General features: G+C 41.3%; 2 protein-coding genes across 2 annotated transcripts; one reads left to right on the top strand and one right to left on the bottom strand.

The window, feature by feature from the left end:
- Positions 1-47,010: 47,010 nt before the first annotated feature.
- RASSF3 (Ras association domain family member 3) lies at positions 47,011-100,421 on the top strand. The gene is made up of 5 exons (XM_058805144.1): positions 47,011-47,273; positions 94,166-94,273; positions 95,786-96,053; positions 97,082-97,197; positions 97,566-100,421. Exons 1-5 carry the CDS (start codon positions 47,145-47,147, stop codon positions 97,713-97,715), a joined length of 771 nt encoding a protein of 256 aa, XP_058661127.1. The 5' UTR covers positions 47,011-47,144; the 3' UTR covers positions 97,716-100,421.
- A 5,202-nt stretch (positions 100,422-105,623) lies between these two features.
- Positions 105,624-125,954, bottom strand: GNS (glucosamine (N-acetyl)-6-sulfatase). The gene is made up of 14 exons (XM_058804647.1): positions 125,740-125,954; positions 125,152-125,211; positions 124,294-124,500; positions 123,211-123,276; positions 122,700-122,798; positions 120,241-120,408; positions 116,705-116,787; positions 115,243-115,361; positions 114,524-114,627; positions 114,080-114,181; positions 112,770-112,877; positions 111,992-112,102; positions 110,004-110,164; positions 105,624-109,190 (listed from the first exon to the last, which is right to left on the bottom strand). The coding sequence occupies exons 1-14, from the start codon at positions 125,878-125,880 to the stop codon at positions 109,115-109,117; spliced, it is 1,605 nt and encodes a 534-aa protein (XP_058660630.1). The 5' UTR covers positions 125,881-125,954; the 3' UTR covers positions 105,624-109,114.
- Positions 125,955-126,210: the final 256 nt, after the last annotated feature.

The following is a 126,210-nucleotide window of genomic DNA, read 5'->3' as shown; positions in this document are numbered from 1 at the left end:
ATAATGAGGGGATTAAGTTGCTGAAACTACAAGACTTACTACTGGAATTACCAAAGCTGTTCAGAATTGAAGGGGCCTCTGAAAGCTTTATCTGTAGAGGGAGCACTGGGCATCAGATTGGAAATAACAGTGGTGGGAGTCTGCTTCCCTTTCCCATTCTTTCTGCAGAGAGTTTTTTAATGATGCACAGTTTTGCCAATGCTTTACATTTTCTTTTAAATCCAAAATGATCACATTTTCTGGGAATCCTAGAGGCTGGAGCAGCAGGAGGGGGCAGGGTTTGGGTTTGCTGGTGGAGCTGGGCTCAGAGAGAGCTCTTTTTTCCTCCCTGTTGGATTTAAGGAGTGTGGGTGGTCTGCTGCCCCCAGTGGGGTGTTTGCTGGAGTTTGCAGGGCTGGTAGAGCTGGGGAAAAAATGAGTCCCTGTGCAGTGCAGTGGTCAGCGTGTCCTGCACTGGCAGTGGGCTGTGCCTGGCACAGCGTGAGAGGCAGAGCTGTGGAGATGGAAAGAGGAAGCAGCTTTGGTGGAGCTTGCTCCTCAAGAGTCATGCTTGCTGCCTTCCCCAGTGCCTCTCTGCCCCCTGGAGCATTTCTGTGTCTCTGTAGTCACAGCAAGGTTCTCACTGCTCAAAGCTGAGTTCTTTCCCCTGCTGTTTGCAGGGAGTGGTCACTCCTCACTGAGCTTATGGTGGATCCTGTTTTCTTAGGCTCTGACATTTGTATTCCTGTGTGAGTCCTATCTTCCACTCCTAAGCCATACACTGTCCCACGTAGAAACTCTCACCTGTTTCTGAGCATTTTCTTTGTTCTTGTTTTCACCATCTCAGTAATGAATGGTCAGTTATTAGTTATGGCGTTCTTCAGAGTCTGAGTGTCTCAGATGCAGACTTAAAAGACTCCAGAGAATACAAGCAGTTGTTTTGAGGCTGCATAGCAGTGTAGAGAAAAATTTTCTAAATCACCCTGTTACATTTATGTGCCATCACTGAAAAGAAAGGCTCTGAAAATGCTCTGTGGTTTTCCCACTTGTCTCCCTCACACGCTTTGGAGCTGCTCTTGGAGCTCCTGCAGAGGATTTTTCAGTGGTCAGGAACCTCCTCTGCCCAGGGCATCTTGATGTGAGACACCCTGTGCTTTGTTTCACACACAGGGGGAAGGACCACAGATGCCACAGGGCTTGGTTTCAAACACACCAGTATTTGAGAGATGACACAGGAGCAGAAAGGGGTCTGCTGGTAGAGACATGATAAAACAGGTGTTTCTGTAGGCAGTGCTCCTAACCTTGAGTGTATTCAAGATGTGTAATAAAACAACAAAGCAATGATGTGCTTACAAAAGCAAAGATCTTAATAATAAAATTAGTGGCATTTCTTGCCAGTGTGATAACTCCTGATTGTCTGCTTGGAGAAAGTCTTGGGGAACCAAGGAGGAACTTGATGTTGTCATGGGAAAGCTTGGAAGAGCTTCCTGTGACTTGATGCTGGTTTTATACAGTTATACCATGCTCAAAGTTCAGCAGATTAGCACTGCTTGGGCAGGAATTTGGGTCATTGTGGGGTGTAATGATCCAGGTGCCTTTTAAATTATGTTGTGCCTGCATGCTATATACATATTGCTAGTTATCTGTGATTTTAACACACTGGAGACAAAGATAGAACTGAAGGTTTTACTGGATAATATGTACTTTTGTTAAATGACTAACATAGTTTGGGGTTTTTTGCATTTAGGGCTAGCAGTAGGAGGCCAGTGAACATCCCTACTAGAGAGTATGCTTGGACAGGAAGAAGCAGTGCCCACTTTGAATTGCTGTGAGCCAAGCAGGCAGCACCAATATATTAAGTAACATTTTACCCATGAGGTCACTGCTCAAGCCAACATTAGAGATCAGCTCGTGTCCAGGGACTGTGGTCATCTCCTCCTTCTGCTGTCAAGTGGGGTTGGCCAGAAATCTCCAGCCTTCTTGGAAGGATCTCTTTATCCAGCCAGTGAAATGCAGGCCAGCAGTGTGCTGCCGGGGTGGCTTTAGGAGCTGCTAGACATGCCATTTTTCTCCACACTGTACTGAGCAGTGAGCAATGCCTTTTTTATTTTACTCAGCAAAGGAAGAGTGCATTGTGTCAGAAGCTGGGGTGCCATAACCTGACAGTGAGTGTAGGAGCTTGGAGGAAGGGGTGAAGAGCTACAGTGAAAGTCCTCTTGTATTGTATTTTTCTCTTATACTCCTGTTCTAAACATTCACTTATTATCTAGTAGCTGCCATGGCTAAAGGAAGAAACATTCTACTCTTCTAAGAGAGAAGAAATGTACAAGGTACACCCTTGTTGATCTCAAGTGCAAAAAGCAAGTAATCACTCCTACTGCAATGAGATATCTAAAGAAGGAGGGTCACAGCTTGCTTGAACCCTAAAAATGATCAGGTTTTAAGCAGATCAGATTAGGATTGAACAAATTTACTGTTTTAGCAAAGTTTAAGATGTTTTTGCTTTTCTGCCTCAGTCAGTTTTCTCTCAATGATAGTTCCCTGTGAGCTCTCACTGGGAAGTCTGCTAATTTTGGCACAAAGTCACCAAAGCCCACAGGCAAGTTGGTCTGTGTCACGCTGAGTCAAATCGTGTGTCAAACTGTGTCACAAGGCAACTCAGTGTCTTCTCTCCAGTTTTAGCCTTGAGTTTTATTTTTCCTCTGCTCTACAGTGTGGCTGTTTACATACAAAAGTGGTTTTCCTAAACACTGTTCAATAATTTCCCTGAATTTGCTGCTACTAATATAATGTCTACTGCAAAGCTAAGATTAGCACAAATCTGTTCTTTTCACACTACACTATTGTTCTCTTCATCTGGCTTTATAATCTTTCATTCAGCCTTAGTTTTGAAGCACAAACCTGCAGAGATGCAGTAAAGCTGTAACCAGAGCACATTAAGAAGGAGCAAGTGCAGCACCAGGAAATGGTGCAATACCTTCCTGATGCTCAGCTGCAGCAGCACAGCAATCCCTCCCTCACACACTTCATCACAGTACTCTGCTGCTCCTGCCTGCCTCTGCACATCCCCAGCATCTGGGAAACAACATAAAGCAAATTACAAATCACAAATTACAAATTTTACAAAAAGCAAATTTTACTGATTGAAGTATTTGAAATAAAACAGGGAATGACTGTACAGTACAATGGACGATAGAGAAAAGAATCAAGAAGAAATATTGCTGAAATAAACAAAGAAACATTATTTTCCATGTAACAATGCAGGAAGGTATTTATTTACAGTGTAATATATTGTAGAGTTAAACAAGAACTAATCAGATATGAACTAACATGCTTTGAACAGTGATTTTCCTCCTCAAAATCCAGGATATGTTTCATTGGAGCTATTGCTAAGGAGAAACTCATTACATTTTAAGGGGAGAAATCAAATTATTCTCCAAAAAGAGTCATTAATAGATCATTAAATCTGATAACGATGTATTTCACATCAGTTTGAATACTACAGTTCTTCAATTACTACCTTTCAAAAGGAGGCAAGGTTTTGGAAATTGCAGATTGCCAATCACTGTTTAATTTTTAGTCCTTTCTTTTTGTGTACATGCAGCTGCTGAGAATCAAAAGTTTTTTTAGAAAGCTCACAAATATAGCTGCTTATTTGGATTACGGAGGGATGAGCAGCTGAGCTGGAAATTGGAAGCATTGTGCTAGTTTCACTGATTCAAAGTCAAATACAGCAGTTTTTAGTTTCTTTTCTTTCATTAATTGTGTTCTTTATTAACTTCCTAGCAACTGCATTGCCTTGCCACACATCATGATGTTATAAATTATGTTTTGATATTAAATCAGTGATGCTGTGTCTTGACAGTGTCATGGTAATGCAGTGGTGCTGAATCCTAGGAACTATTTAGGCAGGTCCCTTTTTGTGATAGCTGGAGAAAATTTACTCTGGCATACAGCTGAACAGAGTTTGAGGAAGGTTGCAACTTTTGTTTATAATTTCTAGGTAAATATGTTTCACACATTCCATTGTTTCAGTTTCCATGGGTACAGTGTTTCTCTGCATAACCCAGTTCAGGATTGCAAAAATCTTGCAGTCTGTTTCAGATCTCTGTCAAGAAAAAAACAAAACAAAAAAACCCCCAAGCAAACAAACAAACAAACAAACAAACAAACAAACAAAAACAAACCGTGAAGGGAAACAGTTTATGGAGTTCTGGAAGTCTCTTCTTTCTTCTCTGGAAATTCAAGGTCCATCAATATGGAAAATACCCTTGTGAATACTTCTCCATTCTGAACTGTGCCTGTGTGTGTGGCATATAGCATAGTGACACTCCTCCACATTGGGACAGGTTGGAAAGACACCACCTTATTTTCCAAATATATTATTGCCTGCAAAGAAAGCAAAACCTCATTTTGAGCCTAATTAATAGGGACATTTGCCAACGTAGACAAGCAGATACTACTTAACACACTCAGCTTCTCCTACACACATTTCTTACTGTGAGCAGGTGTGTGGGGATCTTTGTTCCTGAAACCAGACTAAATGGAGAAGTTGCAGTTGAAGTCAAAGCAAATGAAATCCTTTACTCATCCCAGCCATTTGCTGCCTAAGAGCTGGGGGAGTGGAAATGGCAGTGAGTCCTCACTGAGGAGAAATGCAATTCTGCTCCAGAGCAGAGAGTTCTGCATCTGCCCCACATCTGGCACCACTGTGTGTGCTCCTCCTGATTATCAGACTTCATTTTTATGGTATCTCAGCACTGCTGTGTTGCTCTAAAAAATGTATGTTGGCAAAGAATTTACTTTTAAAATATATAAACTCAGCACACCCCAAGAGAATGTTTCCAGTCAAGCATGGCTGGTTGTTTACAGTTCATTTAGGAGTATTTTATTGTAGCAATGAAGGTTAGTTTGGGGTATTTTTGTTCTTTCAGCTCTGTCAGTGGGCGTGTCACTGCAGTAAGGCAGTGGGGTCACTGTGTATCCCCCTCTGCTCAGAGCTGGTCAGGGTAGACAGGGACATGTCCAAACTGCTGGGTATTTCATCAGCACCCTTTTGCTTCCCAGCTGTTTCTGCCATGCAGAAAGTGGGTTGGGGGGCAGATGTAGAGAGCTGTGTGGTGGAGCCAGCTCTGCTGACCAGGTGGTGACACCCTGGGCACCACACATGGAGGCTCTGTGGGCATTCCTGCCTGCACAGGGGCCCTCTGAGCTCTGACCCCTGCACTCTGGTGGGGAGGTGGGAGGTCAGAGGCTGCCTGCACAGCAGAGGGGACAGCTGCTCACCTCCCTTCCCAGGCAGGTGGGGCAGCAATGAAGGCAGCAGTCATTCCCTGCCCTCCTCCAGACGCTGCTCAGATGAGCAGAGTATGACCTGGGGGTTGAAGCCTCTTGCAGGGAAAAGCCTTACATGGCTTTTTTTCTCTAAAGGGAGGCAGGGATCAAGAGTCTGAGTCTGCTCACATTTCAGGTCCCTTTGTCCTCCTTGCAAAGTATCTCTGTGCTGTCTCTCTGTCAGAGTAGATTGAAAGGTACATATGCAGCCCTGTGTGGTACCTTTCTAATACAGTGAATTCTTAACTTTAATAATACATCAGTGTAATGTGAGGAATCAGAGCTGTCTTAGGAGGAGCTCTGTGGACTTTCCTGAGTCCAGCTGAGAGCAGTGCATTCCTGTGCAGAGCACAGTGGCTCATATTCTAAAGCTAGCAGTTCAGGTTGAGGGGAACCCCTGTCATCATCACACACCCCTGATCCCTGAGCTGTGGGAGGCAGGCTGTTGTTCATTAGCTTTACATTTTGGCCTAACCATGGCCTAAAAATGTAAAGTGATGGAGAAGTTGTGAAAATATTATATTCTAACCATTGCTGTTCAGTTTAGCTTGAATTCAGGTCCATATTCTCAGCTGTATTACCTGGTTTGTTGCATAGTATAATTGTCAGATTCGTCCCAGTGATGTTTTTTGTATGGAGTAAGTTCTGTTTGTTTAAAGTAGTACACAGTGTTTTATGCTCTTGCCTATTTTTGTTTCACTAAACATTGTAAGGGATAAACATCCACAGGTTTGTTACTGTCATCAACAAAGTCAGTTTATCCCCTTATGTTGTTCCAACTGGATATGTTTTACTGAGTATTTTTAAGCCTCATAAAATACCAGTACAAAGATACTGTATCAGCATTGTTTCTGTGCCCTTCATATCCTGCTGAAGGACATATATATATATATATATATATATAATATATATATCTGGATTCTATGGATTCTTTGACAAATTGCAAAACTAGTCAATTTATTACATATTTACTTAGGGTTTGAAATCGTTCAGGTTTTTTTTAATGCTACTTTGATTTTCATTTAATTTTATGTGTATAAATTTCAGAAAAAAACAAGTAATTGTTTGATCTTGTATTTGGCAGATGCCTATACACACTCAGACCCCTGCTATTTCCTGAGAGAAGCAAGTTGTCTGTTGGGCCTTTAACTCTGCTCCTTGCCTGTTCTGAATTGGGTGACAGACCTCCTACTTGTGCTAAAACCGTCACTTTGCTACTAAATTCCTTCTGGTATGACAGGGTGGAGCTCAAACAAGACAAAATCCAGTGGTCTGTGTCCTGCCTTCTGCTCTTTTCATTGGCACTGGCTAAGGAATTGTGACAGATACAGTATAAATGGAAATGTTTATTTATGTTTTTAGAGACACACTGACAACAGGAAATGCAATCAGACACCAGTAGCTCAGTCCTGACAGGCAGCAGTATGTTTAAAAAGTCAGATGCATAAAATGGGGTTAAATACTTGACATATTTTAGTGTAGAAAAATACATTGTGAATTCTGGAAGATTTATTAACTGTGTGCTGTGAACATAGCTGGCGTAACAAAGCTGTTACTTTCTGTCGTTTAAAGGTTGATACAAAAGGACCTTTGTTTTGTAATGACATCAGTCTTCATTTTCCAGGGATTTCTGGCATTCAGGTCTAGCAGAAGCAAAAAAATCAAATCAAATGTGAGAAGCTGGACACGTAGTTGGGAAATGGTTACATACTTTTGCTGTTTAAGAGTGTATACTAGAAGTTTTGATAAATGTTGCAGGGGACATGGCAGTAAATAGCATCCCTGGATTAACAATTTAATAAGCACCGTTATTGAAGCAGATGTAGGCTATGTACTGAGATGCTGTTAATTTTTTTGTATAGACATATCTTGATAGATGCTCAATTCTTAAGTAAATTGTGGCAGTGAAAGATTTGACTCTTGCATTTGCCTTAAAATCCATTAAGAGGAAAGTTGCATTTTGAACCACGTGTGTATCCATAGAAATCTGTTAAATTTGCTGCTCAGAACCTTCAGAAAAAAGTCTTTGAGAGACACTGTCTCCAGAGAAAATTCTGTTGGTTTACATTGGGGGATTTTGAAAGAGGACTTGCCACTATCAGCTTTGTTGTTTATTTGTTTTCAGCGTGGAGAAGGTAGCTAGAGATGAACAAAGGAGCCCTTCAAAGCCTTTCCTGCAGAAAACATGCCTTAACATCATTGGAAACACAGTAACAGGTTAAGACTCCAGAGCATTGGTCTTTCTTTAGCTGAGCATCTATTAAAATAGCTGCTTCTTGTAATGCAGAGGGAGGTCTGGAGGGCTGAGAGCGCGGTGACGGGGAGGGAGGGGATTTAGGGCTGACAGGTGGTCCTGAGCCGCTGAGCTCAGAGCAGCGCGCTCGCTGCGGGTGTCCATGGGCTCTGCTCTCTCCTCTGCACACATGTGCCTCTGGTTCCTGGGGTAGTGTGGAGCCCCTTCTGCCATGGCAGTGAGAAATGATCTGAACAAAACCATCAGGAGGATAGCACGGTTTTTTTACAGGTTTCCTAAATCATTGAGCAGTTCGAGGAGGAGGACGGTAAAACTTCTCTGGAAATCTCCTGGTAAGTCTGCTGCTATTTTTCCCCAGAGTTTTTTTCCTGCTAAACAAAACAAAACAAAACAAAACAAAAAAAAAAAAAAGGGAAAAAAGGGAAAAAATCTGTTTTCATTGAACTGGTTAACTTTTCCAGTCCGGAATTGTTTGCATTTTTTTATTCTTGGAGGCTCATTAGGAAAAACAGTCAAAATATCCTGGAAATGCAATAGGAGGTTCATCAGGCATGTTCTGACAAAGAGTTCCCTTACAGCTGCATAATTTATTCACATCACTGATATTTGGTATCTTGTTTTTGCTGTGTTTCTCCCTTAGGTATGTATATAGGAGCTCTAATATGACTCAAATAATTGCCTGAAAATTATTTGGAATTGCCTTGAGCTGGTAATTGATCTAGAAGGCCGTGCAAAGACTGAACTGACTAAAGTCTTTAACTCATTGTATCAGTGTTCACACGAAGTGATGGGCAGCTTAGAGGGGCTTGTGTTCAGCAGTGATGCCCTTCCCTTCTCTTCCCTTTTATCAGCTGAAATGAAATGCAGCACAGCTCACCACTTAGTAAAAGGCAGTGTTCCTCACAGCAACTCAGTGCTCTGATCCTTGTCCAGGCCTGGCAGAAAACTGTTTGCATCTCTCAGATTAACATTCTCATAGACACCCTTAAGGCCCAAACATGATTTTGTCCCTTTAGCACGTCTGTGAAGGCTGAGGTGTGCTCTCGGGGGTTGGAAGAATGTGCGGTGTCATAGCGGAGGAAGCTGAGTTCCTGCTGTTCTTCTTAAGGGAGACTAGTGGTACAAGGTCAGTTTTCTTTTGGTTGGGACTCTTTGGAACAAGATGGTGAACTTTTCAACTCTGCAACATTAATAGCAAGTTTGTATTTGCATGAGGTAGAATTTGAGTCAGTTCCACAGCTTAGTGTTGTACTTCAGACGAGAGATCTGTGACTCTTGAAAGGGGATGTGCCATCTGAAATCTGTCACAGAAAGGTTGTTAGGCCCCCTGTCTAAATGACACACGACTTCTTCCCAAAGGAGTCCACAGATTTCAAATATTCAGAAGGAAATGCCAGGACATTGAAGTCTGCATTAAACTTTCCTTGATGAATCTAGAGTTTTGAACCTTTCTTGGAATACTGGTAATCTCAGGTCCTCCTAATACATGAAATCATCCTGAGTCCTCATAACACATCAGATCATTCCTGCATCTCTTTTATTACTGTAAAACCTATCAATAAGTGTTATTGAGAGCTTTAATTGCTAGCTGGGTTACACACATGTGAAAATGTTTGCATGCATGAGTTATCTCTTCCTCCAGTATTGCAAAAAAATTATTGCATCCATGACTTGTAACAAGAAATGAGGTGAACTCTGAGTACTTTAAAAAGAATGCTTTTTGTGGGTTGCCTTCCTTCTCCCTCTACATCTAGTGGTTTGAATAAGATGTACCTTTTTACTATTATTTTAGTGTATGTTTTAGCATCTCTTTTGAACTGAATTTGTAAATAGGGTCTGAAGTGCCCTAAAAGTCTTTTGCAATGAGATATTTGTCACAGACCTGTGGGTTTGATGGAAATATGTCATTTCAGCAGAAGGTTAAGTCCAAGCAGAAAAAAAATCGCAGTGTGAAAATTCAACTCAAATTTCTTGTAAGTTTAGAGAAGGCAGTCTCATAAGCTGGAAGCTGAAGTCCTGATGCTCCTCTCACAGGGGAGGAGGCACAGCTCCTGAATGCTCTTTAGTCTGTACAAAGACAGCAAGTTACACCTGTGAGTTAAACCTTAGCTGCCCTGAAGTCCATGGACATTTCTGCCTCCTTCTTCAGTGTCCAGAATTTTCCTTTTGTTTTTTGGTGAATTACAAAATTACCCACTTCCTCAACTTCCTCGACTCTGAAACACCACGTTTTGGTAATTCTTTACCAAGGTGCCCTTCTGTCCTTCTGGGAGAGTTGTTCAACACAAAAGCCTACCCTGAGCAGTACTGACCATCTACCCTGACAGAACTGGCTACCATGCCTTGGTACACAGAGATTTTGCCTTTGCTTCCAGCATACTAGAATCCAACTTTTTGCTGTCCTTCTGGTGGGTTTTACTCCAGGACTGGCACTAACAGAATTTTTGATTCAGGATGACCCAGCAGAACAATTCTGTGTTGCTAGGCTTGCCCCACAGATGAATAACCCAGCTGAAAATTAAAGCTTTCAGTAATACTTACTGATAATTTTTGACCACTTGTGCTTTAATAGATAAATTAACATCTTAACAACAACAAAAGAGAAAAATTCATTATTTGGACATGTTAGGAAGATCGTAGATTTTGGGTGATCTCATTCATCATGTGAACCAAGAGATTGGCACTGTGCCTCTGCCTAGTACCCTCAGACTTGTTGCTCTTGTTCTGCTTCTGTCACTCCGTGTCTCAGGATGCCTTATTCTCTCTGCTTGACCCAGAAACAAGATCTGCCAAAGCACAAAATTAGTTTTTTAAGTATAACAACAAATTTAGTACTGTTGTAGGTCACTGTGTTCAGAAAGGTGCATTTGACACAATTTAAGAAAGAGCTGTCAAAGCATAATTAGGTTGCTGTCCTTAAAAATTCTTAGCTTTTCAGCCTGTCCTTGGATGGGTACTTTGGGATTGTTGACCACAGACTTTGGCCTACATCTAATGTGCTCCTTGCAAAGCTCTAAAAGAAGGAAGGAAATTTGTGGGTGCTCTTCGGCAGCTGATTTTTATTAAGTTACTTACTGAGGTATTAAAAAAAATGTCTTAGACATGGTTTAGAATATACTAAATATAGCTGATAATCTTCTAACAGCATTTAGTTTGATCAAGCATACATAACATTTTATAAGAGGCTTAAACTGAAGGATGTAGATTTTAGGGTTCTGTAGCCTTCATTTCTTTGAAATATATTTGAATTTTTCCTACAGCTTCTTAGGAGAATTTATGCTGACACATCATGTGACTAGAAATTTTATCATGATGAAGTATGTATGTACAGGGAGAGATATTGGAAGACAAAGGAATTAGCAAAACTATCATGAAGGGCCATGATAAGACTATAGAATGATGCAAAAATTCAAAATAGACAAGTAACTCCTGTTTTCTCTGTCTCATAGCAGAGGAATAAGGTGAGGGGTGACAAATATAAAGCAGATAAAAGGATTTTTCAAAATTATTTTTAATTCAGCATGTAATTAAATTGTAGAACTCATTACCAGAGGATGCTGCTGAGGTCAGGAATGTAACAAGATTTAAAGAGGGTCTGGAAAAATAAGAATATTCCATATTATGATAATTGAACTACAATAAAAGCTTTGAAAGACACATAAATCTTCTTGCTTAAGGGTTTAAGATAATTTTTAACAATTAAGGATTAGTCTGAGATAATTTTGTGGCTCAGATCTCACAACTGTTACTGTTTCATGCAGTTTCTCCTTAAGCAACTAATGCGCCCCCCTGGAAGAGATAATTTTATGATCTGCATTGATTTAAACCTTTATGATATCTTTTAGGCTTATATAGAAAAAACCCCAGATTTTAAACATGCTCAGAGGAGAATCCCATATTATCCTGTGGAAAACATAAAAAGCACAATGCTTGCTGACTTTTAATTTTTTTTTAACTTTGCAAAACTGCCCCAGGGGCAAACCCTGCTTGTTCTGCAGCCATTACAATAAATAAATAGCTACAGAAATGAAGTCTGTCTGAGGTGGGTCATTTTGTGTCCTGTTTCTTGCCAAATTCTGCTAGGTCATGAAGACCTTTATTCTCAGCTCTCATCTGGTGAGAGTTCTCATAATTTTGAGCTACTGTTTCTACTAAGTACTTTGGAATGTTCTTTCAGAGGGTAGAAAGTGAGAATTTATTGACAGAATTTTAAACTGACTGTATTTCAGGCAGCTGGAAATTGATTTTTACCATTTGCTGTTGGTTAACATTTTTTGCAACTTTTCTGCTCTATTGAGTTACACCTTTAGTCCTTCTCTAGTGTTTAAGTTAGAATATTTTTATTGGTTTCAAAGGACTTTTGGTCAGAATGACCAAGCAGGATGACCAAGCATCCAGTATAAAATTACATTTATGTAAGAATAGATGTTATGGAAAATAAGTGGAAATCTTTACATGGGTATGTTGATATGCTTTAAACTTGCTACCTCCTCAAAGAAATAAAATATAGAGTTTTAATTGATCATGCAGTACAAAAACTCAAACTTTCAGCTCTCTCTTCAAAATATATCCAGCTGACAAAATAGATCGATAACACATCTGGGATGGGAGGACAATGTTAGCTCATATGTCAACTTAGATTGTCTTAGGTTTAAACATTTGTAAATTAATTTGTTTGTTTTCATTTTTGGCCAACTAACATATTAGTTTTGGGCTTATGCTGTGAGTGCCCATGTCCTTCTGTGACACCTTTAATTGGATTATTCTGGCAATAGCTTGGGTATGTAGAGGCAGCATACCTTCATTTGGGAGACTATTTGGCTATCTGGGAAATTAATGAACAGACAATGTCACTGTACTTCAGTGTTCCTGTCAAAAGCCAGCTGGTGAAAGCCATTGCCTCCCTGTGTCCCTGAGGCCAGGGGTGGGTGACACCTGTGCAGCCCCTGTGGTCAGGCCTGTGTCTCCTGCATGGACTCTCCTGGTCACCCCCACAGTTCTCTGGAGTCCTTGCAGTCTCTGGGCCAGTGAGGCCCTTGCAGGCCCAGCATGCAGAGCTTGCAGAGGGGAACTGAGAAGGAGAGTGGCCACCCGTGGGAATGATGGAGAGAGCTTTGTCCTAACAGAGATGATAGATAGAGCATAGAGGCATTTGGGAACTGTAGCTCTGAAGCTCTACATCTCTTGTTGATGCTACATCTCTTGTCTCTTTTGCCAATGTCAAGCAAAGGCAGTTGGAAGATGCTGTTCCTTTCTCTCCATGCACCTCTTTGCTGCCCTCAGCACTAGCAGGAGGATGAGCAGATGATGATGACCAACTGTTGTGCGTTTAACTAAGCACCTCTCCAGCACAGGTGCTTCAAGATTCACTACCAGGGCTGGCATGATGACTCATAACACCTGAAATAAAAGCTGGGAATTGGTCATTTATGAAGAGTAACATTAATGAACTAGTAGTTTGGAATTACCTGTTTTAAAGAGATAATGTAACATTAGAGCTTGAGATGTAAACATAGACCAAGCTTGGATGCAGCATGCAAAAGCAGGTTTAGAATTGAGCTGTACCCAGCACGAGGGGTGATCTGCACAAATGCAACTATTTTTGTATTAAACTCCATTTAATTTGATGGGTTTGAGTCAACTGTGTTCTGATCTCACGTTTAAACAGAAGAGACTGCAGGTTTTGTTTGGCAGAAAGTTCAAGCTTTAAAATTTCATGTGATCTGTCAGTTAAAGGTCTGGCTTCTGTCCTGGTAGACATAAACTGCTGTTTCACTCCTCTAATGGAGTGATCATTGATGCTGCAGCAGCTATTCAGAATTGACTCCCAGTCCCAGTGTTGTGGCCAGGTAAAGCAGGGAGCCCTTCTGAGCTCTCGGGACTGTTTTTCTATGATCCATCTCCACTGTGAACTTGTAACTCTTGTTTGTTACCAATTGCAGCAAGAAGAGGGAGTTTTTAACTCAAGTCTGGTCAAGAACTCACGGTTCTGGGAGTGTACAGATGGAGAGACCTAAACTATACTTTTCTTTCCTGTTGTGTTTTCGTTGTGTTTCTCCTAAAAGGAAAACAAATGGAAGTGCTGCTTTGCGAGTATCCATAACGCTGGCTATTTCAGGGATTCAGCAATAGAGGGCACTAGAGTAAATGCCTTATAAAACCAGTATTTTTATTGGATTTGCATTAAAAAGTGAAAGCTCACTTCTGTTTTTTATGTGGAAGGGGTATTGTACCAGTTTGTTTGGGTTTTTAATGTTAGAAAGAGGATAACAGTCAAAGCAAGTGGAAGTCCCAAGATACCAGCATGACACATAGTGGAACCACATAAATACTTTGGACAGATTTTTGACTTTTTAGACAGAAATTCTGCTATTTCTTTCCATTGCATTTGCAGTGCAGAAGTGTATGCAGCAACGTTTTCCTGAGCCAGGTGTTTCTTGAATGTAATATCTGATGCCTTTGGTTCTGTTAAAGGTGGATTTCAAATGCATTTTACGAAGCCACCACAAAAGGAAAACCAGGTGTGAGAATGTGTGTAGACCCACACCCCCATTCTTGTTCAGGCTCTGTTCCCTCAGAAGTCGGGAATTCAGCATGTGCTCTGGGCTGCTGCATTTTGTGGTCTCCATATGAAAACCTAATTTAATTTAAAGACAACCTAGAATTTACTGGGTCTGGTGGATTAGGTTGGTAGCTGGTATTCAAATGCCTGTGGACAGGTTTGTCAGAGGAAAAGGGCCATTTTACCTGCTAGGATTACCCACTCTGCTGCCACATTGCAGGTGTAGCTCAGTGCAATGCCGAGACACCCCTCTGGCTGCTTGGCCTTTTGGAGCAGGTGGTAAAAGGTGGAGCAGCCAGAACTCCTTAGGGAGCTGCTGGTATCTGTCCCTCCAGCCTGACTCTGGGGCCTGTGTGTGGCACAGCACAGGGCTGGATGCTGGCCAGGGGCTCAGTCCTCTGCTTTTCCCCTGTGCTGCTTCATGATGGGTAGAGACACCTAAAAGCTACTGCAGGCTTGCGCAAGTAAGCTTAAAATCAATAGTTCTGTAGGAAATCAAATGTAAATGAATTATTGTAAGCTGGATTAGTAAGGATTTTACTTGCGGGGCACTTCTGTGTGTGTCTGTGTGTCATAACTTCACTGCAGTTCAGAAATGAAGAATAAGATTTGTTTTCTGTTCCAGAAATGCTATCTCTTTGCTCTTGAGCTGAAGAAGAAATCCTATGTGGTACCCTAGTTTTGCCACTGGTACCTGCAGGGGGGGGGGGGACCTTACATGAAGGAAGCATTTCAGGTTTCCTGGGGAGGGAGAGCTCAGCTATGTACCTCTCAGTCTGCCTCCCAGAAACTGGCATACTAAGAGCTCCCAAAATCGTGATAGCTATGGTATAGCCTTAGGAGGGGATGTAGTCCAGCTCTCCAGCTAGCTATGATGCTTAAAGAGGTAGAGGAGATTGTGAGAAGTAAACATGACCTAAAGTTGATTTTTCTTGTCTTGGGCTTTAATTTTTAAAGTATTTCCACTATTGCAACTTTACGTTTTAACCCATACCTTTATTGAATGAAGTGAATATTCTCAGCCTTGTTTACAAACAGATTTTGTGATTATTTCAAGGTGGTCTGGCAATCACTGAGTGTTCTGTTTCTGTGGGTGTGGTGACTGTAAGCAGGACTGTAGGCAGAGCAGTATCTGGTCAAAAGAAGTGTAATAGATTTCAGGAGCAGAAGCCTGTTTATAGGCTAGTTATGTAGGATCCCACATTTGTGCAAGAGTCTCCTGTGACAAGTCTTCACTGGATAATGCTGGCAAGTGCTGGAAGGAGGGAGAAGACTTGAGTGCTGTCACATTGATAAAAATACAAACAAGCTTTATCAACCAATTAGACTGATTTTAATTCTTTAATACTCCAGAGTAAATCAATGGGATTTACACTCCTATGTCACTTAGGGCCAGGTCACTCAGGGCTCAGAAACATTTAAGCATCTGAGAACCAGTGCAGATTTCAGCAGCTGAATCCTTGACCCTTCTCGTGGCACTGGTGCCAAGAGTGGGGAATCCTCCCTCAGTCAGGGACCTTCTTTGGCAGCTGACAGCAACCTTTCCTGGCTAACAGAGGTGTCTAAGAGATGCTTTATCCATGCTAACACCTACATCCCAGTTTTTCTACGTGCAGCTAGATGGCAATGTCACCCAACACTTCCCGGAGAGGCTGCTCAGCTGCCCTGAGATGCCATTCCTGGCCAGCCTGCCTCATCTCCTCCCCCTGGCCAAGGATGGCCATGACACAGAACATGTGTGTCCTGGTGTTTACCAGTTATCTAGCAAACCATCTGGCACAAACCATGTTAACATTAGCTCATACAAAAAAAAAAGTATTTAAAGGCTGTAAGATAGATGACAGAATTTTGGAGGTTTATAGAGGTACCGGTAGCAGAAACTGAAAAAAAACATCCAGTTCAGGCTGTTTACTCTAAAATACCTGTTCTTCTTTCCTGTTTTGCAGATGGGAAGCTGAGTTTAGGTATTAACCAATTATTTGCTATCTGGTGCATGAAATCAGAAATATGGTCATTGGGTTCCCAGGCAGCAGGGACATCAAACAGTCCCAGGTTCATGCAGGCTGCTGATTTTTATACCTCCTTTTCTGCTTTGGGCCTCCCTTGGAGTTCTCAGTGATTCACTCAGGGAAGTGTTTTCTTCCTACCAAAAGGCTGATCACTCCCTGCTGCTTTGCAAATGTGATGTCCTTTGCATGTGGCAGAGTTGGGTTGTTGCCTGCCTAGATAATAGATAAACTGTTATCTAAAAACTCTGGATCTGAAACTGGTGAGTAATATGGAAAATTTTTTGTGCAGTACCCAAACTCTATCTCAGTAAGACACTTGGCAAACAAAAACAGCCCAAGCATTTGTGTTGGAACCTGGACAGTTTGATTAAAGCACTTGTCTTCTGCTGAGGTCCAAATATATGCTCTTAATAGAGCATTAACAGTCTCTTAATAGAGACTGCTACAGGAGCTTATCCTGTTTCCAGGGCAGGCTTCCTGACCCTGAATTGGGCTGTGGCACTTACAGATAGGCTGCAGTTCAAGTGCTTCTTGGAGAATTTCCCTAGACAGCAAGTTAAGCCAGTTCCATGGTCTTTCTGTTCTTGGGAGGATGACAGAGGATCCTCTCTGTGGGAAGTGTGCATCCCAAAAAGGGCCTCGGCTCCTGTGAATGGCCATTGTCCCTACTGAGAGCAGAGTCTCCAGAGACACAGCAGAAGAACTTAAGGGGTACTTTTAGGTATTCACAGCCTTACAGGAGTTTGGAAGGTGTGGGCTGTGCTGGACTCCAGTCTGATATAAGCCTTGTGTGGCTTCTCAGTGGGGAAGGGGCACAAAATACACACAAAAATCCCTCAGGGGAAAGGATGGCCATAAGGACCTCAGAAATCCTATCTTACTTGTAATAAAAGTGATCCCTTAAAAATCACTAATCGGGTTAGAACTTCATTTTAATCTCAGACTGATGTTAAGTGTGACTAACAGATAAACAATCAAGCAGAAATAAAGAATATTTCATAGAGATAAAACAGATGTTACAGCAGATCTCCACTTCCTAGTAGCTGTGCTTAGAGCTTTCTGGAGGCTGTTTATTTCAAATAGGTTTCTCTATTACAGAACTAAGTGGAACAGTTAAAAAAGACCTTTGTGGCAACTTTGGCATCAAACTAGAATGTAGACATTTGGGCTTCAGCAAAAAAAAGACCAACACAACATATATTAAGCATTCACTGAAACGTGACATGCTGATACCAATGTATTGTAGAAATAACACAGTTCATTCTGTCTTGGAGGAGAAATATAGCTGAACTTCATTCTCCTTCCTTTTGGAACCTGCTGGCTGAAAATGGATTAAAACTTAAAGCACTAAACACCTTACATACTTTGAATAATTTTTCCAAGATGCTTTACAGGCATACTTTCCATAGAGCAAGCAAAACTCTCTTCTGATTTCTGGGAACCAAGCCACAGGTTCTCATGTAGAGATGATTTTACTTGCTAACTTCCCAACACAGTAGCAAGACCAAGTAGGGTGTCCTCCTCACGCTTTCTAGTGAAGACTTTTTGCTGTGGTTGATAAGTAATGCAAAGGCAATACAACTTTGACTTTGAATTTTCCATGTGCTTCAGTTGTTTAGGCACAACATACGTTTTGCATATCCATTGGGAAGTTAAATTTGTCTGGGCCATCACAGAAATGAAATCACACATTTCCTAGGAAGGGGAGACCACAAGAGAGACTTTGCTATTGAGCCTCTCCCTGCCTCTGCCTGATTTAGTAATACTTGGTTACTAGGGTCTGATGTTGGAGCATCTGTGGGGTTCCTGCCTGTTCCTTTGCTTGCTTTCTGCTGCACTGCCCTGGAGCAAATTGGTTGTGGGAACAGCTATTTAGAAGCTATCAGGCAAAGTCAGTTTTGGGTGAAGAAAACCCAAACATCACGTAGGGTCCATCCATGTGAAATGAGCCTGCTGAAGCCTTACAGTTCACCCCTACTAGGGCAGGATAGGAGTGGTGTTGATTTCTAGCAATAATATAAGTTATTTTTTTCTATAACTCTAGTAAAGCCATTGTTGCAATAGAATAATAAATCATAAGGTGCTTCATTATGTCTCAGTAGTTGACAATGAAACTTACAAAGCATAATATTTATATGCTTAATAAATAGATACTTTGCATTTCTTAATAATGCAGGACAATTTTCATAATTAGTATGTATTGATGCATCGTTTTCATACATAAATTCAGTGTACGTGACAGCCTGAGTGTCAGTAAAGTAAAACTATTAACTTTCCTAGTTGTCAGTGAATGCTTTTATCAAATGTGCTAAGTCCCCAGCGCTCAGATTTCAAAGAACAGGATTCATTTCAGATCACATCAGGAAAGAGCACCTGATTCTAATTGCTTTCCAAGCAGAAATGAAATGGTAATCCATGATCTGATCACCATAGCAGTCTTTGCAGAATTTTAGCTACTTTCTGAACTCATGGAAATTTTGGGAGTGCTCCAGTAAAAATTTACCAGAAGAAGGCATTTTTCAAATTTGATGATGTCTAAACCTTTGTGGAACATTGTATGCCACAATTGAAATGAAATAATGTATTTAAAGCTAAAACAGGTATGAAGAAAAGATCATACATAGATCCACTGTTTTAGGGAAAAAACATCCTTTTTCTAATCTTGCTTATTAAACTTATAAACAGTATGTTAAAATCTAGCTTAAGATTGAAACAATTTTAGAGATTAAGCTTATTTAAAGATGAAGCTTTCACATTTTTTGTAATTATGCCTATAATAGCCAGGTGGAATTTATGGGCTTGTCTTGCAAATGACATTATGGACTCACAAATTAAAATGAATATAAATGGCAAACAAAATAGCATTGAGAGTTAATGTTTCCTAACTGAATAAGTAATCCCGTTTCAGAACTCTGTTTAGCTAACAGATTTTCTCCTAATATTATTTGTGAATTGGTGCATGCTCAGTACATACAGTTGTGCAGTCACAGGGAGTTGGGGAATTAGTGAACTCTGGTGTCCTACAGATTTTAGGACATTGCCCATAACCTCCTCACCACACAGTAGCTGCTTGTCCAGACGTGGTCAGACAATGGCATAATGGCTGAATTTTGCCAGCTTTGCCCTGAGTGTGGGTGTTAGTTTGGGTCTTCCTCCTTTAGCCTAGAGAATTTTCATAAAACTTAACTAGCTTTTAGACCATTTGTAGTTGAAATGATCAGCTCTGTCAGAACTACAGGGGGAGAATTGAAAGGTGGGCATACAGTGCAATCTTATAACCATTTTTTCTAAAGAAGGTAACTGAACTTGCAAAGTAAAAAACACAGAAATTAAGGAAAAAAGAAGAAATTAAAACACTACTTTCATTTGGCCTTCTTTTGCTTATGCAGTGTAATGTAATTTTTATTTAAATGCTCCCATCCCGGTTTTCTTGTGGAGATGCCCTGTTCCTTTTCCTGATAAACAATGGCTCTGAATTTTATTTATTCCTCTTGGCTTTTCCACTGTGTCTTATGGGGTCCCTTCCCAAAAACAAAATCCTTCTCTTCTCAAGGCATCCATGAAAATGAGTGTTCTCTCTCCTTCAGAATTTCATTAGGTACATGAATCATCTGAAAAATAATCCCAGCTGCATAAGCATAAAGCATAGCCCTGGGAAAACCTCATTTGGGTCAAAAGCACAGTTCTCCCTGACTTCAGCTGCAGTTGGGAATACTCCATGTTTACTAAAAGTTGGATAAAGGAACTCAAATGCATAACCCAGGAGAAATTAGGCAGCAACTGAAGCAAGCCTCATGTGGCTTGCCAGCAGCACACAAGGATGTAGGGACAGCTATCATTTCTCCTGGGCACCATACAGCTGCCTAACCATTCTTTTTATTTGTCTCTGTAGTCTTCTGTATTGCTTCACCTTTATGAAATTCTGTGGTAAATACAGTGACTGTTTTAGAGAGTTTGAGTCTTTTTCAGATTTATACTGCAACAGGGTCCTTTGTAACCCATAATTAGCTGGAAGCTATTTGCTGACGTGTCAAGAGGAGTTAGCTTAGTTAGAGAAAATTAAAGCATTTCCTCCAAAAGTCGTTCTTGGAAATGGCTGAATTGTTTTAGCCAAAATGTTCTAAAACAAACAGCATGATGTTCCCCAGCATGGAAACTTGAAGTACAAGTGGTTGCTGTTTGGCAAAATTATAAGCAATTTAAAACCTAAAAATAGAAAGTGACATTCAGTCCTAGACAAAGATGGCATGGTGAACTCTGCCCAGCTTACACAGAAAATCAGCAAACACAACAGGGCTTCAAAGCAAATACAGGCTGGTTCTGCAAATACTCCTAAAGTGATTCTTTCTTTGAGATTAGAGGGAGTATGAATCATCTATTTCTTACTAGAGATAGAGCCATCTGCCTGTTATAATGAATTTACATTTCTAATAGCCATCTTAGTTGACTTTAATCACCAGCAAGTGAAATTTCTGAATTGTTACTGAAGGCAACTATTTGATTTATCAGCATAATTAAGCTTCAGATACGCCCCTTACTCTGCTTTCAATATTCATGCACATATTCTTATAAGTACCTAGAGCTTAAAACATGAAAAGCCATGTAGCAGTAATTCTCTATTCTGAGAACTGCTCCTTTCATGCTTACATTGCAACAGCTAATACCCAGTTTGTGGCATGGACCTTTTGCAAGACCATCTCAGAGAGGCAGCCCTGGTCTCACTGGAGACCTGCTTGACTGCAGGCCTGTCAGTGTGACACTGGGAGGGAGGTGTGCGGCACTGTCACCTTCGCTCCGGTGAATTTACATCTCCAGCACTGAGTAGCTATTATTATCTTTGATACGGGCGGGGAGGTTCACTTGAGAGCTGGTTATTTCTTGAGGTCACGTAGCAAATGAGGATGTGTCTCACTCCTATGTTCTGCCTGCAAAAACCTAATTTCTAAATACCATTTAAATTTCTTTCTTTTCTTTTTTTTCTTTTTTCTTTTTTTTTTTTTTCTTTTTTTTATTCCCTGGTGTCTGTGTGTGGGTGTTGAAGATTGCAGGTACACCTGCCACGCTCACTGCCAAGACCTGGTGCACCTGGGCTGCCGGCGGAATGGAAAATTAATGGACTGCCTTGCCCCACATGACACCTTGGATTCATCCTACAGCAGCAGTCAGGTAAGAGATGTCCTGCTCGTGTAATTACTGCTTTCTCTTGTCAGCTCTGTCCCGAAGTGTGGTCTGCCTGCCTCATCTGCCTGCTCGGGAAGAATGTCTCATTTAGGCATGGATTTCCCACCCAGTGCTGTGATTTTGCAGCACAGCTGGGTCGAGGTGCAAGTGGCTGCTGCCAGCTGGGTCACTCCTGCCCCAGTTAGCTTTCAACTAAAAGACTAAAAAGTAATCCCACAAAACAGTGGTTTTCCTGTTGGTTCTGGCCACTGTGGGGCCATTTACACCTAATCAGTAGAAACCTCTGAGATGTCACCTGTGATAACAACAGACACTCTCCTGTTTTTATTTTTAGGGGAGAAGGAGGATGAAGAATTGTGGCAAGTTTTTGTGTAGAAGTTCCTTTTTTCAAGCCTTTTGAGCACCAAAAAAACCCTTCATTAACACAGGGTCTAAACTTAGAGTGTTACTGTTTTGACTGAAAACCATTATTCAAAACATAATTAGTGAAAACAAACTGGTATATGCACATCCACAATGGCCAATTTAACCCTTTTACTATCTTTAGAACTCATATTGAAGAAATGTCCTTACTGGGGGAGAGGGTTAAAACCCAAACAATCCCAGACCCAACAGTCATTGGTAATGCTCATTTTATTCACTGTAAGAATTTATGTTGTTCACTGTAAGAATCAAGAGAGATTGATAGAACAGCCTACCCTGACTTTCATTATCCACAGAACAGCCAAGCACAGATGCACCATGCTAAAAGCGACCAGCTGTAAAATTTGTGCCCACCCAAAACACTTCTGTCTCCAAGAAGTCTCCTCTTCCCATCCTTCTGCCCCACCATAAGATGCATAAATTCATAAAACTGTTCTGACACACACCAGTTGTACACCCTGTGTCACTTTTCCTACTCAAGGGATATTATTTTAGCAGATTTGTGGGATGGGTTGTTTTGGTCTGTGTTGGGGTTTTTTTCCCAATAATGTGGTACAGAATAAACATTTTTAATTTAAGTTAAGCATATTTTGGTATCTTACTAAGGTCTTAAAAGACAATTTTGTATGGCAAGAAACTATAATTCTTGTGTATTTTTTTCTTGTGGCGTTGTCCATAATATATAGCGGAGGCAGTATAACTGCCCTCCCAAGCTGCCCAATTATGTACATGAGAGATTGCTCCATAAATATATTAACACACTACAGCAGATATCCCTTGTAGACAGCAACTTGTGCTTTAATTTTTTCTTTTCTGAAATCAGTCTGGTCTGAAGAATCAAACAGATGCCACTTGTCTTCGAAATCAAGACTATCTTCCTACTTTAATTTACCAATTGTGGGATATGCAGTCACAGGCGATTGTAGCCATAGCCCTATTTAAAGGCAGATACTAAATAACACTAAGGAGGGCAAGGGAATCCTCCTTGAGGATTGCAAAAATTTATCCTGAGTCAGCTCTGAAGCCCAGCAACCCAATCACTAACTAAAGATGATGCACTGCCATTTCAGTGAAATAGTCTGAAGACACAGAAAGAAAAGCAAGCTTAACTTGGTGGGAAAAGCAGCAAGAAATATTAATGCACAGTTGAGATACAACCCAGTGCTTATATTCCTCTGTGATGATCACTTACTCACTGGTGAATCAACCAAAGAAGTATTTTTTCAGAGGATTCCAAATTAAAAAATAGTGCAATGCTTTTCCTTTCCAGCTTCCTGTTAAGCAAAATTCTTATAGCATATACAGAAGACCTAAAATCCAGCTGGGAAACATTTGTGATGGGCAAAGTTAGACTTTATCCTCAGCCCTTGCCATAGACATGTCAGACAGATTCCAGGAAGCATTTTTATAATTTTATTTTTTTAGCAGGAGAAAAAGTGGAACTTGCTACAGACTTATGTCAAAACCAATTTTTATTAAATGATAATTCTACCAAAAAAGTAAGAAAATCCAGCTAAGTAAAAACAATATTTGGTAACACAAAGATGTGTAAAGGCTTCTAGTGACTGGAGTGATTGTTCAGGATAGTCCTGGAACAGGCTGCCCAGGAAAGTGGTGAAGTCACCATCTGTGGAAATGTTCAAAAAATGAGAAGACGTGGCACTTCACAATATGGTTTAGTGGCTTTAGTAGTATTTGGTTGAAGGTTGGACTTGATAATCTTGGAGGACTTTTTCAACCTTAATGATTCTATGATTCTAAAACTTTTGAACACCCTTGTTGAGCTTGGTGTGTGCCCTCCAGGTCATCACTGAATTTTCCCTGCAAGTGCAGCATTTTATTTTGTAGAAGCTCCACCCAACTGTCCAGCCCCCCAGACTGTGACTGAGGACATGGTGTCTCTCTGTGAGCTCCATGTGTCTTGCTGTTGGGAAGACTGAATGGGAATAACTCAGATGCTGAAAGGCAGAGCAGCAGTGATGGAGAGGAGGAAGCACAGGGCAGCACAGGATTTGGAAGTGTGGGTGACTGTCAGCAAGAAAATACGACAGAAGCAGAGAGAGAAGGGCATTAAAAATAATTATTACTCAAAAAAACGCATACAGCTTGCCTGTGAGAGATCCTAAAAAGAGCAAGTGCTGTCCTGGGTATGAATACTGAGCAAGGAAACTGTTTCTTGCTCTTTGAGCCTTACAGGACTTAGGGGAGCCAAATTTCATGTGCATTTGTTTGTGTGCAACAAGACTGCATCAAAGAAGTACTGTTTTTTCCTACTGACTTCCTTCCTCTTGGAAGAAGCCACACTTTGGCTGCTTGCAGTGGGTGACAGTTGTTGCAAATCTCTTTCCTCACTAGCTGTTTGGGTCAGTGTATGCCTGACAAGTGATACACAAAAGATGAGGATTCAAATGCTATTTTCAGCATCCATCATCCACTGGTTTTGAGGCAGCAACCATTTACATGCAGAAAACCTGGAATGTTTCCTGTTGGGTCGTTTTCTTTATGCACGGCTGTCCCACATGCACAGAGCAGACGGAGCTACCACAGGAATCTGCAAGGTTTGAATTTGCTCCTTCCTCTGCTACTGACCTGCTCAGACCACTTTGTCTTTCTAGGACTTGTCTGCTTCTCTTGTAGGTAAAAAAGGAATTAGAATTTTAAAAAATAATTTTAATATCTCTGCATGGGAACATTGTTGCAAAAGCTGGCATTAGGCATTAGGTTACTATTTAATTAAACACAACTCTCAGCTCAACTGCCTTCTCAAAATTACTATTTTCTTCCATGCTAAAATTTCCTGGACTTTATCAGACTTAAAGGTGATTTTTAACTTTCTGTTTAATGTTTGAACCCGCATCTCATGTATAAAACTGGACAGGTTTTTAGTATAGGGTCATGAAGGGGTCAGGGGATGGGAAAAAGATGATGGTAAAAAGACTGAACCTATCTTCTTTACAAAATTATTCTTGCATTCTTATTCTGTGGATGGTATCTAGTCTGAAGGTTTTATTTACATGCAGGACTGTGCTTTTGAATCTTATCTTTCAATTGTCTTTACTTTCCTTGTTTTGCTTGATATCAGGGAGTAGTCATAAGACAAGAATCAATTCCTCTTCAGGTGAAAGCTGAGCTGCTTCCTGAAGCCTGTGAGGAGAGGCACTTCAGGAACCAGCCCAACACACAGTCCACCAGATCAAAGCAGAGATTTTCTTAAGTAAACATTATGAAGGGTTTATATTGAGGACTTTGGATTCTCAGCGCCACTTGCTGTCTTTTACAGAGCTGTGTGTTGCACTACGTTATTTGCTAAAATAGGCATTAGATTCTTGGCACATAACTTTTCCCAGTGATGCCTGCTTTTGCTTTATCTATATCATGACGTTGAAAATCACATGACATGCAAAACCAGTTAATTTTGCATGAGCTATGCTAGTCAAATGCAGAGTTGCAAAGATCACACATGTATTTGGGAATGCGTCACCCATACAGTGAACATCAATTTAAATTGTGAAGGGATTTTGCAGGAACATTCAAATTTTTTAGTTGCTAATAGACTATATATAGTCCTGGGATTCATGCATTTTCTTCCTGGGACAACTGCTTTGTTTTGAAGTGCATTCTTTTAAAACACTAAAGCACTAGTTTGAAGTCTTGGCACTCTTGTGCTGGTACAGGTTAAAGAATCATGGCACCTCTGTATTTGCATATGCTCCTTCAAACACGGAGAATATTACTTTGTGATTATAGTAAGCAATGCTTTGAACTCTAACTCTCTAACACCATTTCAGATTGGGCAGGCAGTGGGAATTTATCTTCTGCTTGACACAGGTGATACAAACTGCCCTTCACTCTGCTGCAGCTTGGTGCCCAGCTGTAGCTCCTGGTCCTGAATGCTTGTTCATGCCTTTATACTCTTCTGTGTTCCCCTTGCTCTTCCACTCCCAGTGGCACCAGGACTGCTGGTTTTGGACAATGCTCTTTCAAAATGGGTCAGGAAAACGTTGTAGCTTCTAACCTTTGTCCTTGAAAAGCCCAGTCAGCTCTTTAGTTCTCAACACAGCCTGTGAACAGTGCTGTCAGCACACCAGGGGCTGGGTGTTATGATGTGGCTGGAACACCTTAAACTCCAAATAACCTTGAACAAATGTCATGTTGAGACACAGTTTGAGAATCTAGACTTAAGATTTCCCTTATGGGAAAGAGGAATTTCTTACAGGCTTATAACTGCTGATTTTGCAAAGAGAGTCTACAGATTTCTAGTGGATTTCCCTCCTGTGCAATTCTGCCAGCAACTGGAGCACTTAGGTGCACACATGAGTGGTCAAACAGTCTCAGAATCTGGAATGTGGTCACACAGCTTGACTTTGTTAGCAAGTTGTTGGAGCTCAAAAGACCTAATTTTTGAGCTTCTTTTTCTCAGTGTGTATATATACACACATAAATATTTCATTATAAAAAGGTCAAGGAAATTCCATGATGAAGCTGTTCTTACACATCGATAAGGTAGCGGGGTTAAATACTTGAAAACGAAACTCACAAAGTCAAACATACTGCAAGTACCCAATGGCAGAAATAGATGACTCAGGTGAAAATTGTGTTTCCCTCCTGAACAGACTTGCTATAGAGATTAAAGAGGAAACAATGTATATAGGTTCTCTGTGGTCTTGTACAGAGCACTCAGAAAAAGCTGGGGAAAGAGTTGCCAATTTCTTCCACAAACAAGCAGACTGGGATGAATAAAGCTCCTTTCCAGCAATCCTCCTTGTGCTATCACATTGCCAGTTACAGGCACCCCAGCTCTGACTGACATGCCAAGGCCTTCTCAAAAGTCTAAGAAGTATCAAAGCCATTATGTGGATTTTCATTTTTTCCTGTTTTTCTGTCATCCTAGATGAATCAAAAAGTGACAATTTTTTATGCATAATCACAGATAGAATTTCTTTTCTTCAAGCTGACAAGCCTTCCCAAAGAGGTCTCACTACACTCAAATTTTCTCAAAGACAGAGGGCATTCAGAATTGAAGTTTGCACAAGACCTGAGGCACTTGATAAGTATAGAAAGAGATACAGGGTGTTGCAAATGACTTGGATAACGATACCCCCAGATTGCTTCAAATTGCATGAATGCCACAGAGAAGAATGAGAGGATCTCACAGTGCTAATACAGAAACTTCTGGACATGGAAGGGCGCTGAGGTTGTCACCTAAATGTACCTGAAACTGAAAGTGGTTTCAGTTCCTTCCCTTAAAAAATATGGTAGTTGCACATTTCTTCAAAAATAACCCATGGAGAAAAAAACTGACAAGACAGAGCAGATATAGGTGTGTGCAGTTCTTGATTAATAATAAAAGCTACCTTTGAGCTATTGATTGCTTTCCTCTACTAACTCTTGGTAATGGTGTGTACTCTGTACAACGGGCATGGGGCTTATGGCTCACATATTTCAAATCTATGTTAAACCTGGTTATGCTTGGTAGTAGTTGAAAGGACAAGAAGAAAAGTGAATTATGTTTGTTTTGGCAGGAAAAACGAGGCAAATTTTAAATTTTGACAGTAACTGTGAAAGCTTTGAAACCAAAACTGAAGCTGATTTCAGTTCTAATTGTGTATATTGTTCAGGTTACTATTAGGGAAATATATTTGGCAAGAATAAAAGGCTTGATCAATTATATAAACTAGAAATTAGTTCCAAGCTTTCAAAAAATAATTTGAGAGTTTCCACAACAGTTCCTGGGACACTACCCTTTGCAACCCTCCCTCAAAGGAATATTATTAAAACGAGCTTTGCACAATGCTGACTTAAGGCCTTTAAACCATAAATTAATTGTAACATTTTATAGAGTTGAATTTACTCTATCAGATATTTGGGCTTCTTCAGTATTCTCTGGTACAAGCATCATGGAATAGTCTGTTGGGTTTTCTTGAGCACACTGAACAAACACTTGGGTCGATAGGGACTGAGGTAGTAGTTGAATATTGCAAGCAGGATAAATAAAAAGACACATTGAAACAAGGAGAGGATTTTAGAACTCTGAGTAGACCTCAAAGCCCAGTAAGCACAGACTGGATGTGGAATGTGGTGAGAGGACTTTAATCATACCACCAAACAGAGTTAATACTAGAATTGATATTTTTAACAGAATAAATTTCAGCTTTCTGGTGGAAATTTTCAGCCCAAAGAAGCAATCCGAATTGTGTTTGTACATCTTCATGCTTTTTAACCTTTTTTTTTAAAACACACATTTTTATCAGTAAATCTGTCTTTAACCTTTTTTATCTTAAGTTGGGCTTGTTGGGGGTTTCTTTCCAACTTAAGTACTTGCTTCATATTCAGGCCCAACCTTTGAAACAGAAAGGTAACAAGCTCACTGCTTTAAGCACACATTACTGAAACCTAGAGAAGGTCAATTATCAGTTGTTTAGCAACCAGATCAATTGCAGTCAAACAGCTCTGATTTTCTAGTTCCATTGAAGAAGCAGACAAGGCTTCAAATTAGAGGAAAATGCTCCTATTTGACAAGGGGAACATTTAAAATGTGCATTTGATCTTTTGTACAATTAGGTATTTTCATATTCAAGAGGTTTGTATTGTCTTCCTAGAAAATACATTTCCCTAGAATGTAGCCAGCCTCAACCTGCCATTTTGTCAGCTGTCATTGTAAGATCAGTGTTCTTTTTCCACTATTTATTTCTAATATACATATTTTTTAACAATCCTTTCCACTGCTGTCAGAGTTGTGCCAGGTGTAGGATGTAAAATATGTAATGTATTTTTTATTGTGCCAGTTTTCTTCCTAATTTAGTTATTAATATCTTCCCAGTATCTCAGCAGGCTCACCAGAGCAGAGATGATAACATTGCTAATTTAATACAGGTAATGCAGTCTTGCAGGTCCTGTATGTTCCGGGTGGTTCTCCAGTACTCAAATAGCACTGCTTAATCATATTGCAGAAGAAGTTCAAAGAGAACTGATCCTCTAAAATGTTAAGTTCTGTGTGGAGCCTGATGGCTGGGCTTGTGACTGTTTGCAGCAGAGGGATCAGAGATCATTTCTGTCTTACCTTCAAGGTAGATTTTTCAACATGCAGAGCAGGACAGCAGCCACGAGGACAGTTGGTTTTGATGTGGCATGTGAAGGCAAATGGATGTGGCATCTAAACTTGTGTACTTGAAGATGTGTCTTTTGCTGGTTTATGTTGTAGGTTAGATGGTATGTGGAAGCTGCACAGTTGCTGGGTGATAGGTCACTGACCATGATGATAGTGTCCTGAGTGCCTTACTGAACTCTCAACACATGCAAAGAAAATGAGCACTGGTGGGGAAATTGTTAAATGGGGTGTAAATGCTGGGCCCTGCAAATCTGTGTCTCAGTCAAGTCCTAACACTGATTTTTCTCAGAAGTCCATATGCTGTAGATGACAGATGGAGTACTGAACTTTGCCTTTCAGTTAGAGACAGGCTGGCAAACAGAGTGACAGTGGCTTTCATTCCACCCTTCATGGCCTGATTATGTTTTTCATATCCATTAAACACCTCACTCTAAATAGAATTACCAGCAGCCATGTCAGGTTTGTCCTAACCTATTAATCCACAGGGGTAAAGGGGTGACTGCTTGTCAAGTATAACAAGGGGCTGAAGAGATATTTAATATCAGACACTTTCTAGTGCACTTACTCAAGAGGCTGATTTTATTTTGCATTTGAATATTCAGGAAGGTAGCTGGGCTTGTGATATGATGCAGACTGCTTAATTCATCCCACATAGACCTGCCCTGAGCAAATAATGAGATGGCAGTGAGAACTGATTAGAAAAGAAAGTCAGAACTGTTGGGAAACTCATATTCCATGCTCTCAAATACTCTTCCAGCTTCACATTATCTGCTTTTTTTTTTTTTTTTTTTTTTTTTTTTTTTAATAGAGTTTCAGCCTTTTTGTTTGACATATGGCATTAGCAGCTGTTGGAAATATACACAGAAGAGATTGCTGCTGCCTTCTGACTCAGTGCAGGAAGGGCATGATGCAAAACCTTCCCTGGTGGGGAAGGAAGGTGGGGAGTGGTTTTTGATTATTTTTAATGATAACATTGCCGGGTGAAGATAGGAAAATATTTGTTCCCAGTCTTTGATCTAAGTAGCATGCCAACCAACAGTAACAACGACAGCTGTTAGGAAATCAGGTAGACAACACAGCCCTATGTTGTTCTGTTTGTTTTTCTTACAGAAATGAAAAGTCTTGTTTCACAGAGTGCAGGAATCAAATGACAGCAGGTAGCATTTTTTCATACTGAGTCATGGCTTCCTCTAACTAGTGGCACTGCCTAAATGCTGCCCTCCAGACCCTTCCTCAGTGCAGAAGAGCCCACTTGTTCTCAGGAGCTCAGTTTCTCCCCAGCTATGTGCATGTGCTGCACTCTGTGTTCCCCTGCTCCAAGGGATCTCATTCTACAGTGAAACTCCATTCTTGTATATGTTGCCTTATATCAGTGTGCTCCACAGGAATTGGGGATAGGAGCTTAAGCCTTTCTCATTTACTCTGCAAATAGTGTGCCTAGGTGTGTAAAAATTCAGTGCTGTAGTGCTAAAGCTTCAGTATCCTTACTGGGAAAGGGGAAGCTGTCACCAGTTGCATGCCATTTAAATGCATGACAATGAAGTCCTGCTAGTTAAACTTCTGGGGAGTTCCTGCCCAAAGCATGAAGTAGCTGGTTGCCTCTGATCAAAACAGGCTGGGTTCTCTTAGCACTTGCAGGAGATCTCAAGCAATAGCTAGTTTGTCATGTTCCCTCCCTTTTAATTTCAGCTATGGTAAGCCTGCATTCCTGCAGCATAGGTCCACTGGGGATTCAGCACCCCTGCTCCTAAGACCTTATCATACTTTACTGCCAAGTGGAAAAAGCTGCCTGGATAGAAAAGGCTGTTGTACAGTTTCTTGGGAATACAGAGGCACAGATACAAAATGTATACTCCTACAAGCTTTTCAGATCTGGTTTCTTCTACAAATAATACGCTGATAATCAGTTGTCATTGGTTTTTTGTTGGGTTGCTTTGTTGGTTTGTTTTTTGTTTGTTTGGTTGGTTTTTTTCTGAATGTTTATTTCACAAATGATGTAACTGATGCAGAAAGAAAGACTCCAGTCTTCAGGTAGATCAAAAGGCTAACTTTAATGAAAGTAGTCAGTCTTTTATAATGTGACTTGCTAAGGTGATACTTGATTGGTCTCAAAGTAGAAACATCTCACACTATTGGTGACTATGAATAGCACACTGTGAAGAACCATAACTATAAACAATGGTTACAGAAAGAGAGATAATGATTGTTTTAATTCTTTCCTCTAAGATTCCCAGGCTCAGCCTGGGAGAAATTATCTCTGTTCTTTCTTCGACTGAACTAAGAATCTCCGCATGTAACAAACCTTTCAAAAAATTAGATAAAGTCCCTTTACCACTTCTTTCAAGATACACACCTTACATTATGGTTTTGATGTCCCAAATGGGATTTTTGATCCAACAGTAGTTTTGCATCCTGATCACCTTTCATCTGTGACCTTCATGTTACTTATGACTTATGCCTTGATTCCTAATTAAGAGGCCCCTCCTATGGATGAATTTTGGATCACTCCTGGCTCAGATGATGCTGGAGCCTTGATGCTTGGACACTGGACAGTTCCTGAGAAAATAAACCTGGCTGGTCTCTGCATGCCTGCCCTATTTGGATAACCCCTAGAGAAAAATGGAAAAATTACCTCCCCTTTGCATTTGAGAAGAAAACTTTCATCATGGGATCCCAAGAGATCTTCAGACACATGTATTTCAGTTAGACTTGTGAACCCATGGAAAGCTGCACATGCCTGTTTCAGATATTTTGCCTGCTGATATGTTGCAGTAAGATGGATAACTGGATATGATTACTTGATTTGCCTAAATCATACCTTATACTTCTCCATCTTTTTCTCTGCTGATGGTTGCAAGTGTGTACTGTAGCCATGGTAAATCCCTTTTAAGGCTTTGTCTTTTCTGACAGACAGGAAGATACATACTATCATTGATTATTTTGCTCTACAATCCTAGGTGAGAACAAAGCAGTGGTGATGGTTTCCATAGGGCAGCAGGATGAAGTCAATACCATGCATCCTGCCTGGGGCTGACCTCACTTGGTTGACTCAGGATAAAAATTACTTTGTCTTAATTTCACTAGGCTTTTCTACCACAATTTCTTATCAGAAAATTCTGCAGCATTATTCCCTGGGGAAGGAAGACCAGTGTATCACAAGGCTGAACATTACTTTTATATTTCCCAGTGCTCCTGAACTTTGGTTTAAAGGAACATTGCTTTCCAGTATTTTTCTGTTTTCCATTTGCATTGTTCTCTTCCTTTGACCTTCCTTTTGCCATCCTGAGTAACATTTCCCTTTACAGTAACCTTGAAGAGAGATTTCCTTATCTGCATATATGACTAATCAGTAAGGTCTTATGATTATTATAAAGCAGTTTGTTGGAGTCGGGAATTAGAGAATGAAACAAGGACTGAGGAAGTCAGATTTGCAGTCCTTGCTCTACTAGTGACTGATTAGTTATGGCCTTCAGCAAGAAAGTTTGGACTTAGTTTTCAGATGTGCTGATTTAATTTTTAGTCTTTTGCCTCTGCTTTTCTTTTTTTCATTGCTTTGGGAGGAGGGAGTTGCCCATGTCATGCAAACCTGCTATTTTTTTTTTACCTCAAAATATGTCTCAGTCTGGGCAGTCAGAAGTAGAAGCTGATTTTAGAAATGGTTGTGAGTAGTGTTCCTTACCTATTACTACAATGAGGATGAACTCTTTCTTGTAAAATGTTATGGGTGAATGAATGCACTAGGTGGCACAGAGTTATGAGTTCTGAGAACTTGATTGTTTCTTTTTTACGCTTTACCTGTAACTTCTGTGAATATCCCTGAATTTGTTAAAGAATCCATCATTTGGGGAAAGAAAGCAAAGTTGATTTCTTAAAGCTGAGGATTACAGATGAAGGTAAATTTAGAGTTAACTCAGTATGAGGGAGTGGAAGGAATAAAATCTCTGGCACTTGCATTTATGAACTATGATTTTGATGAGTTCTTCATATTATTTTCCCCACAATCAGCAGATATAAATAAAGACAGGAACAATATATTGGAGTGAATGAAGAAGAAAAAAGTGTTTTGAAAATACCTAGGATCCACAGTTTCAGTTGTCATTTGGTGGCTGCTGTCTGTCTGAGAAGTATCCTTAGCATGACCCTTTGTGGGTAGGTCAGGAGCCCTCTCCTTTGGCTGAACCATCTTTCTGAGATCCCATGCTCCATCTCCCAGCAGGAACTTGCCAGGCTGTGCTGGGCTGCACAGCTCCCACAGCTTGCCCTGCCTCAACCATATCCCAGGCTGCTGCCAGGTCCTTCCACCCAGGCAGGAGCAGCCTGTCAGATGTTTACATGCCCCATGTGGGGCCAGAGAGAGGACTCCTGCCAGGGAAAGAGAGACAGAAAAGGGACAAGAGGGGCTGACATGAGCCATCTGGATTTTTTATTCTTGTATCCTTCTGGATCCCATCAAGCTGTCTAGGCCTCCTGGAGCAGCCTCACTCTTGGGGATTCTTGAGAATCATGGGATTAGGTTAGACAGTGTAAAAGGAGATGTAGCATCTAGCAGAGTCAGTAGGAGTAAAGTAGAAGTCAGTAAAAGCAGAATTTTGCTGCAACAGATCCAGTTTCACTAACATTTTGTAAATATCCATTTTCTTTTTTTCTTTAAAGTATCCTCAACTTGCAGTTTTGAGCCTTCTTTGGACTGAGATTGCCTGATGGGGAGTCAGTACATGTCCCTGAGCCATGGGGCTTCTGATTTGAGGGAAGTATGTGTGCCTCCATCCCACCCACCCTCAGGCTATCTGAATTATAAGATGAGTTGGCCACAGTCCAACGGTGGCAGCATTTCATAGACAAGTCCTCTAGACTGTGCTAAAGCGCTGTGTGTAAGAGTAGTCTTATTTTACACTCTTCTCCACAGTTTTGTTTCTTATAAGTCACCTGTGTGTTTTGGCATCAGTTAAGAAGGAAAAAATCTGGCAGTTCTGCTGTAGTCAGATTTGGCAGTCTCACTGGTTACTTCCAGTAATTATCTCCATGTCACAGATATGCTCTTGGTGCCAGTTTTAGGAAAACCTTCCACCTTTTTCATGTTAAGGAAATGGGTTCTTTAGGAAATTGTTTTTGTCCGAGAACAACCCCTTCTTTACAAATGCTCTCACTGTGATCTTTCACAAAAGGCTGCATTCAAAATTTGAAATATGCTGATGTGCAAATAATTTCAATAGCTGACCTGCAGAATCTGTTGGCAGGGCTGCTAGAGGCAGTTTGCTCTGATTCCAGCTGTCTGCTTAATTTTGGCAGCTGCACACTTTCTGGCCCAGACGCCTGCAGTCTCTTGTCCAAGTTAGGAGCTAGACAAACTCTATTCACTGTCCTGTAAGTGCACCTCAGCTTATCATCTACATGAAGAATTAGACCTAAAGCTTGGGCTGCCTTTTGCCTCCCAAAGTTATTTTAAATGGCCCCAGGAAAGCTGGATCAGGGATGTGCAGTGGCGGCTGTGGCTGCCGGAGCCCCACCTTGGAGGGGGCGATTGCAGCCTTGCCTTGTAAGGGTATCTGCGGCTGCAGAGCGCTGCCAGCCCCCCTGAGCAACAGCAGGAGCCTGTGAAAGCAGCCAAGCACACAGGGGCAGCTCCTCTGACAGATGTTAAGGCCACACCGAGGACCACTGTGCAGCGTGGTGGGGTTCTGGCAGGAGATTGCTTCCAGGAGACAGATGTGAAATTCTTAGGTATGGCTTGCAGTGTTGGTGTGCCTCTGTGTTTCAAATCCTCACACCTCTGCCACAAAAATATTTTTAAAGGTTTTGCAGAATTTTTGTAAGTTAATTTAAAAACAGGTCTTTGAAACAAAGGGTTTCTATAAAGACTTTCAGACCCAAAGAAAATGAAGGTAGATACCCTAATGCATACAGCACAGAGCATGAGCTCTTTTACATTGTTCTGCTGCTATCATAAGCGATCTTTCTGACATGTTTTGAGGTCTGCATGTAAGACTGTAGGTTCACTTAGCACTGACTGTCTTTGAGGTCCAACCCATCTTTCCATTATCCTGTGACTCTGCTAATGTGGTCACATGTCAGAGAAGGGGAGGACACCCACAGTGTTAAGTTACCTGCACATATGGACATAGATCTGTACATCTGTTGAGCCACAGGAACATAACCTCTCTTTGGCCATGTGTTGCTGCAGTTTGCTCTCCAGGTCTGGCACTCCCAACACTGAGTGCATGTGTGGAGATGTGGTGCTGCCCATGATTAAGGGGGGTCTGGCACTGCTCCTGTGGGACAAGAGGTAGAGCCTGAATGATGGAGACAGTGTATGGCTGATGAGAATAAGCAGTGACCAGCAGAATTCAAGGACAAGGTGTGAGGAACAAAGAAAGTCCTTTTTAAAACAAAAGCCATGCACTGTTCATGCCAGATGCAGTTTTTTCACAGTTGGCATTGGTGGCAATGCCTTTGTAATGGCAGCTAGCCAGACAGATCTGGGATCTAGTTGGTAAATAGCATCAAAGGAAGTGCTTGTGGCTTATGCAGTCTGGTGCTTTGTCCCCAGTGTGCTCCTCTCCTACATGGAGCTTTCTGAGCTCTGACCAGTGACATCTTACCTCAGTATTGCTGTGGTAGTCCCCTGCTGCCCCAGTACCCAGCTTGTTTTCCTCTTGGAAAGCTCAGTTTTGCCTGGAGGGGTGGCTCAGCTGATGAGGCAGCTGTTCTATTGTGGGAGATTTCAGCCTGGTGCTATTAAGGAAAAAAAAAAAAAAAAGGAAAAAAAATTGGTTCCAGTTTATCCTAACCATCTAAGCCCTAAACTGAGGTGGTTCAGCAGCTGCCTCAGGAACAGCTGAGCTGCCTGTGCAGAAGGAGCATAAACTTCCCTGAGAGGGGCAGCTCAGACTGGTAGTTAAGGGTAGGAGTAACTACTCGTGTCAATCTCTAGGTGCACAGGTTGTGTGGCGCATCTCAATACAGCGAAGGAAATTGGAGTTGTGGGAGATGTCTTTGTGAGCCTGGAACAGAGTATTTCTATGTCAGTGACAGAAAAGAGAACGTGATGAAACATGTTGTTCAAATGTTGTAGGAAAAAAGCTATATTTAGCTGCTCTAAAAATTGCTGAGCATCAGACATGAGGGAGATGGCTGTGGCAACCTACACTCTTCCAGTTTCACCTGTTGCAGTGTTTCTAAAGTCTAGAAATATCTATAAAATAAGTTACATAGCAGTTAAAACTTTCCCAGAAGAGGTGTAAACAAACTAAATTCACTTGCTGAAACAGTATTACTGAACTATGAAGTGACCTTGTGCTGTGTGGATTCGCTGTAATGCAAACCATCTGCACGCTGGAACAATTAAAGCCTTCACATCTCCTAGGAGTTTCCTTCCTCCGATTATAACTTATGTGCTGTGGTAGAAGCACAAAGGTAAACAGCTAGTTAGAGTGGCCCTCTGTGTCTGTGTGTCTGTGTAATTTTATGGTGCAGCACATACAAAACCATTTTCATTTGAAGTGGCAGCCAGCTTTCAAGTAGAAAATATAGCATATGCTTGGTACCAAATGCTGGAGCCATAGCTTGCAAAACAGCCTGAGTTAGACACATCTGCTCTGCTCCTCTGCTTCCCTTCCCCCAGCCTCCTCTTTGGATGTACCAAGTTTTCATGAAGCACAGGTCATGCTGGAGAGGCAGCACTTGAATACAGCCTGCTCCTGTGTAAGAACCCTCTGCATGTGCTAAACTGAAACCCCTGCCTTCTGTAAGAGCAGCACCTGAGTGCACTGAGCCTGGGCTGTGTCTGAACTGAAAGCCTTGGATAGCAATTACACGTGACTTCATAAAAATTGTATTTAATTTACAACTACTTTAGTTTCCAGAAGTTCAGAGTTTACACTCTTTAAAGCCATAAAAAATCAATCTACAGCCATGGCATTAGAATTTGGATGTTGCTGTGGTGGGAAAATACCAGAGATGGTACTTCTGTAGGATTGCTGTACAATTTGCTGTGTCCCACAACTGGCAAAGTTTCATATTCAAATCTCTGCACTATAAAACCTCTTTTTAACACATTCCTCCACCATTTATGTCCATACAGATGACAACAGCACTAAAACCTCAGATCCTCTCTCTTCAGATCACAGGAAAGAGTAACCATGCAAACTCAGTAAAATAAGAAAATTAATTTATTTTGTAGGAGTAGGGTTTTTTCCCTGGAAAAAAGTTGTAGACACTCATTTTTAGAAAACATTCATTTAGATTAACATTCTAGACAATGTAAACATAAACCATGTAAACATAAGACTGTAAAATTAAAATAATTAAATATTTTTCTTTTAAAGTTAAGTCTGAAAAGTAATGAGTAGTTGCAGCATGGCTCCTGAGCCAGCCATGGTTATTTGTCTCAGTGGGCAAAGGCTTCCATCCTAGGGAGTGACCTCTGGCATCTGGCCAGGTCCCATGAAGCACCTCACGCCCACATTTCTCAGAGCAGGCTGCATCCTACATGCCTGTATGTGTGGATTCCAGGTATGGCATGCATGTTTTATCTGTTCAAAGTGCCTGGAAAATATGGGGGAGGGGGGTGCTGAGTGAGTGACACTGGTTGGGATAGTGTAAGAGAATGGTGAAATGCAGAAAAAGACTGGGGGGCTCCACACTGCCATGATGATGTGATTTCTGGTGCTGACTACCCTTGGAAGAACCTCTGGGGTTTGTTTTGAAGGAAATGTATTGATTTGCTGTAAAGAGGGCTCACAAATGAACTAACATGTGAAATAAGATTTTCAGAACACCAGACCCTGGGGCTGAGCTGGGAAAGGGAATAATTTGGGAGTGTTCGTTCAAGTCCTCTAAATTGTAGGTCATGTACATGTTATGTATAAAATACTACCTATAGCAAATAGACAAAAGATATAAATTGCTAGATTTATAGTTTCCTCTGTGACCTGAGTACTGACCCATGTATGACCTCTGCTGCAGGCTAGAGAAGTAATGAGGGTCTTGGTCATGCCCTGCATGAAGGGTTTGCAGGAATATGTTAAGCTTGAGGCAGTCAGTCATGAAAGAGGCATTTCCCACCTTACAAGTACATGCCTTTGAGACACAAATACATCCCCTTTGTGTTTATTTTTTATAACATCACGGGGATTTTGTTAATGAAACAGATGAAAAAAGTAATGTCAGCTTCCCTGCATCAGCCCGGGGCTCAGGCTCTGACCTCCTCACCCACTGCAGGGCGAGATGTGGCACTCTGTGGGGGCATAAATGGCTTCTTTCCCTCGGGGTGGGAATGGTTCTCCTACTGCATTTAAGTGCATATATTGTTTTTTTCCCCTCTGGTCACCTCTTTTTCCCCCAAAGTGCTGTCTGATTGATAAAATGTAGGCAGAGGAGAGCAAAAGCCATACTGAGCTAGGATGCCTCTGGCAAGGCTACAGTCCCGTGTGATCTGCAGCTCTGCTGGACTTCTCGTTGATGTAGAGCATCCACTTCCTGCCTTTCTCTTCCCTCCATATGTTAAATCTCCTAAACTGAGGATTTGTGATGCTGTGTGCACATCATTCCATAATTTTGAAAGAAAATTCGAAGCATCATATTTTCCTTTTGTTTTCTCTTTCCTAGTTCTCCAGTATCTTCTCAGCCCTGATACGCATGCTTTCCTTAGCTGCCTTTTCACATATATTACTTTTTAAATTATGTGGAAACCCAGAGCACCGGGAATATTTCTCTGTCTGCCCCCCAGGGGAGCACTGACTTTGACCCTCATTCATGGAGAAAGTTTCCTAGACTTCAAGACAGACTGGAATCCACAAAAGTTTGAAATGGATTACAGAGAGCAGTGTAGGTGTATCACTTGGTGAGAAATTTAGGGTTTGGGATTTTTAGTATGTTGTGGATAGAAGCAGCATGGAGGGCAGAGGGTGTCATCCTGGGTTTCTTCTTCATGCTTCTTCTTCCTTCTTCTTCATGGGTTTGGGTGGCATTTTGTATTTGGGCAGAAAAGTCTGCATTGTGGGCTCTTAACCAGTTATTGGGTTAAAAGGGAAAATAATCTAGGTTTCAGTTCTTAATTGGATGGTTTAGTCTTAAAAGACCTTGTAACAAGAGATTGTTAGCCATTTTGTGCCTTGCTAATGAAAAGCTGCCAAACTCACAATAGTGAGACTGTTTTACTGATAAGAAACAATAAACACCTGAGTCTGAACTTGAACTACTGTCTCAAGTGCCTTCAATGCAGACCCAGAGAAACCAATAACATTATTTTAATTTCTAATTTTTCAGTATGTTTTTTCTCTAAATCTTCCTTCAAAATTAGAAATGTACATCTCAGCTTTCCTAAACATGTGCTCTTTTTTTCACACAGAAATCTCCATAGACATTTGTTTTGGAATTTTATGGAATTCTGGTGAGGAAATCTTAATTCTATTCCAAAATATTGCCTTTTAATTTGGGTTTTACTTTGCTGACTTGCCTATTTCTCACTTCAAACTTTTTCCTCTTCCTGCTCTCCTGTCTCTTCTTCAGACTGTCTTACTTTTTTCTCCCCTTGCAGCAGTGCTTTCTCAGTGAGGGAGGAAGAGCGTGATAGCAAAGACGGCAATCAGAGAGGTCTTGGGTCAGTGAATGGGACACAGACCAAATATCAAAGGAGTTAGTGAGATTAAGCTAAGAAAAAGCTTGATTCAGGTCAGAACTTTCAAAGGTGGTCACACCCTGCTGAAAATGTGCAAAATGTTGATCTTGGGCAGCACTGCAGAAGTACAGAGGCCAAAGCCCAATCGCCCTGCATTGGCAGCTGGCAGCTCCTCCATGGCCCGCCGGGCTGCCGAGCTGGGGAGGGAGCGGGCAGGCAGGGCATCTGCCCTGCTGCAGCCCCCAGCACTTCAGCAGGCTGGGCTGGCTCCACAGACACAGGGCACTGCACTTCAGGGAGACTTTTTCCAGATTGTTCCAGCTAAGGGGGGACTGGATGGATTAGACAGCCATTTCAGCAAACAAGTTGTCAGATCTGTTGTCCTGTCGAGCAGCACTGTTTTTCTGGGACAGTTGTCTTCACGGTCTGCTGTTGAGATTATTTACTAGGAAGTCCTAAACTTGTGCAGGCAGCTTCTAGGGAATTTCCATGATTTACTGCAGTCAGACTTATTAAGCAGAGCAAAATGTCATCTCATGCACAGTATGACAAGACAATTTCTAGTTCTTTGTCTAGGAAATGACAATTGGGATGTGATTCCCAGACCAGAAGGCCCCTTCCCCCACCAATTCACCAGTTTGAGGACAGATGCTGGGAATCAGATTGCAGCTACAGCACATTAGGGCTCACATTTTCCTGGTATCCACAAAGCATGCTGAGCTTCCACAGTTGTGGTTTCCATACTTAAAACAGAAGGTCCTAGTTAATTTTACTGCCCTGAGTATTTTTATACACTGTTAGCAATTAGGAACTGAATTAAAGTAGGAGAATGTCTGTTTTCTGTACTTTGTTATAGAATATTTCCTTGAGATTATATTTGCTTGTGTAGTAGCTCTACTGGTTACCCTGGCAAGGAATGGATGCTTGCAGAGAGTTGGATGACAGCACTCCCAAGCCTCTGAGCTTCCTTTATGCCAACGTTTGCTTATACTCATGTCTGACTATTCACATCAATGGGACTGTGTGAGTTGGGATGTTTATTTACCTGGTTCTTGAGCTGGAGCTTCTGAGCTACATCTGGGTCCTGACAGACTTTGTCTGACATTGTTGGGGCTGGCTACAGCATAAGCTAAAAAGGCTATTGCTGCAGGGAATGGATTGCCAGATGGAACATGGCTCTCACCTTTGAATTCCTACTAGTACTGACATATCCCTGATCCAGCCTTGGAAATGAGAGTGAAGGGCAGGGCAATTCTCACTTCAGTACATGTGCACAGCTCTCTCGAGACCCCTGATTAAACATATTTCAGACATATGAAGTATTTTTTCATAATTTGTATTATAAAATCTACTTTTTTGGATCTTTGACAAGAAAGTACCTGTTTAATAATGCAGTCTATAAGCAAAAGGAGAGGAAGAAAGGAAAATTACTAACATGCCTATCTGTTTTGGAGCGCACTTCTGCCTAACTGGGATGCAAAAATACTGATAGGAAAATGCACACCAGTACAGCAAAGGACTGCTTTATCAGCCTTATCAAGGCTGATAAGGCAATGGGAGTCTTTCAGTTGGTCCCAGTGGGTTTTGGGGCAGGGCAGGATGTGGGAAGGTGAGTGCTGATACCACATGATGAGGCCGGACTCCATGTCAGTGTCTTCAAACTGCAGAAATAGTCCCTTGGGGAAGGGTGTACTTTTAGCCTTGTCCTGGCCAACACTGAGTCATCTTGCTAAGCAGAATTGATGACATATCTGTTTGAGATAAAAAGGTGTAGAATATTCTGGAAAGCTGTCAGACTCTTAACACAAGGATGTTGGTAATTCCAAATCTGTTAGAAAGGTACAATTTTATCTTTATAGTTTTAGGTAGCAACAAGATAAAGAATCCTCCAAACTATGTGCATGTTTGAAATTATGAATAGCTGTATTGATTTCAGTCAAACTGTGGATTTAGGTAGGTGGCCATATATTTGTAGCATCACAAGAAAGGAGACAAGCACAAATCTTCTTGTTCCATTCACTTTCTCTCCCCCTTCAAACTAATGTAGGTCTGACTGGTCTGAGCACAAAGCTTGGGATGGGAAAGGTGAACTGACTCTGATTTCTGTTATCATCTGACCAGTCCAAGTATGGTAGATGAAAAACAGAGATCTGGTGAGGGACAATGTGCACACATATAAGAAAGGGATTACACAGGTTATTTTTCATTTCCAGCTATATCCCATTCTTTCTGAGGATTTTGGATGAAAAGTTGCACCAAAGGAGCTTCAGGTTTGGGCAGAATCAAGAATTTGAAGAGCCAGAAAAGGATTGCTGACAATGCTGTCTAAGGTTGGGACTGCCATAACAAGTACCTGTCCCCAAGGCATTTCTTCACCACAGGATGGGGAGAGGCTGTTTACCTGGCTTCGTTTTCAGTCTGCACTCATGTGCCTGTGTGGCTGGAATGACCTTGTTTGAATTAAAAGTTGCTGGGGTATGAATCAAAGGATAATTGTCACTACTGCCAGTGGTACTAAACAGACCTGAGCCATTAATTCAAGACAAATGGAAGAAATTAGTAAATAGAAAGTTTACTGGTGTAAGGAAACTGCAGGCCTCAGTAGATGTTCAGTTTTGGTTGTATTTCAAATTTATTGCTTTCCTTTGATCATTTGAAATTACTACTGTTTTCAGCTGGAATGTAGAAAAAACTAAGCCCACACGATTAATTATTTATTCCAATTTTAAAGGGACAGTCTGTTACAAGCTGTCTTTCTTCCTCTGCAACTTGTTTTTAGGACATGTTTTTTGTTATATGGGCATAATTTAAATAATTAACATAATGGAATAATTATATTTCCCAGTTAAATGTGTTACACAGAAGCCAAATCCAATGTGGTCTTTAGTGGGAACCTCTTTGGATTTCACTCCTAAGCATATCCTAAGATTTAGTCTGTCGCATAGGGACTAATCATCAATAAGACTACTGGGGTCAGGAACAGGGTTTGCAAAGACATATGAAGACAGAAAATGAGAGGGGAGAGAGACTCACAGCACCCCAGAAATGACCAAAAGAGTTCCTGAAACAGCCAGGGGCTAGAGGCATCTGGCAAATTCATAGCAGCTAGAATAAAATACTGCAAGGGTTGTTAATGAGAGTCTTCCTGAAAAGCGCTGGTGAAACTGGAGGGATACTAAAGCATACTTAGAGGGTGTAAGAAGTTTAGTCCTTGTGATGACCTTTCCTTCCCTCAGCCCATGTCCTGCTTCCCTTCACTGCTCCCACCCCACAGGTGCTACCCACAGCTGTGGGGCCACCACAGGTCCTGCTTGCCAGAGTGTCCAAGCACCCTTGCACAATTTCAGCCAGGGGAGACTGAAAAGGCAAGATAGAAAAGGAGGAATTCTAGTCTTGAGATCTCCACATTACTTTTAAAATTATAATAGAAATGTAGTCTTAAATGCCACAGGACCCTCCGACCCAGGCCATACCTTGCTTTTTCCTTTCCTGCTCCTTTGACCCAATGCCTTTTGATGTGGTCTGGCACAAGCCTGGAGAGAAGACCAAGGCTTGTGTGCAGCAGTGACCAGCTTGGTCCCAAGCCTTAAAGCAGAATTACTGGCCAAGCCAATGTTTTGCAGCTTTCCCATTTCAATGAGTCCTCCCAGCTTCTCTGTCAGAGGGCTGAGGGGATGTTTTAGAAACATGTAAACATCATGCAGTTGGTAATGGAGTTAATGTAAACTCCATAGGATGTTTTATCAGTTGTCCCTTTGTTTAGTCTGGGAAGCAAAGAATGGGAGGAACAAAAAGAGTCCTCACTTACCAAAAGTTTTCTCTAAAAAGAATGAACTGTTCTACCTCTGTTTCTTTTGTTAAGAAATAAATGGGCAGGGTTAAGGATGCAAAATGAGATGTTACTAAAAGCTTTCTAACTCAATAAATAACTTAAACAGTGGAAAGGATGGCCTATAGTGGAGGTGGTACAGCACCATACTGTGTTTTAAGATTGATTTAGCTAAAGGACTGTTAGGGATGGTGTAAAGTACTTGGTTATTCTTCAGAGCAGGAGATGAATTGACTGAACTAATAACGTGTAATCCTGTTCAACCATACTTTCCTGAGGTGTTCTGATTACTTCAATGGAGTGATATTTTAATACAAATAAAGCAATAAAGCTGCAGGATTGTGAAGCAATCCACCTCTATGCAAACTGATGTCTGGTTCTAAGGGTTATTTCAGTTAGGGTAGTTCAAAGTCCTAATTCTTGCCCGATTCATAAAGCTATTCACAGCTGTTTTGCCATTTAGGAAGTCAGCTTTCACTTCTCTGGAAGCTATGCTTGATATTTCATTTCTCTCAGCTGACTCTCCAAAACCACAAAGTGCTTTAAAACTGAATTTTATCCTAGAAAGGAACAGTCATTTGAATTATTGTTTTTCCTCCTATAAAACAAATCAGTGTATGTCACGCAGGTTATCTTTGTCTGTGATTGCTTTTTATTCATATTTTATTGATGAGATTCTTGCTTTGAAATAGAGTGCCCATTACTATTTTAGGTTGTGTTACTTGAGCCACCACTTTTAACCGGCTACAGTCTAAAAATACTATGAAATTCTATCTAAGTCATCAAGCTTTAATTAAAAAAAATTCATTCTCTTTTTCTTCATGGGAGCCTTTGTAGCACTACTTGCTACTTGAACATAATGATTCATCTCAAAAAAGCATCTCCCTCTTCTCTTCTTGCAACTGCCTGTATGATCCTATGATAACTGATTGACAGCTTAATTTCTTGTGGGATGGGATTATTTCTCAGAAGGACTGATGGAGAGCCTCATAATGTTCTGTGTTTCAGATCCCATTCCTATGCCATATTCCTTGGCCTTTAAGTTAATTTTTTTACTAAATCATTAATCCATAATTCTCCCTAAGAACAAGTATGCTTTCAGAAAGCTTATTACTATCCTGACACGTGGCTATTTTAATTTTCATTATGAAGTGCTGTTTGCATTTTCTTTGTTGACTGTTTGAGAGCCTTGTCAGAATAAACCAAAAGTAGTGCAAGTGTTGTAGTGTAGATGTTTCAGTGCAGCACCTAACAAAGAGCCTTGAATCAATTTTAGGTAAGATTAAAATCCTAGGTAAGATTAAAAAGTCAATTTGAGAATGTGGAAGAGTACTCATCAGGGGAAAGAAACCTTAAAAATATGGGCAGAGAGTAGTCAGGGGACAGTGAAATCCACAAGGGTACCAATTGATCTGTAATATCACCCTTGAAAAATACTTCTTTTTGGGTATGTTACTTTAAAGCACTGAACAAATCAACACTGAAAGGCATCACATCTGTTGGTACCTTGATGTGAATGTTTGGGTCAGTGCCACGTTTGAAAAAAAATTAAAATCTCTTGTCAAAATTAGTAGTCTTAAAAACTGAGCTACAGTGGAGGATTGAACTCATACTGGAAGATATATCACAGAAAACTTAGACATGTTTTCTTCAGTGTTTTTTGTTGCAGCTAGAGAAAATGATAATGTGAATTTGGTGCTACCAGTATAAACGATGCTTTACAGATGAGGTGAATGCCATGCCTTGCTGCTAGGAATATATAAACTTGAGCCCAGGACTTGCAACTGATCTTGCACAGATGAACTTGAGCTCTGTTGCAGCAGCTTGTCTCAATGATCCTCTTTGCCAGCCTCAAGTTCCACCCACACACTATCAAGTTTGAGACTGCAGCCAAGCAAACAAGCTATACACACAGTGCCCCTTGTTCCTGGTGAGTCCATCAAGTATGCCAGCAGATAATACATAAAAATACCTTTAAAAATACCATAAAAATGCCATTTTTAATCACACCTAAGCCACTTATAATCCTTCACCTTAACTGTGATCATAGACATGGGTGTTTTCCCCAAAAGTTTTGTAAACTGGAGTTGCTGGGTCTTGGACAGGTTCAGAGGCATACCCAGCAGATCTCTGGTGTGACTTCCTCTTGGCATGGGGCTGGGCTCAGCAAGCCAGGTAACACAAACATTGTTTGTCTACAGTGAGAATTTTAATACATTTTAGTCGCATTCAAGTAACTTGGCATTCAACTTAAAGCTATCTTGCAGCTATCTTGCATACTACAGGGCTTTTACAGTGCCAACAAGTAGGCTCAAGAGCTGACACATCTGCATCTATGCTGTTAGACTCAATTATTTGTTTTTAAAAGCTATGATACCTTCTTATCTGCCAGATGCCAAACTCCATATGAAAATCTGGAAGAATCAGAGTTTACGGAAAAGTAAGGATTTAACACCTCCCAACTGACTGACCAGTTTTGGCTCTCAGTGTGAATGGTTTTGCCAGTTTGGAGGTGACTTTATCAATATATAAGGCATACCCGGTCCAGGAGGAGCACTTACTGGCAGAAACAGACCCATTTTCCTTGGGATAGGAGCAGCCACACACAGCAAATGAGGAGTGTGTGAGGGATCAACGAAATGGGGAGCAGGAAGAGGGAAAGGAGATGTTAGCTAATGGTGTCCCAGATTACATCTGTATCTGAGTACTGAGACCACGGGAACTGATGTGTCAACGTGCAACATCAAATACGTTTAATCTGAGGCTGTGCTGTTGCAGAAAGGTATCGCCTTGCTGATCCCCATGTCTCAGGGTTTGCTCCGGCAGCAAGTGGCTGAAGTGACTCACTTCCCCCCATGGGACCAGCGTTGTGGCACAGGGCACAGCAGGAACACCGGGCTAAGGGCGTGCAGGAAAGGCAAATCTGCTCTTACGGGCAGCTGCACAGCTTTAGGAAGCCGTACCTTAAACCCGGTATCCTGTCGGTGACAGTGACCAGCCCTAGATAAATTAAGGGCAGACATGAGACTCTCCGGCAGGTAATTATGGAGTGATCTGGCCTTCAGGCATTGTCTGTCATTTCCCCCAGTAGTGATGAGTCTGATGTTTCCCCTGTGTCTTATTAGGACTTTCGTGCTTTAAATATGTTTTTCAGTTGTAGATCTGGATATTCTTGCTATCTACACACATATCTAATCCCTGGTGAGTCTTCACAAGCCTCCCTCCTCGTTACATCCTGGGGCGATGAATTCCATTGACTTAATAGTCCGTGTGCTGCTGATGGTGCGCGGGGCGGCCCCGGCCGGGGACGGCGGCGGCTGCGGAGCTGGAGGCTGTGACTGCTCAGCCGGAATTCATGGATCGCTGGAAGAACTGTAGGGAAAAAGCTCTCCCCAGTACTTTGCCGTCAGTAGTTTTTTACATGACTACGCTTACGGTGCATAGAAGAGTGAAACTGAGTAATTATTAGGGAAAGATTTGGGAACTTCTCACTTCAGCAAGGCCCCTCTCAGCTGCCTCGCTGATGTAATGAGCATGGAGGTGCGGAGGCGCCGGCCCAAGCCGGGGAGAGGGTCAGGACTCGGCCGGGCGTGGGGCCAGGAAGGAGCCGCCCGCAGCCCTCACCTGCTGCCCGGGCGGGCGGGGGCGGCGCTGCCCGGGAACTCGCGCGGCAGGAAGGGAGCGGAGCGAGGGCGGGAGCGGGGCCGCCGGAGCCGCGGCTCCTCCTCCTCCTCCCCGGACCCCGCGGGCTGGGCGAGGAGCGGCAGCGGCGGGGCCCCATGCGGCGGCCGGGACGGCGCTCTCCGCCGCCCGGCCCCAGCAGCGCCAGCAGCCCCCGCCGCCGCCGATGACCTGGACCAGCAGCATGAGCAGCGGGTACAGCAGCCTGGAGGAGGAAGAGTCGGAGGAGTTCTTCTTCACCGCGCGCACCTCCTTCTTCAGGAGGCCGCCGGGCAAGAGCCGCGCCGCCCCACAAGTGAGTGCCGTGCGCCGGGCAGGAGGGGCGGCTGCGCCGCGCGGGGCAGCTGCTGCCGGCCGGGCCGGGCCGGGCCGGCTCCCGCCGGCCGGGCTGCCTCGGGCTGGGCTCCCGCCGGCCGGGCTGCCTCGGGCTGGGCTCCCGCCGGCTCGGCCTCCACGTGTCCGCCGCCCCCTCCCCCATGGGGAAGGACCCGCGGAGCCGCTCGGGCGGCGGGACGGAGCGGGGAGGAGGCGGCCGGGAAGGGCTTCCCTCGGCGGGCTTCCAGCGGGGCTCCCGTGCCACCGGGGGTCGCTGGAGGGGCCTGCTGGCGTGCCCCTCTCGGCAGCCGGGCTGAGGGACCCCCACTGCCTGCGGGCAGGGATGTGAGCAGAAATCCCCGTCTGTGCGGTGAGTGACCGCGCTGTTGGCCCCGCTGCCGCCTCTGCCTCCTCGCTCTTTCGGAGCTCGTTCCGATGTGAATGACAGCCTCTTCAGCTGGTTTGTTGGCAGCGAAAGGCCCTCTGAAGTGTTTAAGTGGCTTGGTTTAAGCATTCAGGCTCAGGCAAGTGGGGCTTTGAGGTGAAGAGCTAATTAAATACAAAGCAAAACTCCGAACCAACCCCTTGTGTGGGCAGCGTTGAAATTCAGTGGAGGACCTGTCCGACCCAGAGCAGTCATTAAACCTTACAGGGTACGCGTCACACTTTTTTAGCTAAGCAGGCTATCCCCCCTCATTTCTCTCTTTCTGAAGCGCAGGATCTCATTGTAGAGATGGCTGGTGTCTTTGGAAACTGTAGGCTAGCGAGCCTGTTTTGTTTATGCTACTTCTTCATCTGCTCCCACCAGCATCAGTGCCTTCTTTCTGTTCAGCGTCTGTTTCTTTCTACAAACTCTTAGTAGTTTTCCTCACTGCATTTCAGTGTTGGTATTACTGGTGCTGTAGGAACCTGGTTATAAACTTGCTTTTGAAAGCCTGGACACGTCAGCTGCCCTCTGGTCCACCTGTGGCAGTTGTCAAAAAACATAATTTGTTGCCCACAGCCATTCCTGTAGGCTGCATTCTGCTGCCGAAAGCCAATCTTGGTTTCTGTTTCTTTGAGGTTATTTGTGATTTGCTTAAACTGAAACCCTCTAGCTGCCCCTTAGGAAACTCCTGCTCCTGTTTGAGGAAGTGCAAGAGCTCTCTTGAACTTCAATTTCCTTTGCAAAGTCTGGCAGGGAGCCTGGGCACACCCTCTTCCTACACCTGAGCTTGGGCACTTGGAGAAAATAGGTTGGGACCAGCTATGTACCAGGTCATGGCTGCTTCTCCAGGGTACTTCTTGACACTCTCCTCAGTGTTTGTTTTTGTCTCATGCATTTTGAGTTTCAGCCTCCCACTAACCTCAGGTGTTCTCTGGAAGCTGCTGAGTACTGTGGAGTGTCCCTGAACTTCATCTGGTAACCTATTTGGCCAGCACTGGCTGCCACCTGGCCCTTAGAGGGTTAGAGGGGAGGATCCTGGTGTGACAGTACTGTGGGAATAAATACCTATCTGCTGTCTGCCTCAGTGTAGTTACTGTATCATGACATGGGAGAGGGTCCATGTCTTAATTCAGATCCTAAAAATATGCACATCATTCTAATGCTATTGTATGAGTTGTGTTTCTAAATATTAGCTGTATAAGTAGTAAGTTGTGCAAATGCATAATTCCTAGCAAGAGGGACTGGAAAAAAAACCCAAAAAACCCCCTCCCCATAACTAAAATTTTTTATTCTGCTCTAGTATTGCTTTCCAAAAGAATACTGCAGTGGGTGTTGCAGGGTACATATTTAACTATGTATTTACTAGGCTGGAACAAATTCATTTGTATTGCTGACTCTGCAGCATCAGAAATACTCAGCTAGTATTTCTAGTCATAAAGTTACTACCAGTTGCTCTCAGCTGATGATTTATGGAGAGAAGAAAGAAACCCCCTCCAAACAATGCTGAATGCAGATTTCAACAGTCATGTGGCCAGTAAGAGTTTCCCCTTCCAGCAATAACAGTCATAATAAGCCTCTTTGTAGGGATGAGGATGTTACTTTTGGTTTGTATTTGAGGTTTAGTTAAAAAATGCATAATATGTCCCCTTGAGCAAAGAGAAAAGAGTGGAGCTGATAGTTATTGTTTCTGTGTCTTTCCCAACTACACAGATATTAAGTTCTCCAGTGTGTTTCTCTTCTTGCAGAAGACCTTTAAGTGCTGGCAGTTACATTTATCCTTCTGTCTTAGCTCCCTCTGCCCCCTTTCTTGCAGGGAAAAAATGGTTTAGAGCATTTGGTTTGCAGCTGTGCCTGCAGAAAAACTGAGAAAAACTCAGTACTAGTGTTTAGCCTTGTTATGTATGGATTTCCAAAGAGAAGAAAGAGAAAACAAAATTCACTTGCATAAGTAGTGAGTTTTTGTCTTCATGTAATTGGGCAAGGATGGGCTTAAATACATGAAATTCTGCTAATGAGACAGGATTAATGAACTGACTGCAGTTCTGGTGTAAAAACTCTGTGATAGTACCTTTGGTCTTTGCTTAGGATCTGTAGAGTGATTAAAGATTTAGGCAACTCTTCCCATTTCTATACCACTTCTAAAAAAAAATTTCAGCATAAAACCTTTGCAGTAGATAATAGGCAGTACGGTGTTCTAGGGTTCAGTCTGAGGGCAGTGGAAATAAAAATGCAGGTTGCCTTTTGCTGTCTTATTGCTCCTGAAAGTTTAGCTTTATTTAAGGTTTCTTATCAGCTGTGTCTCTTGTAAAATTTGAGTGTCAGAGACTAGATTAAACTCAGTGTGGTCCTGTTTCATGTTTGCAATGAGTCATCATTTAATAAATGAAAAAGGCAGAACTGTAAATATTTTTGTCCTGCCAGTCTGACTACTCAGGTGAGGTAAAGTTATCCATGTATGTAGGCTTTTGCAAGATCAGACCAGTGCTTCTGTATGATCAAGCCTTTGGAAATGGTCCATTCCCTGTAGAGAAAATACCAAAATAAGATGTTTGGCAAACTTTTGAAAACTGACCCCTTTCTCTCCCTGTTTCCTCCCACCCACCCCCATCCTTCAGGAAAATTGAAACCAGTCATGCCTGCTGCTGCAAGCCCCACCATATGCTGGAGGGATGTGCATCTTCCTGTGTATGTTTTCTGCACTTTCCTTCCACATGCCAGTTCCCTGAATTATCCCACTTTGAGCAGGGTTGATGTAAATCCTTGCAATTGTTTCCTTTCCCAGGGGTCTCAGTGGATCAATGCCTTTCAAGCACTGGAGGTGGCTAGTTCCAAGCCATGCTGAGCTCACGTTTTCTGTCTGGATGACTGCAAAAACCTGAGGACATCCCTGTACTTGGTTCTGCCTGCTCTATGTTTGAGGGCCCCTTCCACTGTAACTGTAAGGGTTTGAAACATGATAAGAGGCTGTAGTCAAGCTCTCTCTCTGCCCTTCTGTGTGAGGAATCTGTGAGACAGGACATCACTGTACTTTGGGAAACCTTGCTTTGGGAAGCTGGCAGTGCTATGAAGGTCATGGATCCCAGCTAAAAGAGGGCCATTCCTGCAGGTCCTGTTCAGCATCTGAGTTGTGAATACTCTGCACACAAAATGTGAGAGACTTCTGGTTGATGTCTCATGCAAAATGGCTTGGATATAGGAAGTTTGACACTTGGATGCTGCTTTGTTCTTTGGAGTAAAAACCCAAAATGCTCCTGTGTGCTCTGTTTTTCTACCATTTCATACAGGGCTCTGTAAAAGTTTTTGCAAGAAAAATGCAATCTCTTCTGTTGGCAGCTTCCAAAAATGCATGTGTTCCTTCTGCACCCAAGAATGTCCCCGTTGCCTCCCTGTCAACACTGGTCCTTCCCTCTCTGGGGTCTGATTTCTCCCTCTCTCTTCCCCTTACTGGTCTTGGTCTTCACAGCTTCCAGACCCGCTAAGTTCCTTCCCCTGCACCCTCACCCAGTGCACTCTGCCATGACATTGGCTTTGTGGCTGTCTGTTCTGCATGTCAGTGGGATTTGCAGCTGTGGTAATGGTGGTGGGAAAGGAAAATAATAGAAAAGCTGGAAATGGAAAGCAGATAGGTAAGAGCAGAGGAGGTGTAAAGGGCAAGAGCAAAAGGCAGAGGGTGACAGTCTCATCCCTAGCTAGTCCTGACAAGGTAATCAGCTAGCTCTCATTTCACTGTTGGAGAAGAAGGTTTGAAGGGAAAGATGTAGCAATTTTTTTTTTTTTTTAGTGGGTGAGCTGGTGAAAATGGGAGGAAGTAGGACAAACTTCTGGGCACAGATACCTTTTTTTAGGTTTCTTCCACGTGAATTTGCTGGGTAAGTTGAGGCATGCAATTGAGAGGAAGAGAGATCATTAAAAAAACCCATTTGAGTTGGGAACAAAAGTTTCTAGTAGTAAAATGCAATTTGTGGCTGCTCTAGCCTGGTTAGGACATCTCTGTGTTACCAGTGTCCATTATTAATGTTTTACATTGTTTGGCCATTGCGACTCTTCCTGGGTTTCCTTTTAGTAACGTTCCCTAGGGAAAATGGCTCTCCTGACTACCAGAAAAAATGAGGTTTCTAATTATAGGCTTGCTTTGGAGCCAAAAAGTTTAAGTTTGTTTTTGACATGTAGTCGTGAAACTTGTTTTAAAAAAGGCAACTAAAAATATCCAGTAATATTTTGTTCTTTTTTTTTTTTAATTCATTTGGCAGTCAGCGAATATTATGGGATAAACATTGTCGCAACAGAAATACTTGAAAGTTAAGGGCTGAAGGAATGAGTAGGGTAGGGATTGTGTCTATTTTAAGCCCACATCACTGTGATGATAAACTAGCAGTCGTTATTGTGTGTTTTTGCCTCACTCTTCTCTCAGAGGATTTGATGTGGTGTGTCAGTAACTTGGAGGGGCTTGATGGCCATTTTGTGGTGAACTCTGAGTCCCCTGCTGGTGTCTGACAGCCTCTGGAAGTGAGATGAGGTTTATGCTCTGTGCAGAGGATGCTGATTGCCATACGCTGGTTTATCACCACAGTTGGTTCTTGAAATCATCGGTTTAAATTTTGAGGACTAAACTATATGAAATAGTAACTTCTAGCACATACAAAAATTTTAGAAACAGATTTAGGAGAGGTGGATTAACATACTGTCCTAGTCAGAGTTCAGGTCACTAAAACATGATGGGTGCTGTTAGATTCAGCAATTTAAGGGTCACGAGTGCAGCACCAGCAGCAGGTAGTATTCAGACTAGATAAGTAACTCTTAACCTTTCCACTGTTTTCTTAAGTCTATTGTATTAATTCTATATTAAGTGCCTCTCAGGCAGTTACTTATGTATTAACTTTGGGAGCACAAACATTGTTAACTTTTTTATTGACATTTATTTAAATACCACCGGAGAAACACTGATTATTTATTTTTCCTTTTGTTGGAGAAAAAAAGGCTTTGATTCCCTTATCAGAGTCTTGGGGTATAGTAGCTAGGCTTTACATTAGTTAGATGAAGAGCATTTAGTTAGTGTGGATATTTTGTGAACTCAGTGATGTAATTGAGTTGGGATAATTGTGAAGGTTTAGGTGCAAAGCAGAAGGGCAGAGTTGTGGAGTTTAGCTGAAGTCAGAAAGTATTGGGCACCTATAACTTTATGGTCCAAAATGTTTAGACTTAGGCTTCTTCAGACACATGTGAACAGGCATGCAGGCACAAGGAGTTTTCTTTTAACTGAAGAGTCTGGTGAATCCAGGAAAGTGCTCTGCAGAGCAGCAGAGCTCAAGGTCATTTTAATACATTGAAGAGATGGAAAAAACCCCAATAAAAAGTTACTTAATGAGAAAATTTGATACCTCCTTTTCATTATCTGTTATTTCAGCTGCAGATCAGTGTGTAAGAATAATATCAGAATGACCATTTTGGAAGAGGATCCTGCTGTTTTACATCTAGCTACAGCAATAGCAAAATTATGAAGAAAAACTGAAGTAGAAACTGATGATACAGAAGTTTGATTCTTCTGTAGTCTCTTCAGAAGTTTGTCTCTTCAGTCAGTGGCACCAGTGCTGAATTAACAGTTGCAAACACTGCTGGCTCATGGGTTGGGCACAAAGGGTCAAAGTGAATCATCACAGACTGTCAGCTGGCCTCTCATGGAGTTCTGCAGGGCTCCATCTCAGCCCAGAGCTTGTCCACGTCTTCATTAATGACTTGGATGCAGGACTAGAAGGAATATGAAATAAATTTGCTAATGACACTAAATTGAGAGGGGCTGTTGAGTCCCTCAAAGGCAGAGAGACATTGATAAATTAGAGAGATGGGCAATCACCTACTGGATGAAGTTTAACAAGGGCAAGTGACATATTCTGCCCCTGGGATGGGGCAATCCTGGATGTATGGACAGACTGGGGAATGAGAGGCTGGAGGGCAGCACTGCAGAAAGGGACCTGGGGGTCCTGGTTGATGGCAAGTTGAATCTGGGTCAGCAGTGCCCTGGCAGCCAGGAGGGCCAAGAGTGTCCTGGGATGCATCAGGCACAGCATCACCAATTGGGCAAGGGAGGGGATTGCCCTGCTCTGCTCTGCACTGGGGCAGCCTCACCTTGAGTGCCATGTGTGGTCTTGGGCAATGTAAGGAAGATATTGCCCAAAACTGTGAGGAATGGGCACAGTGTAAGGAAGATGTTAAGCTATTGGGGAGTGTCCAAAGGGGGGCAATGAAGGTGTTGAAGGGTCTTGAGGGGAAGCTGTATGAGGAGTGCCTGAGGTCATTTGGCCTGTTCAGCCTGGAGAACAGGAGACTAAGGGGAGAGCTTTTATTGCCTTCTGCAACTTCCTTGTGAGGTGAAATGGAGGGGCAGGTACTGATCTCTCTCCACTCTTGTAACCAGTGACAGAACTCGAGGGTATGGCCTGAAAGTGTGTCAGGGGGAGGCTCAGGCTATGTATCAGTAAAAGGTTCTTCACCCAGAGGGTGATCAGGCCCAGGAACAGGCTCCCCAGGGAACTGGTCACAGCACCAGCCTGACAGAGAAACATTTGGACAATGCTCTCAGGCACATGGTGTGATTCTTGGGGTGTCCTATGTAGGGTCAAGAATTGGACTTTGGTGATCCTTGTGGGTCCCTTTCAATTGAGGATATTCTGTGATTCTAAATAAACTGATTAACAGAGAGTTTTGGATTAAGTGCTCGGTATGTAATGCAGCATTTTGCCTGTGACACTATACTAGTGAGTCCAGACAAGCAATGTGAGTTTCATGAAGAGAGACATGGGAGTGACAGGTCTCTTGTTCAGCTCTCCTCATGGATAGGCAGATAAGGCCAATGTGCAGGCAACACATTGGGCCAGGCTATTCAGTATATCCTGCACTTCATTCTTAGGTAGAAGTAGTAGAGAAGTAGTAGGGCTCTTACAGATGCATGCTCACATTAAAAAAAAAAAAAAATTAGATGTTAGCTATATATATATATATATATATATATATATATATGTATGCACACACAAAATATTTAGATTTATGTATATAAATCTGCCACACACACATATGGATTTGTGCCTTTTGAGACCAACATTCAGGAAAGGTCTTAAAACCAGCAGTCCCACAGATGGTAGAGGTGTGCCCTGATGGGACTGAAGGTAGCCCAGCATGCTGTGATGCCCCTAGTTTCAGTGCAGCACCTACCTGACTGCTGCATTGTCAGGCTTTTGTGTGGGTTCAGGTGCCTGTGTCCAAGCCTGCACGTTTCTGTAGACAGGTATGAATTGACTTGGGGTGAGTAATTACCGCTTTCCTGTTGGGTGCTTGCTGCTCTCTGAGGTTGGTGAAGTACTGCAGACAGTTTTGAGGAGAGTGCTTCCTATGCAGATGTGTATTTGGCTATGCTAAGTAGCCACATGTGATTTATGTAGCAATTAAGAATGCTTTCTAGTTACTCATCTATGTGTGTGCTGGAGAGGAATTTGTGTTCCTGTATGCAGAGGAGTCTCTGCTGTGCTGAAAATAATAGTAAAGGCAGCAGTGGTTCATTGCCTCTGAGGATGTATCAAGCCTTGACCTTGGGTATGTAGGAGTAGTTGGTGTGCGGGCTGCCAGCTTCTCTGTCTCACTCTTTACCCACTCAGTAATTGTGGAAAATGCTGTTTGCAAGTGTGTTTCTTTTATAAATTACATAAAATAATATACTAGGGGCAAATTACAAAGGCAGTTGTCTCTAATCTGTTATAAATATTCCTGTTGTCCATAATTAGAACTGCTTGTATTGTGATCTGTCTCCTCTCTGATCCAAGGTGTGGTCAAGTGCATGGATGCACAGTCCAACCATGCTATAGTTTTCCTCATAGTGCACAGTCCTTGTGTTTGCAATACACAATCAATACAGTCTCTCTAAAGCCTGATTTGTAATAATAAAAACTGAATATCAAGTTCTCCTCTGACTGAACATGATAGCTTGCCAAATATTTAATTTTATTTCTGCTGAAGCAGGAATCCCACGTTTTGACTTGTCCCCCTTGAAGTAAAATTTGTAATAGAACAAATTTGTTAATGCTTTGCAAGTAGTTTAGCACCTTTATTGATGGCTAATAACCTCTGTTGTAGAGGACTTCCTCTCAGTGACTTCTTATGTATGGGTGTGCCTAGGACATCCTAGCCTGTAAACTGGAAAGAGTTTAGTTCAGATGTTTCATGTAGAGCATTATTTTTCTCTTAGAGGGTTCTTCTCTTCTGAAGAATTTGATGCCTCAAGATCAAAGCCTGCTTGTCTTGCTGTTCAGTCCAAAGGGAACTTGATTTGGTGTGTTCACTTAGATACATAAGCTGAGATTGTGGAAGTCTTTTTGTTCAGATTTGCTCATCTAATTGTAAAATATTCTCATAGTTCATATGAGAAGCACCTGGTAAAGCCATATAAACTCCAGCAACTGCATGAGGGATTTCAGCACGACCCTTTGTGATTGTGTGCATATTCTTTGGCATTGCCTGAAAGATTAAGAATTTGGTGGTTATGTATTGCATAATGGGAGAATTGGTCTGCATTGTTTCTCCTCATATTTTAAATGAGTAAGTTCAAGAGTCAGTATTATTGAGATTAGCATAAGAGTCAGTGCAAATTTTTAAAACAGATGCAATCTGAACTACTGTATTACAATTTTTTATTACATTATTGATGTGTGGAAAGGTTATGTAATGTAGGCATAGACAGGTATCTTATATTACCATTTATGATAAAATGTGTAAAAAAACCCCAACCCCGTTTTTTTGTGTCTCTGATTAGCTTGCAAGTAGTAGAAAAGTTGATGTGTGGCAAGTGACCCAGGCTGTGCCTAAAATGCACAGCAGGTACACGCTGCAGCCAGCTGCAGGAACTGATCCCCCAGCCTTCCAGACTGGTGACTTAAAGAATGCTCAGCCCCATTTTTGTTACCATGCATATGTGTTTAACTTTGAAAAGCAGTGGACAGCAAGGGTTTCTGCAGAAGTGCTTCTGGGTCTGTCAGGCTAGATAGTTGAGCCTAAGTGTTGAAAACCAAGGAACAGAAATATGAGCAGGAGGAAAGTTCATTTTAATCCTGTCATACATACAGGCTCCCCATTTCCATCACCAGGAGTACTTTGATGCATTTGATTAGACCCATGTGATGGCTGTGATATAGCCAGGGGTAAATGCTGCCTAAGGGGATGCTCCTGAAAACTGCTAAAATAAATCCTTAACTCTCCATGTGGCATGGACTTGGCAGCTGAAAGCTAGAAATAGGTGTAACTTTTATATCTGACAGTAAAGGACGAGGAGAAGGAAGGAATCTTTGTGTACAAGACTTGCTCCATCTCTTGAAGGATAGTATGAACACTTATCAACTGCTGAGAGCAAACTGGAGTAAATTATCCTGCATACATGTGAGGCATGGTAAAAGAGAGGGGATGTTGTTTGAGATGGGGAGTTGATTTGTTACTGTTGTCTTTTAGGAGCTCTGTTGCAAAGAAGGAAGAGAAAGTACTCTATCTACCCTGCTGTAAGTGCAGGCTGAAAAATTACCTGTTAATATTTCTGCATGTAGGATCAATGTCTTATGTCCTGGGGAAAAATACACAGCTAAAGGAAAAATTCATGCTTGAGGCAGTTGCTCTATTAGGTACCCACATACAAGTGCTGGCAGGGTAAGAACAGAAGAGTCAGGGGAACATTAGTGGTGCAGGCAATCTGATGCAAGCAGTAACCAGACTCCCATGTAATCTGTGCAAGAGAAATCTGCTTTATTAAGGGGAACTTGATCTTTCATTAAAGAAATATTCTGGTCATCATAGTCACAGCTTTCATGGAGCTTAATTTAGCACAGTGTTACTTTTCTACTGCACCGTCTACATAAATTTGTAATTCTAAAGTGTGATTTTCTGTATTTAGAAATTTATCCAAATCTTTGGGTTAATTTTGATGTAAAATCTATTATTAGGGAGAGTTTGCAGTTTTTGCATAAGTTAGCAGGTCAGCTTAAGATGAATTGGGAATGTTTAATTGGACATTAAGGGGCGCTTTACTTGTTGAATTTATGAAATGCCCTTTTCACCTTCCAAGAATATAGGATACAGGTTGTTAACTAATGCCAGGAGCCTTAATCAATTCTTTCTATAATGAAAATAATTTAGCTGCTTTTAGGGAGCTAAATTATTTAGAGTAAGGGGATCTCAGGATCTAAGTAAATGTTTTCACAGTAGCAGGTTAAGATAGTCTTATGGAGTGGGGCTATTGTAGAGTTCAAAGACTGAAATCTCTTTTGTTGTATTTGATAATATAATTTAGTTTATTAGTTAGGTAATATATATTAGTTATTTTAGAAGTGACTCTTAAAATACTGAATTACTTTTAATTACCTTTTGGTCACTTTAGTGGTAAGAGACTACTGCACATGCATACGAATGTCAGAGAAGACAGCAAAGCTTCTGGACATCAGTCAGATAAACCTCTGAATCAGATAATCACATTATTCTAAATTTCATTTTCTGTTCTCATTGAATATAAAGTTGAATTAATTTATATGACTAGTTCCCTTTCTTTGAGCTCTATGACTGTGTCAAAAATTGCTCCTGAACAATTTCCTACACTCCCCCTGCTCCCCCTTATTTTTTCTTCAAGGTCTTAGCCAAGCAAGAGCTTGTTTTATTCTTTGGGTGCTAATTACTTTCCCTTCACCTTTTAAGCCTGAGACTGACTCACACTGCTGTTGCTTATAACAATTATAACAAGAATTGCTGATAAATCTAAATACTTTCTCTAAACAGTCTCTATATTAACTGCATAGTATTGCTTTGGGGTCTGATTTGGGCTTCATGGGAGCAAGTTTGTTTTCACAGAAATTGAAAAATGGTATTAGTGTTCAGCTGACCATATGATGTATTACTCTGAACTTTTGTTGATCCCTTGCTTGCCTAGGAGGTATATTTACTGCTTTAAAAATGTTATAAAAATAAAATTCAGCTTAACTAAAACCACCATGTTTTAATTAAAGTATGTTAAAGAAAATGTCTTCTATAAAACTTTTAATTCTGTGCTGTAAATTACCATTTTTTCTTAAGTGTATATTCAGTAGGACTGTATTGTCAAAGAGTATAATAATTGGGAGAATGTTCTTACTGCTAACTCAGACCTGTGAGCAACAGGACTTCATTAAGTAGATTGTGGGTTTCTGGCTTTTTGTTGCTCTGGTCAGAATTGTTGTTCTGTAAAATGAAGCAGACAGTTCCTGTGCTTAGTGTGGTGAGGTTTTTATATTCTGGATTAGGCTGGGTGCCAATTAGCCAGCCACTGTCTGCCCTTCACAGTGTAGACAGTTCTTGTACCTTAGACCTGATCACAGCCTGTGCAACATTGTCCCAAATAAATGCCAAGTATTTAGGCAAGGTGGAGAAGCAGTGATGGTTTATAAATCAGAGTGGCTCTGATTTACAAAGCATCACTGATGCTAGCAGGGCATGTTTTACCAGGGTTTCTCTTTTGGTTTGCTGAACCACAGGGCATTTGTGATTGCCTTAATACAATGATAGGAGGTTTGTTGTAAAATACAGAGGTAATTCCTGATATATACCTTTCTCAAATTCTGAATAAGAATGGAACTGTCTCTAAAACTCTAAAGAAATGTTCAGCTATCAGAAGATCAAATAAGTTGGTTTGAAACATGGCAGGCTGTGTAATGCAAATTTGTTTGACTTCTTAATGATCACCAAGTCATAGTGAGGTTCCTGGGAGTTTAATTCTGTGTTCTGTCACCAGAAAGCTGCTTTGTGTGCACCTGTGCCCGAGATGAACTTGTGAAGGGTGTTTTCAGTTGGCAAAGTTATTGGCAGCACCCCCTTGGTTTGGCTCACTCCCGTTGGGTGTCCTTGGTTTTCCAGTTGCTGTTTTGCTGTCCCCCACTGGCAGCAGTGGGCATGGGAGCTTTTGGGAGGAGTCTTACACCTGCTGAGCTAAATCCTATGGAAGAATGAATTTTTTTCTCTTACTATGCTTCCCTGGAAGGGGTTATCCCACTTGCAAGGAGAGTTTTAGGTGCTCTTAGAATGGACATCTCTGCTTTGATGGTCATAGCAGTTGGGGATTCCAATATCCAAACTGTTGTTCTGTTGTTCCACATGTTCCTGTGACTGAGGGGTGATAAGATGTGCCTCAATACAGATCTTGGAGGATTTAAATAACTTACAGGTTATTCCAGTAGAACAGAAGTTAGATATTTAGAAATATCTTTCTAAAGATCTTCTGTGTTTGTCCAGTCATAGGCAAGAGTGATTAATAGAGTTATATCACAGGCTTTATTTTATGGCTAGAGTTTGTGGGTTTGTCTACACTGACAGCTGCTTTTGAATTCATGTGAATGTGTTCACATGGTGGGAAGCTTATCTCAGGATGGGGGAACATGACTGTTTATATTGTGCTAAAAGGTTAATATGTGAAGTGAAACATCAAAGCAGTTTCTAATGCTCTGAAGTTTAAAACTCACAGTTAATTTAATTACAAAATAATTAAAGGCACATCTTTTCCCACCCCTGAATGCAGACCCCAAATATTCTTCAAAGCATATTTGATTTTAATGATTTGGTGATTTCCTCCCTGAGGCTTTTTTTTAACTTGCCACTGGCATATAAAGATGTAGCTTTGAGTTGCAATGATAATAGACTATTAGTGCAGTAGGTGTTTGCCTCCTAAGACGGTAAAATGACATGTTCTGTGGAAATAGCCTCATATTAAAAAAAAAAAAAATCCTAAACATAGTGATTTTTCCTCTAGCAGTCTAAGTTCATAATACACTTATTTTTAGTGATTCATGGCTTAAACTGTCTCCTGAAGCAGCTTGGTTAAGTGCATGGTATATAATGCTAGCATGCCACCCTTGTTTCTTCACTTTTTTCTTCTTTTGTCTCCTCCCCTTTGAATTCTAATGAAGGGTCCTGTTTTAAAATGAGTTTGATTTTAAATCCGCCTTTATGGCCAATGCTGGAAAAAATAATCTATTATGTAATACAGATACACTGCACTAAGTAGTTGTAAAGGTGTTTTGTGGAGGATATAGGATTGGAGCTCCATGCTACCTATCTAGATTTAACAAGTAGCAACCTGTATGTTTTCATCTTTAGAGATCTATCTGGAAGATAGAGTGGAAAGAAACACCTTTCAGAAGGCATTTAACATTTGGTAGTAATTGTGTCAGAAACAAGAGGCCGCAGAGAGGAGTATTTTTACTATAAGTTTTACTTAGTAAAACTAGCATTGGTATTTCTTTATGTTGTAGGTATGAGCATTACAGTGCACTAAGGGCAGTGTCTTGGTCTTGTCACCCCAAGACAGGCAGTCATTAGAAGTGTGGTGCCATTCCCAGGATATGGGAAGAAGCCATGTTTTTTAGGCACTTGCAGAGAACCTTTCTCATCCTGCACACACTCCTGAGTAATGTGCTTGGGGAGACCCTGCTTGAATGGGCAGGTTGGGCTGGTTAATCTCCAGTAGTCCCTTCCAACGTTACCCATTCTGTGATTCTTCCCTGTCTCCCTGCTCTGTGTTTCCAAAGGAACCTCAATTCTGCCCTTCCAGAGAAATCCAAACTTTGTTCTGACTATTCTGAACAGACAAGTGAAAAAGTCTGAAATATGGTGGGGATGCCATGCTGAAACTGAGCTGGAATTGGATCCCATTCTCTTTCAGATGTGTAACACAGAACATAACTTTGTTGGTCAGTGCTTGCTCTGTCCCCTCTTTGTTGTTCTCGTGCTTCTTGTGCATTTCTATGGCTGCAGGCTCACAAAGGAGGTCTAACCTGCAGTAGTAATTGGATTGCTAATCTGCACAGGTTGTCTGTAAACAGGTGGTGAGGTTTTCTTGGACTCATGACTTCATCATACTTCACTTTTGGTGAAGCAAAGCATTGTGGTGAAAATACAATAAACTAAATGCTAAATGTAAGTTGTTTTAGAATGTAAAAGGTCAAACCACAGGCCTGGTGGAACTCACAGCACTCTTTTTTTTGGGTGTTTTGTAGAAGAGGGGTGCCAAGTACTGCCAGGTTTCCAGTCTCCTATCCTATGAAGCACAGGGAACAAGTGATATCTCACAAGGTAGAACACAAATGGATCATCTAAGAGCAGTTACTCCTACCTGTTTTTCATGCCCTGTCATATCAGCCACATGCCTGCAAGGTGGATGCTGCAGGTTGAGGGCTGTTTCAGTGTGGCTGCCATTGCTTGAGCAGAGGGTGTGGTTCCACTGAAGCTGCAGTTTAATTAAGGTAGGTTTTTGTTCACATGTCTTCCTTCAATCAGATCTCTCTGTGGTTGCAAGAGGAGCAGCTCTGGTGCTAGAGCGGATGAAGGAATGTGCAGATGAGGAAACTGGCTGAGAGGGTGGGACCACAAGAGGCTGGGCTTAGCTGGTGGAGCTCAACTTGGGGAGAGAAAGCCCCAGCTGATGGTAGAGTTAAGATGTGCTTTAGAGTGTCTGGACAAATTTCTTAACTGGATAGACATGATACAGGTAGGCAGAAGGTGGAGAAGTTTGGGCATTTTGGTTTTGTGTGGTTTTGGTTTGGCTTTTATTTTTGTGTGTGTTTGTTTTTATTCTTTTAATGAATAATGGTTCTGAAAGGAAGAAAGCAGTAGAACTTCTTGAATGGGAAATGAATGGGAAATATGGTTTATGCTTTGGTATCTGACAGAAAGTAGTGCAGCAAATGGGATTGCAGTGTAAACCTTGGATTTACTTGCAGGTTCGTGATTTTCAAAATACATGCATTTGTGTATTTCTAGCTCTTTGTATTTTCTATGGCTTTAGAATTCTCCCTTAATTGTTCCCTGTAACAGGTTTAACAGGCCAGCTCATCCATTTGGAGAATAAAGTTAAGGGCAGTGTTTTAAACATGCTGAAATGTATTTTGAATATTATGCCATACCAAAAGGTAGCTGCACTCTTTCCTATGCCTTGACCAACTTCAGTCTCCAGCTGTTATAAGATTTTTCCACTGTAAGTGTGAGCCTGTTGATGGAAATTGGGTGTGAGTCTTTTGCTTGCTGCCTTGCTTGCCAGTTTTGAGGGAAGGTTGGAAGGGATTTATTAATGTTTGACAAATGTATCATCAGTCTCTATTTTCATGCCACTTCATAGAAAGTTTCACTGCTGAAACTGTCTGCCTGTGGTAATGATTGCTGTAATCAACCTTTTGCCATGATTTTGTTTTGTTATTTTGGGCTTTACTGGTTATGGAACTCCACTTACTGCTGTTTTCACAAGTGTAAATATGGGCAGCTGTTTATATGTAACTGCTGGAGAGGAAGAAAGTTCCTTTTGCTGAATGGAAGACAGAAGAATGTAGGTGAAGAACCTGCAGCAAGGGAGGAGCAGCTGCTCTCAGCAGGAGAGCTTGCTCTGCTGGTGGATCACTGGAAGGGGAGAAGCCTGTGTGCTCCTTCTGCCCGTCTTTAGTCACAGAATGGGGACATTTGAGCATCTTGACTTCTGACTGTTTAATAATCTTGTTTGCTAGTTTTAAAGAGGGAGAACATTACCTGATTAGCATCTGGACAAACTGGAAGGCCATGTCATGATTCTTTTTTTCTCTTTTTCTTTCCCTTTTTTTTTCCCTCGGCCCCACAAGACTGAAAATAACAAGTAGGACAGAGCTCAGATGAGTAAGGCAGTAGTGTTTGTCAGGAACGTGGCAAATATCAGAGCTGTGTATGCTATTAATGTAAGGAAAGTATGAAGTTAAAAAAGTGCATAAAATCATACCTCATTACTTGGCAGATTAGATCTATTTTTTTACCTTGGTTGTTTTTATTGTACGAGATACCAAGATGTTCCCTCCCTTCCTTGTTCTCTTAGATCTTTTACGGATGCATGAATCTGCTTCAGGTACTTGGTCAAAACAAGGAACAAGTATGGAAGGCTTCCAGGAGACTGGGGAGCACCAGCAGGAGCAGAGGGACCAAAACCTGACTGATGTTGTCAAGACCTGAAAGCATTTGATGCTTTTTTGAAGGCAATCTCATTATGTAGTAGTCTCTGAACTCAGCACTTAAATGAATACAGTGCACTGCGGCACTGAGAAATCTGTCTAAATACTTAGATTTGTGCATAATCAGTTTTGGTTCTGCCAGTTAATAGTATTTCTTAGGAAGCAATTGCGAAGTCTGTTTTATTTTATTGAGAGCTGAAGAAGGGAGCCATTGGACTCAAAGAGCGTGTGTGTGTTCAGCCCTCAGGAGAAATGGAATGTCCTAGTCAGGGTGAGGAGACCAGGTGACAGTGCATGGCCTCTGTCTCTTGCTTCTTCCCTGGCTCAAAGGTTCCCTGTGTGTAGCATCTGTGTGAAGAATTAGATCTCCTCTGGGCAAAGGGCTGATGTGAGCAGATGTAGGAACCCCTGTGAGTGCTCCAGCTCACCGGTGTGGCTGTGGCTGAGTCTCCACTGCCAGCAGGCATTTCACTCCTGTCAGCACAGTGTGCTGGCTTTGACAGGGGGTCCCTGCCATGGCCTTGGAGAATAGGCCCTTCTGCTCTCCAGAGAGCTCTGCCATGATCTGGGTACAGGATAAGGCATCTGGGTGGCCAAGCTGCCTGGAAGGAAAGGGAGAGCTCTGGGTCAGCTTCTGTGCAGGTGAGGGATGCTGGAGTTGGGAGGAGGCTGTGAGCACTGTAGTTTGAGTGCTAGGTTCATTCCAGTTAGCAGTGCAGGAAGGTGGAGAGCCAGCATGTTGGGGCCTTATCCCAAGAGAGAGGAGTCCAGAGAGCTGAACAGCAAGGAGGATGTCTCAGGGAGCACCTGCTAGCAACTGGAGCAGAGGTTTGCACACATGCTGGGTGCTGTGGGTGACCTCAGCCCCACCTGGGGCTGGTGGCCATGTGGAAGTGGTGGTCTGTGTTGCAGCAGTGCAGCTGCATTGGTTGGTGGAAGCTCTGAAGATGGTGACCTGATCTGAAAGGAGTGATGAGTCTGGTCTGTGCTTTACAAACAGTGGTGTTTGTGAAAGCAGCTTATGTGTGAGGAAAGGTGTGCAGGGTGTTTTTGTCATCTTTTCTTCCAGTGTCTGTTTTGTTGTGTGTCAGAACTGGCTGGACTAGCTTTATGCTGATACCATCAACTTTACTTTTGTATGTTCTTTTAAACCTCTTCCTTGGTGGCTGTGATGCCTGAAGAGGTTGTAAAACAATACCTGGCTGGATGCAAATGCTTTTCAGATGATTTTTATCACTACCACTTACCAGACATCTCTTAAGCAAGTCTATTTATAAGCATTGGTATGTTGGGTGATTATTAACTGTAAATCCCTCCTGTTTGCTGCTTGGAGGCTTGAGGATGGTTGCTGATGGTAGACAGGTTATTAAATGTCCATGCAGAAGTCCAGAAACCACAGCCTAATACTAGTCCATTGACTTCTTTTGCAGTATTAGGTGGATATCCTTAAGAGTTTAGATGTTGTTCAAAAGTGAAAGTCCTTTTTGTCAGTGTGACTGTGCTAAAATTGAAAGGACTTTCTCCAACAGCCTTCAGGATGCTTTGGCTGTGCTTCAGAGAATGTGTTTGGAAGTAAATGTAGAAAGGACAGTTTTTTTCTCATGAGTTAACACAACAGATAAATGAAATATGTAGTAAATATAACAGTATTTAAGATTTGAATGTTGACAGACAATGATGGTGGATTAAAGACTGAAATTTGTTAAGCTGCTGTCCACTAATTGCACTTTTGTATGGCATATTTGCCAGTAAAAAGAAAAAACTGGATCATTTAATTTTGGGCTAGACAGGCAAATGCCGACCAGTTGCATGGAAGTGTTTGCTCTGGCACCCTTCATTGCTTATGAGAGTCTTTGCTTATGACCTGAATTCTGGGAAGGTATCCAAGGCCTATGCAGGCTGAAGTGCTTATCTCTTGAGTGTTTTCTTTCCCTTTGCACAACAGAATACTCAGACCTGTTTAGCAAATGCAGACCTACTTAGCAAATGCCCATGCAATTATAGCTCTGTGTCACATTTTAAATTCTCCTCCCACCCCGCCAAGGCTATGCATTTAAAGATCTTGTTCTTCAGTTGCACTTTGTTCTTTTCCCTTGAACCTTGATGGTGTCTCTTTTATTCTTTTAGTTTGTAAATATTCTTAGTTAATCTTATGGCTTATTTTCAAGGTGACCTGTCATCTTGTATTCATCTCTGGAGGAAAAATTCATTTTGTGAGCAAAACAAGTTGTATTCTGTTTTTATTTGAACATTTGCTCAATTAACATAAGTGCATGAAAAGTTTTTGCTTTTGCATGCATTTTACTGATGTAACAGTAGCCTCTTGCAAGAAACTGCTATGAGAATGGTGTTTCTGTAACTCTTGAACTCCCTTTTCATTGCTGCTGGAGTTGTGCTGGCATGAAAGATCTGTAGTGTTCCTGGAGAGTCCCTGTCTGGTGCCTGGGAAGGCTGGAAGTTGTTTGTGCATGGCACAAGTAGAAACACGAGTGGCAGAAGTATGAGTGGATTTGTTGTCTCAATGTCGTATGCAGCTGTTTCAAAATCAGTTGTTGCTGTGGAGGAGGTACAGCTTAACACAAAACCATTCCTGACTGGCTGCTTGTGGTAGGATCTCAAAACTGTCCTGGCTATCTATTTTTAGCTGTTTCCTGCAGGAGTGACACTTCCATTCCCTCTTCTAAGCTTAGCTAATGTGTTGACTAGAACTCACAAAGGTCTGGAAACACACAGATATTGATGGTTCTAGAGATCTTTAGCAAACCTGTAAGAAGGATTTGCAGGGGAGCAAACCCCACTGGTGCTTCAGCCAGAAGGTTGCCAAATGCCATTTGAGACATCAGGGCAACAGCTCAGAAGACAAGCTGTACAATTCATACAAGGGAGAACAGCTTGAATCACAACTTGCCTCTTTGGAGGCATCCATGTGGAAGTGTCATGTAATTCAGTTCACAAGTAAATTGTATGCAAGGTCAAGGCAAATGGGGCTTTATTAGTTCCTTTACATTCAAACCACTTAGGGGTTTCTTGTTGCCTTTTCAGAGGCTACTGGAAGAATTTTCAGTATCGAGTGGAGCTGATGCTGTCCCTTGGGTCATTTGAATCAGAAAATGTTTTTACAACAGCCTTGCTTTTTAAGAACAAAGGAGGACTGGGAAATATTGAAAAGTTGGATAAATAACAATGTATTTGTATGGCCTGTAGCAGCCTGGACTCTTTATGGCAGGGAGTGTAGCAGGAGCTTTGTTCCACATTGCTGTCCTGGCTCTCCCTCTGGCATTGGTGGCACTCTGTGAGTGCTCAGTGTAGGGAAGGGAAATGGCTTGTGTCCACTGCTGCTGACTGTGGCTGTGTTGTCAATTCTATGTGTTTATCTAGAGAAGAGTCAGCATCTTAAGTGTGTTTACTCCCTTACACGGTGTTTGGCATAGTTCAGTTTGTGCCCAGACAGCCCAGGAGCTGCTTAGTTAGAGAAGGCAATCTGCTTTTGTCTCAAAGCAGTGGAGAGCTGGGAATGTTCCCAGTAAAGGAGGCTTGGTATTACCTTTTCCCTGCACTTTTGTGTATTTGTTGCACTACAGAGGTTATCCCGTTATCCCCTTGCCCATTGGAGTTGTGGATACTCTAGCATCCTTCCCATGCCCCAGTTGTGCCTCTCAGTGCTTCCTCTTCTGGAATGAAGTGCTGCAGGACTTCTTCAAAGGGCTTTTTCAGCTGGGAAGCTCCTGAGGTAGCTGTGCTCAGCAGCAGGCCTGTTCTGGATTCTGGAAGGATTCTGGCGTGCTTTCCCCTAACCATTCTTATCATGAGACACAGATGAAAATGGGCAGATGCATCTTTAATGCATTTATAAACCTCAAAGGATTTGGCTTTCTTTTAAAGCAGGCATCTGGCTTTGCATTTCATACTTTGTTTTTCCTTGATTACTTGAAAATCCCCATGTGGTCCATCCCGACTCTCACCTTTTGAAGATGTTTATTGGAGATGATTTCCAATGATGAGTGGGATTTAGGAATGATTTTTAGAAGTGATATGTTTTATTTCTACATAACTAGTTTTCTGGAATAGCTTAAATCTGTCATTGGTACTGCAAACAACTCGACGCCTTGTGTGAAACATCTGCTTCTAGATTCGTTCTGTGCTGTATGGCAGAGACTGGAAGGCTCCTCAGTGGTCTCGTTCCCTCCAGATGAGGCAAACACTGGAAAATCTTTTATTAGGAAAACCAGATCAAATATGACTTCATACTAATAATATCTGTGTTTTCTAGAATTAAGCAAAGGGAATGGTGTGTTTTGGTCTTTGTGGTTCTCTGACCTGAATAAGTTTGTTTGTGGTGTTTTGGGTTTGTTTTTTTTCCTTAACCAACAGTTGATATAAGAGGGACAGGGTTGAGAACTTCCTGGTCTCCAAATAAAATACCCTTCCATTTGTATCTATATCCAGGATACAATCTTTTGTATTTTGGCAGGGAAAAAAATGTTTTCATTTTGCAGTCCATGTAGGACATAGGATTTAGTCATATATGGTAGGTGCTATATGTCAGAACAGAGGATGCTGTTTCCTTCATCTCTTTGCTGTTTTTACCACTCCAGTCTTTGGAAAATGGGATTCCTTTGGAGTTCTTCATCATTGTAAGCAGCTAAGTACATGTTTTAGCTGGAACATTCAAATGACTCTTTCCCTAGAAGGAAGGTAAATTGATTGGAAGCATGTTAAATTCTTACCTTACTCTTAATTGTACTCTGGGATGTCACGAAACTGATAGGCTGTTGAGGAAAGCTGGAGTATTTGTAGTGTCAGTAAAAACACCTTAAAGCAGGAAAACAGTATTGAATAAAATAACAGAATATTCAAGTTTGTAATCTGGCTAAATCTCAGTATTTTTTGCGTGTCTGCCTTTTATAGAGATGCTTCCTTTCCTACTGAGGATGCCTTGCTTCCTTGCCCCATCTCAGTAACTGCATGACGTGACTTTGATGCTTTGAAGAAAGATGGTTCGTTCTGCAGGGTGGATTATAAGCAAATTATTTATGAGGAAATCTTGAAGCACAGTAGGAAATGCTTTAAACATTAAGACTGATTAGAAACATTAATAAAGGAAACACTTCTTCTGAATGCAGAAGTGATACTTATAGAAGGGCAGTATGACATTTGCAGTTCTGTAATTTAAAATAGTTTCTGGATAAACGTTGCCCATTATTTGTTTCCAGTAGCCATTGTTTCTATTGTTAATAGTCAACTACTGGACATAAGAGATTCACATTTAAGTTAATTAAATGTATGTTTTTCTAAGTGAGTGTGTGAAAATTCTGGCATGCACCAAACTTATTTCAGTGACCCTGTAATATCATAAAGGGCATATGGTGATTTGCTTAATTTCAAGTAGCATTTTCCCATACGGAGTCTCTTCACTACAGGCCCGAAGTCAGAATTTGAATGGTGCTTTATGTACTAAACCTCGCAGCTGTCCCTTGCTTTAGAGCTGACAGTTCATTCAGGGTGCAGAGGAAATGCATCATCTGACTGAAGAAGTATTGCATACAATATTACAGTCTAGTGTGGGCAAACCCACACAGGCTTGACTCTGCTCTGGCACAGAGGTAGCTTCTGAGGTTGTCCATTAGCTCCCAGTGAAAAAACTCAACTGGGAATGGGGGGCTTGCCAAATTTAAAGGCACATGATGAATTTCTAAGGCTGGTTGTCAGTTGTCTGCTTAGGTGTGCCTGATGGCTCTGGCATCAATATTACGAGTTCATCTACGGTTCTATACTTATAATTCTTGACAAGGACTGTCCATGCACAGCGACTGTTCCGGCTGATGTACTCTTACATTATTATTGGGACTCTTGGGCTGTTTCCTGAGGCAAGCATCTGCAGTCTTGGTGTCATACTTTCATGCTAGATCTGCTCTTTTAAGGCCTTCAGTCCTCCCAGAATGAAGAATACCATTAGAATAGGAAGGAAAAAAATTTGCATGTGTAGTTAATTTGATGCACCTTTTCAAATAGCTTCACTGGTGGTGGAAAGATCTTATTTCAAAACCCATGTTAGTATTCCTGAATTCTGGATTTTTTCTAGATCTGATGGGTCGAGAGCCTTCGATTTGAGCTTGTACATGTTGAGTTTTTGCCAGTACTGTTTACTCAGGGAGCATTTTGAACACTTCACCAGTGGGGGAGGGAAGAGTCTTTTAAGGATAAAGCAATGTAAAGGAATTCAGCAAGGACTAGGACGTGTCATCTGCAGGTTTGCATAGAAATGCTTTAATTTCTTGCATTTAAGAAGGAACCAACCCAAACCCTAGAATACTTGTTAATAGAGCATTTGGCACACATGCTGTGAGTGGGTCAGGAAGTTGTTGACTGAGTGGAGCTGGTTGAAGCTGCTGGAGAAAAGTCTTAAAAGTACTCTGTGTATTGCCTCCTGTACTGCATGCACCTTGTTTTGCTAGCTTAGTTTTTCTTCTAGGATTAGTTTTCTAACACATTATTGAGCTGACTTTCATTCACCAAGGGTTTGATGAAATGCTGTGAGCCAGGGAAGGAGGTCAGACCCCACAGATGTAGGGAAGTGAAATATTCCTTATGTCCTTGGGAGCAACAAGTTGCTGGGTTGTGTCACACCTAGGAAAACCTAACACTTATGTTTGACCAGGTCTGGGTGATAACTCTGTGGTATTTGCTCCCTAGAGCAAACGAAAGCTATTAGGACTCTTGTGTGACACGAATTGATGGCTGTGTTGCCCAGTGTAACATTGGTTCCATCTATCCCTTCCTTAAGCTGACACAGCCTTTGGTGGGGCTGTAGTGTGTGAGATCAGGGAACTCCAGTACCATGACTCATCTAGGAAAAAAGGGAGTGGGGCTGTTTGAATTTGTGTGCCAGCAAAAACAAATCTATCTCTGTTTGGAGCTTTAAGCTTGCCAGTCAAGATGCCTAGGAGGTGAGAAGGCTGATTGGGGTGTGGAGAGTTTTGCAATGCAAGGACTGGGTCCTGTGCTGTAGCCCTTGGCAGTGACATGTGCTGCAGGGGTGCCATGGTGTTTCAGAGGAGCAGCTTGAGGTTGAGCAGCGTTTGTAGGCAGTAGCTTGGTACCAGCCATGTCAGAACACAGAGAACTTGCACAGGGGTTTTCTGCATCATACCGTTCACTGCTTGTGCTTGCCTCTCTTCTCGTTATTTTCCCAGCTCCCCACAGCAGATGATTGACTAGACAATGTTGGGTGTTTTAAGATGATGCCTTTCTTTAATGGTGATTTAAAGTGATGCACAACACCATGCAGTGCCATCTACTTATAAGTCTTGAGCATTAAGAAAATACGTGGTAGCTACAATTCTAAATTACTTGCTATTGAGAAATCTAAAGTTGGACGCACTGGCTTCAAGTCTGAAGATGTTACCTGTCTTTCAGAGAGATCTAATGAAGAGTATCTTTTTTCCAGCAGTACCTTTTGTTGTTAATCTGAATTGATATTATAGTGCATAATAGGTTCTTTGAAGCATTTTGTCATCTCATAAACAACTCTTGTAAGTGCTGTCTGCCTTTTATCTTGGTTAGAGGACTCTTCCTTCAGCTTTGTTAAAATGGCAATAGATGACATGTCAAAAAATGGCAGAAATATTTATCTTATTTTAAACCAAAAACATCTGAGGTGAAACTGCCATGTAATCTTTTTTCCATATATTCATATTTCACTTTTGCTGCTGCTGATGGAAGCTAGTTTTTATTGAAGTCTAACCATTTATTGCTTAGTACTTAGAAAATACTTAGGCAGGTCATCTGCTCTATTCAGAAGTAATTAGTAAATATACTGAATCTGTCTGCCAAAGTTAGCTTAAATGCCATTTGAGAAAGACCAAATATGCAGTGATACCAAGCTTGCAGAGAGTGATTAGGGATGTTTTCTTTTCTGTGTTATTGCAGGCATACCATGGTATTAAATGTAAAGACAAGGTTAAGCATTAAGTTTTAAATTCACAGTTCTTTTGAACTTTACTGTGCAAATAAGTTTTGTTGTTACAGGTTTGATATGGAAAGAATGAAAGGATTTTTTTCTTCAATGCAACTGACAGCTCTTTTTCCTACACCTTCAAAATAGTTGATGACAACTTCAAGCACTTAGCACCTGTGAAAATCAGACTTCAAACTCTTGAAGTTTGGAAAAGCCTCTCAATCTCCTGACCTGTTAAATGTGATATTGAAATGAAAGGTAATTTCGAAAAATTTCAGGGTCTATAAGCCTCAAATGTAGCACAAGATTTAGCTTTCTTTTTTATAACCACTTTCTAAAATGGCTTAACTGTTGTGACAGGTACTTTTACAGAAAAAAGAAATCCAGTTTTTTTTTGACAGCAGTGCTTTCTTAGAAGCTTGCTTTACGTGTAACAATAGCAGCAGCCTTGCCTTTTGCTTCAGCTTTAATTTGAAGTTAGTCAGTGGCACCCAGCAGCTTCCTTTGAGGCGTGCAGTGAGTGCAGTGATGGCTGCCCCAGATACATGAGGGCATTGGGTGAATTAAAGTGCACCTCTGTAGGAAAAGAGCTGACTTTCCTTTTTAACATGAATTTTAAATATCTTTAGCTTTTTTAACTGTTGAAAAGTGAAATGCTGCTTCCTTTTTCCTTGGCTTTCACAGTGAGTAGAGACAGACTGATCTCGATTATTAGTTAGCAGCAACCAACTCTTTTTGGTGCCTCTAGATCACCAAACTGTACTGCCTCCGCTGCTTTTTCTTATTTACTGTATTGTATGACCAAGGAAGCTGTACTTAAGTCACAAATCTGCTGACTAGTTGCAGTTGGCTCTTTATCTTCATTTCCTTTTTTGCTGGCTATATAGTGTGAGTAGTATCTTTAGGGAAAGGAGGAAATTGAAGTGATGTTTGTGCAGGCCAGACTGCTATAGCTTACCTTCATCTGTGTCCTCTGAGACTGGCCCAGGAAAGGCAGGAAGACAGCACCTGCTGCAGGGAGATCAAATCATGTTTGTGGTACTAAACCAGAGGGGTAAACTGTAAACTAAGGCTGAGCCTTCCTGGGCATGGTATTGGCTTGTGGAGAGCTGGAAGTCAGAAGTGCAGCAGTCTGTTTCCTGGCCTTCTAAAGATCCTTAACTGGAACTGAGGAGTATCTGTATGTCCTGGACCATTGAACATTTCTACTGGAATACAATATAAATGGCTTCCCAACTGCTTCTCCAAAGTGTTTTCTCCCCAGGCATGGAGGCTGTGGTGGTGTGACTTTACTAGAAAACAGTTTTGTTTGTCATGGTGAACATTGCCATGTCCAAAGAGCGCCCTGGTTCTGAGGCATTTGCGGTGCGGGGAAGTGCTCGTGATGTAGGAGCAGTGACTGTGTTTGCCTTCCACTAGTGGCCTGCATCTATTTTTGATTCCTCTTCCCCAACCCTACCTTAGCTGTTTTTGGGGTTTTTTTACTCCCTGTGAGGACTTCTGTTTGCACATCTGGGTGCAGCAGGATTGCCTTTTCCACCATGGTTTGAGTACTAACTACCGTGTCTTTTTCAAGCTGTTACACTGACTCAGCCTGTGTTGGGTGAGTGTCTGAAGCTTAAGCCTTTAATCTCCTCCCTGCACTACTACTTACTTTTCTTTGATCTCTGGTTCCTCTTAGAGCCATTTCTTTCCTTTGTCAGATACCACAGCTACTAACCTGCTCTCCATGCAGGTACTTGTAGCCCTCAGTATTTACTCTCTGTAGCTGTTTCCTTCCCCAGATGCCAGTGTTTGTTTTAATCCCTGTGGGATAAGTCAGATGATGATCTGCACTTTCTTCCTGACCCACCGTAGTTTGGTCCGACCAGGTAATTTACATTCATCAAGCCTTTCAGGAGCTCTGTGTAGGAGGCCACTGTGTTTTCCTAACCAGATGAAATTGCAGGAGCCTGCCCCCCCTGTGTCAGTGCAGCCACATCACAGGCTGAGACGCCCACGCTTGGCCTTCCCCAGATGTGCTCGGAGCAGGTGGGCACTAAGCCAGTTTCTCTCTGGGTGGCTGTGAGCTGTCCTTCAGAGGTCTGCTGGTGAAAACAAGATGGGGCATGAGAAGTCTTTTATGCAGGGAGGCTGTCAAAGAGACTTCTACTCCCTTCCTGCCGTGGGAGTGGAGGGGTGTTCCGAATTCCTCATCCTTTTCTTTCTGCAGATGCCTTCACTGGGGTGGTTTCTCAGTTTGCCCTGACCCCAGGTGGTATATTGCCCTTCTGATCTGCTGGCAGCTGCTTGCAGCAGCCCGATCCTGAGGTGTAGCCTGCTCTTTACTTTGCAAAAAGTTAATGTTTCATTGTATCTCCATGCGTGCCTCAGCCCAAGAGTTTTCAGAGGGAAAGTTGTAACATAGGGCTGTAGCAGAATTTACAGTGTTGGAAGAAACTTACTGATAAAGTAGATGCTTTAGTTAAAATAGAAGATACATGTCTCTAATTCTTCGGGCTGTAGGTGTGTGTTAGTGCTACTCAGGGCAGAATTCTCTGAATTGCTCAGTAGAGGCCAGTGTGAGGAGCAGCATTGCCTCAGGGGGTTGGATGGTTTAAAATACACCCCTGCTATAAATGGCAACAGATGGTGGTGGGATTCTTTGAGGTGGACTTTATTCAAGCATGACTTTCAAACAGCTATCCCACCCCTCTCTCCATCACCCCCTCCCATCCCTTCCCAGTGCAAGTTTTTGGAAAAGGTGTCAAAATGAGCAAGGGAAGGTTGACTTTGGTTTTTATTTTGCAGCTGCAAGGGACACACCATAAGACGTTGAGTTTCCATTTTCTGTGGTGGCAGACTTAGCTCTTTGGTCTCTCCCAGTGCCACTCTGCCTATTACTCAGATTAGGGAAATGTAAACAAGGGTGCAAGTGGGGTTTTACAGTGTCTCTGTGTATTTTTAATGCAGACCATATTTGTTGAAGGGTTGCCTGGCACGCTGGGTTTGGTTCCCCCAGTACCCAGGAACACAGATGCTGTTCTGTTAGTTTCCAGCTGATAATTTTTCATTTGCTCAGGGAGGGCATCCTGTTACATTGGCTTCCACACTGTATCTGATTACCCCCTGAAACATGAATGTGGTCATGAACACTTAGCCAGATACACTATCTGCTCACACTTTTCTTTATTATCCTTTTAAGTCGTTTTGTTGTTGTTGTTCGAAGGGGTTTTTTTAAATTTTAGTTTTATTTAATATCCTTTGCAGCAAGATGGATGGTAGTTCAATTGATTTTTCTTTTAGTTATTCTTTGCTTGGTATCCCTACTTAGATTAGGCCAACTCTATTATGGGCTTTACTTCCCATTTCTCCTTATTTCTTTGTCTGCCTATATTCAGGCAGAAATTGTGCTTTTTTGTAGTGTTTGTGTGTTTTTAAATTTTGTCCTTTATAGCAGGCTGTTAATGCTTGCTGCAGTTCAGGGGCAGATATTACAAAATATGAGTCCCTGTCCTCAGAGGTTGTAAACAGAAGGAGTAATTCTTGCTTTTTGTTTTGCCCTAGCCAGAGAGATTAGCTCTCATGTGCTTTAAGTATGTAGGATTTGCAGATCACTCTTGACCTGTCAAAATGAAAGCCAGCTGTAACAATTTGATACCTGTCTTGTGGGTTGAAACAAGAGCTGTGTTTTCTAAAGCTTGGCCTGCTATTTGGGATGCCAGGCTTTCTTTGAGAGAGTAGAAGTTTCTTTGGCAGATTTTTTTTTCCTTCAGTAGAGACTCTGGAACAGCCACTGTCTGCAGTGTCCTCTGTATGTGTGGTGGGCTGACCATACTTTCTCCAGGGCAGCCGAAAACTACTGCTTTTTCTGTGGGCTTCAAATGGAGCTCTGAAATAAGCTGAGGGTGTTTTTAGTACTGAAACACTGACTTCAGATTCAAGAGTTGTGCTTCAAAGCTGTGACTTGAACAAGAGAGAGAAGAGTGCTGTGGTCTTGCTGAACTTGAGGTAGCTCCCATCTTGTCAGATGCCTGGACAATGCACTGACATGGTGCTGAGATAGAACAGAGGAGAGCATTAGTAACAAGGAGAAAGCAATTATTGTTTTTCAACTGGGAGCAGCAATGGAAGTGATAACTGCATCTTAAAAAGCATCTAAAGCAAGAAAATATTTTAAAGACCATTTGTACAAAAAGCTAAAGGAATTCTTTCCCCAAGAGATGACAGCTCTTGAAAAAAAGTCTTTTTAAGAGTTACCTATGCTGCCATCAATTTTAATAAGAAAGTGAGAAAGCATGATTCCTTTTTGCAGTGTTCATGAGCTTATTTTTCCATTCAAGTTCAACTTCCACATCATCTAGTTTATCATAGATCTTTTAAAAATGAATAGCTGTTTGGCAGAGTTCTTGTTGAAGTATGAGTGTATGTATATACATATACATGTATATATATATATTATATATATATATATATATATATATATATATATTATATATATATATATGCCAAGGCTTAATATTGTAAAGTTAACTGTAACTGTTTCATCTGAAAACATCTCACTGTCCTTAAGTGTAAAGTCTTGTCATAGTCTTCGTAGATACTTAATGAATCCTACCTCTGTGGTACTCCAATTTTATATTGTGCTTTCTAGGTAATAAAATAATTATTTTATAAATGACCACATTAAAGTGTTTTTGTGTTTATTTTTAAAAACACTTGATAGCTAAGTTTGGAAAAGCCATCATTATTATTTCTCCTTGTCTCTCTGGATTAAGCTGCAACTTTTCATTGCATTGTCACTTGCCAGCATCCCTCCCACAGACTCTGCCTCATCCAGCACACAGAATATATGCTGCTAATCTCGATGACTCTTTCCCCTTCTCCTTATTGTAGAATATGTGGCATAAAGCCATAAATTCCCTGCATGGTACTCAAAGCTTGCTTTAAAAGAAGAATTAATCATTTCAGCAGGGATTTTTTTCCCTATGATATTTCACAAATGTTTGTGAATGTGCCTTCCAATAATAACATATTAACAACAGCTTCTTCCCTTCTGCAAGTACATCACTGCTCATGTTTCTGGCTTTAAGTCAAAGTGTGTTTTGTGTTGTGGTTGAATTGGGTGATCCCTAGCTGCTTCACCTCGGGCTCTATGCATGCCTCATCTGACAGTCATCTTGGTTGGCCACCCCCACTTTGGGACCTGCTGTGTCTCTCTTGCACATTGCTGATGATGTTCCCATTTAATATGGAAGCTGAAACATAAGAAACATGTGGATACCCATATGAAGTCAAAAGCCAGATCTGTCGTAGAGGAGTGTTTGGCAGTTACTAATGGCACGTGCTGGGGAAGAGTAGGAGGAACGGGGCAATTATGCAGTGATGTCCTGACAGAACACTCCCAGCCTCTTTGATTGAGGCTGGGATGTTTTTTCCTGGGAGTTACCTGGTTACTTTTGCACCCATGTAGACTTGTAGCATCCCTAGAGTGCTGTGACATAGAATTCCACAGGTCCACTTGCAAAAATCACACTTTCTAGGTTTTTGAAGTCTGCCTCTTGTGGACTGGAGTAGGATTCAGCTCTGGACTGAATGCTCATATGCAGGTGTGAGAATGCAAGTGTCTCACTGGTTATGTTGGCAGCACAACTAAGAGCCATTCAGCTCACCACCAAGTCAGCCTGTGGGCTGGGACTCAGGACTTCTTAAACCAGAGGTATCTAATGTTGTCTGTGGTACTGCTGGATGTGACTGGGCAGGGATCCTGCCCAGTCTCCTGTTGCCACTTGGTAGGTTGCAGGCATCCATCTAAACCTCTGACATACCTGCCTGCCCTCTGCAGGCATTGTGGATGTGCTGGGATTTCTCACATATGGCACTTGTGTTTATCTTGTGGAATTGGCTCCTCTTATTGCATCACCTGGCATGGGAATTAAACTGTTCAGGTGTTCTGATCAGATCAAATTTGATCAGTGTCTTGTGTCCTGTCCTGTCCCCTCACTTTGCTCCCTCCTCTGTGTAGTAAGAATTGTCCTCTGCTTCTGATCTGGTTAGATCTACTGCTGTGACAGATTTCTGCATGTATCTCACATTGCAGAGAACTTGTCTGGCTTGTGCTTGCTTTGCTTGCAGATATGAATGTTCTTGACTCAGCAAATTCTAATAATTCTCAGGTCTCAAGTCAGCTCCCCTGAAACGAGTGAACCTGTCATTAGCGATCATCTGTGGATATTTTTGTGCTCTAAACTCCTTTTCAGGGCAGGGGTAGAACCTGTTCCTGCCAAATTCACTTGAGAGGTTCCTCTCACTGTTCCTTCCTTCTTTGCTGGGCTTCTTCCAGTTTCTGCAGCAAGGGATCTTACAGACCCAGCCTCACAGTTACAGCTGCTTCATGAAAGTATCAGCACAGAACACCTAAAAAGGCTTGTATTTGTAAGTGTGTGAGGAAGGTAGTGCTATGTATAGTGTGGAGAATAATACACTGGTGGTAATGCATAAATGAATTCATTTGTTCTGTAGTTCTGTTGATGAGAATAAGTCTAACAATGCTGCTTAAAAAGATGGATGCATTTATTTAAAGTGTAGGTGGACCTTGAATTGAGCAACGATTCTGGAACAGCACTAAACGCATCTCTTTCAGCACATGGTCCTGACCTACTGTGCCAGCTTTTCCCACTGGTTCCCTGTCATACTCATGGACTCCACAGCTTTCCCTTTGCAGTTGCAGCTGCTGCAGGGACGCTCAGAAGAATTTCTGTCATGGACAAACCCATTTCCCTGCAGCTTCTCCCTCTGCTCCAGTGGAGCTGTTTGGCTGGAGTTTTGAGAGAGGGAAAATGTCTTCTTGATGTAATGTTTTGAACCTTGGCTCAACCTTTTTAACATTAGTTGCAGTTGTGATCAACTAAAAAATGGCTGTTGCCATCTGTGCAATTTCAGTCAATACATGCTTGTGTACCCATAGAGGTAATGATTTGTGTTATTTAAAAATAATCTGTTTGCAAATTATTGTTGCAAATTTGACTCTGGGTGTTTGCTGTATTTATCTTCTAAAAGCATTTTTAGTCCCTTTCCTTAGCTTTATTTTCAGTGAAATATACTTAAACCCATTACTTAGTGGTTGTGTTCAAGTTCATAGTAAAGCTTATAGCCTACACTTGCTTAGTGCTTCACATCCAAAGGGCACACAATTAAAAACTCACAAATTAAACCTCCTCTTAAAACTACATGTGTATTCATGGCAAAATCAGAACTGGCTCTTCATTCTTGGTTTGAGTGCTGGAGTGAAAAATACAGACTTTCCCCATTATCCAGCTGCAGAGGCAGTAAATTAGAGGCCTCTTAAGGGGCCAGGTGTCCCTTGGCAGCATTTTGATGTCTCTAGTTTCTAATAAACAAGCTGGATATTGGGAATTTTGAAGTCAGTCTGGGTATGGGGAGTGTTGTGTTCTGTTACTAATAAATCTAAATAAGCATTGCTGTGCTCCTTTGCCTGCTCTTTCTTCTGTTAATCCTTAGTTTTTAATCTTCAACTGGATTTGTTCAGTGCTTTTTTACTTCAAAACTATGCAGTCACTTAAAACAGCTTGAATCAAGACAGCAAATATCAGTGAGGGCTTGGACAGCAAATATCAGCAAGGGCTTGGACAGAAACTAAGATCACATTCTGCAAACAGCTGTTGTGGAGGGTGGTGGTAGCCCTTTCAGTGGGAGTACTCTGTGAACTGGAGCAGTCAGATCTGGGAGCTCTTGTAATGTTAGAAAAGTTAATGTGAGAATCAGTATTCTAGTGCCAGCATTCCTGATAACTTGGTATTTCAAAACATCCCATTAAATGGATGTATGGTGTTAACTGGAACATAAGAGTGCTGAGGTTATGAGTGCAGGGATAATGTTTTCTTGGTCTGTGTAATGTTTAGAAAAGTTTTGCTAAGCCTACTGTTTACAACTGATTTGCAGAATATTCCCAGGAATGTACAGTTGCGCTGGCAAATTATTCTCTTAACCAGTAGTGGTTTGCAAAGAGATCCCAGAGGGAGTAGGAGTGTAGTTATGGCCAGTTCTAATACACAGGAGCGTGTCTGATGCTCCCAGTTAATGGGCAAGTCACTGCAAAGGGCTGGCATTCTGGTGCCTACCAGCTGTAGCAGTCAGTTGGTCATCCACCTAGCATCTGTTATTAATTTATAAAAGAATCTGCTTCTGTAGTGAAACTTACTCTGTTATATGATTCATTGACAACACCTGAACTAGCTGAAACAAGGGCATGACCCCCTGGTGATGCTACATCTGCCAGTTTACATGCACATGAATTCCCTTCAGAGCATTTAGAGATCAGGTTGGGCACAGGTGTTCTGGAAGGAAAACCAAATAGTGGTGGCTGGTGGTCTCCTGAGCTGTGCCAAGCAGGAGAAGGGGCACTGGGGTTAGTTCTGTTGGTAAAAATAGATTATTTCCTGCCCAGCTTCACCCTTTATGCCTTGGAGCATGGAGCTGGGACTCTGGTGATAGCAGGAGAGCACAGTGCAGAGTCTGCACAGTGTCTGCCCTCCTGTCAGATGCAGAGGGTGCTTGGCAAAGCCTCAGCCCAGAGCAGGCTTTTTGGCTAGCCTTTGTATGGGCTGGGTTACTGCTGTATACCTATGTGGGAGGGTGGCTGGAAGCAGGTGTGCTTCATTTCTAACATAATTATGTGGCCATGTAAAACTGCTTAGGAGTACAAAAAGCAGAGAGCATTTTCTCCTTTTGTCACCAGTAACAGCAAGATGTTGCTGGTTTTGATCACTCTTTCCTCAGGGCACTACTAGACTTCTTCTGACTTACTAGAATTGTGATATTTCCTAATCTGGTTAAGCCGATACAATGTTTGAGAGTCATGTTAATTTTTCGATAATGTAAATTAGTTACATGTAAGAGACTGAGAAATTGCAAACAAAATGCACCTTTACTGAAGCAAAACTGGAAGATGTGGTGGCACCTCAAGTTGTATACCCCACAGCTTTATCTTTTCTTAGGATCACATACTTCCTCTGTAGTTTGCTTGTTTAGATTGCCTGTGCTCTTTTTCTGAAATGCTGAAAAGCTGTAGCTAGCTTCTTCCCACTTTGCATCATAAAAACTATTTGCTTAAATGCATGTAGTAAGCTCCCTTTGTTCCTTGTTCATGTTTCTACACTTTGATGTTGCCATGCCATTTTTTCAGAAAAGTTACCATTCCTGCATGTGTTGGCATCAGTGTGTGTCACCTTAGTCAGCCTATGTAAGTAACTACTTTGATTTTTGTTAATTTTTACTAATTAATAAATGAAGAATCCTGATGATTTCATTAGGATTTCCTAATGAATGGTCCTAATAATCAAGGACTGTGCTCTGCCATTTTGACAGAACTTTCTTATACTCGGGGTGCCATTTAATTTTTGTGTAACAGTGATGCTTATTACTATGCTGCTGTAACATTCAACATTCATAATGTGGGACAGAAGTGATCAGATGCTAAATTAATGCCTCTTAACCCCCCTTTGTGTTGTTCTCTTGTCTGTAGTTTCCAATTCTTCTCCTTGTGTTATAATGTGGTGGTGCTACATAGGGGAAACACCCGTGTGTTCCTCTCCGCATTCCCTACCCCTTGCCACCAGGCATTACAGAATAACTTTTTATGGGAACCCACAATGTTTGTCGATTGGAAAAGTTTTTGCTAGCACATTATGCAAAGGACATACTGGTAGAAATTTGGCTGAATTTCAGTGTTCTGGCAAAATTGCCTGTACAGGTTTGGAGCAGAAGAAATACCAATACTTAATTAATTACACAGTTTGATTGAGCTAAAAGCTGAGGCCCTTCACATGTGGCAATTAGAGAGGTCTTGTTAGTGGACCTGTATTATATATGCTCAGTGGAAGAGTGGATGTGAACTGACTGGCCTGATTACAGGCTAATGCTTTTGTCTGTGTCAGAGGTTCCAGATATATTCTTAATTTTTCCAGCTCTCAAAAAGACTCCCCTTTACTTTACAGTTTTAAATGTGCACATATATATTTGTAAGCTAAGAATGGCTCCTGTGATCTATAAACTTCTAATAAGATAAGGTAGAGGTATAACTTAGTACCTCAACAACTGTAAGTTTAAAGACATAGGCAAATGCTGTATTCCCAGTTGGATGACGGTTTGTTTTTAGGTTTTTTTTAACTTTTATTTTGATCTCCTTTTAAAACAGTGTTGATATCTGATTGCATGCTTCATTTTATTGGCTAAAACCATGATTTCTCAGTATTTTCTGTTAAAGTAGAGGAAATGTTAACAAAATTTTCCAATACTTTTATTAAAAGGAAGTTGTGATTTTGCTTTGCAGAATTTATTGTTTATTTGAGGAAATTTTGATTGAACTAGTTTCAGCTTATCTGATGCTTGTCCATGAAGTGACCCATCCTTTTCAATGTGTTCTGTGTTATGAGTGCTTTCTTAAGAACGTGTGGTGGTACTGATTATCCTTATTGCCTCTAATGAGGATTTTTTTTTTAATGAAAAATTCTACTAGACTCTTTTGTTCCACCTGAAATGCCTATCAGCTCTAGCAGATCTCATACCTTCATATGCTTCATAATTACATTTCCTGAAGCAGAAGTCAGGCTTAAGGAAAGGTGGAGTAGCAGCAGCGCTTCCTTGTGCCTGTAACATCCTGCCCATAAAAGCAGGGAAATAGCTGTTTGGAAAGGAAAAAAGAACAACTTTTTGAACTGTATGTTGTAAAGTCAACACATTCTCCCATTTGCTCCTTAAGAACAAAGCATGTAATCATTTTCCCCCTTCTCTGGTTTCCTGGTGGCCATTCTCCAGCATGGCAAAAAAACTTGTGTTTGGAGTCAGGCCATGGCATCAGGTTGTAAGCAAGCAAGCCCTGTTCTCCAGTGCAGCCTAATTGCTGTTCTCCTGACCTTTCCTCAGATGGAGAGTTTGTTTATCCAGCTTTTCCTGTGGGATATTCATTAACCATGTTCTGAAGTCTTCTGTTCACACCTCCCTTGAACGCATACTGGTTTGGCCTCCCACTCTCTTCTCTCTCCACCCTGTCCTGCCAGTATTGATCTAAATAGCACTGCTATCACTTTTGTTCATGCTATTAAAAAAAGAAATGTCTGAGTGTAACAACTGTCCTGTAATTCTGAAGTGATTCACTACTGCAGAATGGTCTGCCCAGATGCAGAAGCTGTGAGTTGATGAGAAGGGAGCAGCATGCTCACACGAGCACTGGAGATGTTAGTGGTGTAAACTGTCTGCTGAGGCATGGCACCAGGCTAGCACAGTGTTTGGGTAAGATGGGACTTGTGCCATGAGGTGTTTATTGCACTGTAGTTCTCTCATGCTGCAGACTTGGTTGATGCTTGTTTATATTATCTGTGGGGGTTTTTTAACCTGTGCAAAAATAAAACCCTGGTTTTCCCTTGCTAGTTCTTCTGTTTTCAGTTCGTTTATTCTGTTCTTTTTCAACTGGAAAAATAAAAAAATACCTTATTCAACTTATTTAAGAAAGGAGCCTCCAGGATTTGTGGAAGCAATCTGCTGGCTGGTAATGATTCTGTTACTGGATGAGGACTGTGACAGCTGACACTGGTTTCTCAGACAGTAGTAGCATCTAGCAGAGAAGCAGGCATATGGCTAAAAGCAGCTGTCTTTTAAATTGTCTCAGCATTGGAGGCACCTGAATTCATTTGTAAGAAATTAATGTGCTCTCTGTGTGTATTCTGGAAAACAAATTCATACTGAAACTGGGCAACAAGTGTATTTTTGCAAAAAGGATTGAAACACAAGTTGGTGGTAGTTTTCAGGTTTTGCAATGGTAATAGTATGATTTGTCTTTCTTTTTAGAAAATGTAGAAGTTTTGAATAGACTTGTCCTTTTGTCAGTCTCAGTCTGCTTGCAACTGAATTGCTTGGTAGCCTTAAATATATGTGTGATAGATAAAATCCAGGTGGTAGAAAAACAAGAGATTGAAACCCCTGAGAAGCAGGTTATCATTGCCATGCTGATGAGTTTATTCAAGGCATAATCTTGCTGACTCAAGTGGTTGGTTTCCTCACAATGCAGAGATCTGAGGATTGAGTACCATTTTACCAGTGTGATCTTGAGGTCACTAGGACATGGGCTTTGGTGGTGCCATGGGGCTGGAGGGCTGAGGTCCAGCAACCAGCTGCCTTTACCAGTTTGTTCTCAGCTCTGAATGAATGCTCTACTGCATCCCTCATCCACAAGATGAGAGGAATAACTTCAAATGGGGAGTTGCAGGAGAGTCCAAGAGTGATCCAAGCCTTTTATTTTCCTTACTGGAACAGCAATCAAATCTGAGCTCTGAAGTCTAAATAAGTTCTAACTGGAATTGCAGTCAAATTGAATGAAGGTGGAGAAAGAACTGAAAAGTTCTTATTTGCTGCAGCTTTGAGATAATTGCCTAAGGGGTTCTAATTTTTTTTCTTTCAACATTTGACTTCTTAAGGCTGAGGTTACAAAATAGAGGTAAAATCCTATCATTAAGGTCAATGTAAGTTTACACTACAGTATTACATGGTCCCCTAGTTTGCCCCCATGCTTTTTTCTTTCTTGAATTTTTGCCAGATCAGTTCAAGCAATAGTAGGTAAAGCTAATGATTACAGTATGCTGGTTTAGAAATGTCTTTTGGCTACTATCTGATTTTTAATAAAATGTGGCAATTAAAAGGCTGTAGCAAAGGGTACAGTCATTACAGTTTTAATTGTTAATGAAATGTGCCAGGTGATTTAAATTTTCTGGAGCGTGAAAGAAAGAGGAAGTTTTTCATGCAGGCCAGGCTGCAGGGGTGCATCCTTTTGTCTGCACCATGAAATATCTAATTTGGATGTCTCTTTGAAGAGACCAGTTTTTAATATTTCTGTGAAAGCTCTGTAGAGACTTAATTGCACAAGTTGCAGTGAGAGAGGTTGTGTTGGTGTAAAAAAATTTTCTATGGACTTATTTCATGAAAACCCAACTTGTTTTGAAGTAGAGCCACAGTCAGTGTAAACTGTTAGATTTTGGATGGAGTTAGTTTTTAGCTCTGTTTTGCATATACCTAAAGCAGCAGTTATATAAGTTGACTGTAAATGCATGTGATGGTTTTATTGTGATCATATTTAGCATACTAAGAAGATACTTCTGCTACTTTGGCTTAGAGGTTGGGTATATTACTGAACATACCAGTGATTGCTTACAAGCTGGAGCATTGTCTGAGTCTGCCAGTTATTGTTGCAAGCTTTTGAGGCCTTGCAAAAGCAGACTTCATTTGAAAAATAGATAGTTTTACTTCCTTAATTCGTGGGGATTTGAGATACATGTGCAGCAGAAGAGGGCATTTTCCCATCAGAAAAGTTTCAAATGTGATATCAGCACCAGGATGATAAAGACAGTAACATAACTTTTTGAATTTGAAGAACTGTATGTTCTTCAAAGTACTACATCCTCCCCATAACCCTGGCATTTCTTTGAGAAGACTGTTCATCTTTCTGAACATTTTTTCACTGTAGTGTCTATGATAAGGGAAGACTGTCAGGGTTGTTCTATATCCGGAGAGCCAATGTGTGATATTTCCTAGGTGAGAATTGTTAGTGTGTATTTTTGAGATTTGTGTTTTTTCTTTTAAGTGGAACAAATCCAAACAAAAATTATCTGGTTGGTGGGACTGTTGTCATCATGTGCAGGCTCACCATTTCTGTCTAACACCAGCCCTAAAGCTTGGCCTGGTTATGAAGTTCTTGTCTTTTCTTGGTACAGACAGGTTTTAAAAGTAATTTGGTGACACAATCTTAGATCTACCCTACCAAGCCCAGGAAGGGAATGTTGCTCTAAAGATAAAATGGTGTTTGACAAACTTGGCAAAAGCTGGCACATCACCCAGCTTCTGCTGAGGCAAGGCCCACCGCTGAGCTTGCTTCAGACTGGGAAGTGCGGGCAGCAAGCACAGGAAGAACACTCTGCCTTGGCCTGGCACGGGGCTCGCTTCCCCAGCAATGGCTGCTTGGTTTCCAATGTCAGCTTTAAAGTGAAATGTAGAGAGTTGCATTTGTAGACCTGAGAGGTTGTCATTGTAAACACCCTCTTCCCACCTTCTGTTGTATGGAATGTGTTGGATTCTTGCATTGTAGGGTCATATGCAAATACTGTGGTTTAATAACCCAGAGCCCTAATGTTACTTAGTTGTTTGATCTCTACTTGTATTAGTACCCTGGGCTTCAGACCATACTTAACTTTCAAGATACACTAAGTAGTTTTCAGTACAATATCCTGTATAAGCTTGTTTCCTAATAGTCTTTTAAAAGCTTGATTTTGTTGTACAGGTCACAGAGGCTGGTAATCCATTTTAGTTCATTAAACACCTTATGTTCTTAAATAGCCAGCAGTTAAAACTCCCACTTTCTGAAGAGGAGACCTGAAGGAAATGATTTATTGTCTGTGATACTTCTTAGATCTAGTTTTACTGAAATCTGCAAAACTGGAACAGCTGTTGAATGTTATTTAAATCATGTAATATATTTCTTTAAAAACATGACGTAGTCTGGAGAGGGGAAAATGTACAAATCTGTGTAAAATCTGTTGTGTCTTTAGGGACATAATGTAATGCTAAGCCTGAGTTGCTGTTATTTGTACAGTTGGTTTTCACTTTAAACAGATGACTGCTTTTTTGAAACTGGGTTGCATGCCAGTAGTTAAAGTACAACCATGTAGGGTACAACAGGGTTTGTAACTAGGGGTTTTCAGAGGTGATGTCATGATGAACTTAAATGAAACTTTAGCAACAATGTTAATGTCACCAACAAATATATTCAGTTTCCTAGCCTTACTTTCACAATATCTGAATATGAACTGTGTTTTTATTGCTTCTGTTTGAAGGAAAATAATTTGCTAAAAGGAATAAAGGGAAGTTACAACTTTTGTTTTGTTTCTCTTCTACTTAAAAATACTCACCATGTAAACATTTGAGTGTTTACATCAGAGGGGGCAGATGGAGCCATAATGTTTGTCATTGTTTGCTTTGCTTTGTCATTCATTGCTTTCATTTGCATGCCAAACCACATGGTGATACTTGGTAAAAACTGAAATAATCAGAAAGTAACAAGTATTTATTAACTCTAATGCTTGTACCTTGTAAAATTATGATAAAATTATAAACTGTGGTGTTGCATGGGGATTTCTGTAACCACTATGGAAGGGAGACCACATTGCATCATGGATAAAAGTAAAGATATTTCATACCTGTAGCATACAGATTTATAAACAAAGAGCATTTAAGCTTTGGTGCACCTGTGTCACAAGTTCTGATACAGGTCTGGTCCCCACATCCCATTTTTGTGGTTAATTTCCCTGCTGTAAAATGATTGCGAGGATGGAGCAACTGCCTTAGGAAGACTAAGGAGTTCAAGGCTCCTCATTTTGGAGAGGAAAAAAAGGGGTGTGTGTGATGTGGTTTACAAAATCACAAAGGTGATAGAAAAGCTGAAGGTGAAACTTGAGTATATGAGGTTTTGCCATATTAGGATTAAAGAGCATTCAATGTTTTTGACAGAAGTTATCTGCTATCTTAATAGAAGATCAGCTTAAAGCAGATGGCAGTACCTCTTCTCACTGCAGTCATGAATCTGTGGAACTTGCTGCCACAGGAGGGGCAGAGACAGGCAGTGTTGGCAGGTTCAGAAAGGGTTTCTGTGCCTGCATAGGCACCAAGGCCATAAATGGACAGCGAACAGACTCGGAAGGGAGGTGCCCTCTGAATTCCTGCTTCCACACTTGTGGATGCCAGCAGAGAGGCTGCAGAAAAGGCTCACGTGCTTGCTGGAAATAGCCTTTGTTTTTGCTGTGCTGAAGGCAGGCTGTCAGGCTGGATGCCCTGTGCACCTGACCTGGGAGGGTGCCACTTCTCTTGCTCTGTCAGGGGGACATGTTGTGGGCTGTTCTTGAACTCTCTCTTAGTATCAGGATAATGGTTCAAACTCATGTCAGCCAAACCTCCTTAGAAAAACAAAATCTTTTCCTGAAAAAGAAACTGCTTCCTTGCCCTGTGTGCCACTGTGGGAGTTGGAGCTCCCTGACTGCAAAAAGTAAAAGGCATTACAGGAAGATAGAGATTATTCTGCCCATATCCATCCTGTCAGAAAAATTCCTCTTTCCCTGACCCAGAGAGCAACCTCATCTTGTTCAGGAGGATGCAAACATTTCAAGATTCAGCTATGTGATAAGGTCAGTGCTTGGAGATACTTGGATGCTAACATTTCTTCTTAGCCGCCCTGCCCCCAATTGGTCTTCACAGCTTTTTGGCTACTGGTGTCTGTGACTGGCTGTGACCAGTGTCCCTGCTTGGTGAGTCTCAGGGTTTCACATGAAGGAGGAGCACATATCTGGAGTTCAGGCTTGCCCCAGGATAGAAGCAGGAATTACTGTCGCTGGGAAAGCTGCTGTGCTCTCCTGAGATGAGGATGAGGGAGAAGTAAAATGCTTGTTTCAGAATAGTTTAATTGCAAGGTTTCAGTTTCTTTCTTTCCTGTAGGAGTGCTGCCAGGCTGTAGGAAAGAGTGCTCTTTCTTGTAGGAGTAACAGCTGAGATCAGAATTCCATTAATTTTGTTTCCTGTATGCTCTGCTGGGCTTTTTTTGTAGTACAATAGCATTGTTACTTAAATCCTTTCTTTAAAGCAAATGTGATGTAAGTAGGATTGCACTAGCTGTAATTTTTATGACTAAACAAGACTTTTTTTTTAACATAGTTTAGGCTGAATTTCTCATTTTCAAAACTTCGGTGTTTTATTTCAAAAAATATTTCTGGCCACAATTTACAGCAAGATCATGACATCTTCATTCATCTGACTGAATCGCGGTCACAGTATGTGTGGGATTAATGTGAAACATGAGAGCTGAGCTAGGGACTGATGTGTCTTAGAAGATTGCTTGCGTTCCCACAGGTCTTTGGTTCTTCAGATTTCTCATAAAAATGCTTTATGGATGTTCCTGGGATAGGTTTAACCTTTTGTCTGTTATATTTTCCTCTGTCTTTCAAGCTGAAATAGTAAGAAGAGCTTGGTTCTCATTCCTCAAGAGATGCTAAATTCTCAAAGTTTTGTGAAAATAGCAGGTTGGATGGAAGAGAGAGACCTTGTATCTCTCCATACACAGGAGGCTGCAGTAGCAGTTTGGGGAGCCAGGCATTTGACTCAAGGCAGGGATCCTGAAGCTGCAGGCTTCATGGTTTTGGAGTTTCCTTTCTTTGTGAAACTTTTTCTCAGCCTCATCCCATAGCAGCCTGTAGCTGTTGAGTTTATTAGTGCTTTATTACTACATGCAGGACCAGGGTTTGGCAGCAGCCGTGAGACTTAGACTTCCATAAAGCCACTTGATGTGATTCTTCTTTTTTGGGACCACAAGTTGATTTGCAGTTCACTTGAATTGTAATTTGTGCAGTTTTAGTTGTGTTTCTTGAGGATTCATGCTGAGCTAGTCTCATCTAGGGCTTTGCACTCAGCATAAATGTTACAAAGAGAGTGCTGCTTCTCTAAACATCTGTGCTACAATAAATGAGATGAGCATGGGGGGTGCCGCGATAAAGAAAAAACATTTTCTGCTCTTTTTCTTGTGAGGAAGCTCAACTGTGAAGAGGCATTGCATCATGAGCTCTGATGAAAGACCAGCTATTCCCCTTGGGAAAATGAAAGCACTTGCCTCATTTCCCTCTTACTGGCAGCTGTTGCTTAGGAATTCTGTTTGGGAATGAAATGCTGCTTTGGTTGACTTGAGAAGTGGCTTTAATACAAATGGCTGCCAGTGGTGTGCACTGTAATGTTGTGAAGGACAGAAAAAATTTCTTAAAAATTAATAGCTCAGACTAGAAAATTAGTGGTTTAAACACAAATATACAATTTGCATGAGTTCTGATGTATTCCACTGTGTCCTTGAGACCAGTTTTTGTTTTTCCCATCTGTGCTGGTCTGAGGAAGTGGCAAGATCACATTAGCATCAGGGAGTGGAAGGAGACCAGGAGCTCTGATGAGGAAAACATTTAATTGGGCTGGGAGGAGAAATGGGTGTTGATGTGGCAGACATTACTGAGAATATGGCTTGGTTAAATGATGGAAGAGAACCTAGCTCAGGTTCTATTCTATATATTTTATTTAATTTTTACAAAAAATAGCATGGAATTGTTTGTGCATGGTTTTATAGAGAAAGTTCCTTTTTTGAGCATTAGCCCCCAGAAGTGATATTGTTAAGCCTGGCAACATCTAGGTCTTGGCTGATGGAAGAAGACACAGTGTGAACTGCTCTGCTGGTTGTGCTCATACTTCACTCTGCTGCTGTGACATACACAAGGATCTGTGGTTAGGAAACTCATCACTAGGCCTGACTTTTGAAGAAAGGCAGTTGCCCAGTTCCCTGCACTGTTGTGGGGTGTGTGCTGGGTGTCTTGTAGGGAGCCAGAGATGAATCAGCCTGGAGATGAATCATGCTCCCCTTGTGCCTGAGCAGTGCACTGGCTTTGAGAAGCTGTGCCCTGTCTCACCTCCAAAATGCTCTTGCTCCTTTGTTTAAAGCAGCTGCCTTTGGAGCAATTGCTTTCCCTGTGCAGGTGTGGCATCAACCATTTGGTAGCCATTTCAAGAGGAGGATGTCAGAAGCACATTGTAAAGCATGGTAGAGATGAATGAAGTTCATTGGATGACTCAAGGTCTTCACAGGTAATAAATTTACCTGCTGAGATAACCAGGTGGAATTTGATCTGTTAGACAGGAGCAGAGTTAGCAGGGGACAGCTTTTCTTTTAGTGGGTCCTGTTATGAAGTACCTGCTATTTCCTGTGGGAAATCAGTTTGTCAAGTCTTCCTGAACCCACCTAAGGATGCTCGTCAAAGAAGACTTACTTATTTTAACTTCTAATGTGGCTAGCAAAGCTGTATGGCAAAATTTAGGTAGCATTGTATGCTGAGAGCAATTCAGCCCCAGGAAAGTTGGGGGGAAAAGCCAGGGGAAAAAACCCTGTATAACAGCTTGTTAGCTTCTCTTTGCATGTTGGCTAAGTATAATTAGGAAAATTAAAAGACACAGGTGCCTGAAATCTGTGTATTCTGCTTAATGACATTCAGTGAGAGCAGCTGACCCAGTGAATCATGGTGGGCTGAGGTTTTCTTGTTCATAATAAACCCAGTGAGTTGCTCCTTTGTTGGTTTTCTGTTGGCAGCAGTCATGTGGGCTTTAGTGTCTCTGCAGTTTGTGTGACAGCAATGTGATTCTCTCTAAGTCCTGGTGTGTAGCTAGTGAGGAGGTTTTGTTTGCTTGGTTGAAGTTGTACCCTGATGAATGAGTAGTTGGAGTGTTCTGAGCTTTTTGTTTGGGTGCAGGCTGGTATCACCAGATTAATTCATGAAGATCTTGGTCTTAGGTTTCCAGTGGCATCGAGTACTGCCTCTCCTGGGACACATCTTCACTTTTCACTGCCTCTCATCTTGATAGTGAAAGATGGAGGAGAAGGGTGAAAATGACTGTAAACAGCATTTCTGCCTATGATGTATTTTATTTTTATTGAATGATTTTGGGTCCCTTTGTCTGATTTAATCCCAGTAGTCCTCTTTGTATTCAGTTCAGAGATTTGCTATGAACTACATGCTGTTGAAGTTAATTAAGGCCCAGGCTTTGGTTGTTTAGGAAATGAGTTAGAGGTACATTTGTTGGCAGAGTGCTCACTACAAAAGGAGGTAATCCCCGCTTTTGCGTAAACACACAGATGTGTTTTTGTGGGCTTAATTAAGCTTTGCCAAAATTGTCTGGCCTCTAGTGCAAGAAGGGAGAAATTCCTGTGGTATGTTCAAGTGTGGAATCATGTTTAACTCATTTGATGGATGACAGCTGCCCCAGTGATGCCTTGTGGCCCTCAGCTCTGTAGCGGATCTGCCCCCGGGAAGGCTGACTACGAGAGCATCACCAGGCAGGTCTGTGGGAAATCAGCTGCCTTGGGTGCTGGGCTTGGATTTTGCTTGTCATGCCTGCTTCCATGGCAGTCCCCAGGATCAGAGTGATCTCGTGGGCTGGTGTCTTTTCTAACCAGATCAAACTTCTGTCATTTTGGGAGAGCAGTATGAAAACTCTCCTATGTGAAAATAGGAGAAAGTTTCTTGCTGTCTGTTCATACCCACCAATTCACCAGGGTTTTTTTTCCTTGTCCTTTTTTTTCTTCTTAATAATGCATGCAGATAATTTCCTAGATGTCAGCCTTGTGAACTTTACCCTGTGCCATTGCCATTAAAGGCAATAGGTTCTTTTTGTCATCTACAGTTATTAAAGGTCTTTTTTGTGGAATTAAACTTGCAGGTGCACAGAAGTTAATGTGAAGTGGTTGTTTATTTGTTGATTTTTTTTTTAAACAAAGGTTGATATTTCAACATAGGAAAGGTGAGTTTTTTCCCTCTTTCCTAGTTAGTGATTTTTGCTTAATAATAGCGGATGTTGTGGGTAACTTCAGTATTTAAGGTGACAGTTCCAACAGGGTAGGTACCTGCTTGAACGATCAGAAATGAATTAATAATAAGCATTAAAGCAGAGGTGTCTGGTATTGGAATTTCAGTATCCATATTGTTAGTAGATTGGAGAGGTATGAATGCTTGTCTCTGAGGTGACTCTTGGCTGGTATCCATGTGAAGGAGTTTGTCTGCACTTACACTGACAGGGAATGTTGCAAGTTAAAGCTTGGGTTCTTGAAATGTGTCACATAGATGTCAGAGGCTTGCAGACTGTTTCCTGTCCCTTTACTATCCACTCATTTTCCTTTGTGCCTCTTCTGTTTGCCCCCAGATTGAACACTATAAAGCTGAAAGAGCCTTTGGGGAGATGAAGTGGGCAGTTTAAACTGAGCTGTCTGTCTTTATAGTTTGGGGCAGATGGAAAACAGAAGGGCAAGAAGGCTTCATTTCTCTTGAGAGAATAGAGACTTGAATTCTGAAAACGTTCAGTAATTGGGTATTTGTAGTTTAGTAGGTGGGGTCTGGCAGCTGTGCAAAATGCTACACAATCTTAAATTGTGCTTAAGGAACTAATGGCAGAGTTGTCTTTCACTGGTGTTCCTTTTTTGCCTCAGTTTCCTGATCTTGAAATAAAGGTATGTTCTCAGTGTTATGCAGGAAATCAGTATCTCAGTCCAGATCAGAATTCAAGGTTTCTGGCTTCAAGTTCTCCATTCAGACCACACCTTTCTTTTTATAGCCATGGGAAAAAAGTCTGCTCCAGCATGTCATTTAGTGAAATGCCATATAGAAAAAGCAAAACTAAGCCTAAAAGAGCTAAAAATACTTGATTTTAAATTAGGAGACAGAAAAAGTTCAGGAGATTCTTTCTGGCAAGTGGAACCTTACAATGCCACAGCAGATGTGCTCATCTTTGGGGTAGTGTCTGGCAAACTGAAGTGCCTGCAAAGATGTGTGCTGAGTTGTGCTGAGTAGTGTCCAATAGAGTGGGGTTCTGAACAGGCCACTGAAGTCAGGGAAGCCCTTCCTCAGGATACATTACACTGGAATGTGTGTGGGAGGACAGGTGGAACTGGGACTTGGTTTGTCTGTAGAGTGAATGTGCTCAGGTGTTCTCTGAAAGCATCGAGGCTCTTCAAAGCTTCTCCCTTTTCTAATTGAAGCTTTAAATCATCAAAGCTGAGAGCTGAAACTCTTTCATACTATATATGGCATTTGTGCTAGTGGCAGAAACTGGAGTGTATTTATAACACTGGTTTGCTGCTGCGGGAATACAGATTGGGAACAAATGTTTGTTTGGAAAAAATCCAATTCCAGGGTGTTCTTTTACTGCCACACGTGAAATCCACAGCAACCTTGTAAAAGCAACAGTTGAAAAATCTTAATAGGGCCTCCCCCATGGAAAAAAAACCCCATGCAATTGGTGTAACATTATGTATCTGGAGAGTTACTTCTGATGGTTTGTGCAGTAGGCAGTGACCCTGTATGTAACATCCTGTCTGTCACATTGCAATGCTGGGATGTTGTCGTGTTGTTGGCACACACTGGGATTGTTGGGGTTTCTTGCTAGGACGTGCTGCTCTTTTCAGATGTGCTCCTGCTTTGTTCAGAAATACCTATTTGTGCCCCAGGTAATAGTTAATGAAAATTTTAAGTGTTCTTTGCAGGATGGCATAGCATTGACATGAGAAGATCAAGCCATAAGCTGGGTTGAGCTCTCTTGCATACTGCTGCAAAACATTTGAAGGAAAACAGTTGGCAACAAAAGGGCTCAGGTGTCTTTGGGTGTGTTGATTAAACTATCTCCCTGCCATCTCCCTTCAGTCCCAGTGTTCTGTTTGATTTGCTTCATGTGTTAATCCTTGCTGTTGCTGCACAGCTATTACTGTTATGTTGAGCCTCTGTGGAATAATTACCATTTGGACTAACAATGTTTGTATCCAGAATCATAAAATAATTTATTTTATACTGTGTTTTAAAACTACTGTCTTGTTTTTGAAGGATGTTCAGAAGGAGAGAGAACCTCATGTTTATCTCAGCAAAGAAGAAGTTAAAGAGAAGATACAAAGCTATAATTCATCTGTCACTGATAAATTAAAGATGACCTTGGTAAGTTTTGCATACAATTCCTGTAATTTTTAATGTTGAGTTGTAGCTTTGTAGTGCATTGTGAATTGTTTTATTCTCAGCGTCTTACATATGAAACTCTCTCTGTTTAGATGGTTTTCTAAGAGACTTTTCCTTAGACTGACGAATTAAAATCTCATGTCTGAAATGCTTTTTATCCCTGTAGCTCTTTTACATGGATCAAAACAAAGTGTTGTAAAAACAAACTGATGTACCTGTGTTTAAGGTAAACTGTCAGCTGACACTAAGCTGTACATTTGTCAAAATTTTCTTACCAATTCTGAAAATGCTCAGATGGTAAAAATGAAGGTATATTTTTCTTGTTTTTGCAGATAAATTTTTGTCAGATTTCTTTGATAAGGATGCTCAAGCAGTGGTAGAAGTTAAAACATGCAATATTTATTATAGGATGCTTAGCTTTCAGAGTAGTCATACAAGTTTTCAGCATGAAGAGACTTTCTTCCCCCAAAAACATAGAAATTACAGACTGGAATACATAAGACTTCTCATTTCAAAGGATTGTGAACCAGGTTTAATATTCAGTTGGGTCTACTCAAGTCCATACTAACAAAATTCACATCTATCTGCTTAGCAATCTGTTTTAAAGTTGTTAGGCTGTCCAGATTTTCTAATACATGACATATTCCTGTGGGTGTATATGGAAATTGAAAATTCCATTATATCCTAAACCATATAAGTATGACTATGTACTAAAAAGATCTTTGTTATGTGTTTGTATGTGGATCGGGACTTATTATGCCCAAAACTAGATTGTCAAAATTTTTCTAGCTCAGTAAGGTTTGATTGGCTTTGCTGTTTTGTCTTTCAAGAGCAACTGAAATAAACATTTTCAGATGTTACTTGGATTGGCATTTATTCCAGGGTTTTGCCTGGGTTTTTGTTGTTTATTGGGGGTTTTTTGTTTTTGTTTGTTTGAGTTTTTGGGATTTTTGTTTGATTGTTTGAGTTTTGGGGGTTTTGTTTGGTTTTTTGTTTATTTTCTTGTGAGTTTTTTGGGGTTTGTTTTTTTTTTCTGTTGGTTAGGGCTTTTTTCAACATGATTTGACCATTTAAATGCCTCAGACTAAGTTGACAAAGACACCTAAAATGTGGGAGGTAATTTCTGTATTTCTGCACAAAATCTGTTGCTAAAGATGGTATTAGTGATCTTTTTCACTTCATAGTCCTCTCCTGAAGTGAAAACTTATCTCTGGTACGTTGTACCTTTTGCTTGATGAATCCTAATATACTTAGAACTCAACAGTTATTATTAAGAAAAAATTAATACTCAGTAGTTATTAATAAGAAAAATTTCTATTCAGAAAGAATTAACTGTCTGAATTATGAAAGCAATGCCTTTCCTGTGAGATGTCGTGTGTTGCAGTGGTATTTAAACAGTGCTCACTGTGAGCATGTTCATGTGCCTGCTGCACTGCTGTGTCCCAGGGGTCACTGCTGATGATTTTAACAGTCCAGGCCTTTCCTTGGTTGCAGAACGCCAATGGGATCTACACTGGCTTCATCAAGGTGCAGATGGAGCTGTGCAGACCCATCACTGTGCAGTCCTCCCAGAGCCAGGGCAGGTGTGCTCCCAGCAGCCAGGAAACTGCATTCTACCTGCCAGAGGGCTGTGTGAACACCCTCCACATCAGCAGCACCAACACTGTGCGGGAAGTGATCGAGGCCTTGCTCAAGAAGTTCTTTGTGGCTGACAACCCTGCCAAGTTTGCACTTTATAAACGCTGTCACAAGGAAGATCAAGGTATAAACTGAGCCTGAGGCATTTTGGTAATGGAAGGGTTTGGGGAGGGAGTTGTGCTGTAGTAATACTTGAAATTAGCAAGGTGGAAGAAGTCAGATAAATGGGGTAATAGTCTTCCTACCTTGTCTTTTTTTCCATATATAAAGCAGCATGGCAAGATTGCAAAAGACTGGGGGTATTTCAAGATAATTCATCCAAGACAAAGTCACCTGCTAAAACATTACACACATCTCCTGTGCTTTGCAGTCCATTTTATTTTATTTCATGCCCTTGTCAGGTCCTAAATTTCAGCTGGCCTGATACACTGCAGAGCTGTGAGATGAAGTTACAGGCCAGGTTTTCAAACAGATAAGCCATGGTGTCTGTGATGCATGAGGTACTGGCACTGGCAGGCCGCTCTTGAGGTGACAGCCATGGGCACATATCTTGTGCTCACGTGGCTGGCCCTGGGCACTGGCTGTTGTTAGGAGTTTGTTGGGAATACCAGAAGATGGAAAACGGGTTTTTTAGGGAAAGGTGCATTTTGCCAATGTTGTGTTCTTGCACTTAGAATCTGCCTTCCTTCCATGGACATTGAGAGCAGTTTCAGTAGTTCAGATGTTTCTGACTCTCAGATAAGCAGAGTTGTCTTTTAGACTTTTTGTGTGAAATTTTAAGTGGAAAACTTAAATCAGAGCAGTGATACACAGCTCTGATGTCATAAATGCTTAGAGCAACAGATCTATGTGTTGTGGTTTTTTCTTGTGGGTTATTTTTCCCCCCTGCCTTGCATGTACTGTGTTGACTGGAGGCCATTTCATTCCTGTGCAAATGCAGTGTTGCACTGTCACCATCAGTCACCTGCTCAGCTCCTCCCTAAAACTCACTGCTCAAAACCAGTATGTAGACTGATAGATAAACAGTGTGTAAATTTTAGCTACACATGCATCTTTCTGAAATTTTTGTAGCATTAGCTAGCGTTAGTAATTCCAAGCGTTGGAATCATTGTTGGTAAAGATGCTAATGACTGTGGTTTCCTTCTCCTGCAGTTTATACCTGCAAGCTGTCAGACAGAGAACATCCCCTCTACCTGCGCTTGGTGGCAGGCCCCAAAACAGAAATGCTCAGCTTTGTTCTGCGCGAGCATGAAACTGGAGAAGTCATGGTAGGTCACACGCTGCTGGGCCACTGTTTGTGTAACCTCGTGGGTGAGTGGGCTTCTGTTTGAGCTGTGCTGACCGGGCAGATCATTTTCTGGAAGCAGACTTTTTTCCCCTGTTAATTTCCTTTGTGCCTTTTATAAACATTTAATTTGTGGTTAGATTGACCTGTTGGTACTTGCAGAAGAAAAAAACTAATTGAAAGAGTAAAATATTTTCAGATGCCCTAAGATTTATGAGGAAGGTGCCTGATAGTGTTTCAGTTGGAAATTGTCTACAGTGTCTGAGGTTTTGTTTGGAAATACTGCATATATAAAAGATGTATGAATTTTCTGTTGATCTCATCCATTCTTTGCACTCTCTGTCTTTCCAGTGGGAAGCTTTTAGTATTCCTGAACTGCAGAACTTCTTGCGCATACTGGACAAAGAGGAAAGCGACCAACTGCAGCTCTTGAAGAACCGCTATGCAGCTTACAGGGGCAAGCTTGAAGAAGCCCTTCGGGGGGTGCTGAAGCCTGGCTAAAAGGGGCCAAAGGACACTCAGGAAAAGTGCTACCAAACGTCATAGAGCATGCCAAACCCAAGTACAAAGAGCAGCAGAGAGTCGTTCTCTTTATTCAGAAGACTGTTTTGTGATGCCAGGGTAGACTTAGTTCCATAAGCCAGGTCACTTAGCATCTTGCACCCACAAGTAAGGGATTCTGCATGTTTGTACATCAGTTTGCAACCCTCTGTGTGCCTAGAGAGTTTCCCAAGTTATCTTGGTGCAAGCTGTGAAACTGTAAGCAATTTCCTAGGATGCTATGAAATACCTTTTTTTTTTCTTCTTTGCTTAATGGTATCTTTACAAGTAAGGATGTGCAAATTGATGGGTTAAAAAAATATTATAAAGCCATTTGGATGAGAATTAGAGCACTATGTCAGAGATGAAATTGATTTGCACTACCTTTTTGTTTTTGAATAGTTACTGTAAAATTTGTGAGAGAACTGTTATAGGTGGAGAGCTTATGAGATCCTGTGGTTTGTACTGTGAAATTGTGGAAAGCTTTTAAGTGGTCTTTGGGAAGAAAGTAAAGAGAAGGTTGAAAAGAAGGTGAGAGTTGGGGGAGAAGAACTCTAATAGCTGACAGGAGGTTTTAAATGAAAATAGTATTTACACAGAGGAAAGTTGAAATACTAATTCTACAAGATTAAAGTTTCAGTATGTTTTAATATTGTGAATAAGTTTTATGGTTTTAACTGTGTAAATCCACACTGGAAAAGAAATAAAGAAATAGAAATAGTGGGAAGGAACGAGAAGCAAAAGCTAAGTAAGAATGGAAATGGAGCTGCACATACAGGTCCCTTTTGGAGAAGCTGATTCCATAAAGGCATAGTCAGGGTTTGAAAAGTGTGGCAAACCTGAAAAGCTGCTTACTTGAATTCTGAAAAGTGGTCCATGTCTCAGATAACTCTGTGAGAAATACCTGTCTAGCGAGGGTGCTGACATAAGCTACAACTACAGATGCATTTGATTTTTATTGTAAGTCAGGTCTTTCCTCTGGCCCAGTGATCCATTTTTAGGCTGGATAATCTTGAATTACCATATCTGAAAGACAGAAAGAGCTTCCTCTGCTTCTTTCTTTGTTAAAAGCTCAGTCAGGCAAAAAAGTAGAATTTCTTATTCACATTTCCAGCCCAGCAGAACGTTAACATTTGTTGTCTGTTTTGGTGACTGAGCTTAGTAACTCTTGCTTTTAATAAATCAAAACTTTTTTTCTCTTATGGTTTTTAAACTCTTAATTGAAAAACTGATTACCAAATTCTGCGGACTGCTGATTTACTTGATTTAAAAGTAGGAAAAATGTAGCAAGAAAACTTTCTACTTTAGTGTAAATATAGTTGTTGTTCTTTCAGAGTTATTTATCTAAAAAAAAGCAAGTTCAAAAGAAACCAAAGAAGTGGGTGTGCAATAGAAGCATGGAAGCATGAGGCAGATTTGAGTGACTGATACTGTAGTCATTATCATGCCAGAGAGGAAATGAGTTATGTACTGGGGGGTGGGGGAGTGGAGGAGTGCTAAGGATTGAAGAGCAGCAGAAGTTGTGGTGGGGTTTTTTTCCCCTCTGTTCTTAATGTGTTCATTTTAAATTCCCAAGGAATTGTTAAAACTTTGGTGACATCTAATGGATACTGTGTGAAACTCCAAGATGCTTCTCTTCTTCCCCTTAATTTTATGTAATTGTGCCTTTGTTTCCTTTACTTAGTAAGATTCTTTTTAAAACTCTTCACAAGGTTTTTAGGTAAAAAGAATTTGCAAGCTTATGAGACAATCATAATGTTTTAAAGAGTTAAGAGAAATTAAGAGTAGGACTAACTATAAAATATATCTAAGGCATATCTTGTTTGTTTTTTAATTTCACATGTAACATTGTAGTGCATGTGTGAGTTAGTAACATTATCCTCAAGTGAGACACTTTATAATGGTTCAGGGAATGCTTTTGTGTTTTGTTACAATTTGTTTTTCTAGGAATGCAGCAGTATGTTGGTGGGTATTCTGTTAACATCTTAATTTATGTTTCTGCCCATAGCTATGTAATCATTGCATAACCGCTGTCAATATTGAACCATTTGTTGCTCAGATTTAAACACTGTTTGAGTTTTAAAGTTGAGTATAGAAATATGTGAATTTTGATTTTACTTGAACTAAACTATCAGTCTTTTTAAGTAGGCACATCTTCATTTACTTTAGCCAAAAACCTCAATCAGTGTTGTATGCACTATGAGTCTTGATTTGGGGTGAAGGGGAAGGGGGTGGGGGACCAAAATAAACTTTTATTTTAATTTTGTCTTAGTCCACAGTTAATTATTGTAAGATGTCATGTGTGGAGTTAATTTTCTTCTTTTTTGTTCTACACACTGACAGTTACAGCAGCTTTAATTTAAAAGAAATGGTCATGCCTGGTCAGTTTTATCTTTTTTTAATTTTAGCATCAAATTGAACTGTCAGAGCTTTTGTTGCAAAACTGTTTTCTTGTCATTATATGATGGTACCAGAATGACTAAATTATGAGGGAGGGGGAATGCAGAGAAACATTAAAATATATGTCTTTAAATACAAACATTTAAACTATTTATAATTTTAACAAGCTTAGTTTTATTTTTGTAGGGAAGTTTTTATTCCCCTTAAAGTTATTACTGAAATGGCAAAAAAGTGATGGTTCCATTATTAAAGGTGAAGTTGGCAATACTTGGTTACGTGACATGCGTTTGGTTTTTCCTTTCCCTGGTGATGTGTTGTGATCCTTTTGAGGCCAAGTGGATTTCTGTGAGTCCTGTGGGCAGACACAGCTGGCCTTTAGCCTGAAGTAAGGTTTGCCTGGGACAGAGGGAGGGAGCAGAGCTGGGGGCTGTGGGGCTCAGGGAGCTGACCCCTCCCTAGGGGGAGTGCAGTGGTGCTGGGTGGGACAGCCCACGGGCGAGTTGTTTCCTTTCTGTTGATAAACACCTTGCAGAAACGGGGCCAATACACCAAAACTGGAGGTGATACCCCAGCCCTCTCCCCAGGAACTGCTTTTTACTCCTTTCTATCTTTAATGGCTTTTTAGTGGTTTTCTTCAGTAACATCCATGTTTAATTTTCCAGTTACTTACTCTGTGTTTCATAGAAGTGGTTTATTCCTCCCTGATTTAATTGGTAGAAGGGAGCTGCTGAGCTGTTTGCTTTGGTCTCTGTGGCACTTCCCTGGGCACCCTGGCCCTGCAGCAGAGATGGCAGTGGCTCAGGCAGGGCCTTCAAGGCTGGTTTATGTGAGACCTCATCACGGTTTGGTGTGTGCAACAACCCCACTGCAATTGTGTGTGCACTTGGCAAGGCCTGCAAATGGCAAGTGCTTCAGCACTCTTGCCAGGGTGGGATGGATAAAAGCCCTAAAGATACTGGGGTCAGCAAAGCTGCTGACCACACTGGGCTCTGCCTGTGGCACAGTTAGCTACCACCAGCAATACAACTCAGCAGAAGAAACCTGGTGTGCTTTGGCTGGATCAGGGGCAGAATTATCCATCTGGAGACTGACGAGTTCAGTGTGGGGGCAGAGCAGGAGAGCAGCACCGTCTGTGGGAGCAGTTGGGTCACTCCTCTCCATGGCAGGGATCAGCAGGTTGTCAGTCTGCTCTGGATTCCTGCAGGCTGAAGTTTTAGCGCTGAAATTTTTGAACATTTGCAACAAACGCCACCAGACTCCATTCCCTTCCTCCCCTCTTCCTTTATGTGTGTGAGTATAGAGCAGTTTTCTTTCCTTCTCAGGTTCCCAGCATGGGGATTTCCAGCTGCAGTCCTTGCATATTTTGTCAGCATTCACTTTTTACCATCTCCCATTGATCTGGAACCGTTCGGGTACGTTTTCCTCCTTCATTTTAAGGTTCAATAGCATGCTTGTGTTTGTTGGGAAAAAACTCTGCTTTCAAAACTTTCCCTACACTTTTCATCTTGCAGGAGAGCATATAAATTACACTATTTAAGTTCATGTGCAGAAAAAACAGTTTCTCCTATAAAACTGCAAAATAGAAACACTTTTTTAAATAAATGAGTTTTGAGCAAAGCAATGCTGACTAGTGCGGTATTCATACATTCCCAGATGGAGATTTGTTAGTATACCTCAGACTAATGATAAGGAATAAAACTGTCAAGGATTATGGCAATTTTATGTTTGTATTTGTTTCAGAAAATAAATACTCATAAAATTCTATATACTCTTAGCTTGGACCTGAAAGCTCCACAGAATCCTTAATTTTGTCAGAAGTACCAGTTTTAAATTGTTTTTTAAAAAAAAAGTTAATGCCATGCTACTAGTATCTGGAATAAAGTCCTATTACTTCAACTAACTTTCTAGTCCAATGTTGTCTTGTTTCTTACATGTACTTCATAATTATTTAGTGCCATTTTGAGACTTCACCTCTTGCCTTTGTTGGATCAAGTGAATAAAAAGCTGCAGGTGATCCTTACAGGACAACTGAAATGTTCAGAGTCTCTTACTCCTGATGATGAAGGCAAGTGGATGACTTCCAGATGGGTAAAGTTACGCATCTGCTTGGTCAAGAAGTGAGGACTATGTTGAAAATTCAAGCCAGCTAAGAGGAGACACAGTCTGCTCTCCTGTTTAGAACACAGGTTTAGTGCTGTGACCTGAGGACTTACCTGGTCTGGGGGAATTATTTTCCTCTGGCTGTGTGAGTGGGTAACAGAGATTGCTGCAGTAGCCAGTATGGAGAAGTAGGCAACGCCCGGTTCAGAGCGGTTTGAGCCAAGCACTTCAGACACAGAGCCTGGCTGCTGGCACTCGCTCTGTGGTGTTTTTCAAGGAAATACTGCAAAGGCCAGGACATGTTTGTCTGAAAAGCACCTTCCTGTGCTATGTGCTAGCAAGGTGAGAGGTAATTCCAGAGTGTTCTTGTTTGCCTTTGTGCAAGCCGAAGTTAGAAGTGTTTTCAGTTGCAGCAGCGTAGGCCTGACAGGGACCCAGCCCAACACCCTGCACTGAGGCACCCAGTACTAGCAAATGGCTTCTCAAGCTGTTTCCTTCCTGCTTTCCTCAAAGGTGGTTTTTAAAAATTGTCTTTTGACTGCACTTTCTGTTCTCTACCTCCCTCTACAAGTTTTGGAAAGGGCAGTGTTCACAACTGGAATTCTGAAGGTTTTTTAAAATCCAAGGATTATTCCTGCAATTGCCAAATCAAACATTTTATGATGCTGTGTAAAGCACTAACTTGGTGCTGTCTTTTCTTGTGTGCATTTTCCATATGAATAAGGATATTACAGATAAGGTAGTTCTGTTTTGCCTTCACTTTACCATGAATACCAATGAGAGAAGTAGAGTGAAAAACTCCCTTCACTAACTGTAAACCTAAATATAGCATTGTGGCCTTGCACATAGCATGAGAGAAAATAGCATTACAAGTCTAAGATTCCTCTCTTTAAATACAGAATCTGGAATGTGATCAGAAATTTCAGCTGTTTCCTGCATGTCTCAGGAGGAATTAGAATGGCAGTAGATTTTATGACACCGAAGTTCAGCCTCTTGGTTTTTTTCCCAGGCAAAGCTGTATTAGAACATTGGCTCTGAAGCTCTCCCTTCAGTTAAACAGGTGCTTTCAGTATGCCAGTAATCCTGGACAGTTCTTTTAATCTAGACTTGTCAGATGATACTTCCAGAATCTGCCCTCTTTGCTCCTAACATTTTTCCATAGATGTGAGTGAGCAGATGTTAGACACTTCTGTATTTTTATCTGCTCTGGTTTGTCAAATGAGCACTCACAGTGAGAACTTGTGGGTTTCTAGTAATACTGGTGCAGAAGGGCAGCATAACTTGTACAGAGTATCTTCCAACACCCGTTGCCAAGTGCCAGCACTCATTTTTGAATGTAAACTAGGCTGAGTGAAAATGCAGGTCACATGGAAAGAACACAACATCTACCTTGGTTCAATCTATGTAAATAAACGATATATCAGAGGAACATTTCCAGGAAGTTAACAGACTTAACACTACAAGTGTGTTTTGTTGAACAGTAGGTCTAGGATAGGTCATGTGCATTGTGCTGCTTCAAAGCCTGGAGCAGCCCAAAGGCAGGAAGACACTCTTTTTAAAGGTGGGACCTAATTGCTGCTGGTGTTTTTTCTTTAATACTCTGCAGAGAAGCTTTTGAAGTTACTATACCATTTCAAAAGACCTGAAATACTTTTGTGAGGTTTTTGCCTTGGTAATTTGAACACTTCAAAAGCAGAGGAGAAAAACAACTAAGCAGGTGTCCAGTAAAAAACGTAGCATGCCCTGTAGTGTCAGATTTATATGTTTTTGGTATTATTTTAAAACATCACAGCTAAGCAAAACCACAACACACAGGTTTTTTGCTTAGGATTTTCATGTTGTAAGAGAAGATCTCTATGTTCTTGGTTTGGATCGGTCATTCTAATATTTTCCTTTCATCTACTGCCCATTTTAGTTAGCTGATAACAGAAGCTAACTTCTGTCCTGAGAGAAGACTCAGGACCAAGGTAGCTCATGTGAACTCTGCTGGTGCTTTCACTGATTTTCATCAACAGCATGAGAATATCCCCATGAATCTTTAGTCTCGTCCTTGATGCCTTTGCTCAACCCACAGGAATCTACAAAGTCATTCTTGCCAAGCAAGAGTCATGCAGCTGGCTTTTCCCTAGAACTTGCACAGGAAAAATGAGGAAGTGGGTGATTCAGTTGAGTTTTATCAAGTCCCTCTTATTCCTGTTTTTAGAAAATGGGTGGATTTTGGCAGCTGGAGTAAGTTCAAACAACTTCCAACACCTTGAGAAAGCAGATTACTCTCAGATTTGTGAGCAATTACTGGACCACAGCTCTAAACACAGTCTGGTAGATATTATCAAAATACTGACAGCTGAATCTGACTACAGCAACATCTGGAAAGGAATAGATTAGCACTGCCCTTTCTTTCTAATAATGGAATTCCCTTGCTCCATCCCTTGAATGGAGGCTGCATACTTCTTTTTCTAAAACAGGTGATTCCTTTAGCCTCATAACAGCAATTTTCTTCACAAATGTGGCTTGTTCTTAGAAATTAATGACAAGAAGATGTGGCAAGCTTCCATGATTGATGGTAGTGTCACTTGGGCTGTCAGTGATGGGAATGTCTAATACAGAGCTGCCCTTTCTTGTGGTGCTACAGTAAACTTTATAGTTTTCATAAGCTGGAACATCAAAAGAAAGCAAGCAATGTGCAGGCAGCCATTAAATATTTTTGTCTGCTTAATGGAATACTGCTACCTCCCTGCTGAAGGAGAAATGAAACTGATACCACGTGGTTAAGCAGAACTACAAATAAAATGCAGAAATACATGTTTTAACAGCTTGTGAAAGCCTCAGACTTAAACAGGTTAAAGGTGTACCAAGTCACCACCTTCTACAGTTCAGGAAATGTATGTAGTATTTTTAAACAGAATCATCCAACAAACTCAGCTCTGTAACAGGGATTGAGGTGAAGAAGTAGCATGGATCTTACTGCTGGTCACAGTTCCCATTTTGGAAAAAGCCTCACATGGGATTTCAGTCTTCCTCTTTCCTGGGGCAGAACATATTACTCTTAATTATGAACAGCAGTTTCTCCATTGTGCTCTCTGTTTTCCATCTCTTCAACTACACCAGTTTCCAAGGAAATGCAAGCAAGTACAGGTTCTATTTCACTTTGTTCCTTCACCTCAGGGTTTCTTCCTGGGGTAAAGTAGTCAAGTGGTATCCTGCTACACACTAATAAGATTCCCTGTGGCCATATGAAGTAGCCCATTATAGGCAGGAGGCAGTAAAGCAGAGGCTTTTAAGGGCTTATCAAATAGGAATTCAGCCATTACACACATGACACAGCTTATTCCTGTAGGAAAGTTTGACTCAAGCTCAGTAACAAAGATAGGAAGTTTGATAGGCAGTTTATTTTTTCTTTCTTCAAAAGTGCAGCAGTGAACAGGGTCCTCTGGAAGGGCACTTTCTAAACAGATGTTCAAAACAGCAGAAATATACTCACAACATGCTACAGCAAAGTATGCTCACATACAGAGAGACATACAAAGATAATTCATTTTAATTGAATCACAATAATGACAGCTGTTTCATTATGTTCATACACTGTAATCAGCTTGATGAATCAGTCTCAAATTTAACTTGATTGAAAAGGTATTATACCTGCTTTGGGTGTGTGTTTCCATGTACATGTTCCTGCTACAGCTTCATTCCCCAGAATGAAGAAGCCCAGTTTTCTGGGCCCACACTGGGTAAGCAGGTAGTGGCTGTATTCGCTTATGCTGAAGTGATGATAATGAATGTTGGTTTGATTTATGGTAGCATAAGGAAGTTATTAATTGTATTTCTCCCTGTATAGTATCTACTTTACCAGATCAGATCATTAAAAAAACACAGCTCCGCTTTTGATAATAATGGTTTTTTAAAAAAGTAAAAAAACATGATCACATTTTATTTAAACTCAACTCTGCACCAGTAAGGCCCTTTATTTAAAACTCTGTATGTTTAACATGAATGCCTTCCATGACCAGGTATAGATGCAGCCGAGGTCAAATAACACATGAAAGGGAAAATCCAGAAAGACCATTTAGTTTTCAAATAACTTAGTTGGGAATTAGATCTGGATAAGAGTCAAAGATCCTTCATAGTGGTTTTTTTAATTATCAAGGATAAGAATTAACACTGTTCATTTGTGGCTGTAAAAATACTCAGAATTAACTGCTTTATGGCAACAGACACAAGTGATAAACTGCTCTAAAAGCAATGGAAGGCAGGCAGCTCTTGGTTCCTGTTCTTCCTTTAACTACATGCTTAACAATTTTCAAGACTTTATCAGAAGTGGGAGTGAATCAAATATTCTCCTAACCCACTAAGTAAGGACTGATTAATTTAATTCTGAATTTCAGTTTAATAGAACATTTACTACCTAGGCCAGAATTCAGGTATAGTGTGGTTCTCTGACAGTGAGTGTGTTAAATTACTGAGCCTTGCAATGAAATGCTTTACAGGTATGTGCAGACAGCAAGAGGATCAATTTGGGTAAAACATCTGGTCACTCATACTGAATAATCTGCATCAATTCTGTCAGCTTCCATATTACTAATTAGGCAAAAAATAAATTAATTCAAAAGAACACGTCCTTGTTAGGGCTTAAAATCACTTTAAGAAAAGACTGTATTAGAGTTACATTTCTGTACTCATAACAAAGTTTTTTTTCTAATAAGGAGCAACAAAATGCACATTACTTGCACTGAAACTAAAGCAGAAACTTGATGTAGGACCCAGATTTGATAGGACTGATGAGGGTTTAATGTGCAGCAGCCCATGTATTTCACACTAGCCTCCACACAGCTACCAAAATGAAGTTTAAACAAAGAACAGGTCTGAATTGCTAGAATTCTCCAAGCAAAACACTACCTACATGAACTCAGTAAGAAAACCCTTGGGAGCATGAAGACAACTTTGGTTTGGTTGCTAGAGACAAAACAGTGTATAAAGGATACTGATGGCCAATACTAAAGCATGAGAAACACAAAGCAGGATAAAGCTACAGTTGTAGTTGAGAGAAAAAAAAAAGTCCTGAGTTTTTGAAAGCATGTAAGGAGTCTGACTATCCAAAACCCTCTGCATTTATACAGATGCCTCAGCTGAAACATTACCTTTCAAGCTTTTTTTTCTTCCAAATATTTGGTCACTTCTGAGAGATTTGAAACAAAAGTTCTGTAAAAATCAAACCTGTAGACCACCACAGAAGTTTGCAATTCTAAGCTACATTAAGGACTTCTGTGCCTCAGAACTAAAAGCCAAGAAAATTCAACTTATTTTATTGTAGCATTGCTTGTATCCAGATGGTGGATCTGCACACTGGGGTATGCATCTTCACAGTTTTGAGTCATACTTTGTTGCCTACTTAATGATTATTTAAAATAATCATGCTCTCTGCAGGGGTAAGAGATGTGAAATAACTGAACACTAAATAGTTTTGCTACAGTTTGTTTGATAAGGGAATGATTATCATGCCTGAAAACAGAGTTGATTTGCCCACAAGCAACACAACTTGTCTTGCAGAAGATCCGTAATTCAGTGTTTCCAGATGGTGTTTTGCCAGTGAATCTATACAGAAGTTACATGGTAATGCAAGTTTATGTGTTTTTCAAGATTTAGAAAGATACTGAAGTTTGGGTGCACATGATGGCTGCATTTCAGATAAGCCTAATCAGAAGGCTGAAAAGACATCACCCTTTTGGAGGGAAACCAAGTGACTTCTGCCATGCAGACCTTTGGTGTGAAGGCCACTTTTTGAAGGTTCCAAGTAGTTAGGTCTCAATCAAAAAGCAACACTCTATGAAGCATTTAAACTGCCTAAAATAGCTCTTAGCCTAATGTCTAGTGAGCAATGATACTATGATTTATTTTTACCTAGTTGCTTTCAAAATAATTTACCTTCAAGAATCTAATCAACATAAGAAGTTAGACAATTCAAGACATTTGGAGGTTAGAAACAGATCACCTCTACTGCGGTACCCTGGTTGTTGGATTTTGTTTATTTTAGTATTACTTCTGTTTGTGTATTAAAACAGACTGAAGAGTTAGCTCAAAGCACAGGCACACTTACTTGAATTCTTGTTAGTATCAACAGTCTCTCAACTCACTAGGAAGTCAGTCTAAAACCCTAAAAGGTTTTTCAGTAGTACACAGTAACCCAGCCTAGCATTTAAAACCAGGAGACTGAAATTACATTCTTGTTTGCAAGCTACCAAAGCTGTCCTACAAAATTCATTGGTCTCATCTCAAAGTGGTCTCATTGAAAGAGACTATTTAGTAGATGGATTTTAATTCTGTACAAGACACTTGCTACTCAGATCCTACACTTTTGACTAATGCCCTCCCTACTCTTTTGGGCTAGGTTGCTATTGTCCTTAACAGCCTGGAGCTTAATACAGGAAACCTATAATTAAGCACAGATTTTAAGAAGGTCTGTGACACTGAATATGGGTGAGCATTACTGTGCAATAGCACCTGCCTATCTAACCTGACTCAAATACACATTTACTTATTTTTTAGAACAAAATAAACTGTTCAGATTCATAGACATAGGTTCACCTCTGTGCCTGTGATATGAAAAGGTAATTGAAAGACAAAGGTGGTAATCTGAGCAAGACTGATTAGCTGTATCTAACAATTTACAGTTAGAGTTCAGCTGTAAAATATATATATTGCACAAGGCAACCAGCTAAAGACAAGGGGTTTCCTTCCAAACAGGGTTTGAAAAGCCCATTAGAAGTCTTCCAGCTGTAATCAGCGAAAGTTAACAGAGACAGACCTGCTGCAGTCACTGGAGGAACTGGTTTGTGGGAGCCCATTGCAAGAAGCCCTTCAGGGTTTTACAAGAACTGTGCAGAAAACCTCCGAGCCCGCAGGCCGTGATTGCTGAACATGAGCCGTGGGTCAAACCTGTACCTGCAGAGAGGAACAGACAGAGTCAGGGTCAGCTGCTGGGCTTGCAGGGACCAGCACTTCCACAGGGCTTGGTGCTGGAAGAGCTCTGCTGCAAGGCTATGGGAGAAGCTGCTTCCTCAGCAGTACACAGCAGCGCTATTACAACAGATAAACTGTAACAACATGCAACCAAAAGCTGCGTCTCCAAGGAAATAAATCCTAGCTACAATGTACAGGCAGCATAGGGGCATGTATAGCATCACGCATTCAGGAGCTACATTCTAACAGAAAGCATTGCTGTCCCAAATGACAAACTTATGCAGCACTTTAAGGACACTATAAGGACATTTTAAATGCTGCTTTAAAAAGCTTTGGTGCAAATGACCAGTGACTGAGTTTTGAGGCACAAAGTGCTATTTACTTCCAACAGGTAATACAGACAGCTCAGGTCCTGCAGGAAACAATCCTGCATACAACATCTCTAGGAACAATCAGAGCTAGTACTTGGAAAATATCTGCCTACAGAAACCAGCAGAACTTTTCCTGGTTTGCAGACAAACCTGAGGTCAGTCTCTTGACTATTCAAAATAGTTAAAGTGTACAATTGTGCTAAGTCAACAATGTCTGACAACATTAAAGTACTAGTATCAAATCATCAAAGTTATACATGGTAAGTTAAAATATAGATTAACCATTAAAAAATAGCAGCATCAAGAAAACATCTCTATTGAAAAGCCAGTATGTACATCACAAAAACCCTCTATAAAGGCTGAATTTAAAAACTACATAGTTATATTTCAAAGTGTTACAGTAATGAAGTGTTACACTGCTTACCCTGGATCGAAGACACCTGGTGTGCGGCAGGTTGCTCCTGAGCAGGACTGCAGCATCATTAGTCGATAGTTCATCTTCTCTAGAATTTCTTGATCAATTGTTTTAGCAATGTTATTGATCTGGTGTGGATCTGCAGTCAAGTTATACACTTCCACAAACACCTGTAGAAGAAAGTTCCTGCACTGTATTAAGTCCTGAATGCTAATTAACAGACATTATTTGGGAAGAATGCTTTATGGCAGCGCACAGTCTCAGATGTTAGTCTGAACTCTGCTGCAGCAGCCCCACACATAAGCTGTGTTCAGCCATGCAGCTGCCTGGTCAAAGACAGGACAGTGTGCAAGCAAAGTTTTGCTGTAGCACAGTTTTGTTGGAAAAGTTTTTACTTTCACCTAAAGTACTCACCTGCCACAGCAGATTCTTTTCCAACATTTTCTTATGACTGTAAGACTACAGTAAGAGGCCTTGCCTAAGCTGGCAGTCTTTTCACTAATGGATGTCAAAACAACTTTATTTCATGACCACCACATCAACATTCTATACTCATTAGCTACTTAGAGCTATCATACCAAGACAGGTGTCTTAACTTCTTCATGTACAAAATGGCTGAATACAAGAATGCTACAGCCTCAAACAGAAAAAATTTATTCTGTGTGCATGTACTTTGAGTTTTGTCTGGAGGATTTTAGGGCAGACTTGTTTTTTGGTACATTAACTCTCTAGACACTTCTGTGGGACAAATACTGGTCAATAGTATCTCAAGAATTTAGCTGTGGTTTTGTCTGTGCTAGAGTAGGAGGCCTGACTGCAGATGATACTGATAAAAACTGGCTGAGTTGTGTCTGACTCTGACAGAGACATATCGGACAGACTTTGGCCTTTTTCTTACAAGGTTCATAGCAAGGTTATAGAAGCCACATTGTTGCACCTTTCCCATGCTGTTGGTGTTATTCCACCTAGCTCAGGTATGCAGAGTCACCCAAAAATGCCACAGCCATACATTCTTAGTAGAAAAATCCCAAAGTGACATGAAGAGTACTATTGAGTCAACTTTGGAGACTACTTTTACAAAGAAATCCACGAGACTTGTTTAACTTGATCATCATTGTCAGAAAGGGGAAAACTGAAGTCCAGGGTCTGCTAATTGATATTTTGGTTTCCTGTACAGTTTTTGACACTTACTGCAAAAACCTCTTGTGGGATTTCCTCCCCTGGCTTAAGCTGCCCATTGTAGACTAGCATACAACATGTTGTGTGGTACATGTTACTGGGCATACCTGCTGTTCATGCAGTGCCTGCACAGCTGCTGCCAGCACAGTTTGTTAGATCTGTGACCCAGCTGCCTCAAGCCCCACATGCTTGTTGGAGCAGCTGTGTGCAAACAAGCACAACTCAAGATCAGCCCCGTGACACACCACCTTTGGTACATACAGCACGTGCTCCCACAGAGAAACCTGAGCAGCCTCTGAAGGGGGGATGTTGTGTCCCTTACACCCAAACTACTCGAGATAAGGTCAGAGACCTTTCCCACAGTTGTAACTTCACCACTGTTTTTGCCAGACAAACAAGGAAATAATAGGTAAGAAATTATTAACCTGGAATTTCAGGTCTTTCCAAGTAAAAGAGTTGAACACTGTACCTCTGCTGTGTTTATGGTATCAGAAAATATTTGTTGCTTAAAAGAGACTGCTACATGGAGCTAGGCTGAGAGAGAGAACTGAAACCAGCCCAGCACAGCTCCCTGTGAGGCTGTTAGGTGATACCAGAAGGTGATAATCACAGTTTAGGCCTCACTCCCCTCCCACACCCCTTTTTCCCCCTTCCTCCCAAAACCCTGTAGTTCAACTACAGTTTTGGTCAAACATTCACAATAGGAGATAAGTGCTTGAGTGTTTATCCTGCAAGCAATGGCAGTCAGCCTTGAGAGCTGATAAGAGTGCAGACAGACCCAGGCTGTGCACAGCTGACATCTAGTCAGACAGACTTACCTCCCGGTCATCAAACTCACAGTACTGCAGGTCCCAGGCAGCTGACAGGGTCCTTACACAGGCGTACGTGTTGTTATAGGAATCCTCACACACGCAGTCTGGGAAGCAGTGCTGTGAGGCAAGCAGCAAACAAAAACTTCAGGGCAGAAGATGAACTTTTCCTAGAGTCTGTACCAGCTCATGCTAACTGCAGCTAGCATGAACACCCAGATCTTAATTTAGCACGTGCAAATTTCCACTGGGGATTTTAAGCAAAAACTCAGTGTTGTTATTAAACTCACCATGACTAAGTGCATTTTGTCTGGGAAACAAATGTACATACACAGGAGAGAACAGCACAACACACTACTGAAGACAGCACCAATGGGATGCTTTACTTTAGTAAAGCAAAGCAAACTGCTTCAATTTAGAGAGTAACTAGTGACTTAATAATCACGAACAAGAATTGTGCAATTGTGCAGGTACTGAAAGTTTAGAAAGAACATTATGTCATTGTCACACACTTGACTTAAGCCCACACCTTCATGCATCAGTCTCCAGCCCTGAGGCTCCATAGATTCCCACTGAAAGGGTTTTTGTGATCTGTCTGGTCATATGGACATGCCAGTTCCACATGGCTGGACATCTCCTTCCAATTGTGAAATGCTGCATGGGAGCTACAGAGCTGGCTCCTACTTACCAACACACTGGGAGCTTCCATGCAGAACCAGGTTAGCCCACACAAACAGGTTTAATTCAGCAGCTAGTCCCTAATATTAACAGATCTTGTCTTACTTACTGTGACTCCAGGTCCTAGGCCAGGACAGGTAGGATCACTGCCATTGTATCCTTCTCCTTGGTACTCCACCAAGAAGTCTGATCTCCACGTGACATTTTTGTCTCCTCTCTACAAGAGGTTAACACAACTTAGTATCTACTGTAATGTGAAATAGAAAAAATTCTCCATGCTTGGAATAACACTAACACTGTCCACTGCTTACTAGGCAGTATCAGTCCTAAATAATTAGCTTTAGGTTAGAAGGTCTTGTGTAACTGAAAGACAGGGATTAAACCAAAAATATTAGTACACCTTCCTGTGAGGGTTTAAAATACTATCTTCAATTTGTAAAGATCATGCAGTAATACCAAGTAGGAGCCACATGACCAAATACTACTATCCTATAGACAAGATCCCTGCAACAAGGCTGTTTCCCTTTGATTTGTATCACATTACCACAACAGATGGAAAAAAGATACCCTTGGCAAAAAACCAACCAAGCAAAAAAAGAAACAGCTTTAAGAAACAACTAGGTTTTAAGCTGGTCTATTTGTAGCAGCATTTTAAAAGACAGAGGAAGATGAAAGTTTACAGTTAATATACAGCACCACCACAGGCATATGCAGCAAAACATGAGTTTCAAATTTGATTCCACCAGAGTTTAGAACAGGTGCCTTTTACCTGCTTCTGTCTAAAGAACAGCTTAAGGTTTGGATACAAGGTTTAAAGAGCAAAGCACCATTTGAAGTCTGGATGATCTTTCCAAGCTTACTTTCCAAGTAAGCTGCCTTCAATTTATAGACTAAATTTAATTAAAACTAAACAGATCACCTGCAAGCAGCTTTATTTAAATAGGCTTCTGCTCACCTATTAAAAAGGTCAAGTTTACTTTATAAAACCACATGCACTCTTCTAGAGTTTGGCAGGAAACAACAGTTCTACTGAAAATGGAGTCAAACCAAAGATTTAATGAGAACAGTCTGTTTTTCTCCTATTCCTATGCTGAGAAAAGCTAAGGAAAAGGGGAAGGAGAATGCAAGATGGAAACAAAATACAGGCTTCAAAACAGGAATTATTACAAGTGTGAGAATTATCCAAAGGATGACACAACTTTCTATTAGAATATGACCACAAAGTTTTAGCACTTATGAAAATGTATCTGCATTGAAACATACCTACTTTTTTTACTCAGCTATGAGCATCCCACTTGAAAACAACATCAAAGGAAGAATGTGGGTTATGAGACAACCTAATCTATCAAAGGAAGTAGCAGTGACTTTGAAGAATTACCCCTGCAAGAACTACAGGTTACTACCCCTATCCCTACTTACCAACAGTGGCAACAGTGACATCCCATCCATCTGGGTCTTATTCAAGTCATATCCCGCAATATCCAGAATAGTGGGACCCAAATCAATATTTGCAACAAGCATCTGCAGGATGAGAAGAATTTAACTTCAGAAGTTCAAAACCTATTTTAAACACTACCTAATTTCATTTTTATGGGCTAATGAACCCTGTAACATTGAAAAGCAGTGGTAGGGAATTTGCAAAGTGAGTTCAAAATTAGTTTGCTTTTGTGGCCTTCAATGGCTTTATTTGATTCAAGAAGGAACAGACAGCTTTTTTGTGAGGAGGCCTTTGCACTTTCTTCCACTCTGTGTACTTCATTTTATGGATACATATGTATGCAGGGCAATGAATCAGCAGCTAAAGTGGTAACTGTGAAACAACATTAAAAATAAATCTCTACTGGGATTTCACTTTTTTCTTACCTTGTTTGTCTGATTTGGTTTTATCCCTGGTCCTCGAACAAGCAATGGAACTTTGATATCAAACTCATAGAGCTGCCGTTTGTCTATTGGCAAGGAAAACTGGCCTAAACAAGAGAAGATGGAAAAGTTAAATGGCTTTTTGATTACATTATCAGCCTTGTGTTACTGTAGTGTGGTTTGGGTTGGAAGGGCCCTTACAAAGATCATCTAGTTCCACCCCCTCTGTTATGGGCACATTATTACCACCAGCCCATTTTTAAAGAAGAGAGGTTGTTAACCTGAACTATATTAATAAATTGGAGGACAGCAGAGATAACTTCAAAGTATAAGCCATATCTTACAAAGCTTAACAGCTTAGATACTGCACTTGTGCAACACGATACAGAGCAGTCTTTGACATATTTTTACTGGATAACCCTCTTATACCAACTCTTCCAAAAGAACACAGAGACCCTTCCTTTATTTCTGTCCTAATTTTATGCATACCAGGATACACTGGTAGAAATTAATGCTGAAATCCACAACCAAAAAAACCCCCAAAAATAACAATAAAATCCCAAACACCCCACACTGCAACCCCAGATTGTTTTGCAATTCAAATCAATACTTCTGACATCTATAACTTCCCACAGCTGCTGTTCCCATTTTCTGGAGTGGTCATGAGGGTGAAAGGTTATGCAATTCCTCTACAAATAAGCAGTAAGCAGTGAAAATCTTACCAGTGTGGTAGCCATTGTCTGATGTGTAAAAGATGTATGTGTTGTCTAACTCTCCATTCACTTCCAATTTCTTCACGAGTTTCTCTATCAGGTCATCTACTGACAGCAGAGTTTGCCACCTATACAGAAACAAAGTACTTCACATTTGAGTGTGAACAATTTGGAATAACCCTGACTGCAAGTAGGACACTTATACCCTGCTTCCAGTCAGCAGCATATGCGCTGTAAGTGAATTATTTTGTTTACAAATTCTGAAAACAAGCTTCATAGACTACTACACTATTTTAAAAGCTGCAATAAAGATAGAAATACAATGTTTGTCCTCAGTTCTTTTTGATTTCTGTAGTGTCTGTGAAAGACATCAAAATGCTGATTACTCCTTATCTGGGCACAGTGAAGACCAACCTTGAAGCATCATAGTGACAAAAAGTCAGTTATCTCCTGCAAGGTCAATTGTTATTAGTTCTTTATATGTAGTTTAATATTAAAATGAAAATCAACCATGAATTTAGTTGTCTTTATAGGATCCTTTCTGCTTGAAAACTGTACCAGCTGTTTTGTACTACTCATGTAATGTTAGGGTCCATTATTTCAGTGTATCTAAAGCCTTCAACTTCTACAAGTTCTTTTCATTGTCATGGGATTTGCTGCTAAGAAAAGTGATTGCTTCCACCACTCTCTACAGACTACTATCAGGCTGAATTAAGTACAGCTATTCAAATCTTGGATTCTGCTGTTTCTCAGCTTAAAATGCTGCTGCATAATTTTCACCTTCATGCTTTATAAAGCAAAAGTCTGAAAAATCTTGTGTTTCCATCTCCAAAGTCACAAGATAATGCCTGGTAACAGCTCAAAACGAAGATCAACGCTTTAGGTAATGTTTGTTTCAAAACATTTAAAGAAAGCATCTGTGGTGCAAACAAATACCCTTGCTCTTTATTAAAAAAGGGAACAAGTCATGTCTGCACATTATTCACCACATCCCCTTTATAAAAAGGAATCTAGCACCTGGCCTGGCCAGTCAGGCATTCCCACATACAGACTGAGAGACACAATTAATAAATCAGATTAGCTGGCAGACAGATCAACTACATTTGATGTACATCATGCAAGAAACTGGAATTAAGTGAAGTAGAAGGTAAGGCCATTTTTAAATAAAACCCTGTGGTGGACTGAAAGAAAAGCAATAGAGAGCTCAGGTGCAATTGGTCTTTTTTGTGACAAATAATGGCAGCATTTGTGAACATGGTATTTCTGAAGCCAAAGTTTATTTGCCAAATATAAACAAAGTCATGCGGTCTTCTGAGACAAGTGCCAGAGAACTATTAGGGGTAATCTGATATCAACTGTTATTAGAGGTAATCTGATATCAATTGTCAGACTTACTACAACTTTTTTTAAAAATCCACACCTTATAAATTCTGATTAGAAACCTTAAGCAACAGGTAAGAAAAATTCTTACCGCTTTCTGTAGGCATCATCAAGAAACTGTATTGAAGAGTTGCTCATTGGAGTCTTTGCTTGTCGAATTAACCAGTGCTTGTTCTAAAAAAAACCAAATAAAACAACAAAGATTAGAGTATGGGAGAAGTATCAGGTTTTAAGCCTTTCTTAGAGCAATTACAAAAACAATTCCTGTGAAAAAGTCAGGCAATGCTATCAAACTGACCTGACTTCAGTTTTCCCTGTTAGTTCATGTAAAAACTAACTTTCAAGATTAAGATACAGTACAGCTCCATTATGCTTAGCCCTTGATGTGAAGAAAACAAATGTGGATTTTTTCAAAGCAGATCAGGGAAGAAAACTGTGAAAGGATCTAGGGAAGGCTCTCTCAGAGGTAAAAGTGTGATCGTGTAAGACAGATCTGAGGAAAACAATATGAAGCATTGAGCATCATTGTAAGATTGGACTTGGTTGTCAGAAGTGAGGTACTTTTGGGACCAAAATTGGTGAGCATCTCAACAGGTAGCAAGGTGGGCAAAAGCTCCTGCACCCAAAGCAATTAAAATTATCTAAGTTATAAGCAGGTGAGTTCAAATATCTAACAGTGCCACTATCAGATCCTTGGCAGTCTAAGAAATCAGGGCTGGTAACTACTGAATGAAACAGAACATTATTATTTTATTTAGATTTTGAATGCAAAACAAGAGCATTTCTTTAGCTGCAGCATCATGGATTCTTCCAGATGTATTCCCAACTTTTAGAAACTGATCCTTTCTTTCTTTCCTTGCCTACAACCCCCAAAGTAATGGAGATGAAGTAATTCATATAAAAAGTGATACTTCCACACTGAAGGACTAGTCTGAGCTGGGTCACCTGCTGTACAAATACATGGGAAGGTCTGTTGTGAACAACCTGAAAGTTAGTATTAGTGGGGATCAGAACAAAGAGAACAGTCATGTCAGGGCAGCTTTACATTTTTCATTTAGTAGGTCAGAGATGACCCACTCATCACCCTCAGCTTAAGGCAGTATTTAGGTGGTCACTCCTCTGTGTAGAGCCTCTTGTTATGCAATTTCCCTCCTGTCACAAGCAAATGACTGAAGGGCTCAGGCTTTAGGGACTCACAACAAAGTGACTCATATAAGTTCCCTGTTTTCTGCTCTTGACTACCGAAGGAAAGATTTTTGGCATGGAGACTTAATACTGTATCCAGTTTACTTTAACCTGCTGCATTCAGCTGTTTCTTTTATAGGAGTTGTAAAACAATTCTCTGGAGAGACACAGTTGATCTCAGCTGAGAGAGGAAAAGGTAAGGAAATACAACACAAATCCGACCTTCAGCTAAGCAGAAGTTCTTCAGAGAACAAAGGAGCTGGCAACATCACCAGTGCACCAGCTCCCTTCACAAGGGCTATGCTTAGGAGAGGAGCTTCATAAAGCACAACCACACAGGTAGCTCAGGCAGGATAAGCAACCTAGTGCAGCAGAATCCTCCTCTTGGAGTATTTTATTCTTCTTACCTTTCTCTGAAGCTTCAAAAACTTCACACAGCACTCCACACCTTTGTGGATTTCAATAAACTTCACACTTACTCAGAGTTCTCAAATCTGCTTCCCTGTCATGTCTCTTTCAGCACTTATATACAAAGCAATCCACCAATCCTGCAGCCTCCCTAAGCTCCATTCTTGGAGAAATTTTAGGAGACTGAGACAATACACAGTGTGTTGCAAGAATCAGAACACAACAGTACTTTGATGCAGGAAAAGCAAGGCCTGCAAGAGAGGTACCCAACACATATCTTGATCAACTTCTCTTTTAGAACAGCTTAGATAAAACTCATCTGGTCATTAATAATTCTGCTTGGGAATCCAAGCTGCTGATCATTTCTAGCTGAGGATCCAAAGCAGAAGTTAAACTCAGACTCTGACCAGTGACATATACAAGAGTTTAATTCCTACTTTCCATGCTGAGATTCTGCCTAAATGGTTCCTCTTAGTAGCTCTTGCCCACATCCAGTACAAGGAAGTGGGGCAACATTTCTTTAGGAGTCAAGACTAATCCAACACCGTCAAGCAAGCATTACAACATCAGTGAGGGTCTGAGCCTCTTTCCATGTTTACTGCTACTGTAGGAATCATGCTTGCCCTAGAGAACAGTACAGCTCTAGAAAACACTGAAGTTCCAAGAAGATTTAGGCTTCAAGGCCACAACACTGCCAGCTGCAGAAACACACATTAGCTGTGTCTAGGAAGGAAGGTAATGCTAGTCCTCCAGTAAAACTGCTGTATCCACAGATACCAACTGCCAAACATTAAGTCCAGCATTTTGTTCTGTGTTATACAGACACAGGCAGAGCTTTTACATCACAAAAGGGAACTCCACAGTGCGTATTTTGCTAGCTGCTGACTTCACTGGTCAAGTTATTTCTAAATCATTACTTTAAAAGCACTTTATTACAGTAATGGAGTCTTAAGACAAAATCTGGAATCCCTTTATGGAAGAAAAAAAACCTCAATCTGATTCCCACTCTCTAGTTGGAAATTAAAAAGATTGGGCTAAAATATTTGGTATTGCCTGCAGCCCTTTTCTGTCCTTTCATTCATGTTTTTCTACCATACTGATGAGCACATGGTCATTTTGCAAGCTAGAGTCCTCAGCTAAAAACAAGTCTCATTCTGTACTACAGGAGTCACAGTGACCTGAGGTATGACTGGGCTCCTGATAGACATTTAGGCAACATTATCTCAGTCTTAAGATAAGAAGCAAATCTTGAAGCTAAACAAATGAACACCGAACAGGAATGTGTTCTATATTTTAAATTACTTGAATCAAAAATACAAAACTTCTGTAAGTTTTCACCAAATTAACTGCTTGAGAAGTTCACACACTGGCAGAGTAAGTTGCAGAAGATTAGTCTGAACTAGACCATATCTGGCCATATTTGCCAGCAGTAGAAGGTACTGCCCTGTCACAAGGATGTCTGAATTTGTAACACTAGGTTATTTTAGCAAACAAGTTTTCAAAGCACTCACTAACCCTGGGCCCTATGGTTCATGATTCCAGAGTCCTCTGATTAACCTGACGTGCTCCCACCTTGGGGAAGCTTTGCCATGAGCTCAAGGAATGGACTGCCCCCATCCATAAGCAGATGTATGAAAGAAGAAAGGGCTCTTGCCATTTTTCACCCAAGCCTTTGAGTAGCACATTACCTATGCCTGCCCCTGAATATACCAAGAGCAATCCTAATCAATTTTTAAGAGCTTCAAAAGAGTCTAGAAGCGGGTCACAGAATTCACTTTTTGTCTTTATCAATCATAATTCCATTGTACTACCATATCACTTTTGCCACTGTGTTGTTTTTTTACAAGACATTAGCGTGCAAATATCTCAAAGTCACAACAAACTTATCTGACCCTGACACACACCGATTTAACACGACTGAACAACCAGTAAGTAGTCATAGTATTCGCCTAATCTAACATGCAAGTCAGGGCCACTGCCTTCTGCTCTCACAAACTAGAATAAAGCCACACAGGTTCTTGCTAGTTAGCTTACCTTGCCATGAATATTAAAATTGCTGTTTCTTGGTGCACTGACATTCTGAAAGCTCTTTGTATACTGTGGAGCAGGTGTCCAAGGGGAGTGCGGTGCTGGGGTTGCAATCATCATAAAGAAAGGCTCAAAATTAGATTTGTACTCCAAGAAGTCCAATGACATGTTGGCCTGTGAACAGTGTTGTTTGAGAAGAAAAGTCATGCGTCAGAGGAAAAGAGCAACTATTTGACAAATCCAAACTAGACATTCATAACTTATTTAGAGCTCGGTAATACTGCAAACATTTAAACTACTTCAAAAACTTACTGCTTGCTCACCTACTGCTGTCTAGAACAGCAGTTCATAATAAAAATAACCCCAAGTGGCTCATGTGAATCAAATCATTTTTCTCACATCTTCAAACGACTTTCTACTTCAGACCCTTGCATGAATTAGACCTGGAAAGCTCATCAGAAGTTTGGGCCTATTCCAAGTACAACAAAATCCACCTATACTCTGGTTTAATCAAGTAAAATCACAGTTTTCTTCAACACAGTCCAAATCTGAGACTTTAGGATGCCATCTCCCATCTGACAGATCCCAGTTTAAGAGCTTCAGCTTTCTTGAGAAATAGCAATAGTTCTGAAAAAAAAAAAAAATTCAGCCCCACTGTTTATAGCCTATGCTCATTCTACAGCAAGCTGCAAGATTACAAGGGTTGAAAACAGGAGGTCTGGTGAAGAACAGTGCCAAAATGCACTCACACCACTGTACTTTCATTTTTGTTTCAGCCTATACACAATTTCAAGGAGCAAGTCAAAAGAAATTGCAAGTTCCATTTTCACTTCCCCAGGTCAGCCTTTAAAATTACAGCTTCAAAGGTATTACTTGTAGATGAGTTCTTCAGTATTCAAATCTTGCAACATTTTTTTTCCTGCCTGATTAGTACACCCCATTTTGGATAACCTTTTCTTTCTCTAGGAAAAAAACAATACACCAGGAATTCCCCTCTTCCTTCCTTCTAAATTTAGCATCTAAGCAACAAGGGCTCAACTTCAGTTATATGTCAGCAGAGTCAAGGAAGGATAAGAACCATTCAGAAACTCGTAGCGTGGCCAACTTTGATTTCATTAGGAGCTTAAACAGCAACATGTGAGAAGTGCAGTAAAAAGATTCAGGTGTTTGGGTGCTTAATACCAGACTCAAATACCCAGGTGCCCTTATACAAGAAAGCTTGAGCATCACAACAGAGGAACTTTGCATAAGCAATTTATTCCTATGCACTGCCCAGCAAATGAATTGAACACTGTCTCTGGAATGCTGGTTACATGTTTGGTAACTACAGGAAGAAAGTAACACACTGAAAATTGTGATACACTGCTGTATCAATAGGTAACATACCACAAATAAGCAGTTTATGCAACAATGACCTGTTGGACAAAATGCTTACGAGCTGCTGAAGGATCAAAAAAACCCAGTACAATGCCTGTAATAGGACAGTCTCACTTCTGGCTTATCAATTCCAATCTAGCTTTAGACAATGTAAATCTAAATTTAATCAGACAGTTGTTCAGAACCCTAAGAAACATCAATCAGTGCTGTTGCTAGTAAGCAGCTGTCTATATCTGAGCCCCCAGTGGAATTAAACTCCTCAGGATGCCAATGAAACACTACAAGACTGGAGGAGGAGACATTTCTAGAGAAGCATTTCAGTGAGTTTTACTATACACTGTAACCCAGTACCAACTGTACACTGTAACAGCACATCAAATTGTGACTCCTGCTTGGCAGACCGGGGGATAATCCCCCCTCCCCCCAGCCCCTTGCCAAACAGGGCCTTAAGAGAGCTAAAGTAACTCTTCCATCCTTCCTTAAAGGATCTGACATCTTTGTTACCTGCCTTTATTTTATGCAGATAAAGAGGCTAAAACCTCCCCTGACGAGCTACACATTGCCCTCAGATACTAAGAAGGACTGATTAAGCTTTAATATTTACAATATTTACAACTTATCAGACTGATGGAGTTGGAGACCACAAGATACTAACACATCATAATACCTAAGAAACAAAACACGGTGTGAAGTTTATTTTTATATACTTCCTACTGAAATCCTGGCCCAGTTAATCTGTTACAGAAGTTGCATATTATAATGAAACCTATCCTTGTATAAAGTAATTTAAATCTCTGCCTACCTGTTTCTCCTGCAGCACAGCAGTCAGTATTAACTCCTCAGTGAGGCTATTGGCTAGCAAATGGCTGGAACCCCTTTCCTCTGCACAGCTAAAACATAAGCCTGTCATTTTTAAATATACTCGGCCTTGCTTTGCTGATAAATGCCACGCACCCTCACAACAGTACAATTGTCCATTTGTAAATTAATACAGCCTAAGAAATTATCTCAGTCTTTCCCAAGTCCCCAACATGAGGCATTATTTGGTCATAAGCAGTTTCTGTACCACACAGTTCAAAATTTCTTACCAGTACATCTGTCAGATAATCTACACTGTAGTTCTCACCATGCCTTCGTGCTTTGCCATTTACTGAGAGAGTATAGTTGTAGTACTTTGAATTTTTCTCCTGTGAAAAAGTGACAGAGATACTTATTCAAAGCAACATGTACATTGATTACTTGAAATAACCCAAATTAATTGCCCCCGAGCATTTGTCAAATAGATTATGAGCATCTGCCATAAGGACATTGCAAAAATTCTCAGAAGTGGTCTCCACCAACAAAACTGGTTTTAGGGCTATCTCACACTGCTCTGGCTTTACAAATGGCTTTCTTTTCTCCAGGCACTCAGTAGGAGTACCCCTTGAAAAAGCCACAGATCAAATGTACAATTAAGAATAAAGGGAAAGAAAATTTTCATTAAATCATTAGATGTTCTTTTCCTGCTCTTTCATGACTAGCAAAGATAGAACATGAGTTGGATTATAAAGCAACCAAAATGAAGTTGTTAAAAAAAAAAAAAAAGAAAAAGTCACATACCAAAGCATACCAAAAACTCCATCCAGGAGGGACATGACCTACGCCCCCTGCATCTTCTGCTCCATACTGAAAAAAGAGAGAACATGACTCACAGTTTCAATTATGATGAATCAAAGCTAGACATTATGTTTCATATTCATGTGCTTTATTCAACACCATGTCAAGCCAAATTTAATTTCAGAATCTGGAAAACCACATATATATGCATATAAAAACACATGGAAGGCCTATTAAAGAAACCAGGGTTCAATAACTAGACAGTAACTGAAAACTTAGCAATCATCAGTAAAATTTAAATATTACTCCCTGCTCCATTCTGCATGCGAAAACATGCAGAGATCCTGGAGAACATAGTATACATATCAAATAATGAGCAGTGATCAAAACATCCATGTGACAAGACACTTGCAGGCTTTGTGATAACAGTTCACAAGACACTAAAGAGAATTCCACACAGACCAACAGCTTCCTTCATCCTCCCCCAAGAGGGGTAGGAACTTCAAGTAATGTCACTTCAGTGCCAAATAATCTACAACAACTAGCCTTTAAGATAGCAAAATAGGGAAAGTAGCTGCTGAGTCAGTGCCAAACTCAAAACAGAGGGTGCCTTAGAGCAACACAAGGGGTTTTCTCAGGGCAGCCCTCTCCAGTCTACATGGCTCCCCTAACTGCAGGCATGAGAGACTCTGCTGAGTCAAGGCATGCTCAGAGGAAGCCAGCTGAGTTTCCCTTCCCCTTGCTGCCTCAGGAACATCAGCAGACACAAATCCGTGTGTGCTGTGAAGATTCATGTTCCATTGCTTTATTATACCACTGTTTTCCACCATGAGATGCAAAGCAAACAGGCCATTAAGAACCCTGTACCTCATACAGCTCCTAATCCAATTCCATCACACAAGAGGAACACACAGCCTTACAGCTTTCAGTGCTGAATTTTACACCTTACTATGAACTCCTAGAAACTATATCCTAGTTTAAAAGAAAAAAAAACCTAAAGCACAATATACAAGTGAACATTTGCCTCAGTGAACACTTCACTCTTAAAACAAACCACAAAAAACCCAAAAAAACCAACTCAAATACCTCATTTAAGTACTTTCCAGCAAAGAATGTTTGATAACCACACATAGCTTTGAGCAGTGCTGGGAAGGTGTATGGTTCTTGAATCTTCTGCCACAACTTGCTGCTACAGTTCCCTTCCAGAGTGTTATTGACGACATGATGGTTATGTGGATATTTTCCTGTTAGAATGCTAGCTCGACTGGGACAGCAAAGTGCACTGGGGACATACTGGAAAAACAGAATGAGGAGATTTAAGACTTAGATAGTAAAACAATTTAATGCCAAAATTTACAGTTTTTAAATATCAGCTAACAGGTTGATTAATATAGTAAACAGTCAAACCTACTTCTTTCTGGACACCCAGAATTATATCTTCAGTATTTTCTCTAGTAAAAAACTGCACATGAAACCAATTTCAGGCCTCTGCAGCACATGCCCTTCAACTTCTCACCACTAGACTGGACATGGTGTTCTTTTAGGCAAGAATCCACTAAAATACTGATTGTTGACTCACTCCATTATTTTAGCCATGGAGGTACACTAGAATATGAAAAGAGTGAAGTGACTTTTCATTGTGCATGAAGCTGATGAGAGTTTTGAGCAGCGTCTTTTAATATTCAGACCACACAGTTTTACTTTACAGATTAAGGAAGTGAGCACAAGTGCTTTCAGAAAGTGAAACTACAGATTTTGAACATCCCCTTAAGTTATATTCATTTGAGACCTAAAAGCAGGTAGCAATTGAGTTTAAAAACCTCACATCCATATCTACAGGTTTCATAAAGCTGATAGCATTTTTTGAGATCTCAGATGACCTATGATACAAAATACATAAACGCACACGCCTCAGAAGTTCAGAGCGTCCATGCAAACACTTACTGCATTTACGAAGGTTATTCCCATCTGGGCAATAAGAGCGTTAGTCTTCTTTAGGGGGGTCTGAAAGGAAAGCACCAACAAGGTATCAGCTAAAAATGCAAGGATGCCAGGTGAAGCCAGGGACTAGAAGCAGGCTGCCTGGAAAAAGGCCCAACACCACAGGTTTTAGGAACAACCCTGGCAAGACACTAAGAGTGCCCTTTCCTTCTCGCTAGAGCCTGGCGTGGCCACAGCGATTGCACAAGCGGGCCCAAGCGAGCCCAAGTGTGGAGTGTTTATGGGAATACCTATCTGCAGCGCCTGTTCCAGGGAGGCCCCGGCCCCCCGAGCCCCGCGGCCCCACAGCGGCTCATCCCACCCGTGCCAGCCCCACCGCGACGCTCCTTCCGCGGGGCTGCTCGGCCCGAGGCCGCAGTGAGCCCCTGCCCGGCTCCGGGCTGGGCCCAGCGCGACCCCGAGCGACCCTCGCCCACACCGCGCCCGCCGAGCTCGGTCTCGCCGTCCGACAGCCCGGTACGCGTCCCGGGCGGGCGGCGAGCCCCCCTCGCCACACAGCCGCCTGCCCCGCGCCCCCCGCCGCAGGGTTACCATGCCGCCCAGGCAGACGTCCTGGTCATCGGTGAGGATAAGCACCACGTTGGGCCTCCGCGCCTGCCGGACTGCCCGCGCCGGGCCGAGCAGCAGCAGCGCGGCCAGCGGCAGCGCCCGGAGCAGCGCGGCGGGGGACATGGCGGGGCCGGGCGGGTCGGGGCCGCCACAGGCGCGGAGCGGCCGCGGGGCCGGAGCAGAAGCAGCGCGCGAGCCCGCCCCGCCCCCGGCATATGACCCGGGAGCGCGGGGGGCGGGGTCACGTGGTCCGGGCGGCAGCCGCGGCCCCGCCCCAAGCCCCGCCCCCGCGCGGAGGCGCTTCCCGAGCGCGAGCGCCGCGCCGCGCCGCCGAGGGCTGGGGAAACACCCGCGGGAGGCGTGCCGGCAGGATACGGGCAGCTCCTCTGGGCAGGAGAATGGTCATCTCAGCCGAGCCATAGGGCGAGAGGCAACGGGCTGAGACTGATGCAC

Source organism: Ammospiza caudacuta, chromosome 5, assembly GCF_027887145.1.
Source record: "Ammospiza caudacuta isolate bAmmCau1 chromosome 5, bAmmCau1.pri, whole genome shotgun sequence".
Lineage (NCBI taxonomy): Eukaryota > Metazoa > Chordata > Aves > Passeriformes > Passerellidae > Ammospiza > Ammospiza caudacuta.
Note: the sequence above shows the minus strand (reverse complement) of the source record. Positions and strands in the feature narration are given on the sequence as shown.

Excerpts from the sequence above, each read along its gene's own strand:
- RASSF3 (XM_058805144.1), top strand. The coding sequence starts at position 47,145 with ATGACCTGGACCAGCAGCATGAGCAGCGGGTACAGCAGCCTGGAGGAG. Across the intron at positions 96,054-97,081 it reads CTGTCACAAGGAAGATCAAG|TTTATACCTGCAAGCTGTCA; the intron begins GTATAAACTGAG and ends CTTCTCCTGCAG. Across the intron at positions 97,198-97,565 it reads ATGAAACTGGAGAAGTCATG|TGGGAAGCTTTTAGTATTCC; the intron begins GTAGGTCACACG and ends CTGTCTTTCCAG.
- GNS (XM_058804647.1), bottom strand. The coding sequence starts at position 125,880 with ATGTCCCCCGCCGCGCTGCTCCGGGCGCTGCCGCTGGCCGCGCTGCTG. Across the intron at positions 115,362-116,704 it reads GATGATGCCTACAGAAAGCG|GTGGCAAACTCTGCTGTCAG; the intron begins GTAAGAATTTTT and ends GTTTCTGTATAG. Across the intron at positions 114,628-115,242 it reads AGACAATGGCTACCACACTG|GCCAGTTTTCCTTGCCAATA; the intron begins GTAAGATTTTCA and ends TCTCTTGTTTAG.